This window comes from Melospiza melodia, chromosome 3 (genome assembly GCF_035770615.1).
Source record: "Melospiza melodia melodia isolate bMelMel2 chromosome 3, bMelMel2.pri, whole genome shotgun sequence".
Lineage (NCBI taxonomy): Eukaryota > Metazoa > Chordata > Aves > Passeriformes > Passerellidae > Melospiza > Melospiza melodia.
In genome coordinates this window covers 57,499,563-57,618,573 of record NC_086196.1, presented here as the reverse complement: position 1 = coordinate 57,618,573, position 119,011 = coordinate 57,499,563, and the positions used below count along the sequence as shown (strand labels likewise).

At 40.3% G+C, this 119,011-nt stretch overlaps 5 protein-coding genes and 1 long non-coding RNA gene across 9 annotated transcripts; 3 read left to right on the top strand and 3 right to left on the bottom strand.

Moving 5' to 3' along the window:
• Nucleotides 1-2,820: 2,820 nt before the first annotated feature.
• Nucleotides 2,821-17,587, top strand: SLC30A6 (solute carrier family 30 member 6). 2 transcript variants are annotated; one of them, XM_063151883.1, is made up of 14 exons: nucleotides 2,821-2,879; nucleotides 5,304-5,390; nucleotides 5,989-6,073; nucleotides 7,120-7,162; nucleotides 9,165-9,230; nucleotides 9,632-9,712; nucleotides 10,942-10,977; nucleotides 11,785-11,879; nucleotides 12,664-12,712; nucleotides 14,544-14,663; nucleotides 14,964-15,066; nucleotides 15,381-15,428; nucleotides 15,995-16,063; nucleotides 17,069-17,587. In XM_063151883.1, the coding sequence occupies exons 1-14, from the start codon at nucleotides 2,877-2,879 to the stop codon at nucleotides 17,564-17,566; spliced, it is 1,383 nt and encodes a 460-aa protein (XP_063007953.1). In that variant the 5' UTR covers nucleotides 2,821-2,876; the 3' UTR covers nucleotides 17,567-17,587. The 2 variants fall into 2 exon arrangements, with proteins under 2 accessions (XP_063007953.1, XP_063007954.1); XM_063151884.1 differs by lacking the exon at nucleotides 5,989-6,073 and having other exon boundaries at nucleotides 2,857-2,879.
• A 5,757-nt stretch (nucleotides 17,588-23,344) lies between these two features.
• On the bottom strand, nucleotides 23,345-35,555 carry QPCT (glutaminyl-peptide cyclotransferase). Its single transcript, XM_063151881.1, has 7 exons — nucleotides 35,424-35,555; nucleotides 31,516-31,662; nucleotides 28,863-29,144; nucleotides 26,176-26,352; nucleotides 25,233-25,332; nucleotides 24,653-24,769; nucleotides 23,345-23,751 (listed from the first exon to the last, which is right to left on the bottom strand). Exons 1-7 carry the CDS (start codon nucleotides 35,523-35,525, stop codon nucleotides 23,606-23,608), a joined length of 1,071 nt encoding a protein of 356 aa, XP_063007951.1. The 5' UTR covers nucleotides 35,526-35,555; the 3' UTR covers nucleotides 23,345-23,605.
• Nucleotides 35,556-42,114: 6,559 nt separating this feature from the next.
• PRKD3 (protein kinase D3) lies at nucleotides 42,115-86,153 on the top strand. The gene is made up of 19 exons (XM_063151877.1): nucleotides 42,115-42,196; nucleotides 44,943-45,967; nucleotides 55,567-55,705; nucleotides 57,353-57,484; nucleotides 58,171-58,328; nucleotides 60,502-60,691; nucleotides 63,405-63,482; nucleotides 65,424-65,607; nucleotides 67,108-67,231; nucleotides 70,044-70,121; nucleotides 71,746-72,022; nucleotides 75,225-75,277; nucleotides 75,650-75,722; nucleotides 78,709-78,815; nucleotides 79,388-79,549; nucleotides 80,014-80,112; nucleotides 81,355-81,622; nucleotides 82,513-82,598; nucleotides 83,239-86,153. Exons 2-19 carry the CDS (start codon nucleotides 45,677-45,679, stop codon nucleotides 83,410-83,412), a joined length of 2,673 nt encoding a protein of 890 aa, XP_063007947.1. The 5' UTR covers nucleotides 42,115-42,196; nucleotides 44,943-45,676; the 3' UTR covers nucleotides 83,413-86,153.
• Nucleotides 86,154-86,334: 181 nt separating this feature from the next.
• Nucleotides 86,335-92,887, bottom strand: NDUFAF7 (NADH:ubiquinone oxidoreductase complex assembly factor 7). Of its 3 annotated transcripts, XM_063151878.1 has the most exons (10): nucleotides 92,783-92,873; nucleotides 92,620-92,700; nucleotides 91,587-91,712; nucleotides 91,142-91,252; nucleotides 90,012-90,222; nucleotides 89,461-89,519; nucleotides 88,619-88,732; nucleotides 87,682-87,825; nucleotides 87,201-87,374; nucleotides 86,335-86,826 (listed from the first exon to the last, which is right to left on the bottom strand). In XM_063151878.1, the coding sequence occupies exons 1-10, from the start codon at nucleotides 92,870-92,872 to the stop codon at nucleotides 86,614-86,616; spliced, it is 1,323 nt and encodes a 440-aa protein (XP_063007948.1). In that variant the 5' UTR covers nucleotide 92,873; the 3' UTR covers nucleotides 86,335-86,613. The 3 variants fall into 3 exon arrangements, with proteins under 3 accessions (XP_063007948.1, XP_063007950.1, XP_063007949.1); XM_063151880.1 differs by lacking the exon at nucleotides 91,587-91,712 and having other exon boundaries at nucleotides 92,783-92,887; XM_063151879.1 differs by lacking the exons at nucleotides 91,587-91,712; nucleotides 92,620-92,700 and having other exon boundaries at nucleotides 92,783-92,874.
• A 318-nt stretch (nucleotides 92,888-93,205) lies between these two features.
• On the top strand, nucleotides 93,206-107,896 carry CEBPZ (CCAAT enhancer binding protein zeta). Its single transcript, XM_063151876.1, has 16 exons — nucleotides 93,206-93,378; nucleotides 93,750-95,272; nucleotides 96,325-96,556; nucleotides 96,873-97,047; nucleotides 97,393-97,481; nucleotides 97,932-97,985; nucleotides 98,664-98,766; nucleotides 99,635-99,703; nucleotides 100,848-100,914; nucleotides 102,161-102,261; nucleotides 103,493-103,550; nucleotides 104,555-104,754; nucleotides 105,728-105,811; nucleotides 106,279-106,340; nucleotides 106,429-106,510; nucleotides 107,228-107,896. The coding sequence occupies exons 1-16, from the start codon at nucleotides 93,226-93,228 to the stop codon at nucleotides 107,365-107,367; spliced, it is 3,192 nt and encodes a 1,063-aa protein (XP_063007946.1). The 5' UTR covers nucleotides 93,206-93,225; the 3' UTR covers nucleotides 107,368-107,896.
• Nucleotides 107,084-109,463, bottom strand: LOC134415893 (uncharacterized). The gene is made up of 4 exons (XR_010027131.1): nucleotides 109,353-109,463; nucleotides 107,773-107,817; nucleotides 107,430-107,513; nucleotides 107,084-107,328 (listed from the first exon to the last, which is right to left on the bottom strand). It is a non-coding gene; the product is annotated as an uncharacterized LOC134415893 (long non-coding RNA).
• Nucleotides 109,464-119,011: the final 9,548 nt, after the last annotated feature.

Genomic DNA, 119,011 nt, shown 5'->3' with positions numbered 1-119,011 from the left:
GCTGCATGCCTAACGTTAGCTGCTGGTGTATCTCAGATGTTTATTTCTGTATTTGAGTGCTCCAAGTTGGCTAGAGAAAAATGAGAAAAAAGGTATGTTAAAACTTGTTGGGTGGTGGGGGTTTTTTGGGTTTGTTTGGGGTTTTTTTTTGTTTTGTTTTTTTGGGGGTTTTTTTGTTTGTTTTGGTTTGGGATTTTTTTTTGTTGTTTTTTGGTTTTGGGGGTTTTTTTGCTAGTTTGTTTGTTTGGGTGGAGTTCATTTTGTTGGGGGGGTTTTGTTGTTGGTTTGTTTTTTTTCCCTCATCATGCCATCTTTCTGCAAATTTCCAAATATATTGTGAACTTGTGAAATCCAGCCTGTTTCCTGCAAGGGTTCATATGGCTCTGGAGAAGACAGTTATGCAACATTCCCTAAGTTAATTTTTATTCTATGTATTATGATAAAACAGAAAATAGATGTACTGGTGAAGGCAGAAAAATACAATTTAACTAGAATCCATCTCTCAACACTGGTGGGATTATTCCAGGTGCTGTGTTGCAGCTATATTTAAAAAACCCACGTTTTTCAGAATATCAGCCTACAAGGAACCTATTGAGCAAAGTGTGTGTGGCGTTTTTTACCACACAGTTTTGAAAATTCCACTTTTTTTGGGAAGTGTATACTGTAAGAACAATATGTTCTAAGTCTGGAACTTCTGTTATTTTCAAATCTCATTTTAGTAATTTCTAAAAGGCCTCAAACTTGCCTCAGTAAGACATTCTTGAAGACTCTTAGTTTTGTTATATGCAGAATGCTAGTATCAGCTGTGCTATTGTAGAACTTTTCTTCTGTGAAGACACTTCCTCAAGTGCAGTTTCTAATAACTAACCATTGGCCTCTTCTGGGAAGAAATACCCTGTGACATCAGATAAATCAAAAAGCTCAATACTATGTCAATAATGAAGGAACCAAACAACTTTGTGGAGCAAATTATACAGTGGTTCATCAGAGTTCTGATTTCTTCATTAAATTTGAATGGAGGCAGCAGCTGCAGTTTGCATTTCGTGCCTGTCATCCAGATTCTATAAAGAACAAATCTATTTTCTGCAAATAGTTTCTAAAACTTCTTCCATACACTGGAAAAAAAGCTTACTGATTACAGCCAAGAGTTTAGAATGAGGTCTGAGATATTAAATATATCTTAAGGAGTACAACTACCTGATAAGTCTGATAGTTTTTCTTAATTAATGATACCTCTAAGGACCACATATACTCAAAATCTAGAAAATAAAAATGATTTTATCTTTTTTTCTCAATAATAAAATCACATATTCTGGAGACAATACACACAATTGTGAAGCACTCCTAACTGTGAAGCAGATTAAAGTACTGGCTTGTTCCTGGTTTAATTTGATGTACAGGCCTATCTCTCACCCACAGTCAGGTAAGTGTTTTGGTAGGTTTTACAGAACAGGTGAGATGCAAATAACATTTTTAACTATGGGTTCTGGAGAACTGAATGGACTCTTTAAAAGAACGAAAATTAAGGCAATGTTACCAAAGGTTGTTTCAAGTTTCTTCCTAGGCAGAATAATCTGTCTTAATAAAATATCTCACTTCGATTTTTATTCCTCTCTTTCTCACTTACTTTGCAAATAATAATAATAATAATAATAATAATAATAATAATAATAATAATAATGATAATAATAATAATAATAATAATAAATAAGCTGTTTTGTGAATAAATCTTTAAGTACATTCAATCCCATGCAGGTGCTTTGCAACACAATTTTTCTTAAAATCTCTCCGAACTTCCACGGTGACTTCTGTTCTGGAATTCGTTGTACTTTCCGCGCAAAGCGTTCCTGCCGTACCCATCCCTTCTGACAGGAACTTCTGGGCGCAGTGCAGCCATCTGCTGGCCACCCAGCCCGGGGGATGGCTGTCCCCTTGTGTCCCGGCGTTCCAGAGCCTCGGCAGCGGTACAGTGGCAGAATCCTCTCTCACAGTGCGCTTTGGATAGCTGCTGGCTCTGCGATGGGCTGGGCTGCGTGCGGATCCCTGCTCTGCGAGGCCGTGCTTCCAATGTTCATCATATTCACAGAAACGAGGGCACGTCTGAGGATCTCAGCACACATCAAAGTGACTAAATTTTCAACATAACTCCTGTAGTTTGGAGAGCTGCTGTCCTTCGGGGGTTTTGCAGTGGAAAAGAAATGCCTTTTGCAGGCCGTGTCCTGAGGGCCCTTAACGCCGGTACCGCGGCTGGCGGTGGGGACGCAAACCCATCCTCGTGGAATGGCTGTCGTGGAGTATCGTGACAGACTATGACAGACCTAGGACTACGACACCCATACGCTGTGCCACGGGAGGTTTAGGTTGAATAACTAGGAAGAATTTCTTCACAGAAAGGGTGGTTAGATATTGGAATGGCTGCCCGGGAAATGGTGGCGTCACCATCCCTGGAGGTGTTATAAGGAAAGATTGGACGTGGCACCTAATGCTATGGTCTAGTTGACATGGTGGTGTTTGATCACAGGCCGGACTGTGATGATCATGGGTCTGTGATGGCACCACCGGTGGGAGCCCTTTCCTTGGGCTCTCGCAGGCAGCGGGCAGATCAACGGCACAAGTGCAGGGAGGCGGCCGACAAGACGTTCATGTCCCGAGGCGGACCTCCACCTCAGCCCGCCGGGGAGGAGCGAGGCAAGGGCGGCCCGGGCCCCACATCCCGCGGGATCGGGATTGGGATCGGGACGGAGCCGCAGCCGGCTCCCGGCGGGCGCCGCTTCCGCCACGTGTCCCGCCGGGCCCGCTGGTTGCCGCGGCGACGGGAACCTCTCCCGCCCCTTCCGGCCTCGCATGGCGCCGTCTCTTCCGCTGCGGGGAGTAATATGGTGAGTGGCCCCTGCTGGGGGCAAGGAGGGAAGGGGAAGCAAAGTCGTGCGTGGAACACGGCGTGCGGAGGCTGCTGGAAGCGCCCGCTCCCTCGCCGGGGCGGTGGCGCCGCGGGGCGCCCGGGCAGGCGCGGCCCGGAGCGGGCCCGGGGGCAGCGCGGGTGTCGCTGCCCGTGCGGTGTTTGCTCCCCGGGGCTCTCCGCCCGCCCCTCGGGCGCCGGCACCGCGGGCAGGGCCCGCCGGGAGCCGGGGCCGTGGGGGCTCCTGTGCCAGAGCTGCCTCTGGAACACCGGGCTGCGGTGTGAGCCTCGGAGTTCTCCTCCAGGGCACGTCGGTCAGGGAGCTGGGACTCGCCGCAGGACAAACAGGCTATAGTGCGCTTGCTCCAGGTGTCGGGGCTGTCACTCTGTGGCTCGCTTCCCTAAGACGAAAACCCGATCTTTTGGGCACGACCGCCGCGTGTGCGCGTTCATCTGGGTGGCGAAATGTTCCCTTGTCGTGCTGAGCCCCGCTGGAGTGACTGGAGTGACATGGGTATCCATGACAGGTGCTGTCACCTGTTGGGGCAGACAGCGCCGCTGGCTGCAGGAACACGCCTTGTGGAGCTCTTCTGGCACCTCAGGGGCTGGCTGAGGTGTGGGGCAGAAGCTCTGTGTGTAAGCTCTGGGCAGAGCTGTGGGATCCAGGGATGCCTTCATGCCGAGGTACAACATCTGCTGAGCTGGAGCTTGTCCCGGGTGGGCTGGGGCCCGCCTGAGTTTGCACAGGTCCCCTGAGGCACAGAGTGCACAGCTCTGAGGCACGGCGTCCTTTGTGGACAGGGATGTGTGGCGCCGTGTGTCTGGGCAGCGCATACAGTGCCAGCAGTGTGGGAAAGCAGTGGATGTGAGGGTGACAAGGAGGGCTACGGGCATGTGAAGGGTCGGGAGGGGAAGCCGTGTGAGGAGTGGCTGAGGTGACTTGGGCTGTTCGGCCTCAGGAGACTGAGGGGAGCCCTCACTGCAGTTACGGCTTCCTCACGGGGGTAACAGGAGGGACAGGCACTGATCTCTGCTCTGTGGTCACCAGTGACATGAGAGAATGACTTGGAGTTGTGTCAGGGAGGTTTAGGTTGGGTATCAGGAAAAGTTTCTTCACCCAGAGGGTGGTTGGGCGCTGGAACAGCTCCCCCGGGAAGGGGTCACAGCACAGCCTGACAGAGCTCAAGAAGTGTTTGAACAATGCACTTGGTACGTGGTGTGACTCTTGGGAGTTGGACTTCGGTGATCTTTGTGGGTCCCTTCCCACTCAGGATATTCTGTGATTCTTTGTGATTCTGTAACACAGCAGCTTTCATAAGCAGGCTGTCCACTGCCTGTTAGAAAAGCTTTCTGAGGTGTTCTGGCATCCTTCATGTATCTGTTAAGAATTAAAATTATCATGTAATGATTTGCTAATAAAGAAAAGAGTAAGTGCCCGTGTTTTAGCCCAGATGAGCTAAACTTGGGATATGTAGTAGTGCTTAAAGTTTAATTCATGGCACACATGTATTTCTCAGATAATATGAAATGCAGCTGTGTTGATAAAGTCTGAAAGTTAATTGAATTTATTTTGGTGAAGAGCCCATTACTATGTTCCTTTGCCTTCTGCTGGCAGCTAAGGTGTGATAGCTTAAAATCAAACCTTATTTAATCTGGCCCCAAATTGGTGCAGATGACAGTGGTCTGTCATTACAAGGCCACAAATTTCTATTGCAAATCAGAAGGGTTTTTCACATGGAAAGCTTACTTCTGTGTGGTCAGAGCAGAGCAGATGATAACCAGAAGCTTGGACCCTCCAAGGAAAGGGAGAAAAGTGTCATGGCAGATGAGTTTCTCTGGTGGTCTGCTCCCTGTCCCGCTGGCAGGAGAGCCAGGTAGCTTTAGGTTAAGTCACAGCCAGGATTGTTGGTATGTTTCATTTTGTTACTGGCTTTGTGTTCACCACATCACCAGCATTGTTTTTACTTCTGTGGTGGGTTCGTCTTTATAGGTCTGTAAACAATATTTTCCTGTTTAATAAATCTATTGCCTTTGGGTGGGAAGTGTGTTTTGATGAAGAAAAATATTTGTGTTTTAAAACTGTCTTGTAGTAGTTTCATGTAAATAAAAGTTAAAACCCCCCTCTTTAAGTGATACTTTAGCGTCTCTTCCAGTAAAACTGAGTTCTGCATTATGTCTAAATGAAGCTTGATTCTAAGTAATTTGTCATTTTCTAATATAATAAACCATATGAAATGGTCACCAAAATAGTGAGTTTAAAGTTTGTGATAGTTCTGATTAACAAAAAGTTCACCTGAGTCTTTGATACAATTGTGAAAATAGTTCATAAATGAAGATTTCCTTTTTGCTAATTTAAATTATGCTGTAAGTAAAGTTTTTAATTAAACTGTTGGTTTTTTTTAAGGGGACAATACACCTGTTCCGCAAATCACAGAGATCATTGGTTGGAAAGTTAACACATGAATTTAGGTTGGTTGCAGCAGACAGAAGGGTAAGTATTGCTTAAAACAATCATAATTATTATAAAAATACACTATTAACTTAAGTATATTATGAAATTTTTTCTTTGAATTTTTCTAGCTATGCTTAAAAAAAAATTTTGAAGTTGTAGTGCTTCTGTGCATTGTCTCGTGAATTAGTGTTTCTCCAGAACTTATATATTTATAGCTGATGGGTTCAGTGGAACTGTAAACTGAGTGTGTTCAGATGTTTTTGGGACCAAAATTTCAGCACAAATAAAGGAACCCAGTAATGTAAAGTTGCATGAGTTGATATTCAAAAGTCATTACAGCACACAGATGCTGTGTGCTGTAATGAAATGCAAATATTATAGATGGGTGGGGGTTTTTTTAGACCAAAAAGGTATTTTAAGTATGGTGGCATTTATAAATGAGTTTTAAAATAATCTGCAAAGTTTAAAAGACTAAGGGCTTGCTGTTCTGAAATGAGTGGTGAATTTTTGGGAGGGAGGAGAAGCCAGTTCTGTTTGCATGACCAAGTACTGCAATATTGTTTTTTAAGACCAGATAGATAGATTTCTGTCTTGTAAATTTTTGAAGGTGTAAATACATATTTATTCTCATCAACAGTCCTGGAAGATTTTACTGTTTGGTGCTATAAATTTAATATGTATTGGCTTCCTGCTCATGTGGTGCAGCTCTACAAACAGCATAGGTAGGTGGCTCTCACGTACTGAAACTACAACAAACTACTGTGTGTTTCTTAGCTTGTGGAGTTCCAGCTGACTGAAAAGCCAAATCCAGTGCTTAATGGAGTTAGGGGTTTGCACAGCCAGGTTCAGAAAGTGCTTCCTTTTGATTTGCCACAGTCAGCTTAGAAAATCAGCAATTTTCCCAGACAAGTTTGGAGGGGTGGAAGTCCTTCAAAGTTTGCAGTTTTTCAGTCCTGGTGGTCATTTGCTTCCTGCAGTAGCTTCTTCATCTTTAAGCCTGAAAACAAGTAGGCTTTTGAGTTACTAGTCCTCAGACCTGTTCCATGTATAAGTAGCACCAGTGACATGCAGAGTCCCTTGCTTGCAGTTGAATGAGGATGTTTGTAGTGTGGAAAAGGCTTAAGACTTCTTTGCTTCCAAGGAATGCTCAGCAGTAGCCAAAACACTGGAGTGTTTCCAGCACCTCTGTAGCTGCTGCTGCAAAGCACAGCACTGTGAGGGCTGCTGGGGAAATGAGCTCCAGATCAGCCAGACCCAGTGCAGTTCTGTGTGCCTTCTGCTTTTGGACAGGGGCTTCAATGTGCTTCCCATCACCCGCACTGGGAATAGAGTGCTGGTTTAGTTTTTAATTTTTGGTGCAGGTTTTCTTGCAGTTTCAAGATAGGTTAGAGATGCAAAACAAGTAAAATATTCAGTTCAACCTACTTATCACTGCAATAACACACACAAGAGATCTCTTACTTTGGTAAGTGATGTGTTTCTGGAAGATCTCCTGACTTTCCAGTACCTAAATTCCTTGTCACAGCTTAGTCACAAATGTGGTAACTGTTGTGTCTGGGTGCTTTAGTTGAATTAGGATTGCCATAATGAGCCTGCTTATGACATTAAATATATTGGTGTCTTTAGAATAACAGAGACTTGCTCTGTCAGTAAGGTCAGTTTATGTAGGTAGAAGACTGGAAAGAGCTGCACAAAAGGGACTTGGAATAAAAGTGTTTTTTGCATTGAAAAATTAAGTATTAAGTTTTAATATTTACTTTTTTTACAGCTTTAACTGCTTACACATATTTGACAATCTTTGACCTTTTCAGGTAAGTTTTTTCCCATTTTGTCATACTGTTCATATTGTCTGTATATTTCTATACATTTAAAATTTACTTACAGGTTCAAAGACATGTAACTTATTCATCAGTATAGAAACAGTCATTGGTTTAAATATAGCTTAAATGAGTATAAAATTGCACACAATAAATATATTGTATTAGTCTGTTTATTAGATGTATTGAGAATGACCATAGCTATATTGAGAATGACTGGTAACTGATCAGTTCAGTCATGGATTTCTCTGTGCAGATGTGTGACAACATAAAACAATATGGCACAAAACTGTTGTCTGGTTGTTCTCTCAGAACATTTTCCTAATGCCATGGTCACTGATTGTGAAGCAACCCTCAGTTTTAACATCAGGAAACAAGAAGCATGTCATTCTATTTCAAAAATATTTCACAAGCTAGATAACCAGTATTCTGCACATAAGGTCATTAGATATTTACAGTGTTTTTCTTGTGTTCTAAGAAAATTATATTAAAACAACTTTTAGTATGATAGTTCTGAACACTTTTGCTAATATTGATAATACAGACATGAAATATATTCAGTTCAAAGATACATAATGGTAGCTGTGGTTGGGAAATAAAATGTAGGTATTTTAAAAATATTAGCCTACAATACCTTCCTTGCTATCTCACTATCTTATAAAAGAGTCATACATATATCCATTTCTGAGTCATACATATATCCATTACCTACTATAACTTATCTGACTTACAGTAAAACATTCATAAATTGCATCAGCAAACATGCAGAAACAAAAATGACTTGTTGGGATAGGCACAAAAAAAATTATCTGTGACTGCATTGGCATTAAGTTTAACTCTAATGAATTTTGTCTTTGAGAATTTTGTATCTACTGAATTTTTGTCATCTTGCTCAAAATACCTTTTTTCACATTGGGGAAATTGGGGAAAGTGTTGATATTGTACTTCCCACTTGTATGGAATTCTTTTTTCTTTTAGTTTTAGAAGAAGGTGGAACAACCCCAGGCACTCCTGTCTTTGGTTAATTAGGGGTTGGACTAGAAGATTATCCTAACTCACAGCAATCTCTTTCAAGAATTTTGATTTGCTGTAAGGGAGAACAATGCTCAGTAATTCTGCTGCAAAAATCATTTTCTGCTTTTTTTCTTTCTGTCATTGCCTGGTTGCGTATAATAGTCTCACTGAGAATATGAGTTTATGGCTTTGCATAATAATCAAGTTGTGAGGATGTGATTGTTCATCAGTTGTAGGGATGAGTTCTTGATCCAGTCTGATTTAACATTGTTATTAATTACAAAAGGACTGCATGAAAGCACAGATGGCACTGAATCTATGTGGATTCCAGTTGAAAAAATTATTCTGTAGAGAAAAAATTGTTCAATAGAGGAAAAATAGGCAGAGGAAACTGTACTCATCCTTGAAACATTCTGACTACTACCATGGAGATTCCAAAATAATTGGAATTCTAGATGTTCTGTATGGGAGAAAAATTTGGACAGAAGATATCAAGAGAGACCTGTGGCTGTCAGTGAATGGCCAGCTAGATCAGAGCTCGTGTAGGTGAATGCAGCCAAAGAAAGTTCATCTGTTTTGGCTGTGGACAAATTACATAGAGAAATTACACTGTGGAAAAGAAAGGCAGTACTCGGTGAGGCCTGAGATTTACTCTGGAGTACCAAATCTAATTCATGGTATAGCTCTAAAGGAAGACTTTAATGGAGAGATTTCTTGGCTTTTTCTTTCACTCTTCTGTCTTGCTTATCAGCTTCTTCTCATGTAAGCAGCATTTCTCAGGTTGCAGCATTTCTAGGCAAGTTCAGAAAGCACATGAGGAGCATTTAGAACATCACTGGGACAGTGATGGAGGTTGAGTTCATGACAAGATGTTGCTGTATTTGTATGTTGAGTTCTGGTGGCTCAAGTGTGTATTTGTAGATTTTGCAGTTTGTAAAGGCTGCTGTTATTTATCACAGTGTAATTCTCCCCTTTTTTTCAGTTTGATAACATGTCTAATAAGCTACTGGGTAATGATGAAGAAACCCAGCCCAATCTATTCATTTGGGTAAGTACTAATAACAAGATACAGTGTTTGATAATACAGCATTTCATACATTGCTCACTGTCATTGCCTGGATCCCTGAACAGCCATCAGTAATACTCTCTGTGTGAAAGAGCCTAAAAGTGAGGAGGGCCAAGGCTTACTGTAAAGAACAATTACAGAGTAGGGGATGGACAGGAAGAAGAATTAAGAAATGCTGAATTTTAAGGTGTCTCTGATGAGTGGAGTGTTAAAAGAAACTGAAAATAATGACTATTCCATAAGACTTTCAGTTTCTTCCCATCTGTCTGCTGTTGAATGAATTGGAAAAAGTAGGTGAATCCTGCTGGTTCTTGCACAGAAAAGATTCTATTGGATGCATTGTTCAATGTTCAGTGTTTCTAAACTTAATTCTCAAATTTCAGGTTTGAAAGGTTTGAAGTTCTAGCTGTATTTGCATCTACAGTTCTGGCACAGCTTGGTGCTCTTTTTATACTGAAAGAAAGGTAGGGTTATGTATGTTTTCTTTCATTTTATAACATGTGAAGATATAGTCCAGATCAACTAAAAGCACGTGTATTCTATGAGTGCTGTATTTAAAGAGATACTTTAGAAAAAACTTAAAAGATATTAAAAAAATACTGCTAAACCTTACTGCTTGCTTTACATTTACTACACTACATGTAGGCTTTAGATGTAAAGATGGGAATTGATAAATGTTTTTAAAAAACTTTTCTAGGGAAAGATTTAATGGTTTTAAGAATACTTTTTCCAAAGGTTGTGTCATTAATTTAATGCATTTCCGTATACATCTTGACTTTTGTAAGCTCATGAACAAATAAAAGTTTTTTTGTTTTGCTTCTGTTGCTTTTTGAAGTCAAAGCAGCTTCATAATATATCAAGGAGCTGAATGTTTGAAGCATCAACTTCTTCACTCCCTCAAATTTTGCTCAAGTATTAATTTGCCATACCATGTATGCTTGGGAGCATTTCTATTTCAGGAGGTTAGCCTAAAACATTATTCTTGTTTTTAAAGATGAAGAGGCTTTTGTTAACATCTGGAATTTAAAACTGCAACAGTATACCTTCCCTTATTTTATTCAAGTGCTCTATTTTCTGTGTAAAGGGCTCTATTAACAACTTAGCAACTTTATACTATAAGATCAATGTATTGAAGTGACAGTCCACTGGAATGAATCACCCTTTGTCAAAACTTCCAAGTTTTCCAGCATCAATTTTAGGAAATTCCACAAATTTAGCAGGTTTTTCTGTTATAGCTGAAGCTCATTTGTTAACTCACTGATGGGTGAAAAAAGATCTATATCTCCATCCCAGTATCCAATGCCTACCTGATTTGACCTTGCTTAGTGTGAGGCTGTAAGTCAGGAATTTCAGACTTAGTTTGTTGTGGTCACCAACACGGGTGGTGGTGCCAGTAGGAATATTTTTTTGCATGTTCATTTACAAGCATATTTTTATCATACAGGCAGCATTCATGGTAGCTGGCACATTTTGGAAATATTTGGGAAGTCTAAATCACATCTGCTTTGATTCAGTGTTAAATGCTTTCTTTGCTTACAAGAGTTGCTGTGTTTATTTTAGCAATCCATTTTTTGCAGTACTTTATCAGTTTTTGTTTATGAATGGCAGCTAATGCTAAGGAACTGTAAAACATGCTTCAGCTATCAAGGCTTAACTGTATGAGTATAACTCAGATTTTCAATTATTCTTGTAGTGCGGAGCGGTTTCTGGAGCAGCCTGAGATACACACGTAAGAAATTATTTTGGCATGTCACATGTGTTGTTGTCCTTTTGTGTTTCTAATGCATATCTAGCATATATTGTTTATGCAAGTTCTTCAAGTACCAAATTGCTTTTGGTGCCTTGGCATTTGATTCAAACCATGTGCAGGCTATACTGCAAACAGTTCTTTTCAAGGTACAATTGAAATTTAATGCTCATGTTATATCAAATAGTGATCTAACTACACATTGCTGCTTTTCATAGTTCAGTTCCTTTTTTTTCTTGTGGCCTCTTGGAAGGCCTGGTATGTGGAGGGGAAGGATGCTGTGGTCAACAGGGAACTGAAGGTTTTGCAAAGAGGGTTCAAACTATGAAGACCACAGGGAGAGGAAAAGAAAGTGTTATGGGGCAAAGGAAGGGGATGTGGGATGTATGATGAAGTAGTTCTAGAAGAAGGCTGGGGGTATATGGCATAATTCCATAGAAAGCTAAGCTTCTTGGCTGTGCTGCTGAGGGGACAATGTGTTTGTATCTTCAGAGGGCAAATATATATATATATATGTGTGTGTGTGTGTGCAAATATGCAGTTGGTTAAGAGCTGTTACTCAACATTATGAGCCTTGTGTGATAACAATAAAGTACGAAGTTCAGTGATCTGGTATAACCCTTACAATGATTATACACTGCTGATTATTAAGTGTTACACTAGTTTATCCTGCTGGCTTTCAGCCTCAGTGAACACCAAACAAAATATTTTGATAGTGTTATTGGTAGTTACATCTTGATGATGTTCTGTGATGATGAGAAATTAAGACACTTTTTTTCCCCTCCCTAGGGGACGACTGCTGGTTGGTACTTTCGTGGCTCTCTTTTTCAACTTATTTACAATGCTTTCCATTAAGAATAAGCCTTTTGCTTATGTCTCTGAAGGTATGTGATAAATTAGACTGTAACAATAACTGAGAAAAAAATGTTAATGTTCCTATTTTTATCAAGGTATAACTTGTCTGGTAACCTCCTTAACTAGTGGTTGTATATTACTGTTACCTCTGTTAATGTAACTTTGTGCAGTAGAATTGCCATCTGATTTTCAACTCCACTTTACTTATAAGGCTCTGAATAGTCTGAGGTAATTAAGGTGATATTATTTTAATGCTGCAGTATCCTTTATTTTCAATTTTTTGAATGCAACCAGTGAAGGTCATGTGACAGATACCAGGACTTTCAACACATTTTATTGATGTATTAATGGATTAAAATATAAGTTAATGCAATAGTTCTTTTTTCCTTTTCATTGGTAAATGAAAAGCTCTTTTACCTTTTTCAGTAAGTAGGTTTGCACTCATTCCTGCAACTGTAAATTGTTCTGTTGTAATTGTCCTGTAAATTGTCCATAGTTATAAATATCTGTTTTACACTATATTATATAAAAGATAATGGTTATAGGCTGCAATTATATTTGTATTTAATCAGTTCAGATTATTATGAGAGATGGATTTTGTACTTGCTGCCTGGAAAAGACAGATTTGGGTCTGTTTTCAAGTGCCAGGGTATCTGTTGAGATATATTTACTCATTCACACTGTATTTATTGAATTCTTCCCTTAAAATAAAACTTGTGTAGTTTTTGTAGTAATTTTAAAGTGGTAATTAAAATGTAGTAATTTTAAAGTGGTAATTAAAATTGTAACTTTATTACCTTCTTTCTTTTGCAGCTGCCAGCACAAGTTGGCTTCAGGAACATGTTGCAGATCTTAGTAGAAGGTGAAGCTTTATATTGTTTTCAAAATCATTAGCTTTATATTGTTTTCAAAATCATTAGCTTCTGGAAGGCAGTGTTGGTTTTGTTTGTATAATAACGTTTTGGAGGGATATTGAGGCACAAACTTGTAATAGAGCTTTTAAAATAGCTTTACCTACTGCAGGTCTCATGTATGAACTCTGGAGCAAACATTGTCTCCCATATTTCCCAGATACATCAATCTAACAGAAATACATATTTTTGGGTATCTTTTCTTTTGAATATGTATGTTCAGTACATTGTAGGTGATTCTCTTTGGGTGAGAATAGGAAAACTAGCATTGTCCTGTACATACTTGAACTGCATTTCACAACGTGCATTACCAAGTGATATATTTTGTAATAATTTATGTTTATTTACTTTGTGGGCTGAACAAATGTTTCAGATGGTTGAGTTTAAATATGATATATGAAACTGGTTACTCACTGAACCATAGCTATGAAAATCCCTCACCTGTCCAGCAGGAAACTGGAAAGTCTGTGTCTTCCAGGGATATAAGCAGTGTTGTTCATTCATCTTGTCTGTTAACTGTCTTGTTTGTATTGGATATCTGAATGCAAGATAACATTGTTTGCAAATAGTTTTGTCAGATGTCAGGGAAGTTTATTTTAATCCATACATGTTTTTTCCAACTATCTGTCAGTATCAAAAGAAAAATGTTAAACCAAGTCGTGAAACGTGTTAAGTATGCTTCAAAACCCATCTGTTTCTGCATCTCGTGATCTTTTTCACAGTTAAGGAGAGCAGAGAATGCTGACTTGGTAACAGAAGAATTGATTTCATATGGGTGTGAGATGTTACATCATCAGAACCAAAATCTGTGAAATAGTTTTGGAAGACTAATAATTAGGTTTCCAAGTTTTATAAAAAAAAAAAAAAAAGATAAAAGGTGGATACCAATCACAGATAGTTCCACAGCTTCCCTTTTATCAGTGTAGAAACACAGTTTTAAGGGGAAGGACACTGATGGATAACTTGAAGGAGTCCCAGATCAAGAGTAGTATTATTTCTACTGGGTTTTGAGATCACCTGTATAGAGTTAAGCCAATATGAGTGAAATCCCATTGAATTAGTATGTATACAGCTATTTCAGATGTGCTATGTGAAGCAGTGCTGATTTAAAAATATCTGCACCTGTATATAATTATGTTAATTTAAATTCTTAGAGAAGCAGGCCAGCACATGATGTCTAAACATAAGTTGGCTTTAACCATAGCAACAAAATATTTCATGTTGTCTTTGCCTTGAAATTTTCCAGGACGTGACATGCACTTACATTCACTGGAAAGTACAGAAACTCATTTCTCTGTTCATATTCCTGTTGACAGGAAATAGCTATAAATAAGTAATTTTCCCAGCATTCCCTCATGCATTTTTTTGGTCTCCTCTTATTCAACTTGCTGGTCTTCTTCCTCTTTTCAGACTCCATGAATTAGTTAGCTTTGACTTTAGGACACTTTGCCACACCAAGGTGGCAGATGGATTGAAGACAGGTGATACTCAAATCTCTCACTGTGTACATCTCTGTAATACCAGTATTGAACCCATGAGGCACTTGTGTTGCAGACAGCTGATACAGCTATATCATAGAGTTGTGTTCCCACAAAAAAACACTTGATTAATTTCTGCTGACAGCAGCCTTTGAACTGATTTAGTGGGGCCTTTTCAGTGCTCATCATGTGCTATGACTGCAAGGTGTGTTAGAAGTTAAATGCTAAATGATGGGTGTACTTTTGGAATTTCAAAGTAGTGATGAAGAGCTGGCTGACAGCTGCTTTTTCTGTTTTGTTGCAGTATTTGTGGAATCATCCCAGGACTGAGTAGCATATTTCTGCCACGGATGAACCCTTTTGTCTTGATTGATATTGCTGGAGCTCTGGCTCTTTGCATTACATACATGCTCATTGAAATCAAGTATGTGCAGTTGTTGTTTTAAAACACTAGCTCTTTTTGTATCCAGTCTGTGGGAAAATACATTTTTTGCATGAGAGGAATGATCTGATGTAGAGCTGCATTTTGTATGAATGGCATTGCAACTCTGTGAATGCATCTGTCTGCTGTCCAAGATGAATGAGAGTTGAAATGAGATTAGCATGTGTAAAATTTTGTAAGTGTATATAATTTAAAAGAATGAAAAAAGAACCATAAGTAAGTTGTTCTGCCTCTCAAAAACATAAATACCAGCGTTTCTTTAAAATTGCTCTTTCACCCTAGCAACTATTTTGCTGTGGACACAGCCTCTGCTATAGCAATTGCTTTGATGACATTTGGTACCATGTATCCCATGAGTGTCTACAGTGGGAAAGTTCTACTCCAGGTAAGGCAGCCTCACAAATCAACAGATTTTGTGGCTTTGGTTTTGTTAAATGGCCTTATTAAAAAAAAAAAAAAAACAAACAAACAAATAAACCCCTTGAAATCTGTTTTAAGCTTGTAGATAGGAAGTGTTCCCATGGGAATTTGTGATGTGCTACAGGAATATTAAAGGTTGTGCAAATATGCATCACAAAGTCATAAGAATTTGATGAAAATGCCATTGTGTAGGTAGACCAGACTTAAAGGCTCTCTTACTTGAACAGGGCCAGTTAATCTTTATTTTAACTGTATTTTCTTTTTTTCTTCTATTTGAAGACAACCCCACCTCATGTGATTGGCCAGTTAGATAAACTTCTTAGAGAGGTAAGTCAGTATAATACACAGCGCAGTGTGTACAGCTAATGAGCATTCAGGAATGTGAAGAATTCTTCTGACTAGTCCAAGAAGTTTGCTAAAAATATTTTTTAATATTTTTTTAGCTGCATGTAGAAAATAGGAATCTTGTTTTCCAAGATGAATAGTGTCTTTTAGGTATCTGGAACAAATCTGTCTCAGTAGTGCAGACTGTTTTTATTTAAATTTTAGCTACTATTTGAAGTTGTTGACAAGTGTGAGCTGAAGGAGGAAAAGGAGTACAGGCAGCTGTTGAATTACAGCATATCAAGTTGAGAACATACTTCAGTTTGGCAGCAAGAATTACTTGAAATAGGTTCCTTAAAACTTTTTTGATGGATTTGGATGTTTAAGGGTAGCAAAAGTGTGATAGATAAGCATTAGTGACATTAACAGGCGTCATTTGTTCTCTGTAGGGAGCTTTTATTTCACTACTGAAAATTATTTGTTATTGAGTTATGTATAAAAATACATTTCTAAAGGGATTTGAAGCTTCTAATTTCTTTTCATATTTGTGGATGTTTGTGTAAAATTAGGTTTCAACTTTGGATGGTGTGTTGGAAGTTCGAAATGAGCATTTCTGGACGTTAGGTTTTGGCACTTTGGTAAGTTATGCCTTTATTATCTTCCTAGCCTTTGTTGTGAGATACTACTTAAATTTTTTAATTTACATAAAGATATTTCTGAAATACTAACTAAAAAAATTTGATGGAATCAATACTCAGTCTGTTTGCTTTATTGCAAAACTTCTCTTCCTCTGTCCTTTACATTTTTTAAAGCTTTGTTGTTGATTAATGTTATTAATGTATACTGCAGTTCTGGCTTAATGCATACATTTTTGCAACCGTAGAATTTCTTTCATATTTTGGAGTGAAGAAAATGACAAACAATGGAAAAAACATTTTTTGAAGTGGTTTGTTAGTGTAAATTGTCTAGGAAGAGAGAAATAACTGTTACCCTTCAAGCACCAAAGCTCTACAATAGACAGTAGAATCATATGTTTTCAGCATTTCTAGGGGAGAAGGTAGAGCAAAATAATTACAGTTGTGTACCAATAAATCTGTAAGCTTAAAGAAATGAAGGGATATTTTTTGTGATACAGAGTGATCACACAGAACTTGGTTATTCCTAAGCTGATGCAGGTATTTTGTGACAGCTGGAAAATTAAGAGTCTTAGAATATTTCTTCACTGCTTTCTTCCAGTATGCTGCCCTTCTTAAAACAGCAATAAAGGCATTTGTTCTCTATTTCTGATGTAAAAACAGCTTTCAGTTTACTTTCTGTCACTTATGCCTAAATTTGCATTTTGTTCTTTTGAGCCATTTTTCTCCCCCAGTTGTTGCCTTTCCTGCCAAGACATCTTGTAGTGTATAGGTTGGTTCTAACACTCACTTTTCCTGAGTGAGGATCTTGCTGTGTTCATAAGAGAGCAGCACAATAGGAAAGATCAAAATGTATACTGCAATAAGGTTCTTAATTTAGTCAGTAGTTTCCACTGCAAAATGTCTTTGTGTAATTCTCTACAGGATGATTTGCCTTTTCTTGAATGCATGTGGGGAATCTTTGTTGGAGTCATAATTAACAGCCATCTTGTTTTTATCACTTTCTAGGCTGGATCGGTCCATGTCCGAATTCGGAGAGATGCAAATGAGCAAATGGTCCTTGCCCATGTCACTAACAGATTATACACATTGGTCTCTACCTTGACTGTTCAGATTTTCAAAGATGACTGGATCAGACCTACCTTATCATCTGTGCCTATTGCAAACAACATTCTGAACCTTTCGGATCATCACGTTATTCCAATGCCGTCTTTGAAAGCTGCTGACAATTTGAGCCCTGTTACCTCCACTCCAGCTAAGCCCAGCAGCCCACCACCAGAATTTTCTTTTAACACACCAGGCAAAAATGTGAGTCCAGTCATCCTTCTAAATACTCAGACAAAGCCCTATGGATTGGGCTTTAATCATGGATCTGCACCCTACAGCAGTGTACTCAGTCAAGGACTTGGAATACCAGGAATTGGAGCAGCTCAAGGATTCAGAACTGGTTTTGCAAATGTCCCAGGCAGATATGGAACAAACACTCGTGGTCAGCCCCGACCGTAATAAACACCATTATTTATTATACTTAAGGGTATTGACTTAATTCTTTTATTACCCAATTTTTATGAACATTTGGAATGTCACATCATTCTGAATGGCTGGGAACAAGTGCATTGTTCATATTCATGAAGTGGTTAAAAAGCAGTTTTTTCCTTCGCATCAGCAGTAGCCTGTGTAATGCCACAGATATTTTGCAGATTTACAATACTTTACAAGTAGTTTTTATAGAGTGTCTATTTCTACTCATCTTTTTTATCCACTTTTCTTCATTTATCCAAGAATGTATTGAGATGCAGCACAACTCCATAAGAGAATAAAATTGTGACCAGGTAGCATTTTTTTTTTCCTAATGAAAATTACTGGATGCTGAATAGCAGAGTGTAGGAAATGGCAGAAATACAAGTCCCAATTTTCAGACATGTTTGATTGCTGTATTAAGCCATGTTTGGGCCAAATCACAATTAGTTTTTGGTTGCAAAAATCCATCAATATTCATGTTGTGGCCATTGTGAAGGCAATCTGGTATTTCAGATTGTAACTGATTTTGCGATACCGTGTTTTTACATTTTTATTGATGCTTTTATAGAAATTCAGATGGTTCAGCAACCATTTTCTAGTTGTAAGTATTCCATACTCATCTCTGATATTTCTTACTTTTTGGTTTAACTGCAAAATTATTTAGCAATATACTGGGAAATAAAATACTTAAAACTTAAGATTTTACAAGCACCTCTTTTTTACCCTATTAAGGATACAGAACAGATGACTGTTGTTTCTGAAACCAGTATTTCATTTTTGACTATGGGGAGTATTCTATGATTTGATTGTGACTTTGCATTTTCCTCTTTGTATTTTTTAATAGTTCCAGGGGGAAAAGTAATTTATTTATATTCCTGGTTTAAATCCAGAGTACAGGATCACTGAGAGTTCATAGTCACTGCTGGAGTGCTTAACCTTTGGGGCACATTTGGAACAAGACCACTTGTGCTTTTGCATTACTGTTCTACTGTACATTGAGCAGTCTGCGTTTCTCCAGGGCCTTTCTCAGAGAGCTCTTCCCTCCCTCTCATTGCTGTCTTTTCCTTCTCTGCTCTGAGAACAGGGAAAGGCCTTTTAGAAATACTTCAGGTTTTTTTTCTGTTCCCGTGTGCAGTATCTACATCACAATTGCCCCTCTGCACATTCTTCTGCATTTCTTGGCTGTCTAGGAATGGGTTGCTCATTCCTGTTGTTCCACTTGCAACTCAGGGTGCTATGTATTGGCTTCCACCTTGTTCATCTGTGTGCTAAGTCAGTGACTCCACTTCTGTGAGCTGGTTACATGGAGCTGTAGTATCTCAGGGATTCCAAAGATACTATGTTACCTGAAGATAATTGCTTTGATGAAGAAATCTTTCTTATGTAGATCTGAGTGGAGAAAACAACGTTCATTTTAATTTTGAAGATGTGTGGCCTCTTCACTGGCTGATGACTTATTTTTCTGTGTAAGAATATTTGTATTTTTCCCCCCTCTCCATGACCTGTGTTTCTTGAGCCAGTGCTTGGAGGAGGGAGTCATTCTTGCAAAAGCGAGGTGACATTCTGCATGATGGAGATGTATCTTTTGGGGATGTTTCAGGCTGAGGGTGGTGCCCAGGCTGCCACTGGGATGCTGTCCATGTAAGTACAAGTAGGGAATCGAGTTCTGTACTTCATTTGCAGCGAGAGTGAAAATTTCATTGCTCTGTTGGGAAATGTAATGACCTGGCAAACTTCCATTTAAAGATTGCAATGAAGTTACAATGATTGGCTCTGTTTCTGTGAGGTCAGTATTAACTCAGTAATCACCTGTGGTCCATTATCCTGTCTTTCTGTGAGCCTATTACATGTGCCATTGCTGCATGGAAATTCACTGAAGTACAGAACACTTGAACAGATTCTCTGTACCTCTTGAGTGGTGAATTAGACTGCACTTTCTACAGCATCTGCAACACCTTAGAGCCAGCAGAATGTTTACAATACACTACTCTTGTGTGGCCTGGTTAACAATTGTTCCTTACTCCAGTTTCATAATCACTTGATATCACTTTTTCTGATATTTTCAATACATTGTATTATATTGAATGCATGCTTACTTGTTTTCAGTAGAAAATTAAATATCCATTTTATTAAAAAATGAAGCTGATCTCTGATTTAAAATGAGAAGGGAGGGTGAGAATCCCAGAATTCTGAGTGCAATATAATCACTTTAACAAAAATACTTTTTTGAGTGATTGTTTACAGTATATATCATATGTGCAGATGATAAAGATTCTTTTAGATTTTAGAACAGCTTTTTAGCTGCTTTATTGTTATGAATATATTAGAACATTTGTTAAATCAGCACAGAGTAAAATGTCTCCTTTTATATGAGGAAAATAAAATCAGTGTAATTCGTAAATGACAAGGGAAAAGTGGTAATTTGTGTACAAGATTTTACAGTTACCTTTCTCTAGATTTGTTTAAGTGATGCTCTTGGGTGATACTTCAGTCTCAATGAGCAGGTATATGAAACTTCAGATCTGTTTTGCTGGGTCTACTACCAGTGTAGACTGGGTCCTTGCAATAATTCTATAGAAAGTGGTTTTTTGTACATTTTGCCTTTTCTGTGTTATGCTGTTAGGTGGTCAAAATCTAAATATTTATTTGATACACAGTGAATAAGAATTGATAAATTATATCATCTTCACTCCTAATGCTAGGAGTGCTGTCTCAGCTAGAGAGAAAAGAAGACTGGTTCTTGCTGTCATTTCTGTCTGCCAGAGGATGTGGCATTGTTACCCCCTGAAGTTGTTCCAGCTGTGATTGCATAGGACCACATCACTTGTAGGTAAATGCATCCAGCTTTAGAGAGTTTGAGGGGCATGTACCATTATCTGCCTTCAGAGTCTTGTGAGAAACTGCCTTGTCCTGATACAGAAGGAGCCAGAGCTCCTATCACAAGACAAATAACTACCATAATATGGGGTTTTTTCAGCTTTACATGTTGAGTGATGGCTCTTGAGTTCATTCTGTTCTGCATTCCCTTAACCCTGGTGATAACCACAGACACCTTCGGCACACAAAGCCAGTGACAGCCTTTTGTCGCTGGTAAACTGATTTTTATTCCCTTCCCCTTAACTGAGATGTGACAAATCCTTTTCAAGGTGAGAACCTGTGCAGCAATTCCTCTGATTAGATTAACTGAAGTCTTCTATTGATTTCTAACCCTTGCTGCCACCATACAGCAGGGGAGGAGAAACTATCCAGCCATAGGTTTTTCAACACAAAGCCTCTCTCTGAATTCTGGACTGATTATCTGTCCTGTGCTTGTCCAGACCCAATGGATCTGGATATTTAGTCATATTCAGTGTTGAAACTGAGAGTAGAAGAGATACCAGTCCTGGTCTCTTCACTTTATTTTTTGTTTTCTGGGCATTTTATGAAATATCTTTGACTTTGTCCTACCTGCTTGTTCTCCACTGCCTTGGTAGCAATGAAAATCAACCTTGTGCCATGTCTGCCTTGCTGGCTACTTCTTGTGCTTTTAAGAACTCAGATTCTTGGATTCACATGGTTACTGGCTTGATGTAAGTTTTCCTTCCAGCAATTATTTTTTAAATGAATGATGGATCATAGAAATTGCTAAGATGATGACCCATCCCTCTGTAAGTAAACTTTTCCAGGGCTAGCATCCAGTTAGGAGATGGCCTTTTTTTCCTGTACCAAAAAAAACCCCCAAACATGAAATCCAGGAAGGGAAGAAAAAAAACCCAGACCTTTTCATGTTTGCTTCATATTTTGAGAAATATTGAATCGTATTACAGCAACCTGTGTCTCATTGCCTTGGACTGAGTAAACAACTCAAGATAAACAACTTTTACTGCATGCTCAGGCAGTAAAAATTTAGTGACAAAATTGACATGATTTGGAGTACCACATGGTTAAATTATGGCTTCAGCTAAGTCTTCATAGAGATTTAAAAAACCCAGGCTTTTCCCAGCTATAACAACCCTCTGAACCAGTATTTCACAATGAAGCATGTTTTAAGTTAACTTTCAAATTCTCAAAGAGGATTTGAGAATTTGAAGCAGTCCACACTGCAAAATTTGCAGTCCACACTGCAAACATGTACTGCATTTTTCAGCGGTCCTGCAAAATGTGAAGTATCACAAGAGTTTGCCAAAACAAATCAGCCACACGAATTTATGTTTAATATTTCTATATTTAGCCATTCTGTTACCTTTCTTCACCACTTAGGAGGGTATGAAGGTGCCTTATTACTGCTCAAATTATTCAGACTTCAGAAGATTTAATGTCATTTTCTAGAATATTTTCTCATGGGCTGAAGTAGAAGAGAATATGATTATGAAGAGTTCAAGAAACTTTGATATACTTACACAGATGTACAGTAACACCTGAAAGACATCTGTCTGATTTTTTAGAATTTTCATAGTGTTCTATTTCAGAAGTTGCAGGTAAGACAAATGTTTCTCACCAATGTTAAAGTGATAGGAAAACACAAAATGCTTTTGTTTCATCTTTGAGCTACCAAATCAGAATTAAATTTAAAATCAGATCAAATTTAATTTTCAGGCTATCCTGAAAATTATCCTATTGTAATAGAATAATTTTACAAATTTTCACTGCTGTAAATACCTGTTTCTGTAACAACTTTATAATATGGATATAAATGTAGTCTTAGGCTCCAAAATATTTGCCTTAAGCAAATGATAAAATACAGGTCAAATCTGACATGCCTAAAACTCCATTGCTTACCTCATTTTTAATTCTCTTTGCTCAGGGTAGAACTTCGCCGGGAAGAAGTTTGGAGCAGTAAAATATTGACTTTTTTCCCTCAGTTCATCTCCTATCAGCTTGATTTTTTTTTTCCCCTGTAAAATGCTCTCATCCTTTTCTCACCAGTGGAAACCACAATTCTGTCAGTAGCTTTTGAATATTGTTCTTCTGTCTTTCATTGATCTCATTCCAGGCCTTCTTTTTGCAAGTGTTACAACAGATTTATCTGTGGAACAATTCCAGTAAGGAATGTAAAAGCACAGGGTTGTTAAATTTGTATCTTTTTGGTGCCTAAACTGCTGTCTTGCTTTTAATAACATTTTATTTTTGATAGCACTTAGCCTTTAAAATTCTATTTAGATAAACTATAGTTTCTAAAGTGATCACTTTCCTGATATGAGTATTTTTGTTGTGGTCTGCATTAAAAACAGCAGATGGGTGGTGGTTTGGAGGTTTTTTGGGTCAAATGATGAATGATTCTCACGTGACTGAATGGCGTGTACTGGGTCATTGCTCCCACACACCACCTGATCTTTTGTTTATATCTCCTGTGTCGCAGCCAAAGCACAGGGAAACCCCCACAAACCTTCCTGTTAGGATCACCCCCACCACCACTCTCCATCAACAAGTATCCAATGATAGGGGCAAGGCTGAGTTTGGGTTATTGGTCTGTGTTCTGGGGGTCAGCTGTCTGCAGAGATAAACCCTTGCCGCCACCTTTGTAGGGGAAGGAGGAGAGGGACCAGAGAGGATTAAAAATCACACCTGTGTGTCAGGAGTTCTAGCAACTCATTTCAGCATGAGGTGGTTTTGTTCAGCCCAAAGTAGAAGTCTGCTATGATGTGATTTTTGCCTCTTTTGATAACATGGTGTAAATTTCTGTAGCTGAACACTGCAAAAGTTGGTCCCACCTTGTAAAAATGTATCATACAATTAAGTCATGAGGCATTCCCTCCTGGGATCACAATACGTGACAAAAAACAATTTGGAAAGATTCTGGAGGCTTTTTATTTAGACACAAAACATGGAAAGATCAAATTCTTTCCAGGCTGAGCTAGGTCTTATTTAATGGTATCTTATTTGGCTACTGGATCAATGGGCCACGAACAGCTCAATCAATAATCAGTCTAGCAAGAGCTATCACATTTTTCTTCACCTTGATACTCTCCAATGCAATTAAATAGCGAGTGTGAAGGTGGGCAAACAGTAGTGTGAATGGAGTACAATTTGTTGATGTTTTGTCTTTCAGAGGTTGAGATATTCCAATACAAACACTTGCAGGATTTTGTTGAGATTGTCAATAGTGGCTTTGTCAAGGTTTTCTTCTGTGTCCTTCATGGTATGCCATACTGCAGGAAAAGGGGATGGAATCAGATGCAGGACTGGAACCCCTATAAAAAGGAAAGTGAAATTTGGAGAAGAAATGTTTTAGAAGTTCTGTTAAGCCAACTGATACTTCACCATTTAGCAACAGAGTCAGGTGACTACTCAATAAGCTTGCTTTACAGGGTGTGTCCCTGCAGCTTCCTTTTTCCTTCTCTTGTTTTGATGCTTGTGACTGCATCCCATCATTAAAGAGTGTATTGTGTAAAGCTGCCACCTTCCTTTCCTTTGAGTACTTTTTCCTCCTCCTACTTTTTTCTTTTTCTTTTTAAAATAATCTGTAGCTACTTATTGGCGGTTTTGGTTTTTTTTTTTTTTTTTTCCCAAGATTCTTTAGGTTTTGTGTTTAGGAGCTACAGTAGGACAGAGAAATCACTGCAGCTCCTCAAAATGAAAACTGATTACCATGTTTTTGTGATACTGATAAGACTGAATATTTTTGAAGCATTTTTCTAGTTCTCTACATAAATGGTAAAATAGGGTTTCTTATTTTTACTCTGTAAAATAGAGACAGTGTTGCCCTCAGATAAAGGAACTGTATCACTGCATGTATGTGTATATATACATATATATATATATACATACACACACACACACATTAAGCCACCTATATGTACTGCAGCTTGTAGGTAGGTAAAAGAGGAATGAAATCAGTCTTCTGCTTCCCAATTGCTTTTGGGGAGGAGCATTTTTTTCTCAGCCTCTTTCCTGTTTCACTTCTTTTTCTCTCTGATTTTTCAGCTGCACACCTCTAAGGAATTAATTTTTTTCATTAGGTAATACATCAAAGCTCTAAAGCTGGATTCAGAAGCCTCAAGTTGGGACAAATAAGCTTGAAAAATGGGAGCATACACACTTGCTCATTTACTAAATTAAGCATTTCTTACTGAATATAAGAATTTCTGGTACCTCTTAACAAAAATGGAACATGATCATCTTCAACCAAGCCTCGATGTAAATTACTGCGGAAATACTGACTTGGAACAGGGTGATTCTTCAGCAGATTCATGTTGTGTAGCTTTTGCTCTGTAATGCACAATGAAAGTGATTATTACAATTTTTGGACAATGAGGAACGTTGGCAGGTTTGAATTATTTTTCCTCACACGTGGAAGCATTTTCCATGGCACAGTAGTGACTGTCTTTTGCATTTGTTTAATATTTGGAAGACCTCAGAACTGGTGCTGTTACCATAATTTTACAGAAGTGAGAACAAAAACACAGAAGTGAAGCAGTTGCCAAGTGTCACAGAGTGACAATCAGCAATATAATGTTTTGTTGCTTTCAAATGTCTGAGAGTCTTCCTCAGTTGTTTTATTAACTAAGTATCAAAATCTTTATATAGGTTTAATATTTCACATTTACATTATCAAAGATTCTTACTGTAAACCAGAAAATTAATCTAAAAATCTGATTCACAGGGCTTAATATATTCAGAAGCTACTCACTTGGTTTTGAAATTAATTCAAAACCCATATCCTTCGGCTTACCAATTGCTTGAAGCCTCTGAAACCATCGAAGAGTGTTTGGAAAATAATTGGGAAAGACCGGGTTTCGTGCACCAATTAAATCCAGTAGTACAAACAGGTCCTAGACAAGAAAGAATCTTTAGTGCAGAACTCTTTCCTATAACATCATCAGCAGTAATGAAACTCTTGGTTTCCTGTACAGCTCATGAGCAGGTCTTTGCTAGCCCTGGCCAAAGATCTGCCTTTCCAGCGTGGTGCTGAGGAGAATTCACTAGCAGAACCTGATTCCAATCTGATACATTCTGCTGTCTTCCCAAGGAGAGCAAGGTTAGGCTATTCCTCTGTTCCTCAAGCTGAAGCAGGCTGCATAGCCTAGCCTGCAATTTGTGTGTTATATCTCTTTAAAACAGCGGTAGGTGGGGAGAAAGAAGAGGAAATTGCTTTTTCCCCTGGGAACAACAAAGTCTGTCAAGGGAAATACATTTTATGAGTCACAAGAAGCAGTGACAGAAGTGCCTCAGCAGTAAACAGGGAAAGTAGAAGGGAACAGACAACCAGAATGTTAGTAGGAATCAGAGGGATACAGAGGTTGCTGTAGCTTAGTACTGAGCTAGAGGAGATTTGTTCATAGGCCAATGCTGTTTGTGCTCTTTCTTTATCACTTTGAATTATCTTTTCCTGAAGAAGGTGGGTATCCTAGTTTATATTCTAATAAACTGTGTATTTTGATATTTCTATGGCTCCTCCTCATACTTGCATGCAGCAGGTCTAATCCCATGAAAAGCTCTTCCCAATTCTCTAACATATTTCATAATGTTTCCAGAAGCCTGCTTCTTCCTTTAACTTCAGGGGTCGTGGTTTCTTGGGAATTTGGCCAGTTACCTATTAATTAAATATTTTTACAAATGCCATTTACTATTGTTCCTTAAAGAGGAAAGTCCTTAGGAAGGGAAGAGCCACTTACTATGCCCTGCAGCTGGTTTGTGGTTGTTGAACCAGGTGGGTGTGGGGTCGATGCCATTTTTTGAGCTAAGTGTTGAGATCCATAGAGGGAGTCGGAAGGGGACCACCGAACAAAGGCTTCTTCACCATCAAAAAAGATCAGCTGAAGGGAAAGGTCTGGTCTTGATGTTGAGCTGGCCTGTTGGAGGAAGTTAAAAGTAAAACTAAGTGATTCTGGCCAGAACAGTAAATAAAGGGCAAATACTGTAGTTATGTAAGTAACACAGATAAGGATGTATTTTCAAGGTTCCTTATGCAGACCTTCCTTTGGATGTTATTATGGTGTAATAGTGGTAGTCATCAGTCAAGGTAATTGTTATTTATCTAACACAGTGACACATTCTCCAGTCTCATACAATTTTGGTTCTGGATAAAAGTTTCATTTCTGACTTAGGAGGACGTGACCTGAGCATTGAGACCTGCAAAACCAGGTAGCAGCAACATTATCTCAAATAATGAGGGGACATGTCAGTAACAACACCTGATGGGAGTGCAAATATCATCATCTGATTGCATCACAAGGATTAATGTAATTGCTACAGCTGTGCATCAGTGGAGGTGAATTATGTATTTGACAAGTTGATGGTTCTTTCAGCCCCTTCTTTTCATTCAGGGGAATTTGCAGTCACGGAGGTAATTTTGTGCTAAACCAGAGCAAAGAGAGTGGATATGTCAGATATGTCTTTTCCTTTCAATAACCAAAATATAACAGCACTCAAACCTGAGAATATATATGACAAATGTGTTTAATGTCACAAAAAAAGACATTTGTATGAAATTTCTTCCTAGTGTAGAGGGAGTCTGCTATCTGAATCCTCATTTCAATTGTCAGAATTTCCTAATAATCCATAGCCCAGAAAATCCCAGTCTGGTTCCAATAAATGAACAGTTTGAGAATTGTAGTCTTGACAGTCGCTTGACAGTCTTTAAGCCCTCTATGAATTAACACTGCTTCAAGTAAAATTGCATGATGTGGTTAAAAAGGTGGGGTCACTGGCAGCAGTCATGTCCTGTATGGGCTACAACTCCCAAATAGCTGGAGCTGATGCAATCTGAACAGAAGCTTCTATAAAATGTCAGTCATGCAGGAAAGATGCTATTGATTGTGCTCACAGTGGTATATTGATTTCTCTAATGGCAATGGCTTGCTGCCCTTTGTCCTTTGCACATGACAGAGCTCTGTGGGCAGCAGTCATTTTGCATTACATTCTGCAGGAAACTGTATCAGTGCTATTTGAGTTTTAGAAAGTAGTACTTGTGTTATTATTACTATTACTGCTTAACACATTTTAATAATGAAGAGAGTCTTTGTCCAATAATTTTAAACTAACTCTGGAGAAGTAAGTTATAACTGGAGAAGCATCAAGACAAAAATCACAGCTTCAAGTCAAAGTATAAATAGATTTGGCTGAAAACATAGCAAAGTCTGTTGTGCTACCATAAGCAGAGCAAAAACATCATAACTAATGTATTAAGCAGATGGATCTCAAAGTATATTTTGTTAACAGACTGTACAAGTGATAGCCTGTGAAAAGTCATTAGTTGCCTTTTTGTCAAATGCTGTCATCTTAGATGATAAAAAATAATTTTCACTGTAAAATAGTGTATTCATAGTGAAAAATGTCAGTCTTTAAAGTCAGTGTGCAAGTTGTTTCATAAATACTCACCGGGCAAATTTATTATAAATGAAAGCCTATGTATTACAGGATTTTTTTTGGTTTGTTTTGTGATTAAAAATATTGGTATATTCTTAATCTTCTCATTCTTAAATATTCACATATCAGAAGGCACCAAATCAGTTTCTGGAACTCCTGTTGACAAGTAATTCTAAAACCTGAGCTGAGTGTACTCCTGACACTTCGTAGAGTGTCTCTCACATTTGAGAGACCTTTTCCTGTAACACCTCTGCAAACTTATGAGAATTATTTTTCTGTAAATACTGAATACTGAACCAGCAGATGGCACTCGTGAATCCAAAATCCTACAAATCTGTAATGCTACAAGCTTTAAGAGTTTGTAGGCTCAACAGATTTTTGTGCCTAGCAATTGCAGCCCTTTGAAACAGATTTTCATAGCATAGGTAACACAGACTGATGACATTATACTTCTTCCATAAAAAAAAAACTATTCAAATTTGTAAAAAAAATTAAGAAGAAAATCTTTGTGGGATGAGGGGACCGGAGTGTGACTCATCTGCAGAACAATTTGTTCATCTGTGTCTCAAAGCAGAATGCAACTGAGATACTTCTACAGGATTCAGAATGCAGCAAAGCTTTTCAATGGCCCTAGATGTTACTGGATAGGATAGGAACTTGTGAGTCAGGTTCTGTGCCTTTTAGATAGAAAGTAGCATTACACCTTTCCAAGTCTACGAAACATCTATTATTCATGTATCATTTGTTCTTTTTAAATGGTATATGTTTATACAGATAACTTTTAGATATCCACCCTTTTTATAAGAAATTTTAATGTGACAATATAATTTAGAGTAGTAGATACTGATCTCTGTTTGTTCTTGGAGTCAATGGGAGATTTATTACAAGCACAGCAATCAGAGAAGCCAGCATGCAGGCTGTGGAAAAGAATGTGGAAATGCCCTGAGGCCTGTTGCTGTTGGCAAGGCAAATGAAAATGAAACAAAAGAACTACCTTGATTAACTGCAGCTCGTTATCCAGGGCCCGTGCCAGCTCCAACATCATGGCACAAGGCACAGCTGAATCAGTGGCTCCCACAAACACTCTGTCCTGCCACTGTTGTCCAAAGAATTTTGAGTCGTAGTGGCAAGCAAGCACGAGATGGCGTTTTGCAGAGGGCTCCAGAGTGCCAATAACATTTGAAAAGGTTTTATAGCCGTATGGTGTGTATCTCTGAAATGTATCTTCTTCAATTTCCCAACCAGCCTTTAATGCTTGAAGACGGTCCTTGATATGCTGCAATTATAAAAAACAATCAGGTTAATATTTCTTGCTTCAGAAAGATGTTGCAGACAAATTGTTATTAGCTAATTAATAGTGGCTCCTAAGCTTATTTCTGTAAGTTCATGGTGTTTTAAAGGATAAACTTTATAGCAAAAAATGTAATATCACTGTATAACTTTGCTACCTGAGCCTCTGACTGCCTCATTTGCTTTTTATTTCTTCCCTTTGACCTTTCTCTTTGTGAGAGTGAAGATGTTTTGAATTATTGCTGGTTATTATGACACATTAAGATCTTGATCTCTAAAGTTTTCAGGGCAGTGTCTTTTACAGGTGTAACTAGAGCAGATTTAATGTTAATATTTTCAGAGCTTGACTCAGATGTGCCTTTAAATTGAAAGTCAGAATTGGCTGCGGAGACCTTGTTGTGGCTGTTTAGACAATTACCACACAAAGATGCCACAGAAGTATAAGGGGAAAAAAAAAAAGCTCTTTGTGTTGGTTGGTTGGTGTGAGGTGGCTGGACTTCTAAGCTTCTGTGAAAATTCTGCCTTTCAAGTGACATAAATTGTTTACAAGGCCATAACAGATAGGTAGATTATTTTAATTAAAGAAAGAATGAAACATTTCAGAAGAGCGTTTCAAAAATTAAATTCTATAAGTGTAGCTCATAAAAAGATAAGAATTGAGACAATCTATAAGGCAAATCATTAATTTTAGCTATCTTTCTGCCTGAAGAGAATACCTCTAACAACCCCAGCTATACTTCAACCAGAGTTCTGGCTAACTCATATTAGAGGGACATCTCTGCTTCTCTGTTGAGCAACTTATTTTTGTGGGTCCCTAGAGAGCTTCTTCAAGGCAGATTCCTCTCTCTTTAAGTAAACATTAGGAAAAGCCTCTGAGGGGAAAATAGACTTTGAAGACTTGTTCTGCTCTTAGGGAAGTCAGTAGGAATGATAAAAAACAACAATATTGCCATAGATTTTAGTGCTAGAACAAACTTCCATTTTGTTTGTGGTCACCCACTAAAAGCTTTTACAACATGTATGGTCTATCAGCTATCAGTAGGCAGAGTGAAGGATGTCTGTTAAGGATTGAGGGCACTATATAAGCCTGGATGGAGCTCCCAGTAGCCTTTTGCCCTAGTCTGATGATTTTGTGTCAACAAAGAAGTATAATCCATTTCAAACTCCATTGCTGTGTTTTGACAATAGAGGACTCTTAATTTTTTTTTAATTTAATACATGCTGTTACCTTGTAACAGGATGATCCATTCTATTTTGAACATAATCTGTGGTTTTCTAGCCTAGGCTCAGCTGTTTTTTTGCTTTTCTTCCTTTTCCCCCTTTCACTTGGCTGCCTTCCAGAGTACTGCTAAAGAAACCACAAAGCTAAATCTACAGAGATGTGCACATACACACACACACACACACAATGCATAAAAAGGCTGCATTTTTCCAATCTACCAATTCCTGAGTAGCAAATAAATTTATTGTAGCTGAGGCTGTCTTAGAGCTGTTGAGTCAGTGCCCAAAGGGCAGATGAAAGCTAGTGGGATGCTGTGAATGTCTTCAGTAAACTCAGCTGTACCATTGTCTGCCTCCTGCTTGGCTGATGGGGTCCAGAGCCAACATGGACACTGTCCTGAATTTGCCCACGCTGTGAGTGCAGAGCAGAAGGGCTGGCAGAGCAGCAACCCCATTGTGTGATAGCTTCTTGTGGCTCAAAGACAACGTGCTGGAGTCTTTCCTGCCTTGGGGCCAGCTGCAGCCTGGTTTGTTAGCCCAGCATCAGGACACGGCTGTGCTTGGGCCAGTGGAGCTGCTGTGGTTCGTGGATCAGGGCTGCACTTTGTTGTGCTGACCATTTCATCTGCCTGCCCCTTTGGGCCCCTGTGACCCCCTTTTGTGTTGATACACCCATCTGAGGCAACACTCCAGAGCACTGTAACAGCACAGGACAGGGCCTCTCCAGAAAAAGTGTCATTTATTTCATCCCATGCATGGTCTCGGGTTTGAACCAGTGACCAAAAACCTACTCATGTGAGGGAAAGGACAACCACTGTGTTGTACTTTGGGTACCAAACCTGGGGCAAACTTGTTAATTTAAGACATTATTTTAAAAAAAAGGAAAAAGACTTATTTTCCATCATGCTATGCAGCCCTGGGAAATAATGTCAGCTGATGTGCAAGCTGTGTCATGTTGGCACTATGCGGTCTAGACTTGAACAATGATAGAGTTCATCCTACTGAATTAAAGGAATTTCTGTGGCACTGTCTCTTTGGTAGGGGTTACCAAAGATGTTACCAGAATATAAATAATAATAATTATAATAATAATATATAGTAAAGATGTTAGAGCTTGTCAGGAAGTGTTGTCTTACCTGTCGCACAACGTAACTTCCTTGTGATCCCGGGTATCTTTCTATCAGGATAGGGCGCAAATCATTCTCCCACATTTCAGAAATATCTGTGTTGGCCACAACTTTTTGAATAGCATCAGAACTTAAAATTCTTGGTTGGTGAAAATACTGCAGAAGGTAGAGAGAAGAAGAGTGCTATAACTATTACTAGGCCTTTTTAACCAGTTTTCTTCATAATTACAATAAAAATGGTATATTGTGCTACTTTATTTTATTCCAAACAAAACGTAATTATTAAACCCTTTTCACTCAGAAATTACTGGCTTCTCTTTCATTTCCATACAAAATTTGCTAGTATTTAAAGTATGAGAGAAAGTTTTACCTACCAGCTAGCAGTAAACCCTGAACCTATGAATGGGTTCTCTGTTTCCTAATATCTAAATTATACATGTCATGTCTGCAACCACGCCACCTTCAACCGAGGTTTCTATTGAGACAAACACCACAAGCTTTGTTTCCAGTAGCAGTATTTGGCTTTATGCTGTGTGCTGTGAAGAAATGCCTAAGGTAAGTCACGCCCAGAGGGAGCTAGCTGTGTCACTGTGGTCTCTGCCCACAGTGGCAGAATGAGTGTGACTGCACAGAATGCTGTGGCTCCTCTGGGGCTAGCTGGGGCATTTGTCAGCTTGGTGACACGTGGGTTAACCTCAGATCCGACAGTTTGTCTCCTGTGGCAGCCCCTGGTATGTGACCCACCTCCCAAGTGACTTCCTCTCTGTGGCCCAAGCACAGGCCTTTGGGGCTGTATCAGGTGACCCAAAATGCTTGAGACATCCTTATGCAGCTGGCAAAGGCACATCTGAGATGTGCAAGAGCTCCATAGAGCTCTGCAGTGGTAGCTGAATGCCAGGTGGGATTCCCAAGGACATCTCAAATGCTCCTTTAGACACCAGGTTTGAACCTATCCAATCTCTGGCAGTTGTCTCCTCAGAAACTTCCTGTGCCACTACTGTTTTTACAGATTCCTGTTTCAGGCACTATCATTCCATTCCTCATTTATATCACAGGGCCTTCCCTCTACTCCTGTCTTTCTAATGAAAAATACTGCTTTGTTTATTTCTTCTTTGATCAGAACTGCCTTACATGACTGATCAGACTTGCTGTCCTTCCATGTACCTTGTCTGTGTCATCCTTTCTAAGATGAGCAAAAGGTGTGAAAATGGAACGTGGGCTCATCATAGTTTATACTGTAGGACAATGTTATTTTTTATTTTATTCTTTTTCTTTCTTCAAACTGTTCAACAGCTGACTTGCTTTTGGGCTGCTCCTGCATCAAAATGACATTTTCATACATATCTGTAGTCTAACCCTATCATTGTATGTGTTAGCAAGGAATAATTCACTCCTTTTCTACTCGTGTGTGTCATTTCACATGTGTCTGACACAACACCTAAAACCCATTACCTGGCCAGAATGTGAAATTACCTCGAAAGTCAGGTATCTTATTACCAATTATCTTATTACCCTAGGTGATGAATATTGTTTAAAAACAGGGGTTGCCTCACTATTTGACTTTTTTCTACTTTGTTTGTGTTTGTACAAGCAAGTATGAGCACAAGTATTTTTTAGACTTCACTGCAAACATTTAATTCTACCCTTCTCTTGTTTCCTAGGTGTTTATCTCTGTGTGAACCTTTCCTCTATTTCCACTTAGGTTTAGCAGTGAAATTAAGCACAGGGCTGACACAAAGACGCTGAATCTAGTTGTGCCAATTTTAATACAGTGTTTAAAGCTGAATTTTAAGACTGTAAGGACACCAAAATTTAAGATGGGCAGTTAACATTTTTATGGCTAGCAAATTTATACATAGATTAAAGAAAAAAGAAAAATTATATCATTTCATCTGATATGAAGATGAACTTTTGAAAGTTTGGAAATTATACCATGGAAGTTGTAAAACAGTCTTTTGAAATACTAGAAGTATAATAAGGTGGAACTTAAACCAGTGTAGAAGAGGCACAGAGAAGAGAAAATGACAGGGAGCTGTTCAGTTTAGGAGGAGCGGGCTGTAAGTGGAGAGTGAAAAACAAAAGCTTTGTACTTTGGAAGAGTGTAGGAGGACAATTTAATTAAGGAAGTTCAGAAAATCTGCAGTTGAACAAGCAAAGAGCATGCCTGGTAAAGAAACATTATTAAAGTACAAATGCATGAAAATACTTCAGAGGAGAGGAATCAATTTCCATTTCTAATGATGGAGATATCTTCAAATTTGGGAAGTGAGAGGAGTTACAAAAGTGGTTATGAAATAAAAGAGAAGCAAAATAAGATTTGTAAGTGACTCATTCTTTACAGTGTTGGTCAATCCCTACTTAGCCACAACAGGGAGGCAGAACAGTATCTTCATGACAGGGTTGTCACTAATCCTGCTCTACTAAGCTGTACAAAACTGCAAAACTTCGAGTTCTACAAGTAGCCCAGGCTTACCTGTAGGACTTTGAATTTCTGGCTCGCATGTCCCTCCAGGGACAAAGAACAAAAGTTGTTGAAGGACAAGAATCTGATGAGAAAGAGGAGGTTGTTCTTGCTCAGTGTGTGCACAGGTGGAGGAGCTGAGGTGATATGGTTCTGTGGCACTACTGACAGCACTGCTGGGGGGACTGGCTGGTCAGAATGGAGCCAGCTAAAGAATGAGGGGATGGGGCTCAAGGGGGCTGCAAAAAGGAGCACTGGGGCTGTGTGATTGTTCATTGACCTGCGTGACTAAAGATTCACCCCTGCATGTATATACTATATATGTACATATACATGTATTGTGCATAATTACAGATATACAGTCTATACATGAACTATATATATATATACTATATGAGCTATACACATATATATGTATGTAGTGTAAGGTACAATTAATAGAACAGAATGAAACAGTATCTCATTAACAAACAAAGAAACAAGCCAAGATTTCCTTGAATGGGGAGGGGGGGGATGAGTTAAAACAAGGAGAAAGGGAGTTACTAAGGGGAAGCATGGAAGGGTGTGAGGGAAGCCTCATTTTACCAGCTTGTCTATTCCGACTTGAGGAATTCAGTCGCTTCTTGCTGAACTTTGACTTCAGCTCTTCTACAAACACTTGGGGAATGGCCCTAAAAGTATATTTTCTGTTTGGAAATTCCTGAAGGGTTTAGTTGAATGTGGTTTGCAGTTTTAAGCTTTCCTACGTTTCACGTGGTTTAATTCTTTATGAAGAAAACTATGTTAATGTTTCATAATGAAACACTAAGACCTGCTACATTGAGAAATCTATGGTTTAAAGCTCACCACTGTTTAATTAAACCTTATCTCAAGATTCCTTTTTTCACTAGTTCACACAGCAGTCTAAATTAGACACAATATGGTACAAGTCTACAGCATATTAGAGCATTATATCTTTTCAAAACAATTTTGTACCGGCTATCAGCACATGCCTACTTGCTTTTCCTAGATACATGTGCATTGCTGCTGAAAGCTATCTGTCTTCTCAAACTAAGTCACTGTCCTCTGACTCAACATGGTCACAATGAAAGTTGGAGTATAGTAGAATGTTATAAGGAATACAATTTCAGATTTTGGGTTTCCCCTCTTAATTCAGTAACATTTCAGACCGTGACAAAGCTTATCGCTCTTGATGCCCGGTCCCGGGCGGTGGGAGATGACAAAGCCAAACGTGTGAGGAAGATCTGCTCGTAAGGCTTAGGAGGGAAGCCATGGCACCCACCCTCACCTGCGGGACGGCGCCAAGGGCGAGCCCAGCCCAGATTCACGTTGGAGGCCAGGGCAGGAGGGATGGGGCCGTCCCCGCGCCCAGCCGCTCACCCCTGCCCGCCGGGAAGGCGCTGCCCCCGCACCAAGGGAGAGGCGAGAAACGCCGGGAAAGGCGAACGCGACCCACCTTCTCCTGGGTCCACTGCGCTCCGGCGTCCCTGCCGAGCGCCGGGGGCAGGCAGGCGGCCAGGCACAGCGCCCCGAGCAGCCGGGCGGCGACCCCCGCCATCCCTTCCCTCCGCCTCGCCGAGTGCCAGGGGAGTGAAGGAGAGAGCGGCGGCTGTGCCGACAGAGGCGGCGCTGAGGGAAGGAGGCACGGAGGGAGGGAGGGAAGGAGGCACGGAGGGAGGGAGGGAGGGAGGGAGGTACGGAGGGAAGGAGGCACGGCGGGAGGGAGGCACGGAGAGAGGGAGGGAAGGAGGCACGGCGGGAGGGAGGCACGGAGAGAGGGAGGGAAGGAGGCACGGCGGGAGGAGGCAGCGGCAGGAGCGGCGCTGGCCGCAGGAGCCGCAGCCGTGCCAGCCCCTCGGGCAGCCCGCGTTCCCCCGAGCCCGGCCCGTCAGCAGCGCCAGGGGCTGCCTGCGACCCGGCCCCCTCCGCTCCCCCCCTGACCCGGCCGCCGGGCAGCCAGCGCGGGCAGGCACTCGTGATTCCCGCCGCGGGAAAAGCCGGAGCCTGCGGCTTTTCCCTGAAAGCTGGTTCTGTGTTCCGAGGGGCAGCTCGTGATCCCTCGGCCTCCGGGCGCCGGTGGGAGCTGCGGGCGCTGCCATGAGGGAGGGCCGCGCTCTCCCGCTGGGAGCCCGCCGGGAGCAGCGCCCGCGGCTGATGGAAGCTCGGAGCGGGTATTCCTTATGAAGGGTGGGACAGCAGAGACCACAGAAATGCGAAGGGGTTTAATTCATTAATTTACAAGTTCTTCTTATGATCTTTTTTAGGCCTAAAACAACAATGCTTGCTAAAATGAAAACCCACTCTTCAGGCTTTAATTTATGTAAATTTTTTTCAGGTTTTAATTTATGTACTTTTATTATCAACCAAGAACAAAGCAAAATCTGTGGTGAGGTGGTATTTTGCGGTACACCCATTTAACTTAATTAACCAAAGATACAAGTGTCCGAGTTTTTGTCCTCTTCTTTAGGTGATTTGACATCACCGTTCTTGCTCTAGAATGTTGTAGAAAACATCTGTCTATTCTGCATCACAGATATTATATTTAAAGTCTCCGACTTCCATATATTTCTTAAAGTTCAGGCTCAATCTCAAAACAAAATAAAAGAAGAAAAAGAAGAGGTGAAGGAGGGAAGCAGCAGGAGTAATCATTTTGCTGCTTGTCAGCCTTGTACTGGAAAGCCTCATCCTAGTAACTACAGCTTTGCAAGTAACAGTGATGTTGGAGAAATTGAGTGATTTGTGATTTGCAGATTGTTGACCCAGATTTTACAGGGTTCCTAGAAAAGCTGGTGGATCTGCCACCCAGCGTACAGATGACATCTCTGGTGGTGATAGCTTTACTACAGATCCTTCTAGCTGATACTCAGAATGTGGCTCTGTCCCTTTTTTTCATATATGAGAAAACAAAGAGTTAATTTAAATTGGTGCCTTTTTTTTTTTTTTTTTTTTTTTCAGTCGTGAAAGTCCACACAGTGCTTTGTCAGGAAATTGTTCCAAATTCACAGCTGAATCACTGGTTAACAGAAAGAAATGGGCAATCTTTTGATTACCAAGAAAAATCAGCATGGTTGACAGATTTTTAGACAAAAGCCCCAGCATGTCAGAGATCAAGTCACGGGCAATTAGTCTAAATCCCACTACCAAGATGATGGCGATCCCAGCAGAACTGCACTACAGAACAAAAATCTGTTGCCCCTCCATGAGATTTCCTGTGGTTGGCTATACAATCCAGATGCTGGACAGAATTCCTGGGTGATGTGCCAGGGTTCTCATACAATTTAGCAGAAAAGAAAATAAATACTATAGCTACAGGAGAAATCTGACAAGAATATGAGTCAGGACTAGCTAACACTGCTTTTCCCTAAGGGATTGTGGTTGCTCTGAGGGTTACAATTATTTGATAGATTACAAATTTGGCTAGTGTAAAGTCAGATTAAGGCAGTGTTAATATCACCTACATGGGAAACACACATAAAAATGTAAGTGCTGGACCAGATGTGATCTAGAGAGATCAAACAGGATTTTTTTAAGGGCATTACTTTCAAAATTTGGAGTGGAGAAGTCCCCTCTCATAACCACCCCATAAAGTTCTGTGTCTACAAAGAAGACTGAGGGAACAACAACAGCAAAAAAGTACATGCAACAGAAATCAGAACACTTCACAGCTGAAAACAGAATTACATAACTATTTAAATATGCAAACTTTAAAATAAAAATCAGAAGTGATGGACATTTTGTTTTTCCAGGGATTTATGAAGGAAAAAAATGTGTTGTTTAATCCTGCTCTGTACCACCTAATAGGAAATGTGTCAACAAATTTCTCAGTGGCCAGCTGTTCTATTACATACATTTTAAATAGTTGTGTTATTACTATGAAAAATCAAATAGATGTAATCAGATACCATGTAGAGGGGGGGAAAAAGGGTACTTTAATTGACGATAGCACAGACAATGTGTGACAGTATGATCTGTACATCGTCCCTTCCTGTGCCCAGCAAGCGACAGCTGGTGTGACAGTGCCATCTACTGAAGTCCCGATGGACAGTGGATGCAGGCACCTCTGGCGAAGCCTTTTCCTTCTGCTCACCCTCCAGCACGCCAGCATTTCAGCCAAACCGCCCTGGGAAGGCAGCTGAGGCCGCGGGCTCCGTCACTGCCGTGCCCACCAGCCCTGGACAGATGCACTGCCCGGCGCTGCTGCGGCTTCAATGCGGTTTAACGCAGTTTAATGCTGTTTAATGCGGGTTTAATGCGGTTTAATGCACGCAGTTCTCTCCCGAGGGGGAACTCCCGCACCTTCCACCGTCACAAATACAGTTTGAATGCAGAGGAAGTGTGGTTTGCTGCGGCTTGAATCCACATAATGAAAGGTCATTTCCAATCCAAAAGGCTGGATGGAGCTCCAAGCAACCCAGTCTAGTGGAAGGTGTCCCTGCCCACAGCAGGGAGGGTAGAACCAGATGGTTTTTAAGGTCCCTTGGAACCCAAGCCACTCCTGATTCAATAATTTTGAGCCTCAGCTGCGGCTGATTTGCCGGCAGCAGTGAGGCAGCAGAAACAGCCTGAGATTTCCAGAGCTCAACAGCCTGGGCCGCTGCAGCCTCAGAAATGCACAGGCAGCTCTGCCAGCCCAGAGGGAAGGGCTGATGGTGGGCCCTTGGTGGGGTGATGGTCACAGGGGAGCACAGGGGCCTGCAGGTGCCCGCTGCTCGTGGGCATCCTGTGGGCTTCAGCTGCTGCTGCTCATCCCGGTTAGCTCATCCACTGCTCCTCTCCTTTATCAGGCTGTGCAAGCAACCTGCTTGGTGATTCAGGTTACAGAGAGCCTGTTTCCATGGGCTGATGCCTTCTCAGACAAAGCTTTAATAAGTGGATAGTGTGAAATGTGTTAGGTTTACCCCAAAGCCTTATTTAGGAAAATAACTTTATTTTGGAGCCGATACAGTTGAATTCTATATATGATATGAATGAAGCTACCCATAGATTAAAGGATCCATGAGATCATTCCTTAAACTAGGGGGGGGTTAAGTGAATTCCAAAACTCAATTACCTAGAATTTTGAATACAAATATGGATTTTGTTTAATAAAAAAAATATGTCCAAAATGTATGTTTATACCAAGGTAAATTTTGATTCTATGTTTTTTAAGTCTATATGAAACTTTTCACTGGTTGGTTGGGAGGTAGATTTTGGGACAAAGTTCAGCTAAGGGCTCAAACCAAGACGATGAGGTAATTCATAGACATACCCACATTTCAGGATTTTATCCAAACCAAACCTGAACTCCTAGCTTTTTTTTCAGTTCCCTTATGGGAGAGGTTGAGTTGAGAGAGTGAGAGAGAAAAGAGGCAATGAACAGGAATAAGAAAAAAGAAAACAAAAAGGAAAAGCATTTCTATATTCTGTCTATAGAGATATTACTTCCTCTTTTTGCAGACATTTGTTGCAGATCTTGCAGATCCTAAATGAGGGCCTTTGCTATGCAACATCAGGGTAAAAACAGTGAAAAATAATCATGGCAGCGTGTGCTTATGGAATTCCTCAGGCAAATGCCCCAGTAAACTCTCCCAAGATGTTGCCTTGAATATGAAAATATTCAAAACATTAGATTGGTGAATAGAAATGAATACATGATGTATCCACTTTCAGATATGAAATAACCAAATGCTAGAGGTATTATTTTCAAACTGGAAAAACTTCATGTATTTTTAGAGTTATAAAACGGTTCCAAATGCAGTTTGTTTATATAGCCCTTGTGGTCCATACAGAAAACCAGTTTTTTGTTTATAAAAGCAAATAAATACAATGAAAGTCACCCATTTCCTAGTATCTTGTAAATGTAAGAGAGCGATTTGTAAGGCACAGCTGGCTTCAGCAGGGAAAGCTGAGCTGTGAAAACAAACTAACCATCTGAGGGAATGATGTGGGCTCAGAAAAAAAAATAAGAACACTGATGAAATCCACAGGAAATCACTAATTATGGTAGTCATAAAAATAACAAACCAGAATGCTTGCCCTGTCAATTACTGCAGCCAGGGCTAATGCTGTCATGATGCTGCAATCACAGAGTCAGCTGTGCATGTGCACAGATGGGTGTGCTGCTCCAAACACAGATACTGAATGCAGAGCTGCTTTCAGATGTGTTTTACACATCTTTACAACAGAGATCTCTACAAACAGAACAGGGTTTGGGTGCTTCAGCGATATTTGTTTAATAGAAAGAAACACCAAAGAAGTACTTACAGCACTTTGGTTTATTTTGGCTGATGCTGCCCTGTATTCTGTAATAAATTGATTTTAACTAATCCATCTTCTGATTTATGAAAAAGCAGCTATTGCAGCTTAGGGCAGCAAATTAAATGGCACCAACCCTATTGGATGGTATAAAGCTGAGCTTCTTTACAAAGAAATATAATCGTTGCCCAGGGGCTGTGGTAATACCTAATATCCATCTGGTGCTGTCCCTAAACAGATATTTTTAGGGCTGCTACTCAAAATGTGAGAAGCTTGCTGCACTTTAAATACAGCAGAGTGTGTCTCTTTGCTGTGCTAAGCATCAGAAATCATGTTTACGGAGGCAAGCTCTGTGTTTACAGTGGTGGCGTGTGGGAGTCCCACTTCAGAGGAAAAAGGAAACGAAGATTGCTCAGCTATCTGCTGCAGAGCTTTGGCAAGAACATCCTCTATTCATGGAATAGCCTTCATTAAAAAGTCCCAGGGTGGTTTTTGGCATTCAAAACCAGTTAAAGGCAGAATCAACCATTAACTGCTACGTTTTTATTTTAAAGTACTTCCAGATTTTGACAAGAAGCTGCAGGCATATTATTTATCAAATAAAATGGCGCCAGCCAGCGCAGAGAGCTGGTCACACTCTCTGTCAGCTGCACTGTGTAAAGGTCTGATGCAAAATAGGGTGCAGAAAGCGGAAGGGCTCCCCTCAGCTTCAGTGGGTTTTGGGCCAGGCCTCAGGAGCACAAGGTGAAGGAAATGAGAAACGTGCCTTACAAACAGAGCTATAAATGACAAGGCACTAATCTGCTTCTCCATCTGTGTCTCGCTGAGCTGAGCATTAGAAGCCTTTGAATTTGACAGTTTGCCTTTTCAAGGCATTTTCGGTCTGGTATATAACTTAAATTCAGCAGCTCCGTATGGTAGTGGATTTCAGTTTAAGACTTGTACACAGAAATTGAGACCAATTCAAGAAGGAAGATTACAGGTTGTCTCTTAACAGGGAGCTGTCGGGCTGAAGTGAGGTCACAGAGGCAGTTTTGCCTCGCACCAGTTTTATTTGGTACTTCAGCTCACTGTTTTTCCCAAGTATCTTGCCTGCAGAAATCTGCCGCTGATGCCAAGAGCGGCATCATTAACGCAGGGCAGAAAATGTGATTTGGGTGAATCAGAGTATTAGAAGCGGGGGCTGAAACGCAGCAGGAGACGGCAGTGCAAAGGGCCTGGAGAACTTCTGAGTGCTGGCACGCACATCCGTGGGGGCCAGCGGGACACGCTGACAGCCACTTCCAGCTCCCAGGTCAGCGCGGCCACGGCCAAGACCAGCGCGGGGCTGTGACACACTAGGTCAAGTATTTCCTGTGCAGCGATGGAGGGCCTGCCCGGCCCAGGGGACATCCCCGTCCCGGCAAGGTGAACCGGGAGCGGCGCGGACCGACACATGGGCTGTGGCTGCCCGGCCGGCCGGGGCGGAGCGGGGGAAGGAGCCGCGGTACCGCCAGGTGAGGCGGGCAGGGCGGGGGCTGCCCGAACCCGCGGCCGGCGCTGGCACCGCAGCCGGCGGGTGCGAGCTGGCGCGGACACGAGCTTTAGCAGGGCTGGAGAGACGAGGCCAGGGCGGCGGCGGGGCGGCAGCTGCAGCTGGGAGCGCAGGGCCCCGCAGCCGGGGCCGTCCTGTTCTAGTCCGTCCCGTCCCGTCCCGCAATAGCGGCTCGGGGCAGCGCCCGCCACGGCCGAGAAAAACTAACGGAAACTCTTTCAGGGAGCCCTGCGCGTGCGCCGCCGCGCGCGCTGAGCCCCCGGCCCGCGCGGGGCACGCCGGGGCTCGTGGTTCGCACAGGCCGGGCGGCCAGCGGCAGGACGCGGTGGCGGGACTACAGCTCCCGGCAGCCCCCGCGGCGCGGTCCCGTCCCGTCCCGGGCGGCTCTGGTGTGTGTGCGGGGAGCCGCGGGGCTGGAGATGCGCGAGTGGCCGCTCCGGCCCGGGGCAGCGGCGCCGCAGGTGAGCGCGGCGGGACCGGGGGCGCCGCCGCCGCCGCTGTGGGCGGGAACCGCCGCGGAGTCGCGGTGTGTGGGGATGTGGGTGTGTGTGTACGGGGGTGGGGGCCGCCGCCGCCACCGCGCCGGGGAAGGGCGGGGGCGGACTCGAAAAGTTCCTGGCGCGGCGGCGGGAGCGGCGCCGAGCCCGGCACGGGCCGTGCCCCGGGGGAGCGCCCGCCGGCCCCGCGGGGGGAAAGCGCCGCGGCGGCAGCGCCGCCCTGGGTGCCCCGGGGTGGGGGTGACGGGCCGAGGCCACATCATCTCCGGAGATGGTGCCGGCGGGGGCGGGTCGCGCAGCGGGGATTTAAACCTGGGAGGGACGGAGGGACGGACGGGCGGCTGCCAGCGCCAGCCCGGACGGGGCTGCGTGACCCGCGGCAGGCAGGACGCGTCCCGCCGGTCCCGCCCGGCAGCCGTGGCGGGGAGTGCCGTCCCTCCCGGTGCGAACGGCCCTGCTGCGTAAGAACCGCGAGTGGAGCCGCCTGGAGCGGGACTCGGCGTCCGCGCCTCGCCTCGGATCGGGAGGGCAGGGCGGGTGGAGGGCCAGGTGATGGAGAAGCTGCCCGGGAGACGCTTGGTTTGGGGACAGCGGGAACGGGAGGGACAGCGCTTCTGGGCGGGCGCAGGCTGCGAGCCGGGCTGCGGGAGAAGGAGGCAGAGGGACTCCTTCATTGCCCCTGCTCCTCTCTGCTTTGTGAGGTACAGGCATTTCTTTGCGTAAACAAAATGCAGTATTGTAGTCTGCATGTCAGTTTCAGCATACGCTTATTGATTTGGTGTTCCGAAGAACTGTGTCCTCACTAAAAAGTGAACAGTTTCTATGACTTTCCTTTCATAGAAAGATCCATTCTTTCCCATTAAGCAACAAAAATAAACTTTTTCAAAGGCTTGTGTGCAAATACATATGCACACATGCCTTTTGATACATATGGTATCAAGGCTTTGTCAATGCAAATGCATCGTGCCTTTGACAAACATAATTAACGTTCTAATTAGGCAGTTGTAGGTGAGCTTTCACAGGGTGCTTTCACTGTCTTAATTAAACTTGCCTAGCAGACTCATTAAATTCTTTCACATCATAAGGCTTTTCTGTTCTCTATTTTGTTGGTTAGGCATTGTTTTTTGTAATTCAAATCCACCCCTAAGGCTTCATATTTGCTGTCTCTGGTATCTGTGAGAGGTGAGGGAGAGGAAAGCAGTAGGTAGAAAACAAGAACAAGTCATGTGCAAGCAAACTTGAAGGCACTGTGAAGCTGCTTTCTTGAGAAAAGTCTTTAAATGTTACTGTTGCTGTCCTTGCTTTTCCTATTTATTGCTTTCATCTGTATCGTGTTTAGTGTGTTCTTTAAGGCCGAAGTTTCTTTTCAGATGTCGTTGCTACAGGTCCAACAAGTCTTCTGTATTTGAAGGCAAGAGTTTCTAGATAACTGTGCTGAAAATCCAAATGTAGCAATTTGTTCTCTTACAGAGCCCCTGTTAGGAATTTTGTCACAGTACTGAGAGCTTATTTTCCTGCCAGTACTGCAAATTGTGTATCTCTCTTTCCTTATCTACCTTTCAGAATGCAATGACAGTGGGGTTTTCACCTATTTGACTGGTAAATACCAGGAGTGCATAGTGTATTAATTGGACTGTTTTAGCTAGTCTCAGCCTTATATCTGGGAAGGACAGCTTCCACTGTGTGCAATAAGATGTGGCATTTCTCTTCTGAAATTTCATTGCAAGAGTAATACACTTTCTCAGTGTTTTTTTTTTTTTTTTTTTTTTTTTTGTTGTTGTTGTTGTTTTGTTTTTTAACTACATAAGGGAAGGAAAAAATATGTGAGCTTACTGATTTTGGTATCCTGTATGGATCAATGCTCCTTAAAAACTGTTAGCAATATGTAGTATCTATGTATTTGGACCACTTTTGCATCCATGGAAAACTTTTCCTGTGGCAGAAGTTGCATGGGGAATCTTGAAATTATTCTTTTCGAGCATTTCAGCTGCTCATTAAATGCTTGAAATACTGAACCAGGTAACATAGCATCTTGTAACAAGTATCTCAAGCCCATGCTTGTGAAATTATCTATTTTCAAAGGTTGTAGCTGACTTGCTTTTTTAATCAGACATGTGAGTATTATTAAATGATTTTTTTCCCAAAGGAACCAACCAATGCACAATTGTAGGCTCTGCATATCTTCCTATAGTTAAGAGTTTGTGCAACTCATTCTTCAGTTTGCTTGAATAACGCTATTAAAATGATACCCTGTGAGTACATGCTGCCACATAGAGTTTGAGTTTTCATCTTGTATTTTTTTTTGACATTTCTATGCATTTAATGAATTCCCTACCCACCAGCTTCGCAATATAGATGTGCAGAGCAGAGTGTTCTACTGCTCCCTCCCCACGTTTTTGTTGTTTTCCTCCTAAGTGCTAAGGGCTTTGCTCTGTTAAGCTGTCGTTAATTAGAAGTTGTAGTAACATATTGATCATTGCTAGATCTGATTTTTCTTGTGTATCATGCCATGGGAAAGCAGTAAAGTTTAATTTACAAATACAAAATGCTTCTAATGTAACACATTTAGTGTTATTAAACCATATTTATTATTAACTTCTTTGAGTAAAAGGAGTTGGTGTCCTGCTGCGTAAAAGTAGAGTGGTTGTGACATGGGTATGTGACTTCATGCATTTCATGTGAAATAACAACTTTATCTTTTCCCCTACAGGCAGAGTACAATGTTTCAAAATGCTGGAGATTATCTGGGTGATGCTACAGATTACATTTAATATGATTGTATCTTCAGACATTCTGCTGCTCCATTTCATGAGCTAAAATATTTTATAAAAATGAAATTGGATATCTTCATTGATCTTCAAGTTCACCGTGTCCTGTGAATTCAGAGAAGACTTTCTGAAGGAGGAATAGATTCATCACATATGTGGACTTCTGTTGTTGCTCAAGCATACACTTTTTTTCATTGTGAAAGGCTATCTGCATGAAGATGAGTCTTCATTTGAAATATGATCTGTGTAACTAGGTGAACAAGGATCCTTTTAATGAGTTATCAACATCTATTTCAATCTGCTTCTCCGGCTTTTGTTTTTTAATAAAAAATGAAGGACAAGTACAAAACAGAAGAGCTGATGTGTTTCTGTGAGGCCTTTATGTAATCCTCTGTGTCTGGATGTGGTGCTAAAGGACAAGCAATCTGCTTTTGATCAGCTGATTGTAACTGCAGAAAGAGAACCTTTAATTTAAAGTAACTTGCAGCTGTAATTATTTTACTCTTTGGCTTGCGCCAAATGAAAGGGAAATTTAAGTTTTACTGGTCAGGAGCATTTTACTGAACTAAGAAAGGGAAACTTACATTATCCTTGTTTTCGTTTCAAACCAAGAAGCGATAACATTTCACTCAGAATTTGACTGCTAGGGAGATCTCGGCAGACTAAAGCAAGTCAGATGTCAGCAAACGACTCTTCTCCCCCATCCTTACAGAAGTTTTCCCCACCTACGTGTCATGCTGCTGCACCACAGACCCCATCTTTGTCCTCAAGTCCCCAGTCGGGGCTCTCCAGTCGGCTCTCCAATGGCAGTTTCAGTACCCAGAGCCTCACCAACTCCCGAGGCTCCATGCATGGCATCTCCTTCCTTCTGCAGATTGGTCTCACTCGGGAGACTGTCACCATTGAAGCTCAGGACCTGTCCCTCTCTGCTGTTAAAGACCTCGTGTGCTCAATAGTTTACCAGAAGGTATGGTATAATGCTACTGTGTTGTGCTGATGGCAACAGCTGTTTGCTAGCAGGCTGTTTAGTAATAGCAACTGAGATATGCCAAGAGTTTGGTATGGTGGCAAAGATACGTGCCAGGTATGTGCAATTATGCAGAAAGAAATTTTGGTAGCTCTCAAGGGAGAAGCTTTTAATTCAATAGGAGTAAACCCTCCTCTTACTTTCTCACTTGTGAAATCTAGTAAAAGAACATGTAGTTCTAAATTTCCTGCATGATGACTTTTCACAATATGGGCAGTTTTTTCCTTTTAACAATTGCCACTGATACCTTAGGTTTTTACTAGCTTATGCTTATTACTGCTGAAGAGTATTCTTGCATCTGCCTAGCCAGCTGCTGCGACAGGACCAGTTGTGGCTACAGACTTGATACTTGCTCTTCTTTTTGTTTCTAGTTAATAACTAAATATCCCACCAAACAGCTAATAATGTTCTATTATTGTTTTTCTGTATACTGAATACATGTGTTACTCCTATATGTCAATATATTTCTGTTAGGAGAGGGTTGACCAATAAATAAAAGAACCTTGGCACACTTTTCCATTGTGCCTTGGCTACCCTGTTGCAAATGCTGCCTATTTAGGAAGGAAGTAACACTGATCATGTTGGTTTTGCATCCAAATTTTATCTTTATCTTTAGGTTAGGAAGGTTAGATCCTAGGAAGCAGCCTGAATAGAAGTTAACAATATTTCATAAAGTAAGAAATAATTGCTGTTTTCCATCAAGGTCAGGGAATTATCTCCATGTCTTTCATTGTTGAGATAGTGGTGATATTTATCATTGATTAGTGTTATTATATAATTCTTTTTCACCTAATAGCCTGAAAAAATGTAAGTGCATGATATGTTATTTGTATATGTTGTTTATCTTTTTTCCCCATCTCATAACTTACTGCATATTTTTCATATAATATATTTCATATCTTTTGTATTTTACAAACTAGTTGACAAACAAGCCAATTTCATAATAACTTCCAAAATATAATTCAGCATCTTAGTTCCTTTCTGAAGAGATGAGTTATTTGGGTCAACTTTTTTTTTCCCTGTACCATGCATGTTAGATGTACCTTTATGCAGCCATTTTAGGGGCTGCTTTTTCTCTCTATATCCTTCTCTTTACATCTGCATATTTCCTGTCTTTTATCTTAAAGTAAGATGAAAACAAGTACATTCACACTTATTTTTCTTTTTTCCTTTCTGTTTTTTTCAGCAGGCTCAACTAAAATTTTAACGTGAGGTCTTCTTATAGCTCAAAGTTCTTACATGCTAAGCCTAATCTACTGCAAAACTGATGAGGATTTCATGATCGGTTTTCCTTTTTGTCTGGCTTTGCTGCAGTTTCTGCTCTCCTGCAGCTGATGCTACCAGAAAGTGACTGCTCAGTGAAAGCACAGGCAGCAAACTGATCAGGAAACAACCTCATGTGTGGTGGATTCATCTTTCATAAGTAGTTTTGCAGCTAGTGCACGAGTGGCAGTATTCTCCCTGTACTCTATTTGACAGCAGTATGTCCTGCTTTGACTTTTTTTCTCTTGGATCTGGTGACTGTTCAATGTTCTTGGATTAGTGGATACCTGATGTGAGAATTGCAAACTGCATTCTTGTCGGTAATTGTGTGAATGGTTGCTGCTTTTTTCCAGTTAAAAGCTTTGAACCTGCTGGGTATGCTGTTGAGATTCAACAGTGTTAAACCTTCCCTTTCCTCTGGTATTCCACAGCTTGCTTAAAGTGTTTTGTCCTGACTGCAGGGTACTGTGTGGTTTGTTGTTGTGATAGTTGTGTACTTAACAGTATCTACTTACTGTGACATTTCTTTAATGAATTAGGAGAAATACCTTTTCTTTTTTTTTACTTGAAATAGTAATTGATAGCTTTTCTTCTTATTTGACTGTTATTGTTACTAGAGTTAAACAGATGTTTCCTTACTTAACAGTCACATTTCAGGTTTGTATTCCTGTACATAATCTGGAACAAAAAAACTGAGGAGTCCTTCTTTGCTTACTTGGGAGCTTAAACCACCTGCCTTACTGTATTTGAGGCTACAATTGCAGTATCAAAAATGTTGGTTAGGGCTCTGCTTTTCTGTGTTTCCTGCTTCAGACACTGGTGTTCAGTGTAGCTTGTTCAGGTTTTGCTGAAGGGTAATTAGAAGCAGCATCAGCAGAACTGAAACTAGAGATGTGTCTGCAAAGAGAGTGAGATGAGTAATGCAAATATTTGGTGTGTCTCTTAGGTCTCATACAGATGTTCTGAACATCAGGAGATGTTTTTTCTTTTTAAGTGTTTTTCTTCAATTTTTTTCAAATATAAAGTTAAGTTTGGGGGTTACTGTGTTAGGGTTGTTTTGTACTGCAAAGGTTAATAGAACTCCTCAGAAAATCCAAACTTTTGACTTCATAGGGATGCTTAAAAAAATTCTTGCTTATGGTCTCCAGTACATTCATGGTCTTCTCTGTTCATTCCTTATCTAGGGTGCTCTGTATTAAAGGATCAGACATAGAGTTCTCAGGGGCAGTCTGAAGAGGAGCATAAGCTGGACACATATGGCTACTGGAGCAGAGGGACAGTGTTTAGAAGCAGAAAAACTTGTAGCAGGTAGACAGTGTGTGTCCTTGCACAGTAGTCAGATATTGCAGGGGCAAGTTCTTAATCCTGTTCTGTGTTTGAATGCTGTCTCTTCATTCCTCACATGAAGTAGAACAAAGGAATTACTGACTTAAAACTAGAAACTTACATGTGGTGATGTTCCACTGCCTGCAGACTGAGAGTTATGTTGGACAGCATGCTCTAAGTGCTGTATTCTAGTTCACCTAATTTTATTCTGGTTTGAGCTATAAATGAAAAACATTTGATTACTGCAGCTAAAAGTGTAACTTGAGTTATTACTTGTGTAGTATCAATACCTGCAAGATTTGTTGTAACTTTTTCAGTAAATTTATGAGTCTTTACTTTCATGTTTCTGCAACTTCTCTATCTTTTTTGGTCCACGGACCTGTCCTTCATCGTTTTCACTTTCAGTCGTACTCGGCATTCTCCTTCTCTGTATATATTTCCTCTGATGACTTTGTTATATTTTGCTCTGAAACAGACCAACTGCTCCCCTACCTTAGAATGTTTCCCTGAAAATCTCATGATCCTTTGACTGTTGCATTCTTTTTGATTGAGTACTGATACTTTACCTATGTAATCTCTTTCTTACTCTTCCTGCCTAGTTTTTCTAGAAGTTTTTTATTGAACCCATCCAAAGTCACCATTTAGCAAAATCAAAGTGGTGTTTCTTATGTCTTGCTGATTAGATTCTGCTTCTGTATTTTCATTACATTACAAGAATCATATTGCAATCCATCCATATTACAGATGGATTTCTACAGTAGCTCTTGCAGTAACAACTTGAGCGTAATAAATAAGTAACAGAACTGCAGCCAGTGTTCTGGGTTTTTCTCCAGGTTAAGCTTGTGATAGTTCATGGTGTTTGTTTTTTAAAGGCTCTAAAATGAATGCAAATCATCTCTTCTGTTCAGATGTGCTCAAATCTGTTTTCCTCCTACTGCTCTGCCTTCTTGACTTGTTAACTCTTTTCTTCATATGAGCTAAATAATGCAGAGAATTAGCAAGAGTTGAGGCATGAGAAGCAACCATGCTTTTTGAGAAGGTGGGAGCTGGGGAATTACTGGTGGCACAGAGGTGTTACATGGGGGGCAGATTAGCATTTCCAGCATGGTGATAGTTTGTATGTCTGAAAACCTAGCCAAGCAGTAGTCCAAGTATGTCTGTACTGAGGCATCTGGTGAGGGAAGGATCTTCTGCAACATGTTTGAAGCTAATCATCTGTGTGATAATGTCATTTGGCACATGATTCTAAAGAGTGGGAGTGAATAGCTGGGTAGGGATGCAGGATAATAGAATGGATGACTTCAGTGAACGGAGAGACTTTCCAATGGTGTTTTGGACCATTAGACTTTGGAATTAACTTTCAGTGGTTTGAAGCATTTGTTTTGAGTTATGACGGGTCATGAGATATTGGACCTTGAAACAATATCCGCCTACACTTTTCCCTAGTGAGAATTTTTGGCGACTAGTCCAGAACTTTGCAAAGTAACTCCTGGAACTTGAAGTAAAGGGAGTTTTCAGTTACTGCCAAGATAGAAAGAAGCCTCAGTTGTATTTCGCTCAGAGTACTGACTTCTGTATGTTGGTTGAGTTCTTCTGGATAAAAAAAGACAATGTAGTGCACTCTCAATTAAAGCTAGCTATGCTGTAATCCTTACAGTATGAGCATGCTAGATAACACCAATGATTTTTCCTCAGTGTAATTGTAATATTGCACTAGTTGTGTTATTTGTGCTAGTATCACCAAGTATTAATAATGACATATATTCTTGATATAAGTTGATGATATTGTTGTACCAGAGATTAATTTTGGCACAGTCTAGTGCATATGTAGACTTCCCACAAGTGATTTCCTGTCACTAGAGACTCTTTTGGAACTGTTAAAACTGGGAACAGTCATGTTTTTGCTTTTAGGAAACTTAGTAATACTGGGATTAGCAATTTGTATGTTCTGAGTAACTGTGCAGATACATTAGGCTTTTGTGCAGGAAAGTAATGGCTGTATAATTCCATAAGATAAAACAGGCTTTAAAACATTCTGCTTTGAGTTTGTTTTCAAGTTTACATTATGAGCTCTTAACACTTCAAACGAACTGGGTAATGTTCTTCCTTAACAGCTTCGTGTAACTGAGCATAAAGAAAGCTATAAAAGCTGTACTTTGCTGCAGTACAAGAGAGAAGAATTTGGTAGTGTACAACTTGAATGTAGTTCAACTATTGAACATAGTTTAAGCTTTGCGTAAAAATTCTGTTAGAAGATCCCACTTGAAATGAAACCCCTGTTAATCGATGAGGTTATTCTTGGCCAGCAGTGTGCGCTGAGCCTTCTGGCCAAGGTGCTAGTGAGGAATGCTGCATTCCCGAGTGGGCTGGGAGCGGAAGAGAGAGCAGGCGCCGCATGCCGGGAAGGAGCCAAGCTGCTTGGTCGGAGCTGATTGCTCCCTGCATCCAGGCCGGGCCAAGTGCCTTACACAGGGCTCTGCTGGGCCACCTGCAGCTCATCAGAGCCGGCCACGGGCAGGGCAGCCAGCCAGCGCTTCCACGGCTTGGGTGCACGGGGCTGCAGTGGGGGCAGAGGAGAGGAATCTGAGCCACAGTGTGTGGAATGGAGTTGGGAGGCAGGCATCTTCCCCGTAAGTGAGAATTTTTTTTTTTTTGGTGGGGTTGCGGGGGGGAAGTGTGCAAGGAAAGAGCAGGATTAGTTCATTGAACTTCGAACATTTTGTGAGGTATGATTGAATTTGGAGGCTGCTGCAGCTCTGTCCCTATGTGCAGCTACAGACAACAAGACTGACCACGTATTCCTGATAGACACTAGCATTTGGATGCAGGTGGGCAGCACATACATGTGTATGCACAGATCCAAACAGATCAACAGTGTTGGTGTCTGTGAGCCCTCACATGAGCACAAACAGCACCAGTGGTCCTATGCTGTATCAGTCTCTGGTGGTTCAGGATGGAGGTCTGGTAGTGGCAAAAAATGTACAGACACGTACTCCCTCACCAACCAGTAAAAAAATAGCAACAAACAAAGGTGGGTGTCTCCAGCAGCTGGCTTCAAGCACTCTCTGCTACTTCAGTAGCTGCTGGATCTTGGTCTTTTCAGTTGCTGACACCTGGATATTCATACTCTTGATTTCACTGATCTCTGCAGTCACTGAGATTGCAGGGTCCTCTTGCTCTGATTGCTGGCAGTCAGACCCCCCATACACACACATGGGCTCAGAATGAGAGAAAATAATTCAGGAAAATAGCTAGAAATTGAATTTAATGAGAATAGAGGACGGGTGGTGCTGATGATGCACAGGGCATGATCAGACAATTGTTCTAACCAACCCCTGTTTACAGATGACCAGCTTCTTTTATCTTCTTATCCCTCAGTTTTTTCCCACGTTTATTCCTCCCTGAATCACCTCTTTCCTTGCCTTTGTTGCTTTCTGTAAACATTCTGTAGGTATTGTACAATCCTAATTTCCCAGCATTTTACAATCTGTACCATACCATTGGACAGCAACCACTGTCAGGCCAAAAGGTGTTCTGGTGTTGACTTACCTGATCAGTGTATGTGTGGAAACAGGGTCTAAGGATGTCCTGTGAAGGCCAGGGTATCTTTTCCCTGGAGTTCTTTATTTGGGTTCCTACCTGCCCTTCTCTCTCTGTGCTCCCCTGGCTTGTGGAGATGGGCCTGATGGTTCCTGTGAAGGGTCTGGGAGGTCCTGGGCAGGGTGTTGGTGGCCCCCACCTGCATTTTTCCTCTGTGCTGCTTTGTGGATGTGCAGACAAGCACCTCACAAGCAGGACAGGTAAAGGAGCTGCTGAGGTTCCTCAGCTACTGCCTGTCCCTCTTAAGGATTCAGGAAAACCTTCTAGCAACTGAAGCTCCATGCTAATGAACAGGCTGGGTCTCTTCTCATCCTTTTAGCTTTTGTAATTATTATTTCAGAAATGGAGATCAGGCATGCACAATGCCTAGAAAAATGTCCTGATGTAGTCTTGTCACATGCCGTAGAAATGCTATGCAGAGGCTGTGTTTAGTGAGAGAACTCTTGTACTCCATACTAGTATAGATTATTCCCTTGATGGTTGTTAGCTTGTGATTCTGCATCGTAGTCTAGAAGCCAATGATAAAGCTCAAGTTTGGAAGTGGAAGAAATACCTTTTAAGGAGGTTAAATGTTAGAGTTACAAAACTAGACAATTTTTCACTTTTATGTCACTTTTATGTGTATGTATATTGGTTTTGGAAGAAAAGGGCAGTAAAGCATATGATGTCAATAAGAAAAGCATTCATGATACACAGCTTAAAAGGTCAATTTAATTAATGGAAAACCAAATGAGGGTGTTGATATCAACAGTTCTAACAATCTGTAATTGATGATTTTGCTTTTTTTTCCTAATATTTCTACTCCATAGAAATTAATTTTGCCTTTGGAATTTATTTGAAAGGCAAAATCATAGTTATGGGTATAATAATGTTATTTACAAACTTTGGATTAATGATGGTGCTGCTTTCTAAGGGATGTAATGTCTCATATTTTTAATCATTAAACTTGCTGTCACAAAGAGGACTTCAGTGTTATCTGTAACTTTAGTTTATTGTGCCAGCTAATGCTTTTCAGTAATGAAAATTAGTGTAGTATGTTTAAAACATTTTAATAAATCCAAGATTTGTACATGAGAATGGGTAAATGGCACATAGGCAGAATATATTTTGTCATAGCAATTAAGATAAGTGCTGCTTGGCAGGTGATTATGTGACCTCTGGTTACTGAGGTGGAGGATTATTTGTAGGGATATTCTGGCAGCTGCATAACAGGGTTATGGTCTTAAAGAGTGAAAAAAAATTAAAGAGAAAGACCTATCTTTATCAAAAGAAGGAGACTTAAACCTGTAAAATATCTTGGAGGCTTCCTTAAAATCTGTGGTTTGTAGGTGGTTCTGTGAACTTAATATGAAGAGACAATAGTTCACGTGATTCCCTGAGTCATGAATTGTCCCTCCTGGCAGCTGAAATTATTATTGGTGTTATTAAAACGTGTCATGTGTATCTGTAGGCAGATATATACTGTTGTAATATTGATTTTATATCCCTTTTGTTAAAATTAAGTTCTTCAGCAGTATAATGCAATTAACAGAAGTTAACAGTGTATCAAGGAATAGACATCACAGCACTTATTTTAATAATGTTATTATATCTTGTTTTCTGTCAATCAAGGCACAGTGGGATTTTGGGTTAGAGCTTAAAGTAAGTTTATGATGTGGTTTCAATTATGAAGAAATGTCAGTTTCCTTGGAAGAATTACTAGTGACTGTATCTTTGTGTGTTCAGAATATGAAGTCAAGTCCCGTGCTTACTTGCAGAGATACTGATATACATATTTGGGCAGCACAGCTAATTCTTGCTTTGTATGTTCTTTCCTATTACAAATGATCTTTGGGCAATTGGAAAAATGCAGTTTTTAGTATATTCTTGGATATTTGCTATTTTACATAGGAAGCCTGAGAGTGAGTTGAGAGACAGAGGAAGCAGCTGGCTGCTTTGGCATCGGCCCAGTAAATCAGTTTCTTCTTGCTGTGGACTGAATACCTCTGTGTCAGTATAAATTTGTCAGCTCTGTCTTTTGCTTTTGCAAGGGTTAAATTGTACAAATTCTGTCTCTCTTAGTGACTGTCCAAGGTAGATAGCCTGCTTTCTGGAGCAAGGACTTCCTCAGTGTTAAGTGTCATGTAATTATGTAGTGCATACATGCCAAAACAGAGAAGACTAACTTGGTATTTCAGATAAAATTGCTGCTGTAAAGAAGACATTATTTTTTTCTCTGAATGAGAAGAAAGTGTGAAAACAATGGGCACAATAGATATGATACCTCCATTACGTATTTGATTTGGTAGAAAATCTTAGTTAATTACAATTAATATACCACAAGCTTCATGCAGTTTAGATACTATTGACTGTGCAACACGTAGATTACTAACTTGTTACCTCATTAATTAAAAGTTTCTTCTGAGCTTTTCCATATTTTTTCCCACACTTTTCCTGTTTCAATCTGTGTGTGTGTTCCCACCTCACGTTTGAATTCTGGTTTAAACCAAAAGGTCAAAGGAGCTGCTTGAATGCTGCTCATTCCTCTCCAGGGTCTGTTCCTCCTCTTTTCCCCCATGAACTGTTTACTTTTAAGCTTTTCATTTTAACAAGTTTTCATTTTAAGAAGTTTTACTCATGCTTAGCAGTGTTTTGAAGATAAGGAAAACAAAAAATGAGAAAGCTTTCAATGAGTAGGGAAAATACAGAATAAGAAAGCTTTTTCCAGTGATGTATCATGGAAAAGTGGCATGTTATTTAGTGTATCTGTTTCCTGTATGGATTTTTTTTCCTGTCCTTGTGAGGATTTGAGTTTTTCTTTTCACAGAATCACCGAAAATGGGTAATGTTAGAAGGGATCACTGGAGGTCATAGAGTCCAACTTGCCGGCTGAGCATATGCTCCTCTGCAGCATATTACTCAGGATTACTCATATCTGTTGATCTAAACTGTTGTAGAACAATGGTATGGAGCTTCTTAACTGGCTTGCTGCTCAAGAAAAGTGCAGCAGGTGCTGCTGGAGTGGCTCGAGCTAAATACCTGCCTGACCAGAGTACCTGTGAAATGAGGATTATAGGTGGTGGTATCCAAGTTAAAAGTCTGCATTGGCTTTTATGTGCCAGACTGATTATGCTGGTCTGAGAGATTAAAAACCCCAATAAACAAAAACTTTAACACTTCTTTTTTTCAGGTTAAAAAAGAAAAAAAATTAGAAATTTTCAGAAAATGCTTTGTTTCCTCAAAAATAGGCAGATTTATTTTGTTGTCATGACACATTTACAACTCTTGAGTTCTGTAGCTGTTATTAAAAACATTGATGTATAGGATTATCAAAGAGCATGTATTAATTTAGAGTTTGATTTCTATTGCAGTTCCCAGAGTGTGGTTTCTTTGGCATGTATGACAAAATTCTCCTGTTCCGCCATGACCTGAACTCAGATAATATTTTGCAACGAATTACATCAGCAGAAGAGATACATGAGGGAGATCTTGTTGAGGTTGTACTCTCTGGTAGGTATTATTGTAGCAGTGGAACAACTCTTTGTTCAGTAGATTAAAAGAAATTAGGACTTCATGGAGCATTATTTTTATGTCTGCCTTGAGCTTTTTCACTTTGGGCAATATACTTTGGGGTAGAGGTTTCTGAGAAAGTCCAAGTGTCTCTGATGCTTCAGCACTCAGTTTTGTTATTTTTTCATTGTTCTGTTTTAATCTTCTTCAGGTTTATTATTAAAAATAAATCTGAATTATACAAATGAGAATTTATAAGTATAATAATACCGGTTTTTCATTTTTGTGATTGTTTAAGGTGAAATGCAGATAGGATTCAGAATTTGTTCTTCCAAGTTGTGGGTTTTCTTTTGCTTCTATCTGTCTTTTTGTTCTGTAGTTTTTGCTATTGATGGCTTATGCTGTCATAAGACTTCATATAAATGTTGTTGCTGAATCATACCTATAAAAACAGGCTCTTACAGGTTATTGTAGTTCTTAAAAATGGTTTCTTTGAATATTATAGTCCTTAGAGTGGTGGTTATTAACCAATAATGAGGACAAAATAACCCCAGCCCTGGTTGTCATTGTATGTGTTTGATCAATACTTCATCAAATTCAATCAAAAGTCAGCTGTAGTTAAACTACAAGTAAAAGCTGGACTAGTGTTGAGCAGTTTTTCAAGTCCTTGAGGATAAAGTGACAGACTGAGACTATATATTAGAAGGAGAGACCTCTTGACTGTCATGAGCTTAGATTTGTAAGCTTGGTCAATAAAGCATGAATTTAATAGCTGTAAGTAAGGCTGAGTCCTTGGCCACATTTCAGGGCATGTCTGAACTGTTCAGTAATTGATCATCTGATTTTGAACTTTTCATTGCTTCTGATGAATAGCATATTTGGAAAATTTGTTGTGTGACTCTTGGCAGTCTCTGACAGTTTCCTTACAGACAGACAGACCACCCGAAACTGAGGCATTTTGAAGACATGTAAATCTCTTTCAGTGGGATTTTAAAAATAAGATCTGAATAGGGAGTGTTAGTATGCATCTGATAAAAAAACAGTAGCCATCAGGACAAGACAGTCTTGATGTAAAATACCTTTTTTTTTGTTTCTTTCCCTCAAAGATACAAAACAAAAGAAATTGAAGTATATCTACACTTATTTAGGGAAAATAATATTTCAGTGTTCTGTGGAAACTTTATCCACAGTTCTTTTTTGATACACTGAGTTGAATCTAATAAGCTTTTACTGCAGAAGTACTTTAGAAGATAAAAATCTATTTTTAGAACTGTCTTATTTTGAAAATTTTGTAGGTTACAGAACAGCTTGAAAATTAAATTGTTCTTTAAAACATTTACTGTTGCTTTTAGCAAAGCTTGTTCTACCTGCCTTCAACTTAGTGAGGTTTTCAACAGAGTGATTCATACTGTTGATTAGTTGGGAACATTAGCCTACAGAGTTCAGTGGATATTTTTCCTCAATAAAAATGTTTATTGAGAACTATGTAGTCTCCTGAATGCATATTTAAATAACATACGGTAAAATGCTGATTTCTAAATATCTTGTAAGCATTCTTTAAATTAGCCATTTTTAAAACATATTCTTTCCATAAATCCTTGTTGATCCTGTGACAAGAGTTATAACTTACTGCAATTTTTTTTAAAGCTTTGGCTACAGTTGAAGATTTCCAGATCCGTCCTCATGCACTTTATGTGCATTCCTACAAGGCTCCTACTTTTTGTGACTACTGCGGAGAGATGCTTTGGGGTTTGGTACGACAAGGATTAAAATGTGAGGGTAAGTCAGTCTATGATATTTAGTGTGTTTGTGTGTGTGTATATCTATATGAGATGAGGAAGAAGAAGTTGTATTGTGTTTGGTATGTTACCAAGTGATAAGTACAGTATTTCCTACCTAGAAGGGTTTGTGCATTGGAAAACTGAAGTTCTGATCTTGGCATTAATGCAAACTTGGGCTAATGCATGACCTTGCGCTAATGACTTAAGAAATGTTGTTTCCCACTCTGAATAAAATAGCTAGCTTACAACCTTGTGTTCTTTGCACAAGGAACACGTAGTTTGGAGAGACTCCCAAAGGGGAATCCCTTTCCTTATGGCTTTCATCCAGCTGGCTGTGGAGCACTCTGCAGCCTGCTGTCAGGTACTAACACTGCCTTCTCACTGAATTCTTCTTGCTTCTTGTGCTCCAAAGTGAGGGAGTGATGAAAGCCTCCCAGTGCTGGGAGATCAGCTGCTTCCAAGTGTTAGACCTTGTTACTAGAACTGGGCTTACTGGAGAAAAAGCTGTTTTTGTGAATCACATCAAGAGCACTAAAATCTGAGAATTTGACACAACAGTCTATTTCTGCCTTTGCCATTGTCCTGGGTCATCTTTTTAAAACTCCTTTATCAAAATATTAGTACTGTGTTTTTTTTTTCTTTGAATGTTGGGAGGTTTTTTGAATAAACAAACTCCTCTTCCAGGTTGTGGGTTAAACTACCATAAGCGATGTGCCTTCAAGATTCCAAACAACTGCAGTGGAGTGAGGAAGAGGCGCCTGTCTAATGTGTCTTTGCCAGGAGCAGGGCTTTCAGTTCCAAGGCCAGCACAAGCTGAACACACATCCTCTGCCTCTGAAGAAGTATGTAATGTGAAAGAAGAAACAATTTCTGGTTTAAATTCTTTAACCTCTGAAGAACTAGATAGTGTTTTAAGTGGCTCATGATGAGTATGTGGGAGTCAAACTTAACCATTATGATCAGTTTTAGTGAATTTTAAAATACAGTGATTCTTAGACTTTGACACTTAGTGCTTATTATTACTGTGAGAGATACAACAGGAAATAAACTATAAGTTTTATATATAAATTTGTTATTGGCCTTTCACTCATGGTTATATGAAATCCTGAGAACTTTGGCTTCAGAATGATAAAATATCTTGCCTTCTAGTAATACAGATTAGTTCTGTAATTATTGTATCAGCATAGATTAGTTTCTTGGCCAATGCAGTACAAATTGTAAGCTTTTATACTGGGGAAGAGTGTTCCCAATCTGCTGTTAAGCTTTTCACAGAGTTAATCCAAAAAAACCCTGTCTAGGAGGGTGTATGAGATGAAAGGCTTACAGTAAAAACAGACATCCATAGTAGTTCTGTGTTGTGATGATTGCTGAGAGGTTATCAATTACATAACAAATATCAATTATCAAGTATATCCCAACTATATCGGGATCATGAGGCAGGAGAGGCAAGGATTAGATCCATTTGTTTGTGCCTTAGGCTTTTCTAGTAATCTGTTACTTTACACTATAACTATTCTTACCACAATTTAAATTACAAATCATATAGTCTACTTCAAGAACATTATTTTTTTTAGCTAGAGGCTATAAAAGCTTAGTCTTGAGTAATGAAAAATATTTATTTTGATGTTTATGACTACTGGTAAAATTCATTCAGTGAACATAGAATTGTAAGCATTTATCACATAATTTAACTTTATTATTTCTGTGTGCATGTTTAGTACTTTTTTGATACCTCTTAATTTTACTCAATGCTTCTTCTGTTTTAATTGAAGTTTTTCTTTTAACTTCATTTCAAAAATTTTTTTGAGGGGGTTTATTTTCTAAATAATTTTTAAATTTTCTAAACAGTTTTGCCTAATTTAGTAAGCTATCCAGCATACTGTACCTTGCTTTGAAAAACTGATAGTTTGAGGTAGTGACTGCAATTTGGTATGCCTGCCTCCAGTGCTTTCCATTTTAACTTCTATATGGAGGCTTGTACGCGCTGTCTGCACCTGGATGCGCTGTCAGGTTGCTCAAAAAATGAATGCTGTGAGTGAATTTCTAGCATTTCTGTTCTGTGGAAATAAAGGTTCATACATAATTTCCTGCTTTCTGTAAGACTTTTCCGTCTGGTATTTTCATGGTTTTGTTTTACAATACCAGAATGTCCTCTTAAAGCTTTTTGGCCAGGTTGCTTTCTTGTCTGGTCACTTTTGGAGCTGACACCTCCCTTACAGCCCCACTGACATTTTTTTTCATCCACCAGGACCCCCAAGTTCTTCCCAACAGGGCTGACACCAGTCCCCAGCCTGTGTTGATACAGGGTGTGACCCAACTCAGGCGCAGTGCCAGCACTTGGCCTTGTTGAGCCGCAGAAGTTTCACATGGACCCACTTCTCAAGCTTATCCAGGTCCTGCTGGATGGCATCACATCCCTCCAGTGTGCCAGCTGGGTGGCATCCACAGATATGCTGAGGGTGCACTCACTCCCACTGTCTGTCATTGATGAAGACATTTAATAGCTCTGGTCCCAGTGTCAGCCCTGAGGGACACCACTTGTCACTGATGTCTGTCAGGACACTGAGACATTGACCACTCCCCTCTGGATGTGACCATTTAGTCAATTCCTTATTCTTCTAAAGGTCTGCCCATTGAATCCATCTCTCCACTTTAGAGTGAAGGATGTTGTGGTGACCGTGTCAAAGGCTTTACAGAATTCCAGATAAATGACACCTATAGCCCTTTCATTGTCCACTGGGATGGAGTCACTCCATCATGGAAGGCTGCTGGCTGTCCCAGATCACTTCCTCCCTTCATGTGCTTTAGCATAGCTTCTAGTAGGATCTCTGTGATCTTCCCAGATACAGAGGGAAGCCTGAAAGGTCAGTGGTTCTGAGGGTTGTCCATTCTGCCCTTTTAAAATTGGGTGCAGTTTTTGCCTTTTTCCAGTTCACCTGACTGCTGTGACTTTTCAAAGCAGTCGTGGCAGTAGAGCTGTTCTGGTGCAAATGATGTATTCCTTCTTTATTGTAGCGTTGCTGCCCAGAGCCTAGTAAGAGGATTCCCTCTTGGAGTGGCCGCCCCATCTGGATGGATAAGATGGTGCTGTGCAGAGTGAAGGTCCCACACACCTTTGCTGTTCACTCTTACACTCGTCCCACCATCTGCCAGTACTGCAAACGGCTGCTGAAGGGCCTCTTTCGCCAAGGAATGCAGTGTAAAGGTAAACCTTTCCTTTGCTGCTGCAGCAGTACATTTCAGTAAAGGTCTTGTATTTAAAACTGTTTGATGACTGTATACTGCAAACATGTAAGTTTTGAAAAATTGCATAATTTTCAGAAGATCACAGCAGCCCTCATTTTCATTGTTGTAAGCCGTGCATTGTACATTTTTCTGAAAAATAAGATGTAATTGTGTAGATTGAAAACACTGTAATTCTAGGAGGATAATTATGAATTAATAAAAATGGGAAATGCTTCCTTTTGTTCAATATCTGTATTCTAGACTGATCACTAAGGAATCTGTGAGTTTTCATTGTATTTTAGTACAGGATACCTTTTGGAGATAGGTGCCTGTGCTGAGCTTGCATGGTTTTTATGTAGCAAACGTTAACATGCATGGCTTCAGTTCTCAGACCCTTCCATGTGGTTCCTAGGGTGTAACTAACGTGATCTCCTTCTGGCTTTTTATTACTAGTTAGTGCAGATCTGTTGGCTTTGTTGCGGGAAACAAAAGTCTAGTGATGAATCATAAACATTAATATGGAAAGGAGTTTCCATTTCTCTCATGTGAGTTTGTCAAATGGGAGTATTGAAAGTCAGCTTTTTGAGAGATGTCACTTCATACATTTTCAGTTTGCTTTATTAGAGGAGAGAAAATATTGTAAGCTTACAGCTGTGTTAACTTTTTTTTTTTGACTGGTAATAGTGCTGTCGCATGTGAGTAAGGAAGTAGTTTTATTTTTCATTTCTGTTGTTATTTGCTGTCTTTGTAGTCCGTTTGAAGTCTGCATCCTGAACTGGTTTTGATATTTTTTCCAGTCAGCGTGTCTCTTGGATACACATGATACAGAAATAATGAAGCTTGAAAAAGATGCCTTGTGGTTTTAACATACAGATGCTGCTGGCCATATACAGCATATGACTGTATCCAGCTGAACAAATGGAGCTACCACATCAGTTTCAGGGAATTGAATGGCACTGGATAAAAATATTATTTGTATGCATGTTGTAAGCATTTATGCATGGAAAACAAGCCTAGAGAAATGCCATGTATATGTGCAGGACAGAAATAAGTGTCTTAATAGGCCTCCATTTATGCAGTAAGATCCTATACTTATTTTTAATATATCAGGAACTGATATCAAGCAGTTCAAATTGTTTCATACTGACTTTTCTTACAGATTCTTAAGGTTTCCCACCAACTTCCTTGTGCACATTCACAAAACTTGGGGGTCTTCTAGTAGTTTTATGTTTCTGATTACCCGGAAGAGCCCTGGATTTCTTGATTTAATTCATTGCTGTTTGGGCTCTGAGGATGATGTTTGAGATGCTAAGGCTGTGTTTGTGGTAATAAATTAAATGTGCCCAGAAACATTCCTGGACACTGAGGTCAGCTGGGACAGAATGACCCGTGTTCATGAACAAATTTTCTTAGCATCCCAGCCTGGGTGGCTCTGTGCAGACTGCCTGGAGCAATTTCATAGGATGCTCTGGTTTATGAGCTAGACCTTGGAACTGTTTGAGATTATGCTAATGCTGTGGGCCAAAAGCTTGCTAGGGGATGTTTGTAGCTATTTACTAGACCAGAGAATTGCATGGCAGTACCCAGGAATGTTTCTGAATATAGTTTAATTTTTTAGGATAGATTCAGTCTTCTAGTTTCATGACAGGATTTGAAATGTCTCTGTTTCTTCCAGCCTTCTTTAAAGTAGTGAAGTAATTGTATTTCATAATATGGACTGAAGCCATGGCTGTAAAATACTGTTAATGGGCCTCATAGGAAGCATCTTTTTAGGCACTCAGAAGCTGAGTAATATTGTATTCTGCTCCAAAATTTGGCTCCTCTGCCACTAAAAATGGAGAGATAATGGTTTTTCTCTTGTCTGGGCTTAAAAGAAAAACACATTGAGCTTGTTTTGAATAGCAAAAAGAGGTTAAACTACCAATATGAAAACAATTGTGGGGGCAGTAGGGAGTTTTGAAATTCATGGTATTGATGGAGTTGAAAATCACAGGGATGTGACTAATAAAGGAAATTCCTGTTCATACCAGTAATGTTGTGTGCTGGACTTGGTTCAGTGGGCTGCATTGATACCTCGGGTGCAGCAATGGCACACGTCCAGCTGAGATTCCATCCTGTGTCAGGCCAAATCCGGGCATAATGTTATTCTGTCTGCCCTGTGTCAGCAAGAAATGGAGCCTGAGGAGTCAGGCAAATCTGTAACCTGAATGAGAGGGGAACCAGACTTCAGGATTTACTGCAGAACATATTTGCTCTGATGTAGTTGTGTGATCATAGATGTTGTGTGATCAGACTCTGATGGCTGCAAGTCTTAGTTGGCTGGTGGGGAAAAATGTTAGAGATGAGACAGTTAAATCATATAGCAATGGAAAAAAGGATGTGGAACAAATGAAAGAATGGGAGAAGTTACATCATGAGGGAAAAAATAGCTGCAGAAGAAGCTACAGAAGTAGCAAGCCATTTTGTACTGGAAGGGGAAGTACTGACATAATAAATAGTGGTGGGACAAATCAACATGTGACATAAGGACAAGATTGCTAATTTCCTCCTGGAGGTGACCTCATTGGTGCCGTCTTCAGCTACATGCAAGTATATGAATCTGAAGTTAGAGTTGGAAGGAGTGAATGATAAATGCTAGTGTCTGGGTGGGAGTCAGGTTCTGATATCATGGGCTTATTTATCTGCTGTTTTAGATTGCAGATTCAACTGTCACAAACGCTGTGCACCTAAAGTACCTCGAGACTGTCTTGGAGAGGTTGTTTTCAATGGAGGTAAGATGAGAAACATGCTTTCCAATAGTGAGAGATCTTTTGTGGCTGAAAACCAAATACCTTAGTATTTAGTTCCCTCACTTCTGAATATTTGATGTATTTTTATTTATCTTGCCAGTTTTTTGAGTTAAAATGAAAAAGATTCACTGTAAAACTTACACTCTGGTGACTTAAATTTTACTTCAATCAGTCTTGACAAGTTCACTATGCTTTTGTTGGGATTGCTTAATGGAAATGAAAAATCTAGAAGCCACCCCAATGTACAAAATTTGAAGATCTATTGTGATTGGTCTGCTCATTTTTCACCATGAAATACATACTTTAAAATGTTAATATCTGGAGACATGTGCCATTTTTTATGACTTTCTCATATCTTACTGGCCAGAGTTAGCTGAGGTGTTTGAGGTAAAAGAGAAAGGAGAAAAACCCCAAGCCAAACCAAAAGAAAGAACTGCACCCTAATTTCTGGAAACCTCAATGAAGTAGGACTGCTTTCTGCATAGTCCTTGCAGAATTGAAAGAGGAATGTGCAGAACACTTTGTGGAAGAATGTTTAGAGTATTTTTGTAAGTTTTAAACCAGTGTTAAACTGATGAAATATGAGGTAGATGAGTAGATAGGGATTAAAAGCTGATTGAATGGGGGGGCCTAGAGAGTGATTATCAATGGCAAATAACTCATGGTGTACCCCAGGGGCCAGTAAAGGGTCCAGTCCCATTTAACATCTTCATTAATGATCTTGATGGGGCAGTGTACCCTCAGCAGCTTTGCAGGTGACTGGGAGGACTGGCTGATATGACAGAGGGTTTGTGCTGCTATCCTGAGGACTTCAACAGATGGGAGAAATGAACTCAGGGGGTTGTTGGACCAAGTGACCTTCAAAAATCTCCTCCAACTTCAGCCATTCTGTGGCTCTGTTGCCTTGTCACACAATTTTTAGTGAAACAAAATTGGTGATGTGGAGCAGATTGCATCAAACAGTACAACTTGATTCAGAGGCTTGCCAACAGCTGTGCTAGGGTCTGTTGCCATTGCACAATAGATGCCATCCATTCATGCGAACCTTCTCCAGCTCCCAGGCTCTTTCCTGGATCTTGAGGTTGGTGGCTGTGAACAGCAAAGTGCAATGGGATGTTGATGCAGCCTGGTTTTACTGCCCTTGTGATGCTAAGGTGCTAAAGGCCCCAGAGTTTGTGAACTATGGTTTCATGTAATTCTTCTGAAGACATAAAGAGCAATTTATTTTTTGTTCTTTCTTCCATTCTTAATTGAACTCACCCCAGGTAAAAAGCAAACTCAAAAACCACAAGCCAACAAACAAACAAAAAAACAACCATAAAAAGGCTACAGACATATTACAAGACATATTTTTATGTCTTAATTCTTAATTTTCCACAGTACAAGTTGTACAGCTTTTGAAAACACTAAATTTCTGCCTACAAAAAATCAGGTGAATAAGATCTGTTCTGCTTTTCTCTTTTCCTGCAATTCCACAGCTCCCCTTTTCTTTCTTACTTTTCTTATTATGGACTACAAGACCAGGGAGAGCAGAGCTGTGTTGCTGTTAATGGAGAATTTCATTTGCACAGGAATAATTCTCTGGGTCATCTCTAGCCATTGGAAGGTTACTTTGTCGTGATTACTTGTGGAACAGAATTACTTAATGAGATTTAGGTGTAGACTTTAGGCTTTTCACTCCGTCTCTTTCAGAATGGTTTGTGTTTAGTTGGGTCTCTCTTGCCTTGGCATTTAGCAAAATGAAATTGATGATGTTCATTAGCATACTCTGCATCTTACAGCAAGTGTGTGAAGATTTTGTATATTGTGATTGTAATTTTTTATTTCCATAAGTGTTAACTAAAAAAAAGCAAAGTTGAGTTTTGGAGAATTTTTTTTTTTACTTGTATTTGTGAAATAATGTCTGACTTGTGTTGTTTCCAGAACCTGCTAGCCCAGGGCAGGACTTGGATATGCCGATGGAAGTTGATAGCAGTGAAATGAACAGTGATGGTAGTAGAGTTCTAGATGATGCTGAAGAGCCCTCTCCTCCAGAGGACAAAATCTTTTTTATGGATCCATCTGATCTTGATGCAGACAAAGATGAGGAAGCTGTCAAAACAATCAGGTAAGTTCCAGGATGGATTTCTTTGCTCAGGATATGTGTTGCTCAATATTGTGAGCAAAACGTTTCCAATTAGCCCAGTTTTATTGCTGAAAGTGTATTTTCCCTTTGTGTGGGTTTTTTTTTAGCTTGAAAACACTTTGTAAAATTCTCCTATCTCAAGAAAATCTGAGACATAAATAGAGTAAAAGAATATAGCCTCTTCTAATTGGAAAAAGTGTTATGCTATGACAGTTATTGAAGAAATGCAACCAGATTATTAGTGCAGGATAAAACTTAGAGCTTAACAAAGCTAATGTGTGGTTAAGGTCTCTGTTACTTGAGCCTAATTTAGTTACTGTTATATATGTGTGGGTTTAAACAGCATTAGTTGGGATATTTTAATATTGGCATCGTAGTCTATGCATGTTATGCAATAATTTGCTTTATTTATCTTGAAAGTGATGTTTCTGAAGTCTTTTATCTAATAACTGTTAACATAGTTCCTTAAATCAAATTTGATCCTTTTATTTCTTTATTATTCTGAGTAGTGTCATCCTGATTTTCTTAGTCATTCTTAATAAGATAAGCACAGTTGTTCTTGGTCAAACATCAGTGTAGCTCAGGGCTTAATAGCAAATTTGTGAGGGAGAGCATATAATGATACCTTCCAGCTTCCAGTGATTCATAGCTCAAGGCTCTCCTGACTGGGAAGCAACATCTACCTCCAAGTAGCATTTTTCCATTTATTTCTAATTGAATTTGAAGCAATTCAGGTTTTTGGCATGACAGTATCCTGTAGCCAGTCCTACATCCTGTAGCGTAGCAGGCCATGTTAAGGCATCCTTACTTTTTTTGTTTTGGAACTACCTCACAATGTGTGTTTACAGATGTGTCTGTTAGTGCCACACATGGAGCTCTGGTATAGGCAGGCACCTCGGTGTTTAGCTTCATTTTCAGTGCTATTAAAACCTGTATGTTTAATTAATGGCTCTCTCAGAATATTAGAGATTATCAAACCTGTGTCTGCAGGACAGTTAATATACCTTAGCATTGACAGAATTTTCTAGTACAGTTGTGATTTAACACACCCTGGTTTGTGTTTTCTTAAGTTGAAAGTTTGCTTTGATAGGGACCTTCATTAACCACAATATTATGAAGCAGCATAATCAACTTACATAGACAATAAGAAATTATAGTTATGCTGATGCTAATTATATTTCTGTGGTGTAAAATGGCATGAAAGACCAGCAGTCTCAGCAGATTGTTTTGAAAGAGGATAATTTCTGTAGGTTTCCTCAGTCCAGTGTGTTTCTTCTCTGTTCCTTAAGTACTGAAATATTTGCCCTAGAAGACCTAGTAGGAGCTCAGATGCCTTATCAAATTCATCCATCAACTAAATCTGCATGGGAAGAAAAGTTGTCTGTTCCTGAAAATTGTGGACTAAATACGTAAAACAAGTATAATTGCAGTACTGTTGTATTTTAACTTGTTCCATATTAAACTGTTGTATCTTCTTTTTAGTCCTTCAACAAGCAATAACATTCCTCTCATGCGAGTTGTACAGTCAATCAAACACACAAAGAGGAAGAGCAGTACAATGGTGAAAGAAGGATGGATGGTCCACTATACTAGTAGAGACAACCTGGTCAGTTACTTCAGTTTCTTCCTAAATTAAGTTATTTCTCTAAACTAGTGTGTTTTATTTCTGATTAGAGTATAATTTGAAAGAATTTAGCTGTGATGTTCATTATAAAGAAATCTGGTTCCAGGCAGAAAGTATAATTTATTCAATTATAATTCATGTGGTGATTAAACAGTACTTTTCCTTCTCCCCTTTAAGAAGGAAAAGCATCTCTACATTGCCTCAAATGAATTGCATATGCAGTATTTCAGCTTTCCTGAGAAAGTAACTTAGAATAATTTGTGTCATCTTTCTCTTTAGTAGTCGAACTAAACACTTGTCTCTTTTTCTGTTCTACGGAATACTTGTCTCTTTTCTGTTCTGTTCTTTTCTGTGTGAAGAGGTGGAATTCATAAGAATATTTTGTGTACTGAAATGGTTGAGAGTATTATTCTAATGATCTAGGTGTGTGTAAATAGTTATGTGTAGATATGGGAACCCTTAATTCCTCTAGCAATTCACTCTAAGAGTTGTGGCTTGACTGTATGTAAGCAAGCATCCCCCAAAAAGACTGTGTTGTTTGTTACCAGTGCTACTAATAATGCTACCTTAATTGAGTAGGCAAGCTACTTGATTTTTGTGTATTGAGGAGGAAGACAAGGCAAAATAACAGAGTTCTTTAGTATTGTCTGATGGGAGGAAGTGAATCAGTCCTCTTGTTTTTTGGTAGATGAATGAAAACGAGGAATTTAAGAAGTTCCCAGATCTCATGGAGAGCATTATAGCATACTGAGACTGTTCATGAAAGGCAGCAGAAATACTTTTGCATTCTTTATCTCTGTGGAATCTGATTGGAGGACGCCTAGAGAATTTAAAAAAGCACAGTTATTTAAGTTCTGAAGAAATCAATTTGAAAGGTGATAATAGGCAGCTCTATACTGTAATGTTTTCACTTTTTGTGATTGTCAGCTAAACTGACTGCTGTAAGTGGTCTTTGTGAAACTACCTTAAAAACCATTTCTTTAAGGTACAATTTTTTAGTACCTAAATGTATTTATCACAATCCAAAATAAGTATCTAGTGTATTTTAGATATGGTAACAGCCAAGTCTACGTAAAAGTCACAATTATCATCAGCTGGCTCTGGAAAAACTAAGGCCAGGTAGCAGACATAGGTGAATAGTTCTAGCAGAACTGTTCAGGGCAGACCTGGTATTCAGCTCTGATTTAAACTTTCAGTACAACCAGTATGTTTTCCCATGGACTTTTGTTTGTTTTGAGCCTCCCCTTAGAACAGTGATCTGATGAAACAACTCAGTTTAGTTTGATTTTCTTCATCTGTCAGTCTGGCTGCTACCTCAATGACATCAACTAAAAAGGCCATTCAGATGAAGTATCCTGACCCAAAGGACAGTCAGCCAAACAAGATCTCACAGAGCTTCCTAATGGGAGGAGACTTCCGTATTGGGCATTACAACATCGGCTATTTCCCTTGGCCGTTCTGTTCTCAGCAGTGTCAGACTGCTTCCTATTCCTGAAACAACTGGGCTTCCTATCAGTTCCAGACAGGTTCATTTTAACAGCACGATCTGCGTGCTTCTTGTGCTCCCTGATAACAAGAGGTTTCATTCTTTAAAATGAGAAGTTTCTGTGTCATCATCTTTACTCTTTTTCTAACCTTGGTCCCATCTTTTCTCAGAGTAGGGTATGGGCAGATTCTGAACCCCTGAGTAAGTTACCAGCCTTTTCCTTAATTCCTCTCTCCAAAGTCTTTCCTGATTCACAATTTAATAAAGAGCATATATGTTGAAATGAGGGGTTTACACCTTTTTTTTCACCCATTGTCCCAGTGCTCTCTGGGAACTCCTTTTAGTTAAATCCATTTTTTGATCTAGTTTTCTCTGTCTAACTCCTATAGGTTGACTTAGCTTCTCCCTGAGTAAAGTGATTTAAGCTCTGCTTAAATATGGAAAAAAACCAAAACAGCTTTGCTTTTAATATGACAAAGTTTATAAAATAGAAATGTAATTGAATGATATTTCAAACTTTGTCATCCTAAGTTAGGGTTAAGGGTCTTGGTTTTTGTCCCAGAAAAATGGAAGTGGTTTTCTAACTACATCAGCGTGGTGCAAGGAAAGTATCTTACAGATACTTTGATTCATGCAACCATAGTAGCTTTCTAAAAGCTTCTTTGTTTTGAAGAATATTCTTCTGCTTAAATTATAAGGCAGTTATATACAACAGTTAATCCATGTTACTTTTTGGTCAGGGAGATTTCTTTTTGGTGGATACTTCCAACAAATGGCTATGTAGTCTGTCTTGGTTTTTTTTTTTTTTTCCCTAAATTGTTTTTTTTTTCATTTGAATCTCATAATATGCCTGTTTTGCCTCTATATTGATGGAAGAATTAAGGACTTGTTAGGCTTGCTTAGTGCTTGAACCTTGCAATGTTGGTATGAGGGCATGAAGGGAGAAAGCATGACTCTCACAATTGTCACTAAATTTGAATGGCTCAGATTTTGTGAGAATATGCACCTGGAGTAAAGCCTGTCTAGTAACTCTTTTTTCCTATATGAGGTAACTCTTGTTGTCACTGCTTTTGCTGGAAGGTAAGTGATATTTGCTAGTTTTCGGAAATAATTTTTGAGCTTCTTCTTCAATTAAGACAAAGTATTTTTTCCCAAAGTTTATTTTTTCATTTCTGTAGTCTGAGATTATTGTAGAATAATTTTGAATGATTATCACAGTAGTTTAAAGCATTTTTAATTTAAATAATGAGATAGCAAAAACCATATGAAAGGTTTATTCCTTATGTAATTGTACTCTGCATTTTGTAGAGAAAAAGACATTACTGGAGACTGGACAGCAAATGCCTCACACTATTTCAAAATGAATCTGGAACAAAATATTACAAGGTAATTAATGATGAGTAATAATTTTGTTTCACTTGATTTATTCAATGCTTTATAGATATGAAGTCTACTGTGAGCAGTTTACGTATTATCTCCATTTTCCCATCTCTTTTTTGAATCAAAACTGTGACCAGGTTAATTGTTGCCCAAAGCCTGTAAGTGAGAAGGATCAAGACTAACTCTGAGAAGTTGCTTGCAGCTCCTGCTCTAATTCCCTTGAGTATGTCTCTCCTTACATTTTTGCATGTACTGTTCTCCTGAATTACCTGGCATATTAAGCTTTCCTCACAATTACCAGAGAATTTCTTTGGCAGCCATTTGAATGAAGGATTGAATTTTTGTGTTGTCTGAGTAGTGACTGAAAGTTTGCATGCTTATGTGTTTTATTTCAACATTCCTCAAATTCAGTTACTCCTTACCGTACAACTGAAAGTTTCAAGCAAGCTTTATAGGAAAATTTACTGTATAGCCTTATGTTTATATAATTTAAGCGTAGTGTATTGTCAGTGTAGGATTGTGTTTGGTGGTGGAATATTCAGAAAATGCATTTGAATGTGTAAACAGGACTTTTCCCTTTCTTGTCTTATGCCTTTAGGTGGGGGTCCAAATCGTGCAGCTTCTTCCTTTATAACATCTCTAAGATCAAGCCTTTTCTCTGTACACCCAGCTAAACTTGCCCAGATCCTTTTCATTCCTATCTTGACCAATGCAGTCTCTTCTCAGACCTCTCTGATACTTGTATTGCCCTGTGCATTCAAAACACAGCTGGTAAAATATGTTCCTTGCTTGTTGCTCCATTACGTCACTGCTTTTAGTCCTTTCACTTGTCCCTTTGCACCCCTTGTTTTAACTGCTTAGATTTGATTGTCTTTGCTGTTAAAGTAATTCACAGTTTTTGCCTTTACATTTATTTGCTCTTCATCTCCATCAGCTGCTGTCTCTTATCCTCCTAATGCCTGCCTGGTGTTCATCTGCCTGTTCACTGCTCTTGCAAGTGACATGCACCTGCACCTTCCCATGGATGTGGAATGTCCTCCTCCACCTAGCATGAACGTGAAACCATTTCTTCCATGAGATCTGTTCTGTAATACTCTTGTACCATGGTCTTAAACTGACCAGGTAGAGGATAGTATCTGTATGCAGATAATATAGATATTAGCAGATATTATGTTTACCCAAAATTATTCTGATGCACGAAGCAGTGCTTATTGATTAGCTGCATCCTCTTCTTAATGTTAGTGTTTCACTTTCTCCCCCACCTGCTCTTCTCTGCCTAAGCTGTATAAACTGCAAGGAGAAAATGATCATTCTCTATTTGTGCATCACTTACCCATGCAGTGCGGGTGTGTCTCATGATGAACATTAATGTAGTTTGAGTAGCAAATAATAGTTGTATGGAGGGAACTGTGGTGGGCCTTAAAGTCTGTCTAGGCTTGCATATAGATATTCAGAACACTGGTGTTCAATGGTCATGCACAGTTCAATTTTATTTATGAAGCTTGGTGTTTCAGTTTTGTTTTTTTGATTTACTTAATTTTGGTTTTTTGCGACGCTTGCAGTTATGGGTGTTAGTATATTAAAATATTATGTGCATTTTCATTTTTAAATTTCTAATATCTTTCTTCAGGAGATTCCACTTTCAGAAATTCTCCAGGTGACTCAGCCTCGAGATTTTTCACATGTGGTGCAGGGCAGCAACCCCTACTGTTTTGAGATCATCACTGACACGATGGTGTACTTTGTTGGCGAGAACAATGGCAGCGCTCATCACAGTCCAGTCCTTGCTGCCTCCGGAGTGGGACTTGACGTAGCTCAGAGCTGGGAGAAGGCCATCCGCCAGGCCTTGATGCCAGTCACCCCTCAGCCTAGCGTTTGCACCGCTGCAGGACAAGGGAAAGATCACAGTAAGCAGTGAGGTGCTCTTGTTCATGTGCTGAAGCTGCTGGTGGTAGTGATTCCTTTGGGAACAGGGCTTATTTAGAGTGAAGTACTGTCTGTTGAAGTACTGCTGAATTGGGTTTGTCATTTGCCATGAGTCTCTAAAAATGACTCAGGTTTGTGGAGGGTGGGCAAATCCTTTAATCCTTTGTAGTAGAAAGTAGTAAAGAATCAGATACAATATGAATGCAGAGTGCAGAGTTTTATTGTGGGACCACTAATAACAAATGCAGATGTAAAAAGGGAGTACAGATTACATATTTCTAACATTCATAACTAAATAAATATATTCAGATTACATGCATACACTTTGAAAGAAACAAATTTGTTTTTTTTATGTTAGTACCTATATATGTTTATATTTTTAAAATTCTATGAGATATCAGTAGCTAAGGAGAAGAAAGGAGTTAGTGTTGCTATATTAATACCATCAGCGATGTTAAAAACTTTTTTGAAGCTGTGGGTAGTTATAAAAAGTACCCTGTTCTTCTTTTTATGCACCTTCCCTCATTTTTTTCATCTAGCATAGGATTATATTCATTATCAAGGCTCCACTAAACTTATGTATTGTTTTCTTGCTTTTAAGACATCTCCTTGTTCCTTGCAACAACATTCATTCTCATTCTGTACTGAGATTTATGCTTTTACTTTTCAGTTTCATTCCAAATTCCATCTACTCTTTTATCTCCTTGCAGAAAAATTTTCTTTTACAGTAGATTCTGAGATCAGTTTCTCTGTTTCTGATATCTGGCTACTCTGCATCAGCAGCAGTTAAGAGCATGTAAATGCTAGTCTGAGGTAATGGCACTTCCTGCAAATGCAGCAATGGTCTAAAATAGTAAAATTTGAAATGCCAGTACTGGCTTTGGTATGTAATTACAGTGAAGAAACATACCTGGGAGATGGTACCTCATACCTGGCTTTGTACACACATAAAATGCCATTTTTGATATGGAATTTTTGGTTTCATATATATATGTACGTATATATCTCTATGTAGATACACAAAAATTCTCTTTGCTGTCTAGCATCTAAGGGTTACTGTTGCTGACAGACTTGCAAGACACTTGATTTTTCCAAAACAAATTGTTTTTCAGGTATAAATAATAACATTCCATTGACATTGGTAGGGAATAGAACTGCAGTGGTAGATACTGAGAGGAAGTATTTTAATATGTTTAGTATTTTAGGAGTATAAGAAACTGTAGTGAGTCAGGGAGTGGTATTTCCATATTTTTAGGCAACTCAGGTTGGTTTTTAAACTCTCAGAAGGCCACAAAATATCTCTTCATCCCTCTTCTTCCTACACTTTGTGAATCATGAACTGTATCTCAAGGGCCCTTAGATTTTAATTTTAGAAAAGTCTCAAATACATGCCTTTAAATGAAAAGACCAAAAGTAGGAGGGAGACATTGCTAGTGCTTGAAGTACTTGCAGCAGCAGGGAATTTGTAGTGTCAGTGTCCGCAAAGGATCATCTAATTCTTATATACCCCACTGTGGCCAGAGGTAGTTAGAAATGAGGATATTCTTCCAGTATCACCCATGGCAAAGAATCCTTTGTAACCACCATCCTTTTTACCTGATGTTTGGGGTTGGCTGTTTCTTTGTGGAGTGATTCTGAGCTAAAATGAGAAAGAAACCTGCCTACTGTAGAGAGAATCTACCTGCTGCAGAAGTTGTATGGAATTGTGGCATTACTAATTTCTTTAGAAGTGACTGCTTCTTAGCCCTTATTCTTGCACATTTCAGACACTAGAAAAATGGATTTATTTGGAAGGAAGAACTCACTCTTTACCTCAGAGTTATTTCGTATTCTGTAGCCATCTGTGGAGAAGGGTTTAGTGTGTTCTGTTAAACACTTTCACAACTGTATCTTTATTTTCTAGTTACCTTGAAGCAGTTTTTGTTCATCTTAGGAATTTTTTGTCTGACTTCTTTATTGTTTTCCCTTGTGTTCTGTACAGTTACTTCAGTACTGACTTGGTTGTAGTCAATAATCAGTAGGCATCTGCAAGACTCAGAGTTCATATTTCAGATGCGGACTTCAGTATGTCTTTGACAATTAGTAATTGTTCCTGTCTTCTCTCTGTAAATTTCTTCTTTGAGATAAAGCAGAGGTGGCAAAAATCAGACATCTTTTTTCTCTAAATTCTCTTTAGGATAAAGGCTCTTTTCAAAGTGCTAGTAAGTTTATAGTGTGTTTTCTAGCTACATTGTAGATGAATTACTTCTTTTTGTTCTTTAAGTTAACATAATATCACAGAATTGTGAGGGTTCAATGGACCTCTGGAGATCATCCAGTCCAACCCCACTGACAAGTCAGGGTCCAGGTTACACATGAACACATCCAGTTGGGTCTGGAATGCCTTCAGAGAAACAGACTCCAAGTGGTAGATGTCTGCTACTCTGAGATGCTTTACTTTGACCTTGGAAGTCAAAAGAGAAGGGTATTTCCTACCTTCCTTGGCATATCTCTTCTTGCCTGTGCATCAGTGTTATTGTAATGAAAAATTGATGTCAATGTCTGCTGCAGACTGAAGAATTTTTTATCTGATACATTTACTTGGAAATTATATAATCTTCCTGAATGTGCCCTTATGTTTCAATGATTGATTTGCTTCTGTAGTTTATTGATAAAACAAAGATTTTATTTTTTCTAATCTTATGAGCTTTATTGCCTTTTTAATTATCAGTTATTCTGTTACTTGATTTCTTTGATTTGTTTCCTTTTCTTATGCATTAATTCTGTATATCTTGGTGCCACAGAAGATAAGAAGCCACATTCATTTGACTATGAGGGATCTACCTGCTCCTCTTGCCTGTATTTTTCTTTATTGTTACCAGAAATCGTTATTCACTTAATGAACTATGATACAATTACTATTCCTTTTGGTTCTCCAGCTGTCTATTGTGTACACACTTGTATTGCTCTACTGTTTTTGTAATCAGGAATAGGACAAAAAATAGACAAATAGTCCCAACAAAACTTCCAGGGTTATTTATCTAATGAGTTCCAGAGTATGAAGTTTCTGCAACTAAAAATCATTTCACCGATTCTGGTTTAGAAGTCAGTAAAGGGTTTTTGGTTGATTCTCATTTTTCCACTCTTTTTAGAAAAAGTCTGCCCTTTTTATTTACTAACTTGGCTTTATCTTCTTTATTACAGAAGAATTGTCTCTAAGCATCTCTGTTTCAAATTGCCAGGTCCAGGAGAATGTGGTGAGTCATGTGCATTGTATTACAGTGATGTTTATTGACTGAGTATTACAGAGTAATTGGTAGTAGCAGTGTCTGGATGAGAAAGCAGCACGAGAGCACTTAGGTAAAGAAGTCCATGTTATGCGCAGGAAGTTACCTACTCACCTGCCATGGCTGTTAGTTTTTATGAATGTGTGTCCCTGCTTTTGGTGCAGCTCAGTGGATCCTCTTCAGGAGAAGTTTGTTGCGTTTTCTCACTCCTCAGTGTAATGATGGTTTTACAGATTTTGATTAATGCCAGATATAATTACAGCCTAGCCAGTAATACCTAATGTGGTCCTGAACATTTTAATGACTCCTGATATTTGTGATTTCTTTTTTTTCATGCCTTAGGATATCAGCTCTGTGTACCAAATATTTGCTGATGAAGTGCTGGGTTCTGGTCAGTTTGGTATTGTATATGGAGGTAAATTGCATTATGTTCCATTAGCATTTATTAAGGTAGAATGTCTGCTTGATAGTATTATCCTTTCCATACTTACTTAGCTGTATCTGGAATGTCTAGGTGAAGTTAAATCATGTTAAAAGTTGTGTTTGGATTACTTTGCTGCGTGGTTCTGCAATTCAATGTACAGTATTTCTTACAAATAAATTCTTGCATTTACAGTTTTGCATTGGCATCCCAATCAGTTTAGAATATGCATTTTTATTTTGGCCACAGTAAAATACAAAGCAATCCAATTTGACCATGCTTTATGATTTTTTTAAATTGCAGATTCTAACACTGTGCTTTACAGTATTAGAAGTCATATATTTGCTGTCAGTTATACCTGTTTTGAATTACACCTGAGAGATGTGGCCAAAAGCAATTAGAAAAACACATAGTTCATGGTTTGACAATATGGATGCAAACATGTTATTGACATACTTGATGCAAACAAATTTCTGTCAGCAGGGCAAAGTAGAAAGAGGTATTCTTTGTCAAGCATGTTAGCCCTAGGTTTCAAGTCTAGTATTATCACCTAGTTTTTAAAACCTTCTGTTGCAGCATATAACTTGTTTTTAATATGTCATCACAAAAAAGAGAAATACTAGAAATGCATATGAACTCTGTTTCTATCTCTTTTTTTTTTTTTTTTTTTTTTTTTTTTAATCTCGTGTTATATCTCAAGTGTTGAGAAAACCACAGACCATAAATCTGGAAAGAGAAAAAGTCATAAGTAATGATTTACAAGTGGTAATCTTTCTGCTTCTGTCACATTTTCTTTCTAATCAGGAAGTGTTGTGGCTTTGATTTTTCTGTTTGCCAATTGTGTAGTTAGCTACTTTATTACTTCTAAACTGCTTGGTGGAAATACAGTTTGGTCTGGTTTTACATCACTCTTGAAAGAGATCAGGTTTTTTGCCCCCTCTGCATTTCTTAAAGCATAGTGTGAATCAAAATATCCTCCCTCTCTTATGAATAGAAATTAACAAATGCAGACAGTTGTTATTTTAATGACTGGGTTTCATTTTTCCTAAATTGCCTTGTAGATAAATCTCAGCTTGATGTTTTGCATGATTCAATACTTACAATTGCTTATAAGTGTAGTAAACACTTACAAAAAACTTTCATTGATTTTTTTTTTTTTTTTTTTTTTACTGAATAAAGGCTTAAAATATATCAGATATGCTTGCTTAATATAAAATCACAAGCTGAAAGAGTATGAGAGGACAGTATAAAAGACTGTGGTTTTTCTGGCTCTACACACTGCTTAATTGTTGCTGGTGTTTGGAGAGGCTAGACCTGGTAACTTTGGATATTGGCTTATCTGCACCTGTGTAGTCATACTGAAATAATGGTAACAATTAATGGAAAAATTAGGTTGCTTTCATTGTTGTGGGGTTTGGATTGGGTTTTTATTTTTTGTTGCATTTTTTGTGTCCCCTATTCTTGACAAACGTTTTCAAAATTGCTAATCAAAAGTTATAGGATATAGATATCCAACTCCCTGTATCAGTGAGAACAGTTTCCCTCTGCTTTTCCTTTCAAACTTTAATTAGTTTGAAAGATCTGAAAAAAGGGAGACAGATAAAACTACTCTTGACATTTTCTTGCTGATGTAAAACTTGCACTGAAAACTGGCTGGCTGTGTTTTGTTTAACAAAAGGAATTTTCAAGCTGCTTGTCTGTTACTCTTCATGGGCAAGTTTTAGCTGTAGTCCAGCTTATATAGTTAGGTGTTTTGTTAGATGGATTGGTTTGCTTTACATTCTTTAGCAATCTAGCATTTGCCTTCTGTGTTTTGCATCTAGTTTGTAATTGATTGTATTTGTGCTACATTTCAATATAATTTCCTTTATCTGGTGGAGTTAAGCTCTTTATTCATGATGATGTTAAAGGCAGGTGCAGTAGTTTAACATCTGCCTTGGCAGAGAGAGCAGCTGTGGAGCAGTTCCTGTGCCCTGCCTAAGCCCTGGCCCCAGTGCTGACCAGGGGGCAGCAGGAGAGGCTGGCTGGCTGCTGAGGTGTGGCTGGGCTCCCCACAGCAGTGCTGGTAGAACCTTCTGTGCCACTTGCACTGTAGCTGTGTGTGTCACCCCTTCTCCTAAAATGGCTTCCAAACCCTTCACTGAGTGGAAAACGACACTTTTCTTTGGTGCAGACTTACTGTTCTGTCATAGTTTAGTACTAAATGCCTCAGATTGCCAAGGCCTTGCAGTGTGTGATCCCATTAACCTCTCTGATGTGACTGAAAGGAACCAGTTGTGCAGCTGTGAAGAAGCTGGGCAAGCGTGAACAGCTCCTCACTTAGCCCTGGACACAGCCTCGCTGTGTATTGCAGAATGCTTCTCATGGAGCTGATGCAGGTTGCAGCAAGGAATAATATGTGGTGCTGTCACAATGGTGTTTTTCTTACCACATTTTCTTTCTTACCACAACCTTTTAGAGCTTTTTGATCACAGCAGACTGCCTCGGGTGTTAAATGTGTTGCTGTTCTTTGGGGTACCTAGTTGCTCTCATGTTTCCCAAAGAGTATTAGGTGTGTAATTTCCTGTCCACGTGGAGCCCATGAAAGTATGAAACCACTACAGTGGGTGTGTCGATCTGTTTTCACTTTGGCCTTGAATTGTTGTTGATTTTGCAGGAGAGGCAATATTCTGTGGAGCAGTTATTACTTGCTCATGTGCAAGTCCCTTGCACAAGCAAAAGCTCCACCCAATACAGCTAATGTCAGTGTATGTATACCTGACAGCAGAGTAGTAACTGGTTTAAGTTTAAACTACAGAATTCCTGTGGAGGTTGATCACTTCTTTTACTCATATGCCATTTGCAATTCTAAATATAAATATGGTAATATTGTACACCTGACAGAATATACTGGTTTCCCCTAAAAGGAATTTCTGCTGTAATATTTAATAGCTATAAATTGCTTCTACCTCTTGGTGGCTGACACTGACTTTCTGTTTAGGAAAACATAGGAAGACTGGAAGAGATGTGGCTATCAAAGTCATTGACAAGATGAGGTTTCCAACTAAACAGGAAAGTCAGCTTCGTAATGAAGTAGCCATTCTCCAGGTATAAGTGTTTCGGAATCGTGTTGGAGTTTTGTCTTAAATAGACCATTAATGAGATTTTGTATTGTGTCTAAGTTTTCTGAATTGATTGTTAAATTTACATCTGTGATTTCTGAGTACTTTTGGAAGAGAGAATCTTATAAAAGCAGGAACTCTTGAGTACTTGGTGGAGTTGATAACTTGGGGGTGATATCTACCCCACTGTAGGGTGTTCCATTAAGCCATGAACTTTGGCTCCATGTTGACTCCCTCAGTATTATTTTCTGCTGTTCTCCACTGCTGGCTCCTCAATCTTTGAGTATTATTCTTATACTCAATAACTTGAATACAGAGCATGCATCAACTGTAAAATTAATCATTTGAGCTAAGTTGTATTAAACAAGTTATCCATAGTAGCTGGCATGTTTCATGTTGACACTTGTTTCAAGCTCATTTCTTTCCTCAGGTTTTTTTTTCACCTGCATCTCTGTAACTGTTTTTTTTTTTTTTTTATTTGTGGTCAGCATTTCTGTGTAATTCAGGCTATTTCATACTGTTTTATTTTAGTAATGTACCTATGCTGCTTTGTTTTAGAATTTGCACCACCCTGGGATTGTGAACCTGGAATGTATGTTTGAAACCCCAGAACGAGTCTTTGTTGTGATGGAAAAGCTGCATGGGGATATGCTAGAGATGATTCTTTCCAGTGAGAAAAGTCGACTTCCAGAACGAATAACTAAATTCATGGTCACTCAGGTGAGCAGTCAGTTCCTCTGCTTTGAGGAGAAAGGCTAAATTTGGGTTTTGTAATTATAAGATGAGAATTTGGAGAAGGGGTTTTCTGTATTTTTATTCAGAAGAGAGCAGAGAGAGCTACACATCTAAAGAAAGCTGAATAAACAAGAAAAGAACTTTGAATGTTTCTTATGTTAATTTTTTGCCCTTCTTTCCCAAGACATAACATTATGGACATCTAAAAATGAATGTCAAAAGAGTAAGCATTCAAAAAAACAGAGCGGGGGGGGGGGGGAAAGGCTTGGGGAAAATAAACGCCCTTGTTTTCAAGTATTGGTAAGCTGGAAAAACAGTCCTTGCACAGTATATATGGGTTAGTTCTTGAGGACTCTGTTGCTAGAAATTGCTGTATTGGTTAGTCTGTGTGTCTTTTGACACTTCTGATCTGCTTGAATATATTCTGAAAGCGTTCATTTGTTTTGTAGATACTTGTTGCTTTGAGGAATTTACACTTCAAGAATATTGTGCACTGTGATTTAAAACCAGAAAATGTACTACTAGCATCAGCAGAACCATTCCCTCAAGTGAGTGAAGATTAAACAATACTTCTCGTTACTATTCATTGGGTTTTTTTTAAAGCAGTATTGGCACTGCTGCTTAAAAAGCAACCTTTTGTGGGATTTTCAGCTGACTTCTAGAATTACTTGAACTGCATGTATTGTAGTCATCTCTTTTTTTTTTTTTTTTTTTCCCTTGTCTCACTAAGTGCCTTTAGTGCATTGCTCTTCCTTATACTCTGAGGAGGGCTTACTGACTTGGGGTTACATGTTGAACTTGGTCTGGATTGTTTTATCTCCATAAGTTCCTGCTGTGTTCAAGTTGAGCAACTGTTGTAGAATCATGAGGATTTGAGCATCGTTGCACGTGCCAGATGTTAATGTATTTTGCTGGGATGTTCTGTCAAGAGCTTGCTGGCTCTGAGTTTGAGCTAAAACTCATTGTTTGATTTCTGTGTAGCCAAAACTTCAGGAATATGATTAAGAGGAATGTGATTTGGCTGGGATTCATGTGTGTTTTTAACTTTGGTTCTGTGCCTTTTGAGAGTGAGGATTCACATCTGAAAATGAGCTGGGTTTGGAATCAAGATACTTCATTATAGTAGAGGTGGCCTTTGAGTCCCAGTAAAATATCTGTATTGTAGAATATGTAAATATGTCTATGTAAAACCTGTTCCCCTAAGTAAAAGAAAAGGGGGAAATATAGTAGAGGTGGCCTTTGAGTCCCAGTAAAATATCTGTATTGTACTTCAATATCTCTATATAGGCCTTGCCCCAGTAGGTCCCAGTTGATCTTGATGGGCTGCAGCTGCAATGTCCTTCATTGGGCTGCAGCTGTGGCTAGTGAAGGTAGCTGGGATAAAAGGGGGTGGGTTGGCCAGTCAGGGAGAGCCTGGGAGGAGCTCTCACTAAGAAGGAACAACATGCAGTAGAGGGAGTCAGAGCTGTAAAGATCTACAGCCATAAGAAAACACCATGAGAAGGTATGGGACTCTAGAAATATAACAACAACACTTCATCCTTATTTGCACACTTGTGGCCGTGTAATACACAAACTGCCTCAGACCTGAGTCTGTGCAGAGCCAGTTCAGCTCTTGATCCGAAGCATGGCTGATCTGTGTGCTGCAAACCCAGCAACCTAAAACCTTAATGGACTGGTTTCCATGGGGTTTTGTTCTGCCTGCATGCATACAATGTTAAAGGGATGGCAGAAAGGGTGTGAAGTGAGGCAGGGATTTCTGAGTCTGAAACGTGCTGCTGCTGCTGCAGGTGAAGCTGTGTGACTTTGGCTTTGCGCGCATCATTGGTGAGAAGTCCTTCCGGCGCTCTGTGGTGGGCACTCCCGCGTACCTGGCCCCCGAAGTGCTCCGGAGCAAGGGCTACAACCGCTCCCTGGACATGTGGTCAGTGGGGGTGATCGTCTACGTCAGCCTCAGTGGCACATTCCCCTTTAATGAAGATGAGGATATCAATGATCAGATTCAAAATGCAGCATTTATGTACCCACCAAATCCTTGGAAGGAAATTTCTAGTGAAGGTAAATAAAGTAATTTTCTCTGTTAGAATGTTTGTGTATGTGGGTAATGCTTTCAAATGCCTAAACTTCAAGGTTCATTGAGAAAGGAGTGTGAAAACTATGGATAGCTTGAGTTTAGTAGACTATGCCAAAGTAGATAAATATGAGATTAATGTATTTGTGAAAGATAAATTGTGGAATACAGTGCTTTAGATAATTTTCAGGGCAGGGGAGAGAGGAGATTTAGCAAGATATACAAATTTCATGCATGATGAATGGGATGAGTAATCTGACACTTCCCAAAAGTCCCAGAGGAAAGTTAATTCATGTGTGGGTATTTGCTGAATGCTGGTATATTTTATCTGAGCTATAATCACAGAAATGGTTCAAAGTTGAATCTGGAATTTTAGCTTGTACATTAGGAAGTACAGATTTAAGTGTCAACCTAGAAGTTTACAAAGCTGTTCTGTAGAGCTCTCCAGTGCCAGCTTTGGTTATATGTTGTTACCATGTTTGGTTAATACATGATTAATACACGGGCAGATGTGGAAGGACCTATACAAAAGTATACAATAGTGGAAGTACCTCTGTTATTGTGGAACACAGGATTATGCTCAAGCTTCTTAAGCATATCTGAAAATCACTAAAAGCAGTAGGGAAAAAGATTAACAAATAATATAGTAAAGCTTTTAGTGTTTCCATCAAAAGTAGGGGGAACTTACCCCATACTTATTTTGTAGCCACATTTAATATAAACAAAACTAAATAGAAAACTCAAGAGCTTGATTAAATACAAAGGAATTCAGTATAGGATACACTCACACATAAAAAAATAATTTCTACTGCAGCATGTGAATGATGGTAGAGGTGATTTGTGTTTTAACAATATAATTTTTCTTCTTCTTTGCCAGCCATTGATTTAATAAACAATTTACTTCAAGTGAAGATGAGAAAACGTTTCAGCGTTGACAAATCCCTCAGTCACCCATGGTTACAGGTAAGCCCATCTGCCTTTTTCTCCATGTTTATAATGGGTGAATAATTTTTTTGGCTGAAATCCTTCAGAGGCTTATGAAAACCGCAAGTGTCACATTCTGTTAATAAGCATTCATGAATGCTTGAACATTTCTGGTTTTAGCTTTACTTTTGATGTGCTCCAGGGTTCTGACCATCTATGAATGCCTTCTTTCTTCAAGGGAAATTTGTCTTACTGTTCTTCCCACCTTTTCCTTCCTGTCTGACAACAGCATGGGTTTATTCTCCTGGCTTCCCCCCTGACTTGGGCAGTGATGAGTGCATGAAGCCTTGTGATGTCAGCATGGAGGCAAACATTATTTGTTCAGTGCTGAAGTGGACACACAGCCTGGTGTGTGCCAAAACTTGTAGTCCCTTTAGAAAAGATTTGTTTGGAATGGACTTTATCTGCTGCTTTGACAACCTTAGATACTAGCCTATTTAATTCTGAACTATTCTTTGTGGATAATGTTGGGGCTTTTTTATTTTTTTTAAACAGATCTTGTTGGTTGTATCTTGTGGCTATTTACACTAAAAATGGACACAAACTGCAGAACTTATCTGTGGGAATGTAGTGCTGCTGTTTCTTAAAACTGCTTCCTTAAATCTCTTTTACTCCTTAGGATTATCAGACCTGGCTTGACCTCAGAGAATTTGAAACCCGCATTGGAGAGCGCTACATTACCCATGAGAGCGACGATGCACGCTGGAAAGAACACGCTTACGAGCACAACCTCGAGTACCCCCAGCACTTCATTATGGCTCCCAATCCAGATGACATGGAAGAAGACCCTTGATTTGTTTATTGTGCTAAATTGCAGCAAAGAAGGATGCTCCAGGCAGAAAGTGAAGAAAGTGGAACAGCTATTGCTCTTTCCAAATGCCGTACACATAGTTTGGCGTGTGAAGCCCCAGAGGATCCTCCATTGCCATGGGAATAGACTGCTGTCTGCAAACTTTTCTCCATCCCTGACTTTAACTCGGAGTAGTTACTGAACAGTGGGATACAGAGCCCTGTTGGGTAGCGTTTCACCCAGCTGGGTGGCTACAAAGCCATTACAGAGGTGTAGTGTGTACAGACTGAATGATTTGTGTTTTTCAAGGGTTTTTGTTTTTTCATAGCCTACGCAGTAAGAGTTTTGTAATAGTTTTCTAATCCCTATTTACTAGGCCTTAGAGGACTGTTTTCTGTTACTTAGATACATCTCCCATTTCTCAGACTGTGGATGGTGAAGAGACTTCATAAAGAAATCAGCACAGAATACCTTGGCTAAAGCAAAACATGGTGGTTTAGTTGAATACAGCTTCATACATGAAGGAATAATTTGCTGCTGTTTAGACAGTTAAATATGTGTGTCTTGGCCCTAATTGAACTTTTTACAGAAAGCAACCAAAAAAAAAAAAAGGATAACCCCATAACTTCTTACATTCCTCTTGAAATGCTGGCTGACATTCTAAAGAGACGACAACCAAAGCTGTGCTAGGCTTTTATTTTGTCTGTTAAAAAAAGCAATAAGCCACAACAGTGCGCTGCTGTGCAAGGCTGGCACATCATTGATACACACCAAAGGCATTTTGCCTCAAAACTACACAAATAATGCAGAGAGCACACAAGACTTGATGTAGCATATCCTTTCACTCTGGAAGACCAGCTTCTAGCAGAAGGATGTGGAAAAATAGGGAAAAATACATGCAGCTTTCTTCTGTCATTTTGAGTAATAAGATTTTTAAATTCTTCTAATATTTTTCTAATATTTTAAGGTTCCCTGGACTTAGATCAGGAGTAGTTTGTAGCCTGCTAGCGTCTTATGTTAACTCTGCTCAAAACCTAGAAGTAACAGTGGATAGCACATCAGCTGTTGCTTCTGCCAGGGCAGCTGGATTGTAGGAGAAAGGACTCTGCCTTCCCACCTTAGCCTGCAGCCCCTCCCATCCTCTGTACTGTGCTCAGAACTGTTTGAGCTGAACGAAGAGGCCAAATGCAACTCCTAACTCAGTTTTTTCTGTGCACATGCCTCAACTGAAGGATTCCCAACCACTAATTGGACTTGTGGCACAGCAGAGGGGAAGCAGCAGTATTCTTTGGAATGATTCCCTTGGACAGATCAAGTTAATGATATTTCAAAGAAGTTTGAGGCTGTAATGCTAAATGCAAATGGAAGAGGTTTTTTGGTCTTATTTTAAAAAATTAAAAGGGTGAAATCTTTTTTTTTTTTTTGTGGGTAACAGTGTTGTGCTCCTGGAGGGTGCTGGATGGCTGCATGCATCCCTGATGTGCCAAGCTGCTTAACTGGAGCTTAGTTGGAAATATTTCTAAAATACTGATACAGGCTTGAACTGCAAAGGCAGTGAGAGGCTTTGGGGTATCTCCTCTCTCCTACAAAGATATTTCTTTTTTTGTTTGTGTGTAGATAAGTATTTTTTTCTACTGTTTTTATTCAGGTAAGGAAACAGGTGAGCAGATTTCTAAGTTGTTAGATGTACCTAAAGTGTTACATGGTTAGCTCAGAGCTGGCAGCTGCTTGCAGTAGCAGTGACCTGGCAGTGGTCAGTGGCAGCTGCAGAAGGATGTGCCCACAGGCAGGTCTGGGTCTGTAACTCACTCTTTCTTTCCCATTGCCCTTTATCTATGTGCCATTGCGTTTTGTAGGTGTCTGTGTTGGCAAAGGCTGAGCTCTGGATTCTTAACCGTTTAGAGAGGGTTTCAGGACTGTTGTTCACAGAGGCACTGCTTTTCATCTGCAAGCAGAGCAATCACCGCTGACATTGGTAGTTTGGTATTTGCCTGCTCTTGGCAAGGAAAGCAGTGCTGTTGAAAAGCTTGCAGTGCTCAAGTGACCAAATTTCAGTGAAGCCATTGCTATATTCCATCCTAACTAATATGTAGATACAGTTTGGTTTTAAACTTCAGAATTTTTACTTGAGCTGTTACTTCAGGTTACCTGTGGGTTTGTTGTTTGTGTTGTTGTAAGGGAGGAAATAAAGCAGCTCAGTCACTTGAAAAAGCACAACAACAACAGAGGAAGGAGGGGACAATAATGAAGTAGAAGGCCTGGCTTTTGTCTCTCCCTGTGAAGTCTGCTCTGCTTCAAAATATTATATGAACTATTTATTCTTCAGGTTGTATTAAAATAAAAATAATGCTGTTGGCCTTTGGAGGAGATTGCCTGATCATATGCAGACTTATGGAGTCAGACAAGAGAAGCCACAAGCAGGTAGTAGTCAGGAAACCAAAAAAATCAGGCTTACATCATGAGTAAAATTCCTAGAGTAGTAAAAATAGCTGAGTTTTTTATTCCCTTTTTTCTACCTTTACTGCAGACTTTGACAGCAGTAGGTTACAGTGTTTAATACCCTTACCCCTAGATGAATTAAGTTGCATTCATTCAAGCAATAGTGCTATGGTGATGCTAGAAAAAAGCTCATGTAAAATTTATAGCCTCAAAATGACACTGTCAAGTACTTTTATATTTTTATACACCCCATTGTTTGTAAATATCCTCTGGTAAGCTTGAAAATAAAATTTATTTCCCTATCAGACTTGTTCTTTTTATTTACATGAATTTTCTCTCCTATCAAATGTTCTTAGGAGTAAATGGTTCTATATTTTCTTGTTTGTAGTTTTATTAAATATGTCCTGCTGTGGAAATTCAGCCAGCAGGAACTCCTTTTACATGCATCCTGTCACTATTCTCTTTATAAAAATATCTTCAGAGACGTCAAGGCATCTTGATTTTATTCAAGTACCAAAGCTTGAATACATTTAGAGTATCCTTAGTGCATCTTTGTTACTGACAAATTTTGATTCTACTAGCAAACACTTCACTCTGTTCTTTCATAAGACCCCCAAACCACTGTTCATTCTCTGTGTTCTTGTTTCTGTGTGCAGTCTTTTATTTCCACTCGTACTGCTTTGAGTAGGTCAGTCCAGAGGTTTGGTGGGCTGCACCACGCTTATTCTGAAACAGCCATCATGCTTTTTGTGATAGTATTTGAAATTACTTTAGTAACAGTTCATTAAATCCAGCAACAGGTGGTAGGGGAGACTTTGATTCTGGCTTATCTTTCTTGTCAGGATGTACAAGTCTGTGGTGAGGCAGCAGGGCAAAGAAATTAAAACAGTCCCCCATCTTCTCGGGATTCATCAGCATGTCATAGCTGTGAAGTAACTGCTCACGAGTTGCTGTGTCACCTGAATTCTGCAAGAGCACCTGGAAAAAAAAAAGCAGGTTAGAGCCCTTCCTGCATTCCTATAAATTGCTGCATACCTGCAATCCCTTCTTGCATCCTTTTCACCTAACAGTGCTGTGATGGTTGGTAGAACTGGTGAGATCACTGGTGGTGACCCACAGCCCAGACACTGATGCAAGTTTTGTGTTAGGTGCTCCTAAATATAATATGATCAGTTTACTTTCAGGGATATGGAGTAACTTACATCTAGCAGAAACAACGTTCTGATCTCATACCTACATGCTAATTTGAACAACTTCATTTTAAAACCAAAGATTTTTACTAGAGCTCTTGTGCTGTTTAAGAGTATTGCCTGTGGACTGGGAGAGCTCTGCAGCTCAGAACACTCTTGTACCTGCAGTCGGAGGTCAATGCCCATGTTCTTTAAAAACTCCCTCTGTTTTATAGGGCCTAACGTAGCTGTTTTTCCCTGGGCCATCTTTCGAAGGTAGCTGAAATCAACATCTGCTGTCAGGTCTGCTGTACCTGGAGCACTCAGCACATCGTGAAGTTGGTGATTCCGGAAACCCTGAAAATGAAATTTGAAGATTACACCCAGCTGTAGTCCAACCATCATAGCTGGAGACAGCAAAATTAAGCTGTGCCTTTGAGTGGTGACAATAGCAAATTACACAGGGAAAATTAGAGATAAATGTAGCAAGAGCTCAGATTAGCCTTTCCATCTGATAGAAACCCTTCTAGGTACTGATTAAACAGGAATTACTCAGTTCTATGCAGTTTTTGCTATTATGCCCACTAGGAAGTTTATCTTACAAGAACCTAATGATCAAAGATAACAGAATTTTTTGGCTTATTGCTGTAGGCAAATGCCTTACCCGGAACGTGTCAGTTTTGGTTCCATCGTGGCCATAATCTGCGACCAGAGCGGCCCCACCATCCTTCTCTATCCGAGAGGCCAGCCTCTGCACAATGACACCAGCCTCAGGACACACTTCCACGTGGTCTCTTGTTTCTTCTGGCTAGTGCACAGTTCAAAGACCAGAACACCTGTATTAGCAGACAAGCACAAGGCAAGTGTCCCTCACACCTGGTGTCTTGGGGCTGCTGCTCTGCAGGGACACGCAGGTACAGGAGGTGCATTCTAGGCTACCTACACTGGCTTGAGCTAGTTTATACTATCACTCATTCTCATTTAGTATTTTCTGAGTGCTGGATTTCAGTACTCTCTTCAATAACCTGTAGTGAAATGCAAATTTTTCTACCAAGAATATCTGTATCAGGTGAAACTTCCTTACTGTGGTACTTAAGGAAAATAGTGCTTCAGCTGTGCACACCCTTCTGAGAGGCCTTCTTGTGTGAGACTCTGTAGCTCTGTTTAACCTCCAGTACTTAATTTTGTGGCTTTGACTATCCAGTGCACTTCAGGAAGAAACCACAGCCACTCTCCCTTAAAGGCCAGGCAGCTGCCCTGCGTACCCTGCAGCAGGCTGAGAGCCTGGTTGGGGCAGGGCCACTCTTGAGATGGTGATGCCACACACACAGTGGAGAACTCTGCCTGTCCCTTGCTGCCTCAGTTTGCTCTCTGAGGCATTTTCTGTGTTCAAGCTCCTATTTTATGAGGTTTCATACATGTGGTAATTTTTGTGCTGCAGTTTCACAGCATACAAAGCTAAATGCTGGTGGAAATTTTAAGCTCCATTCATTTATAGACTGAGAGCCCTCTTCTTGCTGTCAGAGTAACTGAGAAGCACTAAATGTACTTGGAAGAGTCAATAAAGGTGTAAGGATGAGCTCTGGGAGGCATAACCTCACCTGAATGAAGTTTTGTGTTGCAGGGGTCCTGGATGGTGACAGGACAAACCGCAGCTGGTCAGGAACTTGTGGGTCAATATCAACCAACACCTCACGCCAGCCCTTCTCCGTGCGCTGTTCAACGAGCCCAAAGCACTCAGGTTACACTCAGCAGTACCACAGTATCTTGCTCATTTCATTGAAATAATAGGTCAAGCCTTTCCACAAAGGTTTTAGGATCAACACATTGCTAACAACTATTACTCATTCTTATTTAATTCCAGTAACTGCCTTAGAAAAAGCTTGTGGTGGAGTCTCAAGTGCAGAGCCAACAATACAGGTTTAATTACACTAAAAGGAATGAATGATGCTCTGAAGAAACACACTGCCTCTTCTATTGACAGTGCAACATTTAACTTATCAAAATAAAAGATTTATTTCTACTGGTGACTATCATAAATTACCTACTTCTGAATCGTATCTAGCCTCTATTTTGCTGCTCTCATTACTATTCAAGTGAATGCCCTTGAGTCTTTTGTTAGCAGTATTACAGAAAATCCTGCGGAAATTAAAAGCTGCGTTAATGTAGCATAAGGAATAAAAAATCCTGAAACTTTGAGAGTTATCTCAGCAGAGAGAAATCCTTAGCTTTCCTCAAGTTTTTCCATTCAAAAATAATAACTAATTTTACTGAATTTAATAATTCAGTTTTCAGCTGAATTAAGCCTTATTTGTCCAACTCAGTTAGAATTATTTCATCACCAGAGACAGGGCATGTGACTTGTTTGGCACCTTAATTCTGCTCTTCCTCAAAGAGAAAAAGTGTTTAAGCAGATGGTCACAATTAAAAAATCTTGCTATACCTGAAACTTGTGTATTGGCAGGGCATCAAAGAACTCATGTGCTAGATAAAAGCTGTAACCTGTGGGAAGGTAAAAAAAGAATGCATTAAATTATTAACACTTAACAGCTTCCAGTTTAAAATATTTTTATGGTTTTTAATGAATTAAGCTAGTTAATGTGGTTGTGAAAAAATTATAATTATTTCCAGCTTGCACACAATAAAGATACCATTTTTACAGCTAGCTCTAGCTGCCAATCCATGAATTTCAGATCACTATCTTGTGAAAGAAGATTCAGGCAAAGCCAGTAAAGTGAGGTTTCTTTTCCCCCCCCATGAAAAGAAAAAGTCAGAATATAGGAAATTGGGTAGCTATGCCCAAATGAAAGGTAGACAGAACAGGTAGCAGTGATGAAAATGAACCAAGATCCTGCCTCAGACTCAAGTAAGAACAAATATGTATATAACTGCTTTTCTGTCCAGTGTGAAGGCTAGCAGAGATGCCCTCTGCTATCAAAAGCTGTCAGTGAAGGAAGGGCACCATCACTTTAACGAGGCAGTCAAGCTCCTTACCTGGTGGCACATCTTGAATGTCTCTGTACCAAAAAATGGGAATTCCAGTCTTGCTAATGCCTTTCATGTAAGCAGACTCATCCTCTGGGCTTGGCTGCACCTTCCCTCCTGTCAGCAGCACTGCTTGGATCTCACTGAGTTTAGGGCTCACTTCTACCAGGTGAACTGAGACATCACATTTACTAAGGACAGAGGAGAGCTGCTTGAAGACCTATAAAGGCAGATGAATTCTATTAGGTGCAGTCTTGTGCTGTGTACATCAAAGGTGTAAGTATTAGCCTTCCTTCTCACTATTTACTATTAACTATTCAAGGTAAAGGTTTTAGTTGGCTTTCACTAACAATCTCAGTGAGAGAGACTGCATTTTGCTCCTCCAGTAGGAAGTGTGAGTTTCTGCATAAATCTTAATAAAGGATAACAACATGAAAAGCTAATTTGGAAGACTAGTAGCAGCTCCTCTAAGACCTGTAGAAGGTCTACCATTAGAAGAGAAATGGTTCAGTTTCCCTTCCACCTTGAAGAAGTGTTTGATATCCCACATTTCACTATTTTTATTAACATAGGTAAATAGAATAAAAGTTCTTATGTCATGCTAAGTCCCATTAGCAATCTGTTTATGAATCTGCAGCATTTTAATTAAGACAGCCATGCAGGCATGGCTGAACACAAAGCATTAACTCAAAAAGAAATATGGCCCTGAAATGCCCAAAGGAATTAACACAGTTTCATTCTCTGTTATTGTACTCCTCTGTTCTGTTCCTTTCACTAAGGTCTCCATCTCAATTACACACAGCAACAACTTCCTAGATGGTTCTCAGTTTGGATAATGTTTCCCTACACAGAAATAATTTACAGTGGAATATTCCTGCCCCGCCCTTCTATCCAGTGGTGTTTGGAAGGTCACAGATGTGTCTGTGCAGTGTGCACACGCTGGCCCCAAGTCTCCTTCCCCCTGAGAGCCCTGGGCCCAGAAACTCCTCCACTCTAATCAGAGCCTGAGCTGCCACCCTGACTCAGGTGATCTGGCTACCAGGGAAGGGTAAACCCTGGCAGCAAAACATCCTCCCTTCAGATGTGACTGTAGCTGTGGAATACAGGCAGAAGCAGAGAACAGGAATGTTCTCACCTACCCGCAGTATGTCCTCGGTGAGGGTGCCCCGCCCTGGGCCCAGCTCCACCAGCTGCAGGGCGCTCGGTTTGCCCATGGCCATCCATTCACTGATGTACCACACTCCTATTAGCTGCCAGTGAGAAACAGCACACAGGGTATCACTCAGTAATTACACACAGTAACAACTTCAGCACTTGGGGAAAATCGTGCCTGCCTTTTGTCTGATAACTTAAATAACATGGCAACATTCTGTCTCAGTATTTCAAAGTTAAGAAGAATTATGGTACATAACATCTCATTCTTGCCTTTGAGTATTAACATTGGTCATTGATTGCTGTCAGCCCAGCAGAAGAAACTCTCCATCAGTAAATGTGAGGAGTCTGTTCTGGCTGGAGCAAGAACTTTCACCTAAATGCACTGCCCATGTACCTTTGGACAAATGTTCTTCCTGACAATGCACTTACCAAAGCATCACTGAGAACAGGATTTAGCCAATCTTCACTTCTGGAAATGAGACCAGAGTGAAACCAGATCACACCGGAGTGAGCCAGATCAAACTCTGGAGATAATTTTTGAGGAGAGTTTTCACACTGGAAAAGCACCATAACTCTTTTTATTTATAAGCAAGTTCTGTATTACAGTAAAGTGTTACTAAGCACAGATGGTGTTTCAGACAAAGGACTTTCAGAAAAACAAAACCCCCTTTCCTCCCTCAAAACCAATTTTTCTCTTGGGAAGTAACTTGAACCTTATCATTGATACTCCAGTATTTTGACATTGATAAGGTATCTGAACACTGGCTTGGAAATCAGTTGGGATGGAAACTGGAAGAGACCACATTGGGCCACCTGGACCTGTTCAAGTAAGTCATCCTAGAGCACATGGCACAGGATTGTGTGCTGATGGTTCCTGAATGTCTCCAGGGAAGGAAACTCCACAACCTCTCTGGGCAATCTGAGAGCCAGCGCACAGTAAAGTTCTTCCTCATGTTCAAGTAGAACTTCCTGTGCATCAGTTCCTGCCCATTGCCTCCTGTGCTATTGCTTGGCACCACGGAGCAGAGCCTGGCTCCATCCTGCTGGCACCTCCCTTCAGATGCTCACAGACATTGATGAGGTCCCCTCTCAGGGCCTCTTCTCCAGGCTGAACAGGCCCAGCTCCCTCAGCCTTTCCTCATTACAGAGATGCTCTAGAGCCTCAATCATCTTTGTTACCCTCACTGGAGCCACTCCAGGGGCTCCATGTCTCTCCTGTCCTGAGGAGCCAGGACTGGACTCAGCACTGCAGATGTGCCTCACCAGGCTGGGCAGAGGGGCAGGATCAGCTCCCTTGACCTGCTGGCACTGCCCTTCCTAATGCACCCCAGGATTCCACTGGCCTTCCTGGCCACAAGGGCTCACTGCTGGCTCATGGATGGCTTGTTGCTCACCAGGATTCCAGCCAGGCCCGCGTGGTTAAAGTACAACAAGTAACTAAGGACGCGAGGAGCAGCGTTACCTCTCCGAACACCTGGCTTATTTCGGGCGAGGTGATGAAGTCCCCGCTCTCGCCGACGCCGCCGCGCCGCGTGTAGTAACCCTGCGAGGGGGAAGCGGCCCAGGGGCCGCGGTGAGCGTAGGCCGAGGCACTGCCCCCCCTGCCCGGCCCGGCCCCGCCGCACCTGCCCGGGGTTGGTGAGCGCCTCCCGCATGTACTCGGCCACCGTGACCGGCCCGCTGGCCCGCAGCTTGCGCGTCAGGTGCCGCAGCATCGCCCCGGGCCCGCCGGCCGCCGCCGCCTCGCCCTCCGCGCCCGAGGAGAGCCGCGCCGCCGCCGCCGGAGCTGTGGGGAGAGAAGGGGAAAGGAGGGCTCAGTGGGGCGGCCCCGCAAGGGGTGGGAGGGAAAGCGGGGACAGGCGGCGCTCACCGCGGGGAGCGGCGGCGGGACGGGGCAGCCGCCGGCGGCCCGCCAGGAGCGCGCGGCGAGCGAGCGGCAGCACCATGGCAGCGGCTCCCGCTGCTCCCGCTGCTCCCGCTCCTCCCGCTCCTCCTCCTCCTCCTCCCCGCCCGGTCCCTGCCGGAGGCGCGTCAGGCGGGTGCGCGGCAGCGCTTCCGGCGGGCAGCGATGGCGGCCGCGCTCTGGGACTTCGGCCTGGGGGAGCGGAGGAAGGCGGGCGGCGACAGCGGCGAGGAGGACGACGATGGTGACGAAGAAGCAGGAGACGGGGATGCGGGAGAGTTCACGCTGGAAGAGGTGTTGCGCCTCGGCGGCACCAAGGTGAGGGAGCGCGGGAGGAGCGGGAGCACGTGGCGGCCGGGACCCCCATCCCGGACGGGCCCTTGCGGGGCGCGGGGTCTGCGGGGCACGCGCAGGTGTTGGGAACAAGTTCTGTGCTCAGGGGATGGTGAGGCACCGGGACAGGCTGCCCAGAGAACTTGCGGGTGCCCCATCGCTGGAGGTGCCCAAGGCCAGGCTGCGTGGGACTCTGAGCATCCTGGCCTAGGGGAAGGTGTCCCTGCCCATGGCAGGCGGGTTGGAACTTTATGGTTTTAAAATCCCTCCTAACCCAAACCATTCATGGATTCTGTGGGGAAGCCTTGGGAGTCTTGGCAAACCTTGCCAGTGACAGATGTGCCCTGTCTCTGCAGCAAGATTACCTCATGCTGTGTGCTGTGGATGAGGAGAGCGAGATGGTGGACGGCGGCAAGAAGGACACGATCGATGACCTGAAGGAAGGGGAGCTGGAGGCGTTCGTCAGCTCCCTGGGGCTCAACAAGTATGCAAACAGTTGCCTGGTGGTGGAGGGGGATGAGGATGATGATGATGGCGGCAGCAAGGAGAAAGAGAAGCCTCCAAAGAAAGAGAAAAGCAAAAAGGAAACAAATCGTCCTTCACTAGAAGGGAAAAAAGAAAAAAAAGGAAAGGAAAAGGCAAGCAGTGTGAAAGACAGCAAGAAAAAGCAGGCTGGTGGTGATCAGGGCCAGCAGCCTTCTGCAAAGAAAGAAAGGCTGGAAGAAGATTTTGAATTTCATGCTAGGCAAGCAATCCTGATCAAACCAGGAGGTAAGTGGTATGATATGGAATACACCAACGAGTTCTCTCCAGAACCACAGAATCAGACACTTTTGTCCAAGTACAAGGCCCTGGCCCAGAAGCTGTATGAACACGAGACAGACCTGTTTAAGAATAAGACAGAGTATCAGAAGGGGGCCTCTGCTGCATGGATTAAAACTGTTGTGTCCTCGGGTACCTTGGCTGACAGGATGGCAGCAATGACCCTTCTCATCCAGGACAGTGCTGTCCACAGTCTCCAATTCGTTGAGAACTTGATAAACCTCATAAAGAAAAAGGGCAGCAGGCAGCAGAGCCTTATGGCTTTGGATACTTTCAAGGAGCTTCTCATTACAGATATCTTACCAGACAATCGGAAACTGCGGTCGTTCTCCCAGCGACCACTTAACAGCATAGTGCAGATGTCGAGTGGCAACAAGGACTCAAGAGACAGGAGGTTGATCCTCTGGTACTTTGAGCATCACCTGAAGCTGCAGATAGCAGAGTTCGTGCAGGCCTTGGAAACACTGAGCCACGATTGCCTGACAGCCACGAAATCCCGGGCGCTGGCAGTGTCCCACGAGCTGCTCTGTAACAAGCCCGAGCAGGAGAAAGCTCTGCTGGTTCTGCTGGTGAACAAACTGGGTGACCCTCAGAACAAGATCGCCACCAAAGCCTCCTATCTCTTGGAGACGTTGCTTCACAAGCATCCAAACATGAAGGGAGTGGTGTGCAGTGAGGTGGAGAGGCTGCTGTACCGCTCAAACATCAACGTGAAAACTCAGTATTATGCCATCTGCTTTCTGAATCAGATAGTCCTCAGTCATGAGGAAAGTGCACTGGCTAACAAGCTGATAACTCTGTACTTCTGCTTTTTCCGGAACTGCATAAAGAAAAAGGACGTTGAATCCAAAATGCTCAGTGCTCTTCTTTGTGGGGTAAACAGAGCTTACCCTTACGCTGAGACTGGTGATGAGAAAGTGAAAGAGCAAATGAACACCTTGTTCAAAGTTCTGCATCTTGTGAACTTCAGTACCGGTGTCCAGGCCCTGATGCTGCTGTTCCAAGTGATGGACTCTCAGCAGACTGTGTCGGACAGGTACTATGCAGCGCTGTACAAGTAAGTGGCAGGTTTGCATTTTTTATATTCATTTCATTTTAATTTAAATTTCATTTTTATGGTAGTCACCATTAATTAAAAGTTGTAGAAACACTTTGCTTTTAAGATCTTGCTAGTTTTGTGTTTCGTTGGGTAAAATTCCCAATGTTTTGTAGGAGCTGGAAGAAAATGCTTGGATTTCTTTGATTTAACATGAGGAAAAAACAAAAGACAGTGATGGGTCCTGAGAACACATGTGCATTTCATCCTTTGCCACTCTTCTGGTGGCTTGCTTTACTTCCAGATCTTATTTGAAACTAATTGATAACTGTTCCTTCTGACATCACGTTTACAGGTACTAGCCTGTAAAGTAATTAGGCCTGTAAGTTTGGCCTGTAAATAGCCTAAAATAGTTTCTTTTTTTTTTTCCCTTATTTTGAGGAGGAGGAATATTATCTTAAATTTTTTAGATTATTTAATTTGTGTAGCTGGAAAGCCTTGTGTTATAAAAATACTGCTTTTTTTTCTTGTGCCAGCTGATTGTTTAGACTCTTTATAGGATCCTTACAGGCTTCTGTTTAGATGACTAAGGGGAATTTACTGATTATTTAGAATGAGAATTTCAAGTTCCCTGAGAATGTGGAGAGTATTTAAGGGCCTTACTGTGCATGGCAGCCTAGAAAATGAGCTTGCCAGTACAAATGTCTCATCTGATTGTGTATTGTGCTGATTTTTAACCATCTGCTTTCTTTTTTTAAACAAATGAGCAAATCAGATTAGTTCCTTAACACTGAATATCTCAAATTTTAAAAGTTTTCAGTTCTTTTTATTTTCTTGCGATATTTTGTTTACCAAGGCAGTTTTGTTTTTTTTTTAATCTTCAATGTCTCATATATATTCAGAAATATTACACAGCTCTTGACAGTTCAGGATTGATCTTAATAGTATGGAATACTGAGGAACAAACTGTTTTTAGATCGCCCTCTGAAAAATGTAGGTAATTGTTGTTAACAGCAGTTGTTCTCCTGTGTGCATTGTGACAACCAGCAAAATTTCTCCTGTGTTTCCTACAGGAAGCTTCTGGATCCTGCTTTAGCAACGTGCTCCAAGCCATCCATGTTTCTAAATCTTGTCTACAAGTCTCTGAAGGCAGATGTCGTTTTGCGGCGTGTGAAGGCCTTTGTGAAGAGGCTGCTCCAAGTCACTTGTGGACAAATGCCTCCCTTCATTTGTGGAACCCTGTACCTTCTGTCTGAGCTTCTGAAAGTAAAACCAGAGTTAAGGGCCCAGTTACAGGATCACATGGTATAAGATGGTTTCTTTATCTCACTGCTTTTTCAATAAGAGCTGTTTTCCTAAGCACATTTTCCTAACCTGTCTTTTAGTAACCATTTGCTAACATGTTTCTTGAGATGGGGAGGGACCATTATAGTTGTGTGTTCTAAGCAGTAAAGTTCAATTTTAAGTGCTATATCAAGGACAAAAATCTGTATTTCTTAAACATCAACCATCATTTGTTTAAATTTTTATAAGTAGCTCAAAAACTTTATGTGCGTTTTTCTAAAATATCAGAGTAAATATGGAAAGAAAAAGCTGTTTGCTCATGGTTTTTGTTTTTTAGGGGTCAGATGATGAGGAGTGCTTTAAGGATCAAGAAGAGGCTGAAGAGGATGAGGAAAAATTTGTGGATGCTGACAAAGAAGGAGGAGATGAAAAGAAAAGCACAATGGAAAATTCTGCTAAAACAAACAATTCAAATTCATCAGCCTCGTGGGTTCATCATCTGAATATGGGAGGTAAATTGGCAAGAAAATAGATAATTAAACAGCTAAGAGTCCATAACAGGGACATGCTGGTTAAGAGTTGTTGTAAGATTAAGTGATTAAAACATTATTTTAGTTTTTAAATTGAAGTTTGGTTGAAAGCAACCACTCAGAGCAATTTATCTGTTACCTCAGCAGTGATGAGACTCTTGACTAGTGTATTTCAAGGGCAGCTGAATACAGCCTTGTCCTGCTGCCAGATGAACCCTGGCCTGTCCAGCTGGGAGTGATGGGCAGCATTACTGTTATGGGGAAATAAGAATAACACTCTGGTAAAGTTGCCTGAGAAAATTTGTTTTGCTCCTGTCCACCTCACAGGCAGGAAGGGTGAAGCTTCCTATGATCCTCTGCACAGAAGTCCTTTGTTCTGTGGTGCTGAAAGTACAAGCCTTTGGGAACTGAAGAAGGTAGGACATTCTTGAATTGCTGTTGTTGAGTTTAAAAGTGAGGCCCTTGTATGAAGAGAGGAAAAAGAACTTGGTTATTTTTGAAGTAGCTGAAGAGAGAGGTTAAAGCTGACATGTTGTTTAGCTTTAAGCTTGTATATGTTCCATACAATATTGATATTCTTGAGTGGGGAATAGAATTTTTTTAAGTGGAGATTTGGACAATAATAATATTTTTTGACTATTGGATCTTAGCTTTGATCATTAAAGCTTTTTAGTGTTGACTTAAATAAAATTGTAAATAAAAATGTATTTAATGCAAATAAAAGATTAGAACCTGAAGTTCTTCAGTTGTTAAAGTGTTTCATCAGCCTTGCATGGCTATGTGTATGTCTGTTATTTAGTAAGTCACAGAGTGGTCTTACAATGTATTTTTTAATTAGAAATAAATTAATGACTCATGTTTTTCAGCTTTCTGAACATTTTCATCCGTCTGTGGCCCTGTTTGCAAAAACGATTCTAGAAGTAAGTGCTTTTGATAGCTTGTTGCTTTGAGGTTTGATATTTTATGTCAGGTATCTTTTGCCATTTGAAAAAATACATTATCAAGTCTCCTTGCAATTTGTGGGTAACTAGCAGCTCTGCAGAGCTCTTATCATACTCTAAAATGCCAAGCTTTTCATGGAATGACAATGCTATATGTAAAGGATACTGCTTACAAAAGTTTTAGTTTTGTAGAAATGTAGGTATTATATAATGCTTAAAGCTTTATTAGAGGTTTTTTAATATCCTTTTATTTAATTTTTTTTTAAATATGGGAAACCCTACTACAGGAACAAATTCTTTTAAAAATACTGTTGTATGCAAAAACCACTCCAGCTTTCACAGATATGTATTTAAAATATTTATTTTTCATTTGAATATATGGTATTGAAATGATGTTGAGTATTAACTGCTGTTAGCACGGTACATTGCCAGGCAGTTTATCACTGAAACAAAGCAAGGAGTTGTGGTTTAGTTAAGCAAATAGTGAAATTGCAAAAAGAAGGATCTGATCAGGGTTATGTGGTATTGTATCCCCAAATCTTTATCTTTTTAAAGTATGTTTTAATGTTGTTCTTGAACTGATTGAGTCCTCTGTGTTTAGATGGTGTCTTTCTAAAATGGACACCTTAATGTTTTTTGTCTTTTTCCTGCTTTCAGGGAAATCACATTCAGTACTCCGGTGACCCTTTGCAGGATTTCACCTTAATGAGGTTCTTGGATCGCTTTGTGTACAGAAATCCCAAGCTCAGCAAAGGCAAAGGTAGGCACCTCTGTGATCCTGGTTGTAGGTGCTCTCTGAATTGTCATTCTCTCAGATTGGCCTTGTTGAGTATTTGGGGTGCAAGTGGTGGAACAGAGGAGTGGGATCAGTCTTCAGGGCTGTGGGAGAGATGTCTGCGACCCAGAGCCAGCTGACAGCCACATCCTGCTGGCCCTCACACCTGCAGTGCAGAACTGCTCCCTTTGCAGGAATCAGCAAGGGATAGGGAGATGTGAACACTACAGAATGGTTGAGGCTAGAAGGGACCTGTGAGGTTGTGGGCTCAAGCAGAGACACCTAGAGCAGACTCTCCAGATGGTTTTTGAATGTTTCCAAGAGTGGAGACTCCACTGCCTCTCTGCAATCTGTGCCAGTGCACAGTTGTGCTCACAGTGAAAAAGTGTTTCCAGGTGTTCAGGTGGAGTCTCCTTCATCAGTTTAATGACCCATCCCTTGATTTCTGCAGTATGCCCATGTCTGCCTTATACTGGAGAGCCCAGACCTGGGCATGGGGCTCCAAGTGTGGTCTGACAAATGCCAGGAAAACCATCAGCCCTCTTTGCTGCAGGGACAGTGTTGGCTCACAGCCAACTGAGTGTCCACCAGGACTACCAGGGTGTTCTTAGCCAAGCTGCTTTCCAGCTGGGCAGCCCCCAGTGTGTACTGGTACCTGGGGTTGTTCCTCCTTCAGTGCAGGACTTTGCTCTTTCCCTTCTTAAACTGCAGGAGGTTTCTGTCAGCCCATTTCTCCAGCCTCTTGAGGTCATTTTGGATGGCAGCACAACCCACTGGTCTGTCAGCTGCTCCTAACAGTTCTGTATCAATAGTCATAAAATAAAAATTCTCTCTGAATTATATTCTGATACAGAAAACACCAGCAGTGTGGTAATGCAGCCAAAGAAGAAGCAGTTTATGAAGGATATGCAGAATCTTGCAGGTAAGTCTGCCCCTTAAATCAGTTAAGATTATGATGACTAAAAAATCCTTGGTTGGTTGATGTTGATGTGTTATCTGCACTGTCTATACTGTTTGTTTTAGCAATAAAAGAAAGTGCCATCCATCAGGAGTGCAATGGTCATGCCTCCTGTTCAGGATCAGACCTCATCTTCTTGTAAGGATGTATGGAATCTTCACAGGTGGAACTTTGGATGTGTTGAATCATTTCAAGAAAAAAATATGTAGAGAAAGTCAGTTATTCTATAGCCATTTTTATTCTGTTTATTATTATTGAAAAATGGTTTAAATACCAGAAAAAAAGGATCTATATAATTATTTAAATCACATTAAGTTCTTTCATTAAATGATATGGATTGCTCCATACAATGCCACAGCTGCAGCTTAAGGATGAGTGTAAGGTATCTTTTCTTTGGCACTGTTATTTTGCTTAGAGTCTTCCTGCCTCCAGAAATAAGCTGCCTTTTGTCCAGTCCCACTGTTTCTAACAGTCAAGAGTAGGATGTAGTTTAAAAACCAGCAGTTAAAAAACCAGAGCAAACTATCAGTAAAACATGCCACTTGAGGACAGAAGAGGTACAGTGTCTCTGTAGCATTCCCAGGGATGTGCTTTTCCACCAGCTTTGAGTCTGTTGTGTTGCAGAGGTTTTAGTTATGTACTGATGTACTTTTATGGCTGGTTTTACAGCTCTTAAAGCTGAAAATAGAAATTTTAGCCTATACACTTTGTCACATTTTTTAGTTTATTCTGAGTTTAAGGAGCAATTTGGGAGCAATTCTGTCCTGAGGAATATACTACTAATAAATAAATAAAATAGTGATGTTAGTTTCAAGATTAAAGAAAAGCATCTTAAAAACCTGCCCCTGTCTGAAAAGTTTACAGTATTGTTACATTGGAGATGGCTGAAAGTGAGATTACACATTTGAAGTCTTCTGTAAAAATTACGCTTTTGTATATGGTCAGAATTGCTTTCTGTGTTGGTCTGAAGAGGTTTTCAGATAAGCTCCCCATTATTGAATGGATGACACCATGTGTCTGCTTCTATCTGTGTGTGCTGCTTAACCTATGGAAAGAATAACCAGCATTTCAACTTGGGGTAAAATCAGTTCTTGTTTTCTTTTTGCAGTCAACAGTAAGGAATTCCGGGCCAAAGATGAAAGCAAAATCCCAGTGGATGAAGTCTTCTTTCACAGGTAATGGAATACTTGTGAATATTCATTTTAAGTGTTGTTTTTTTAATGCAGTGCCATTAAAACCCACTGCATTTTGTAAGTACTCTCTGGTATTTCAAGGATTTGCAAATTTTGATTCATTTGAATGACTTAGTGCTTTTCTTGGACATAATTTTAACATTTGTCAAAAGTGCTTAGGAAAGAATATCACCTATGAACAAAGGCAGTTGGGGCTTGTAAATTAAAGTAAATTAGGTAAGCTGACATTACAATAGAGAAGCCTTAAGTAGTGGGTAATGGTGAATATTTTGTGGGCTGTAATTCTTATGCATTAGAGGTATATATAATAAAAGCTGGAATATAGCTTGTTTATGTTATTAGCAAAAGAAAGAGGAGCTACTTTTCAGAGTATTTAGATTTTTATTACTCAAGTTGTTTCTGTTTCTTTGAATTTCCTTTGAGATTATAATTTAAAAATGCAGTTGTAATACTAAAATTGAAGTGATATGCATTTGGCAAAGACTTGTTTTTATTAGATCAAAACACTGATTACCTCTGGCTCCTTAGCAAATTATCATTTGAATTAACTTCATTTATTATAAATTAATTGATACTGTAGTATTGAGGAATATACTACTACTAAATAAATAAAAAAGTGGTGTTAGTTTCAAGATTAAAGAAAAGCATCTTAAAAATGTGCCCCCGTGTGAAAAGTTAACAGTATTGTTACATTGGGGGTGGCTAAAACTGAGATTACACATTTGAAGTCTTCTGTACAAAGAACTCTTTTGTATATGGTCAAAATTGCCTTCTGTGTTTGGTGGTTCTTTAACATGAAATGAAGGTGAAAATGGCTGACAGAAGATAAAACTAAGACCCAAAAGAAGAGGGCTGTGTGAGAAAATGTAATAAAACTTGATGTGTGAATGTCTTCTTTATTTTTTCCCAATTATATTCAAGTTGATTTTGATCCTTTCTTCCTTCTCAGTCTAAGGCAGATTTTTACATCTTTGTTGTGGTTTTTTATAGATTCATTACGTTGAAAATAACTTCTGCCACCTTTGGCCAGTGAAATTTCATTGTTTTAAGTATTACAGTAGTGACTGATTTTTTGATAAACAAAGGAAGTACAAGTCTCTTGATTTTTGATGTGTTTGAAACCATCACTTAGAGTTTTCCACTGGTAACATACATGGGAAACAATTTGCAGATTCTTTAATAATAAAGTCAAACATCATCCCCTGTAATTTTGTGTCTGTTGTTTCAGATTTTATTCAAAGTTTGATAAGAAGAGAGAGAAACAAAAGCGTCTGGATGATGAAGAAAGTGTGGAAGATGTGGATGATGATGAATTTGAAAGAGCATTGGGTAAGGCTGTGTTCTTCCTTGCAGTAACTATCCCAGTATTCCCAGATTTTTCAAATTACTAATTTATCCTTTTTATAGTTCATATTGTGTAAAGGAGCCAGATAGAGGAATATGGCAGTGGGAGAAAACTGGCTTTCCAGTTGCTCTTTGTGCTACTGCTGACAGCAGTTCCTGCTATGTGCTGTGTGAGCTGCCTGGGTGGCTGTTTGGAAAAGAGGCCTTGCTCCCTCCACTGCAGTAGTCTGCTTGTTTGAGTGGCTGGGAATTGTCTGATTTTGAACTTACACTCATGAGTGGCAGGTCGTGCCCTTTTGTTCTCTTCCTAAGTCTGAGTAACCTGTTCTAACAGCATCTAACATTTGCCTCTATTTTTTCTTTACTGCTTAGCCTTTTTCAGTCTTGCTTACAGTTTCTCTCATAGTTTCTAACATCTTTCATGAGATTATGAGTTTAGGATGGTCATTGGCAAACTTCTGCAGTAGTCTTAGCTCTTCCTGTAGCATGTACTTTGCTTTGGAATTAGTGTGTGATTTGTTCCAGAATTTAAATTTGTTAGTGTACCAGAAAATGTCCATTATTTTATTATTTCAGATTTTACTTATATGTATTAAAAAAAAATCCAGTTAAATCTCCATAAGTGTTTTGTACAATATTTTCAGAGAATTCTACATTCTTTTGTCAGGATTCTTAGTGACTCAATTAACGTGGTCTTAGTTACAACAAGAATTTGTTACTAATTGCATTTGTCTTTTATTAGTAGTATCTCCCATGAGAATTTGCTTCATAAATTCAGAAGCTTCAAATAATGGCCCTATATCTGAAAATTAGATATTTTGCAATGCTAGAATCCTAGAATAGCTTGGGTTGGAAGGGACCTTAAAAATCACCTCATTCCATCCCTCCTGCCATGGGCAAGGACAGCTTCCACAAGACAGGTTGCTCAGAGCTCCATCCAGCCTGGCCTTGAACACTTTCAGGGATGGGGCATCCACAGCTTCTCTGGGCAGCCTGTTCTAGTGCCTTACTACCCTCGCAGTAAAGAATTTTTTCTTAGCACCTAATCTAAACTCTTTTCATTGTGTAGCCATTCCCCCTCATCCTGTCACTACATGGCCTTGGAAAAAGTCCCTCTCCAGCTCTCTTGTGGCATCCTTTAGGTACTGGAAGGTACCTGCTGGATGCAATGACTTGCATATTTCTTTGTAGTAATAACATTTTTCTTTCTCCCTAGATTCTTTTGAAGCTGCTGATAATGCCGTTGTTGACCAGGATGACCTTGATTTTGCTGGGTAAGACTTCAGATTAGTTCTTACTCCTCTTGTCTTAGTATCTGTATAGAGTTTCCTCTGTGGAAGGAGATAGACTTTTTTCAGAATGATTTAGAATACCACCTTGCAAAAAAGGCAATATCAGATTTACATTGAGTAATGCAGGTTTTCTGCATGTCCCATAATAGTCCCATAGTGATGACTTTGGGATGCTTATAGTCCTTAAATGAGACTTGTAGTATTGGATTATCTTAATTAATTAATTAATTGTTTATTTTATACAATAGAGTGACCCAGTAAGCAGTGTAAAATCTTGTTTTTCATTGTCTCAGGTTTGTGTTTGAGAATTACCAAGAACAAAAGGAAGTAGAATGAGGCATAATGGCATTGCTGCCATAAGTACTGGCTGTAACTGGACCTAACACAGTTAACAAGCTTTGTGAGATCCAGAGTCACAGAGCTCAGTTCTCCTGCAGTCAGCACTTCCATTAATCATCATTTAGGTGGGAAAGGACCTTTAGGTTCATTGAGTCCAATTGTAAATGATTAAGCAGCTTCTATTTTACTCAAAGTATCTATAATGCAGCATTTGAATTTGCACAGAGACTTTTTCACTTAAGTCAACAGCAGAATTAAAGTCTAAACTCCTAGTGAAACTTGAAACATTTTTGTGATCTTGACTGGTGTTTAATAGAGCAGTTTGTGTTTTACAGAAAAGACTTTCTGAAAAGGAGCAAACACCCAGAGGAGATAAAATACTCAAGCTGTCATTTCTGCTAATTTCAGAGTAGGATTCTCTCCAGAACTTCTTAAAATAGTTTACTTTTATAACACAACTGCCTATACCAATGTTGAAAACATACCTGAGTGTATAATATGTATATTTTAGGTCTCAGCCTACATTTGCAGTACTTTGCAATGATGTTGAACTTTCCTAACATAGTCTTTGCCACTAGATAGATGTCATCTAGATGCAAACAGCATTTTTCCAGATGAAGTGCTAAGCTTGTTTCATCTTCTTTTAGTAACATAAAAAAAAATCCCAAGGGCCGCAAGAAAGGTGAGGGATCTGGTGCTGACTGGGAGGATTCTGATGATGAAGATGACTTCAGTGATCTGGACGATGAGGAAGTCTCCTTAGGAAGTATGGATGAAGACTTTGAAGAGGATATGGATGAAGAAGGAGGTGTATTTATGGATGTGTCTGAAGATGATGATGACCTAGGTAAAGTGCCATTTGTTACTGAAAAGCAAGAAGAAAAAGTTTTAAAAATAGGTTATATAATATGTAATTACATATGCAAATTCCATTTTAGTTATCTAGGTGGGAAGTTTGGCTTTTAACCAAAGAAATGACAAGCCTTTCTCTGTACAATGAAATTTTTAAGAGAAGCATTTCCAGGCACAATCTCCTAGATGAGGGTGGGAATTAGGCATCAAAAACTTCCAAATGAGACATGTTTCTTTCATTCTGAAAATTTATACATGAATAACTGGCTTCAGTAGGCAGAAATATTAAAAGAGCTCAAGGAGGAAAAAAAATCTGGTAATTGATAATTTTTGTGTTTCTTCAGACACAGTTAATGCTGGTTTTTTTTAGATGAAGTTACTTTTATTGAAATGGCTGTCTCACAATTAACAGCTTACTCTTGTAATAGAGCTATGCACTCAATTTTTTATTACCACTGGAGTAGTAACTGATTCTTGTATCTGCATGGTTTTATTTTTTCACCTGAAAAGCACAGTTTACACAGAATACAGTGCATGTGGCTGGAAAAGCAGAGATTAATGGAGTATTCAATTAATAACTAAAGGTCACAGGAAGATGACTGAGGGTAGAGGAGGCAAACTGCTCAAACAGTTGTTAACACAATCTTTCATGAGATTATTTCACCAAACTTGCCATGCAGACATTCAAGGTTTACCTAATGCCTGCTTTTAGCTTTTGTATTCTATGTATCATAGTATCGTTCCCTTCTGGTGCTGTGGAAACAACATAGAGAACAGGACACCAAAGACCAATTTTTAATGGTCCAGCTTGAGGAAATTCTAGATTTGCTTGTGTGCACTGCCTTTTAAAGACTTGGACCATTTTGACAAGTATGCCTAGAAATGAATTTTAGTCTCTGTTGCACTTTAAATACATGTACATGGTGTGAAAATTGGAGACTGATGTATTTGGGTTTTTTTCCTATCAGACTCAAACAATGACAAGCAACTGAAATCCGTCAGTAAAAAGGGCAAGAAAAAGAAAGATATGAATTTTGCAGGATCACTGGAAGGTAAGAAAACACTGACATGAAAGCTTAATAGAAATAAAATAGTTCAAAAACCTTTGGAGTAGAAGGATTTACTACAGCAAATAGAGGGATTTACTACAGCAGATTATAACATTTTGGATCGAGGTTCAGATTTGAATAAACCATAAATGAAAAGGAGGTTATCCCCAGCCAGCATAATTCACAGTAACAGTCTGCTGTTGAAGAGATGAGAATTGAAGGACGAATTTTGAAGAAGGATGAAGTTGTACTGGTGCTTTGTGCATCTGTTACACCTGATGCACAGATTTGTGCTATTTAATTCTTGGTTGGAAACTTAGAGGGGGTGAGGAACAAAGATTTACAACATAGCTAATGCAGACAATCTCATTAATAAAAAGTTCTAAACATTTAAAACATGGTAAAACTTGTTTTAGTGTCTTTGGGAACTTGAAGTTGTGTCTCATAAGAGCAATACTCTTTGTTTGAAGGATCCAGGCGAGGAAAGAAGAGAAAACTCCAAGATGCTGGTATACTGGCATCTGCAGAAGAGGTGAGTTTGATCAGTGCTGAACAAAAAGCACTTTCAAGCATTTCACCTGTTGCTTTGTAACAGAATACTGAATTTTCTCTCTTTAAAGTTTGGCTATCTGCTGGATGAAAATGCTGGCTCTAAGTTCGACAATATCGGAATGAACGCCATGGCCAACAGAGATAACGCGAGTAAGTACACACTGCAAGTAGCAGGCAGCTGTAATGCTGAAATTCACTTCTTTCCCTTCAGGTTCTGTGCATGAATAGATGAACCACCTTTAACTGGAACACAGGGTCAGAAACCACACACAGCAGGGACAGTAGCTCAGCATCAGGAAAATGTCACAGTTTTCTCTGGTGACAAGAGATGCCCAGTGCTAAATATTAAGTGGGAGTAGTGGAGTAATAAGGCTTCAGAAAAGAGGGAGAGGCTGTCCTTGGCCCTTTCACTCTGAACAGGGACAGGCAGGATGCTCTTTGTCAAGCATTTGTGTGAATTCTGCAAGGTAAAGTGTCTGTGATTCCTTGGGAAGGGAAAGCAAAAGGTACTGCTGTCTTTACTTACCTACTGGACTGTCTTCTTGCAGTGTCAGTGAAGCAGAAAGCAGTTTTCCCAAAGTAATTCTAATGAATTATATGTGTATATGCTGCTTGAATAAACACTGCTCCTAACGCAAACGTGTCTAGCATTAGGAAAATACAAAGCAGTGTCTAAAACTCTGAGATGGTAGGTTTGTTTTGTGAAACAAAAAAACCCGCAGCTTTCTCAGAAAAAAAGGCAGTTTGCACTTTATTAACTTTTATAAATACAGTAGTCAAGTTTTAACTTGGACATGATTGATCTGCGTGCCACATCATGGTCAGAGGTATCCATTGGCTCCTAAATTCTCATCTTTCCTTCTCCAGATGTCAAACAGATCCAGTGGGAAATAGAGCGAGACAAGTGGCTTCACAACAGGGATGTGAAAAGCATCATCAAAAGGAAGAAACAGTTCAGGCACAGAGGGCTGAAAAACAAGTTCAAAGGCAAGAAATCAAGACGATGAACTTGATGTGGACATTTGAAAAATAATTATTCTTAAATAGTTTTTTATTTAATCTTTCTTACTTCAGTTCTTGCTGCTTAACCATGTCATCTGGTCATTCTCCCTTATGCCATGAATTCCAGACCGCTCATTGGATTTGTAATAAACTGAAAAATAGGAAAATCCATGTCAGCTCTAAGTTAGACATATGTGATGAGCAGCCCCTTTGTGGCTGATTTTATTTAGTGTATAACCCTCCAGCTCTGAGGTCTCTGTCCAACAGTCTGACACTCCAGCCATGCCTTAACAATAAAAACTTCTGCAGTGTCTCCTGGGGAAGGTTTTAAGCCATCCTAAGATACTGTTCTATATATTGAGATGCAACAGAAGCTTCAGCCATCCTGAAGCCAGCGACTACAAACTCACCTTCCAGAATTGATGGAAACCTCTTCTGCATTGTGTATCTGAAATCTGACAAGAAAGATAAATCACAGTTACTTTCCCAGCATATATTAAGATGAATAATTAAATGCACTATTTTTCTAACCAGTGTTGTTTCATCAAAATTTGTTTAAATTTTGCTAGTTACCGCCACCATTAAATAATGTGATAGGAATTTATTTTTAAAAAATAATTTCAGAGACTTTATTCAGGTTACTCATACATTGCAGTGTTTTCTGAGCTTCCTCACAATTGTGATAACCAAGTCCTACAGCTCACAGGAAGCTGCATGCCTCTCATAGACTGACATGCACATAAAACCAGGGAAATTTTGTTTCCTTGTGCAGATTTAGATGTTCACTGAATCATTCCGCGGGCTGCTCTTGACAACCCAGTAGAAAATCACAACAGGTTTATGCCATTTTAATTATTTACAGCAGCTTGTAAAAGGATGTTACCCATTCTAGTACTAACACAAAAAAAGCAGTAAAAGCCTCTGAGTTCACTGAGCTGTTAGATTAGCCCACTGCACCTTATGGAACTGCAATTATAGAGAATATGCAAATGGATATAAGAATTGCAAAAGAGGAGAAAAAAATCCCAAAGATGAACGCCTAGCATCAAGTTACAGTAGGCTGAAAACATCTGTTCTCCATATTTTTGTTACATGTATTTTCTAATAAAAATGCAAAGATGGCTGAAATTTAAGAGCCTGCCTGACACCATCTGGGTCCTGGAAAACAAAAGCAAACTGATGCCAAGGTAAAGCTCAGCTTGCACTCAGCATGAAGACCACACCACTGCTGAAATGGGTGGATTTTTGCCCTCCCAGCCAAAGCAGCAGCTGCCTTTTGGCTCACCCTGACCCTGCAGGCAGGACAGCTCCTTTTCCAAAGGGACACAGGTCTATCTAACCAGTGCTGCACCCTGCACAGCCCTGCATGCAAAGTAAGGCTGCTGCTCTGCAGAGCAAGCCCCCTCGTAGTAACCAAACTGGGGCTTTGCTTATTCTGTGTTACCTGGGCACGGAATCCTGAGCCTAAGAGACTGAAATTAAACAATCTGGGAGACAATGGGGGCCGCCTCCTGCCAGCCGGCTCTGTCCTCAGCCTGGGAAATGTCAAATTGCAAAGGCTAGGAGACCCAGACACAGCCAGGGCATCCCTTCAGGGGCTCAACGCCAGGTGCCTGGAATAGGACTGATCAATTCCTGCCTCATTTGCGGGCAGCCTGTCTTCCTTTCAAATACTCATCCGGCCCGGTGCTGCTACTATAACACCGGGTAGGATTCCTTTTTGTTCCGGGTGTGGTGGCGTGCTGCCGCCCGAAGGACTGCTTGCTCGCGGGCTTGGGTTTGTAAAGCTACACCAGCAGCTCGTTCTTCAGAGGTAAATCCTAGCGCCAGCGAGCCAGCCCTGTGCGCCTGCACTCACGCCAGCCCAACTCCTGACCCCACACGGCGGCATTTCCTTACACAGCCCAGCCTGTGCGACGTGCTCCGCGGGCACCGCCGGCGGCCCCCGCGCGGAGGAGCCTCCCCTGCCCGCCCCCCGTCCCCGCCGCACCTTGGCTGCGGTCCATGGCGCGGTAGAGCAGGAGGGCGCCGAGCAGCCCCGCCGCCTCCAGCAGCAGCAGCCCCCTCAGGACGCGCCGCGCCATGGCCGGGGCTCGGCGCCTTCCGCCGCCCGCAGCGCTGCGCAGGCGCCGCCGCTCCGCCGCCCCACGGGCCCGTCATGGCCGCGGCCCCGCTCGGGCCGCCCGGAGGCAAGTGGTGTAAAATGTGAGCCGTGTAAAAATCTTTTCAGGAAAGGGCGGGCTTTGTTGTACATCCGGCCTAATCAGCGAGAAAAGACAGTAATGCGTGCGGCAGGTAGCGGGTAACAGGCGAGCGCTAAGTGATGGCCACGTGTTAGAAATACAAGTGACTTGTCGGTAGAATTGCCTTGTTAAGGTCTTGGGCGCCATATGCTTCAGTAATCTCAGATGTAGGGAGAGTTTAATAAAGCCAGGCGAGAAGAATGGACTACTGATAGTGGGCACAAAGACATACAGCAGAACCCCCATGATTAGGAAGAAACTGACAAAGCAAACTCAGCTTGCCTGGGTAAAAGGTAATTTCTGTCAGGGGCAGATTGTGACCACCGACTCACGGCCACGGGCCCAACAAAACCACCGACCCACAAGAAGAGAAAGCATGTTGACTGATGAGCATGAGAAGCGAGCCAATCATTATCTAACAGAAGACAGAAGACTAATTAATAAGGGAACTATGTCATTTGCAGCTAATGAACGCTAATCCCTTAGTTTGCTAAATTGTATAAATAGTAAGAACTTCTGATAGTTGGCGTGCTTGGTTTGTGGAATACCTTGGAGCACTTGGGTTTGTGCAACTCTGAAATGAATAATCAGTGTGTCTCCCAAGTGTCAGGAAAATTAATAAATTATGCCAGAGGTTTATGTCCAAAAAGGAGACAGAGGAGCTCTGTAACTTTGTTTGAATAAAGGCCATGGGCATTTCCCATGAGGTCGCTCAAATTGTTGGGGGATACAGCCCCGTTTTTTACCCTAAGTTTCTGACTGCATCTCCCTCTTCCTTTTCCCCACCGGCTGAGGTACCTGAAAGGCACAGACTTCCTGAATCGCCTGCTCTATGCTCCCCTCCAGTATGCACCCCCCTTTCATTATATAAAAGAAAGAAAAACCTATTCATAATTCTATTAAGTCTTTGTTCTTTTTCTCTAGGATCAGGAATTTAACCTGGCCTTGGCTGAGCAAAGTCTGTGTTGATAGTAACATCTTCTAGAACTAAGAGTTTCATCTGTTGCTTCTATAAGTTTTTCTGTTGCTATCTATAAGTTCTTAGCCCCATCTACAAGCAGGTTCACATGGTCTGTTTGTAACGACACAGTCATCTTATTCCTTGCATTTTCATTTTCTTCTATTATTCATATTGCTATTAACTCATATTATGGGACTGACTTTATTGCCAAAAAAAAAATCTCTTCAGATTTTCCTTAATAGGGGCTTAATTTTCTATGTAAGACGCTTTTCTCCCACCTCTGCTAGTGTTTTGTAAGATTAGATATAATATTTTTGCTGCTCATTCTTACAGGGTGATTAATTTTCCAATTCTCTTTTCCCTGGTGGCTGAGTTTGCAAGTATTGCTTGTACTCAGTGGGATTTCTTAGTAAAGTAATTCCTGCTTTGAGGGTTTTAAGTGAACAGGATCAACCCAAGCAGCAGAAGCTTAGGGTTGTTGGAGAAAACATGGATCCGAGGAAGGAATTCACTGCATTATCATTGTAGCAGTTGTGGCTCTAACCAGAGAGGATCCTGGGTCAGGGTCTCATCATATAGAATTTGCATTGTTTTGCAAGTTCTGATGTGGAAAGAAACTCTAGTGTATTTAGGGGCTTAAAAAGTATGCCTGTAGTGTTTGGGGTGAATTTATAGCAGCTGTGAGACAGAGCACTGAACTGTAAGAGGCCAAATAAACAGGAGCAGGCACAAAATGTAAAATATGCATTTTTGTTTTAAGGAGCCCACAATCCCTTTGTGTTTGCGTCCAGACTCCTGCTGGACCCTACTCAGAGGTTGTTTATCCTATCTTGGCGCTAGCTTTTATTTCTCACAGAGTTTGGAAGAGTTCAGGTGTGGAGAGTGATACGGGTTGTCTCTGACATTTAGTAACTCAGTAAACCTCTCCTGCTCAGGCCAAAGGATGAGTAGATAAAGGAAAAATAGGGATCTCACACTGTTAAGTTGGGCAGTTTGTGGTAGCTCAGCAGGAGGATGTTTTGCCAAAGACCACTGCCAGTTGTTCAGTAGGAAAGCAGGCACACAGCTCCCCATGGTGTGCTGAGGAATGCAGCACCTTGTTACCCGGTAGGCACTCTGGTGGGAAAGCCTGTATGCCAGGTGAAAAAAGGCAAGACTAGAGGAAAAAGAATGAAAAGGAAAGATTACCTGCCCCAGTCTGAAACTAGAAATTGCTGGGCTCCCTCTAGCCCCATGATGTGACACTCGGACCCAGCAAGCCATAGTGCCACCAGGCAGAAATAGAAGTGTCAGCTCCACAGCTCCATTGCGGGGGGCGCTTCCCGACCAGGACACGGGGAGGGGGCTGTGTGTCACTGACATCTTTGCATAAAAATCTTTTCTTTAGGATTTTTCTTCTTTCTGAGAAGCTGTGGCTTCAGCAACAAAATGTAAACAATGGTTATCTGCTGCTGTAGGATGCAACAGGTGGATTTGTGATTGGAATTGGGTAGATGTTTAGATTTACTGACCGCTCATAGCAGAGCTGTTCTTGCTTTCTGCCTGGACACAGAGCTTTGTTAATAATTTTTTTCTATTCTTAGCTTAGCTAGTATTCTGAGAATTTTATTCTTATTAGTATAGTTATAATGTAGTCTATATATCATAAACTAATAAATCAAGCCTTCTGAACATGAAGTCAAGATTCTCACCTCTCTCTTCACCCTGAAGACCCTTGCAAGCCCTGTAACAGCTGTGGGTCAAGGGGAACACCCTGTGCCCTTGCCCTGTCCTGCCAGCAGTCGGCAGAGCAGCATTTGGGCAAGGGGGAGTCACGGAAGCCTTGGGGAAGCTGGCTCGGAGGTGCAGCTCCAGGAACAGGCCACAGGTTCATGCTGGAATGGGATGCAGCATGGGAGAGCATGCAGCATGGGAGAGGCTTTGCTGCAAGATGCCTTCCAGAGGGCCAGGGATGGGGAGGGACGCAGGTGTCTGGGGGAACAGCTCTTCTAGCACTTGTTCTGGCACGTTCTTCACGGACACAGCCACGGGCACAGCTGGGGACATGCATGGCAGTGGCAGTGAACAGGTGGCTCTGCTTTGCCCTTCACCCAGGGCAGTGGAGAGAGGCAGACACTTCCCTCAGCAGAATGAGTGGAGTTTCTTGCTAGTTCCTTCCTTCTCCTACCCAGAATGTGTCTCTCTGTAAAAGGCAGAAAAGCTCTCATCAATTTCACCACTGCCTATGTTATGAATATATTAAAAAAAATAGTAAATGCATTGTTGAATCAGTTTTGCCTCCAGAAGTGATTCAGGAAGGTCACAGTTACAAAGCTGTTGAGGATCTCATTAATGGAAAACATTACTTTGTTTATAAACATTTGAGTGCTTTGGTGTTGTAATTTGATGACTATTATACTGAATTAAGCTTTGTAATGAGAAGGCTCTGACATCTTATTTAAACCTCAGACATGTTTTATTTTGTTCTCTGGGTTTCTTAGTGCAGGTATGAAATGGCTTATCTAAATTATTTGATATTTACAACTGTCCAGAGAATACACATGTAAGCACAGAACTGATTTTATTAAATGTGAAGATCCAGGTAAATATAATCGTAATGAAAATAAATTTTCCATTTAAAACTGTTTTTTTCTCTCTCCTGCACTCCTGCACAAAAGTTATTAAAATGAAGTCATGCAGCAAGTAAGGCTATTTCTGCTAAAATAGGAAAGAAGATAATTTGGATGACTAATGCCTTCTGATCTTTCACACAGGAAACTCTCACAAATCATTGCTGCACCTGTGTAAAAAACATGTTTTCTCTTCTGTTTCTGTTTAATTCTGAAGAGGATAAAATAGATGCCATTTCTAAGGGTTTTGATAACACATCTGAATCATAAGCACCTCCCCAAGTCTATTTTCAAGGACAAACTTATAGTGGGTTTTTTATTTTTCCAAGAATGAGCCTCATCTCTCTGACGGTATCAGTGTGCAAGACTAATTCTGAGGCTATATCCTTTTTTTGCACCCAAGCAGGTGGCCCTGAGGGAAAACAACTTGGAGACAGTGGGAGTCTCATGAAACTTGGGCTCTCTTAGCACCCCCTACAATTTACAGTGGCCTCAGGGGTGCTGGAGTTGACATAAGCAGGGACATAGGTAGAGCTGTTGCAGTGCTCTGAAATTGCTGGAGTGTCAGGATTTCTTTTTTTGTGCAACTCTGTTCTGTTCACAGTCATGATGGGAATGAATGTGGCAGCAGTGTCTCTGGGACATTGGCTGTCCCCTTGCAAAGACTCCTGAGGTTAAAACTTGAGTGTTTCTGGTACTTGGTCACTGAGCAGTGGCAGATACTTAGCACGTCCAAGATGCACCATAGAGGAAACAAATAATTAGTTAAGGGATAGAGATTTTTTCCATGTATTATTGTAATTTTTTCCTTCATGAGGCAGGAAAAAATAAAATGTATTTGGCAAAAATGTTTAATGTGTATAGTGTGTTTTCAGCAATGTTTATGCTTCTCTGAGGATTACATTCTCTTAAGGATTTCAAGAAAATTATTGAAAAATGGGAGATGATTGTAACAGCTGTGGTTTTATAAAGGAGATTTTCCTGACAGGAGGTTGACAAATGGTTCCTTAATATTTCCCAAGTAGTTATGGGATAGTATTCAATGACAATATTACAGTCTCTCAGTTACATCTTTGTACAGTTGCTTCATGACATAAACAAATCTTAGAAGTGCTGATAAGATCTTTATTATGATTATGTTATAATTTTGTTCTACATGCCTTTATTAATAAAATATTTTGTACTCCCAGTATGTTATTGTTTGCAAAATGTTTGGTTATTCTCTCACATTGGTTTCCAGGGTAGATGAGTGATCTAAAATTGTGTCCTCTTTCTCCCGCTCCACATAGTGGTGTTGTTTCAAAACCCTTAAGATACAGCTGTTTCAGCTCTCCATTTCCATAACAATGGAACACAAAGTGTCCCCAGTTACAGCTCCAGGGATGAGTTCTTCTCAGGATTCATGACAGATCTGTATTTTTACAGATACTGATTGTATCTGAAAAAGCAACAGAAAAAGTATTTTTAAAACAACTGAATGGGGCCAGTGGGAAAACAGCTGTGCCATAATTAATTTCCTGATGGCCATATGTCACAGTAAGGGAGCCGCAGAATGCCAGAAGGGGAAAATGTCCAAAAGATGCTTTGCTTCTGGGTATGTATTCTTCCAGCAAAGGGTGAGGGAATTGCATGGCAGCTGGACAATGGCATTGGGTGAACATTCTGCCACTTAGTATTGGAGGAAATGCTGCAGGTTCAAAGTGTTAATAAAATGGCAGTTTGTTTCTTTAGCGTTTCTCCACATTAGACCAAATACATCATTAGCAACCCATATTTTGTATGTCAGGCTTTGTCTGCTAAAAGATGTTTACAGGACAGTATAGTCACAGAAGAGAAGGACATGGTGAGATTAATGTTTATGTGTGCAAACTGTTTACCTTCAGAGGAAGCTTCTGTCCTTCTCCTGTACAGACAGTACCACGGAAAGGACGGGCTGTTCTTTTTGTCTGCATTGATGTAACTAACAGGCAACAGAAGGCAATTCTTCAGCTGAACAGAAAAAGCGCACCCAGTTAGAAAGAAAGATCACACCAATGGTTTTTTTCTCTTCTTTACAGTCAGCTGGGGATCCTGTTTTGAACCTGAAGTCACCTGGAACAAACACATTGAAGATAAGAATGTTATGGTCATGATATATGAAGACCTGAAAGGGATGCAGCAGATGCTATTTACTGACAGCCAAAACACATCTGAGCCCATTCCTTGAAATCTGCTGAAATTAAGAGGAAATTGCACAGGTTTCTGAAAAAGCAAAATCGAGTTGATTTTAGTAACAAGTTCAGTCTGGCTATACAGAAGCAAAGCTCCAGAAAACAGAAATGCAACACAGAAAACAGTGAATGAAATGAGTAGATGATGGCAATGCACATCCCAAGTAGGTGACTCCTTTTTTTAGAGGAAGCATATTGCACATCTTGCTTTCACTGTACTGCTTTCAGAACCTGAGTGCCAGTGTAAAGCAGATAGCTGCATTCTTTGGATTCTCACCAACAGCTGAGCAGATCCAGGCCATTGCAGGAAGGCACACTTTCCAGCCAGAGAGTGTTAAAGCTCAGGAGACTTATGGTGCTGTTGGCTTGATTCTTTTCCATGAAGGTTAATCTGTTTGTATTTTGCCAGAATGGTGAATAGTAGCTCTTTGTCTTGGGCAGACAGGCATTTGGATCAATAGGTGGTTAATATTTATGTGTAATTTTCAAGGCTGGGTGTTGTTTAAGAAACACCAGTTGTGCTTCAGGAATCTTGACTGATTTCACCCCAAGGACCAGTACCATACCTCCATCGTGGTATGCACTAAGCACCAACTAAAACAAAGAAGAGTTTTATTTATCTTGGCTTCTGTGACTGCTGGGGATGGCCAGTAGACTGAGTGCCTCCACAGATCTTCCTTCTTGGGATTGCCTATGGACCACAGTCAACTCACAGAATCCAGATGCTCCACAGATTGATCTGTGGTTTTTAGCCATGGATCAGGCTAGAACCTCAGACAATCCCTACTTGTGAGCTCTCCAAAGTCTAGATGAAAGATAAACTGCAGCTTAGAGCAGTGTCTGATTGCAACAAGCAAAGCTATTGCAGTTAAAAGCCACACAGTTCAAAAGGCTTTGGTCAGGGATGGTGTTGAAGCAGGAGCACTACTTCCTGTTAAAATAGGTTGTCTGAATTACTAATAGATCAGTAACAGCCAGCCTGTGCACTTTAAGTTCAGTGAAGTATTCCAAAACAGGTCAAGAGGAAATCCTATCTGAAGATGCTAAATAGGCTGCTCTTAAGCATGTTCTGAAAAATACACCAGCAATGTTATTTAGAATGAGGCTGTTTAGCTATCTGAGGGAATATTTTATAGGTGATGTTCTAAAATTCCTTCTGTCTCATCTGTACATTCTTCCCAGGACAGAGTCACATACTCAGTATTTCCTAGCTGGTGATGGGCATTAAAGAATGAATATAAGAATCATGAGTGTGAGGGTCAGCTGATTTGTTTTCTGCAGCTTTCTGTGCGTCACAGGTTTGATTCTGTTAAAAATTATGTGCTGGGGTACGAAGGAAGAAAGCTGGACCTAATGTCACTGGAGAAAGGGAGAATTTGTACCTTCCTCAAGCACTTTAGCACATTGAGGATCAAAAAGAACTGTGAGGTGCTTTGAGATGGTGGCATTATCCACCAGGTCAAATCCAGTAGCTCACAAAGATTGCAGCTGTTGACAGCAGCTAAACCAAACAAGCAATAAAATAAAGTTCCTTATTGGGGAAACTCACTATATATTCTTTCCATCATAAATGCAGGAAGCAATTTGTATATGTATTTTCCATTTCTATACATTATGCTCTCTATATATTTTAGCTTTTATGGTTTTTTATTATGGTACTCAGCAGTAAAGCTTTGAATGGTATTTTTGACACACAACATTTAAGGAATATGTTGGATCATTCAGCTTCTGAATAAGAGGGTATTTTCCATTCTTTGACCACAGTTTTGGTATCACCTTCTAATCTGCTTCACATGTACCATTTTCCATCAGTTGTAGATATTTATGGTGTCTACATTTATGGTAACTGGTAAATGCTGTTCTATTAGTATTTCTGTCACCTCAGTTTTCCTTATGAGCTATTCAGTAGTGATCATAATGCAGAAAAGTATATCTAAATGGTATTGAAAAAGAAATTGGAGGTCTTCTCTTGGAAAAGAAAATAATAAATGTATCTTTTCTATGCAGAAGATAGTTCCCTTGTGTGTGTTCAGAGTGTCAATAACTCAGTGAAGAAGGAGAAGGATTCTGGTATTGAATTATAAGAAAAGTAAAATGGGATTAAAGCAGACAGAGCTGAGCTCAATTTTCTCATTTGTAAAATGTTAGCATTTCATATTGCAGCTTTATGCAGTACATAAATTGGAAAGATAATTAATGTTGAATTACAATAGAAGTGCTGTAAAAGCACAGGGCACATATGACATCTACAGCAACATCAAATAATTATTTCTGAGGCTAGGCTGTTATAAAGTGTGCCAAATGGATTTATAATGAAAAGGGATGAAATACAACAATCACAATCATTTTATGACATCAGATGCCTGGACTTATATTCTAATGTGTTGGTTTTTAGTTGTTGGTTGTTGTGTTGAAGTCCAAACATTGATTTGAATTTTGGCTAAAGGACTTTTGGTGGGGATTAGAACCTTCTGTTTTACTTGTAACACCCTGCAGAGCTTGGAACTTTGACACTGTATCACAATGAGAGTGGTTAGTGACTGCTACAGATGTTAATATTGTCAGGATTGATGCAGAGGAGAGAAACAAAGAACAGCAATGTTCTGAGTGAGAGCACACTGTATCAGTGCTGTGTCTGAACTCATTGCTAGAGCACTCTGTAAAATGTCATTTATGTCCAGGTATTTATGGTCTGTACAATTGTCCTGTATTGCTATAGCACTTTGCAATGCATGTCAAATGGATATATGAAGTATTAGCCAATAAAATATTTAGTTTGTATCTGAACTAAATGTTTTTCACATGATTTTTTGGCTTCTGCAAAAAAAATTGATGGGCTTGAGGAAGACAGAAAATTAGTCTTTGACTTTGCTCAAAATGTGAGGCAGTCAGGAACAGTCAGGAAATGAGAGGAGGCTGGGAAAGTGGTTTCTTGAGAGGCTTGTGTGCTTGTGAATAATTTAAGTTTATTGACATACGCTTGTGGGGTCTCTAGTGAGTTCCCTGCTGTTTTATATTTTACAAGCCAGCGAAGCCATTTTCATTGCTAGAATATTCATTAGCATTGCCCCAGCAGGAAAATAACTCATAGTTGCATTATTGTGTATTTCTGATATATCCATAGGCAATGTATTTATATTCAGGGGAAAAAAGGAAATACTAATCTTAGGCATTAGACATACATCCCAATAAATGTTAAAAAAACCCTCAAAACAGCAAGCAACCAAAAATAGAACACTTATAATTTTATCATTTATTTCTCACAGACAGCTCTTGGAACAACTTCTGCAGATGTGGTGAGACCTCGTGGGGGCTGGGTTTCCGTGCACCTCCATCCCTGCAGCACCAGGTGGGCAGTGTCATGCCAGGTGTGAACCCAGGGCCCTCGCCACGCTGAGAGGGGGCTGCAGTGGGAAACCCCCTCTCCCCTTGCCTTGGGAGCAGTGGGAACACTCCATGGCTGCCACAGCCCACTGCCTTGGGGCTCTCCTGCTGCAGGAGCCTTCTCTCTTGGGCTGTCTGGTGCTACATGCCTGGCTTTTAAAGGTGAGAGAAGTTGTTCTCCAAGTTGGAAAGATGCAGCTTAGCTCTTGGAGCTGGGACAAGCACAGCTGGGAGTCTGTTCC

Coding starts and splice junctions, on each gene's coding strand:
- NDUFAF7 (XM_063151878.1), bottom strand. CDS start 92,872: ATGCTGCGGCACCTGACGCGCAAGCTGCGGGCCAGCGGGCCGGTCACG. Junction 91,713..92,619: donor TAAGCCAGGTGTTCGGAGAG/GTAACGCTGCTC, acceptor GTGCTTTTCCAG/TGTGAAAACTCTCCTCAAAA. Junction 87,375..87,681: donor CCAAAACTGACACGTTCCGG/GTAAGGCATTTG, acceptor TTTCATTTTCAG/GGTTTCCGGAATCACCAACT.
- PRKD3 (XM_063151877.1), top strand. CDS start 45,677: ATGTCAGCAAACGACTCTTCTCCCCCATCCTTACAGAAGTTTTCCCCA. Junction 65,608..67,107: donor GAAGCTGTCAAAACAATCAG/GTAAGTTCCAGG, acceptor TCTTCTTTTTAG/TCCTTCAACAAGCAATAACA. Junction 78,816..79,387: donor ATGAAGTAGCCATTCTCCAG/GTATAAGTGTTT, acceptor GCTTTGTTTTAG/AATTTGCACCACCCTGGGAT.
- CEBPZ (XM_063151876.1), top strand. CDS start 93,226: ATGGCGGCCGCGCTCTGGGACTTCGGCCTGGGGGAGCGGAGGAAGGCG. Junction 97,986..98,663: donor TTGCAAAAACGATTCTAGAA/GTAAGTGCTTTT, acceptor TCCTGCTTTCAG/GGAAATCACATTCAGTACTC. Junction 99,704..100,847: donor GGATATGCAGAATCTTGCAG/GTAAGTCTGCCC, acceptor TTCTTTTTGCAG/TCAACAGTAAGGAATTCCGG.
- QPCT (XM_063151881.1), bottom strand. CDS start 35,525: ATGGCGGGGGTCGCCGCCCGGCTGCTCGGGGCGCTGTGCCTGGCCGCC. Junction 29,145..31,515: donor GAAGTTACGTTGTGCGACAG/GTAAGACAACAC, acceptor TTATAATTGCAG/CATATCAAGGACCGTCTTCA. Junction 23,752..24,652: donor TGTTCCATTTTTGTTAAGAG/GTACCAGAAATT, acceptor TCCTTTTTATAG/GGGTTCCAGTCCTGCATCTG.
- SLC30A6 (XM_063151883.1), top strand. Junction 15,067..15,380: donor GTGGGAAAGTTCTACTCCAG/GTAAGGCAGCCT, acceptor TTCTATTTGAAG/ACAACCCCACCTCATGTGAT. Junction 16,064..17,068: donor CGTTAGGTTTTGGCACTTTG/GTAAGTTATGCC, acceptor ATCACTTTCTAG/GCTGGATCGGTCCATGTCCG.